The sequence below is a fragment of the Psittacula echo genome (genome assembly GCF_963264785.1).
Source record: "Psittacula echo genome assembly, chromosome: 2".
In the NCBI taxonomy this organism is placed as follows: domain Eukaryota; kingdom Metazoa; phylum Chordata; class Aves; order Psittaciformes; family Psittacidae; genus Psittacula; species Psittacula echo.
This window is the reverse complement of record NC_137737.1, coordinates 154,281,476-154,425,654: the sequence shown is the minus strand read 5'-3', so window position 1 is coordinate 154,425,654 and position 144,179 is coordinate 154,281,476. Positions and strand designations below refer to the sequence as shown.

Sequence of the window (144,179 nt, the reverse complement as noted above, 5' to 3'; positions counted from 1 at the left end):
CAGCATGACATAAGCTCCTGTGATTGAATGGGGGCCTGCACATAGATATTACTAAATAAATCCAAATCTCTTGCACAAACATGAAAGCTGAAAGTGTTAATTCAGGCTTGAGTGCTACTTTCTTCTCCGCACCAGGACTAGACCACTGTGATATAAAGAAGCACTGACTCTATTAGGTTTTAGCTATTTACCATATTAATCATAATCCAGCAGACCTTTCAAGAAGTAAATAACATCTTTAAGATTATCAGACTCAGTTTCAGGCAACATTTTTCTTATTAAGCAAGCACAGAGGACTGGGAAAAATCAATAGGCGAGTTAGACTAGCCTCCACGTAGAGGGTGTTTGTTATCACCCATAAGTCACTGTGAAAGATGACAAAGCTGCTACATAATGGAGAAAAGTAATTTTACAGGGCTCAGGTGGGTTCAAGTTTCCATCTTCTTCCCTCCTGTAATTCAGTGTATCATGTGTTTCCACCACCAGCTAAATGAATCTGCTAGCCTGCTGCACAGAGACGGTCACCACAGTGAGAGAGCTCAGTGCGCTCATTTCCATTCTATAGACCAAGTTTCTTTACCTTTGCTCTTTAGCAATAAAGGACTCTAATTCTTCACGTACAGTGCACGCTGGTGTGAGTGGGTGAGTACCCACAGCTGCAGGAGGTGGCTGACTACATCCATCTGTGGGAAGGATGGGATTCTCCTTCCAGTTAGCAGGAAGAAACTTAAAGAGAGACCACCACCACATTCATCACCTGGGGGACACAGTCCACCTGCCTTATTGTCTACTCACCTCCAGTAACTGCCAACAGCAATGTAAATTCAATGACATTGGTATAGTTTAGACTCAAGTTGGTATGTATAAAATAACATTTTAGTTTCCAGACAGTCTGATTTTTCTGTGCAGTTTCGTAAATATGAACTTTACTTTAAAAATTACCAGTAAGTTTTTTTTTGGGGAAAGGATGTTTCTGGGTTTTATTTGTTATTAAGGGGGGAGGTTATTTTTTAGTACAATGGAAGTTCATCTTAAATTCTTTCTTGGTAAGAGCTATTATTCAGTTGTTTTATAATAAGGCTTGCAGCTGCAGTGGGAAGATCAGTCAGAACAAGAGGAGGTAAGCAGCCATTCCAGATACATGTTTCTAATGCAAAGAAAAGGTGATGAAAGGAAAAACAGAAACTGAGAAGGATTAATCAAATCGCTTGTGGTTTTAGAGCATGGTTGTATCAGAGGGAGAATCCTTATTATCTGCCTTCCATTTAGTAAACTGCTTGTAGTAGGAGTTACTATACATAGGTGGCAACAAACATGTATGTGTTGGATGCTAAGGACAATGAGAAAACCAGTAATATCACTAAAAAGAAAATAACGTGTTTGCAGTAGTACTCACAGTGGTACTAATCTCAGACATACAAGATCCTGCTTTTCCTTCTCTGCCACTCCAGCTACTACATGGGTAGAATAAACCTTTGTTCTACTAGTGACTTTCAAACGTTCACTTTTGTTACCTAGATTAAAGGGCTATTATTTTCTGTGTCTTACTACCTTTGTTAAATTTGACTCAAAATATGATCAATAGGGCCTCTATTAGAACTAAGTCATGCACAGAACTCAGAGCTGAGGGTTTACTTTGCGAGAGCTGTGTTCTCCAGGCAGTTTCATACCCTTCACCTCTCCTCTACATATATTTTGATAACTAGTATTGAGTGACTCTCTAAAGTGAATACCGTAACCTGTACCATGAAATTAATCAATATTACTTGCTATGCTTGATATTACATTCTGGGGACATTTCACTGTATGACTCTGGAGCACAGGGTTGTTTTAACGTTTTCATATTAGTAGCTGCTTGAAATGAAAAACAAAACTTATGTTCCATTTTAATGATATAAAAATTGGTCCTTATTTGATGGAATAGAACTTTTAATCCAGAACTGCACATTTCATGAAAATGGAATTATGTTGAACTGAAATTCTATGTATTGCTGCACATTTCCTGCCAGTGCCCTGAAACCAGTATAGTTTGCAATTCGATTAAGATCATTTTAAGCCAACATCTGCATTTGAAATCAAAGCCACAACATCTGTATGAAAGTATTGTTGATGCACACCACAGGCAGGCTTTCACTACAAGCAATCAGTACTCAAGGGTGAATACATGGTCACCTGGAAAAGCAAGATGTGCTTCTCTAGGTCTTCTGAGAGAAGGATAGGTCTCTGCCTGAAAACATCTGCCATCTGATTAGACAAAATCCCATAAGATACAGGTCACTTGATTCAAGTGGACTATCAATCCTGATAAAGCTATATGTGATTGTTTCTCGAAGACAATTTGTGTTTCCACCTTAGGCTGACCTCCTGGCTTAGAGTGTCTTGTGAAACATCACTTGGGAGCTCAGCACTATGTTGAGAGATAGCATCTTCAGTTGGTATTCAGTTGGATAGCTCTTCATTTTGGTAACTGGAGTTACCAAACTTCAACCATATAACTTCAACCATGGGAAGCAGCAAGTCCTCCCATCCCTTTCTTACTCATTATATACCATCGAATTGCTGCAACAAGCTATTTGCCTAGGTAGTGGGGCACTTTCACTACACAGTCCTGATTCATCTGTGGAGCAGGTCCAAGACATATTGCATGTACATGTATTTCCATAATCAATGCCTGGAAGGTAATATATATCTACCAACAGCACCAATTCAGCTGTCACAGAAAATGGCAGCTCTAGTGATTCTCAAGCTGTGTTATACATATTAAAAGAACACCCAAGTTTAAGAACTAAGAGTAACTGTGACTCCTTTTAGGTAAAGAAGGAAAGGGAGACACTGCTGTTGGGTTACAATACGGTTTGATAGTTATGCTACATGTGCCTGGGATTCTTTGGCACAGATTGGCCTATACCTGTACTGTTAAAACTCCCCCAGCCTGCAAAACACAGTGGGCACATCCAAACTGCTAACAGGGAATGGTCCCTGGTCTGTGCCGATTCCTGAACTGTGTCCAGAACGCATTTGGGAAAGCGCCAGCTGGCTGGGGCCACAAAACTGTAACAGGAACCATTTAACAGGACAGGCGATCAAGTCCCTGGGAACGTTCCCTGATGTCATTCAATTAGCTGGGATAGATGTGGTCCAAAAGTCTGAAATAAATTATCACAGAAACACTAATTCAGTGGTGGTGTTTCACTGCCATATGCTGGCATGTTTGGGGTCTGGAGACAAAACAAAGCCATCTTAGGAAAAGCTTTGCCAAAAGAAAACTCTTGACAGACAACTGCAATAACAGTGAAGAAACTTCAGGCATCACTTTTGACACTGCAAGTGGAGTGAAGATGAGCAAAGTAAGAAAAGACAACACGATAGGAATGGGGCGTGATAAAACCTTATAGGTGATTTCAACAGAACGGAAATATGGTAAAGAGCTGAAGAAGCAAAATACCCAATTACTTAAAGATGTGCTTTCAAAAATACCCTTTTAATGCTGTGTTTGCAATACCGGATTACAGTTAACCACAGCATGTTCCACAGGGAGAGCTCAAATCAGCTTTCATTTAAACCACATTTCAAGATCTGCTATCCCAAGACTGTGTCCTGGACACAGTTATTTTTAGGCACATTTATAACAAGCAGAAACACTTAAAGAAGTCTTACCAGGAAAGACAAGTGTGACATATACATGCTGGGACCTTTTAAAATTCAAACTTTCGCAGTGATATCACAATTGCAAATAATAAATCCCTCCTCAGGATGAACAAATATGAATAGCTTAGAAAGCAGTAACAACTAGTCCTGTCCCCTGGCATGGATATACCAATGGGGCAAACAAGATGAAGTAATCTACTTGCCACTGTTATTTGGGGTAGCACATGCACTGGACCATGGGAGAAGATCGTACTGTGACACTTCATTTTACTAGTGACTTTAGATCCAGATCTGCCAGACTTCTAGGGCCAGAAAGTGTCTGGATAATGGCAAGCCACTGCATCAGCAAGGAAGTGATCAAGTAGTGCAAAGGCCATTTCTTGCACTATGGCTCTGCACATTATAAACTCCAAGATGTCCTCTCCATAAGGGCTGATTTCCAAAAGTGGACAAGGAGGGTAAATTCCCTTAATGTTTACTGTGACACTAGCTGGGGTATGACAAATGTCTCATCCTACTCTAGTTAAATGGAAAATATCTACTGAACACCTTCCAACACAGCCTGATGATGCGAAGAAGACTTGTTATAAACACTGTCTTGCTGAAAATGTACATGTAAGATGCTATAGACACACAAAAATAACTTGGTCGCATCTGAACAAGTTCTCCTTTATCTGGACAAATACAACATTTGCTTGAAATGATTGCATCTCAGATGTGCCTGACTGCCCAGTATTATCTTGCTATAAGGACAAATTGTCACAACATGATATATATACACCCTGTTAGCTTTTACCAACTTCCATTCACTAAATTGCAGGAGATGGATAAAGGTCAGCTGGTGGCTGAGAAAACTGAGTTTAATCACAAGCCACCTAAGTGAGGAAAAACATTACCATCTGGCATTATATAGTACGTTAAACTAAGCCTTCTCTGGCCTGTAAAGGTCATTGTACATTGTATGGTAAAGGCTGTGCTGTGGAAACGCTAATTCATTTTTAATACTGGCTGCTGGTTTTCCTGTAGAGGGTGTCAAGTGCCTCTTGGGAGCATTTACTGACACTCATTCCCAGTTCAATCATAACTGCAACCCCATACCAGTGAAATTAGGCAGATTTCTGAAGTCCAGTTGAGCAAAGCTGAAAAAGACTAAGGATCCAGGTAACAATCATTAACTGCCACTGAATGACCAGACCACTTCCATCCAAGCTGGGTAATATGTTTTCATCTCTTATCCAGAAAGCAAGATAATCCCATCCTCTTCCTTATGTGTCACGGAATGGACTCAGTCGGAGATCAATGTGATGAGACAAAAAGCCATTTATTACAGAAAACTAACTCTCTATATACTATTGCTTAAAGTTGCTTACAATAACTTGGCACATTGTGATCTTTAAGGCCCTTAACAACTAACATATAATTGGTTAAGCACAGGTATGAGAACCTGACCTTCAAAGCTTGCCCACAGTCCACAATTTAGCAACTCAGTAAATTCCAGCTCCATCTTATCTTGCTGGGATTGTTACTCCCAGCGCCTCACTTCCGTCCTCCTTCACCTTTAGTTGTCCCTTGGTTCATGTCGAACTCCACGTAGGCACTTGCTGATCTGCGTATGTGGCTGTTCTTTGCCAGAAAATCATCCACACTTATGTGATTCACGGAGGGAAGGACAAGTTACTGTAATTCACGGAGAAGGCCTGAGCACCTGGTGCCACAGCTACAGGGTTTTAAGTGGTTGGTTCATATTATATTTTCACTGACTTAAATGTGAGTTAAATAGCTCAATATTCAAATTACATTAACAGACTAGAACAAGTTCAGTGGAGGCCACAGAGATGATCAGGCCTGGAACACTTCTGAGGAAAGGCTGAGAGATGAGCATTGCTCGGCATGAGAAGAGGTGGCTTTTAAGGGACCTTACAGCAGCCCACAGCATCCATGGGAAGGTCATCAAGAAGATAGAACTAGTCTTTTCACAGTGGTGCAAGGTGAGAGAAGAGACAACAAGCTTAAGAGTGTCAGACTGAATATAAAGAGAAGTTTACTTTTCCCCCATGAAGACAGACAGGCAGTGAAGCAGGTTGTCCAGGTACTTTGTGCCTTCTTCATCCTTGGAGGTTCTCAAGACATGAATAGATAAAGCTCTGAGAAGCATTATAGGATTTCATAACTGACCTAGTTTGAAGAGGTCCCATCTGACCAAAATACCTGTTGACCCTGTGAAATGGGTACATTGGTGCTGGATACTCCCTTTGTGTGAGCCATCTGCAAGAGTGGACAGATGGGAAGGCCTGTCGTTCTCCACATCCAGCACAGAAATCATTGTAAGTCAGATGTATTTCCAGCAGCTTCCTCAAACACCTCCCAATGGGTGCACCAGCTACTTTCGCTTCTAAAAAGAAGATGATAAATTTGGTATTTGCATACATGTCACTTGGAGTATTGTGTGCAGTTCTGGTGTCCTCAACATAAAAAGGACATGGAACTGTTGGAACAAGTGCAGAGGAGGGCCACGAGGATGATCAGGGGACTGGAGCACCTCTTGTATGAAGACAGGCTGAGAAAGTTGGGGCTGTTCACACTGGAGAAGAGAAGGCTGCGTGGAGACCTCAGAGCAGCCTTCCAGTATCTGAAGAGGACCTACAGGATGCTTGTGAGGGACTCTTCATCAGGGACTGTAGTGACAGGACAAGGAGTAACGGGTTCAAACTTAAACAGGGGAAGTTTAGATTGGATCTAAGGAAGAAATTCTTTACTGAGAGGGTGGTGAGGCACTGGAATGGGTTGCCCAGGGAGGTTGTGAATGCTCCATCCTTTGCGGTGTTCAAGGCCATGTTGGATGAGGCCTTGGGTGGCATGGTTTAGTGTGGGGTGTCCCTGCCCATGTCAGGGGGGTTGGAACTAGATGATCTTAAGGTCCTTTCCAACCCTAACTATTCTATGATTCTATGTCCAATAGCCTGTTTGGTTTGTTATCTTCAGTGGCATGAAATGCATTTGGATCATACACAGTTACAAATTACAAACAAAATCCAAATCTTCCGAGTGCCTGTTAGTTTGACAGATGCACTTCAAGGAAATCCAGAAAGAAAGAGAAGTATGAGATTTGGAAGGATGTGGTTGAGAGGGCTCTAGTGCAACAGACTGCATGGCTCACAACAATGGGCTGCAATGACAGATGAAATCCCTGGCAGAGCACTGGCAAACTTCTGTTTGCAATTCTCTCAGCTGTAAAATGAATTCTGGAAGGCTAACCATCACCTGCAGCACTATTATGTAGGAGTAGCCCCGATCTGTGACAGTAGATAAGAGAAGTTAATGAAGGTACATAAAAAAAGAACCAACCCAAAAATAACCTCCAAAAAACAAACTTTCATTATTTCAGAACTGCCTATTTCCAGAAAAACAAACTTCACGACTTAGTTTAAATGGTACTTACAGTAGTTTAAACATCACTGTTTATGTTCAACTTGTCACAGCTTTGCACAAATGCTCAAAATGAGAATACAAAACAAAGAAAGCCACACAACAAATCCAAGAAAAGAGATGAAAAAGCACTACCAGGGCTTAAAAGGAACAGAGGGAAACAAAAGCCAACTCGCCCCCAGTACAATCCAAGCTCCTTTTTGTCAGATTTGAAGGATTTCATCCAATTTCCCCATTAATCAGCTGATAAAGCGGACCCACATTCTGACATGAAGCATAAGATAATGTCAACATTATTTGCAAGCTGCTCCATTACAGTGACAGCCTAATGTTTAGGACTGTCAAATTACTGTCATTTTATTAAAAGGACCAAAAGAGCTGGCTTTGCTAAGCACAGCTCCCAGTCCCACCAGAGCAGTGGAGCTGCTCCCTCCTCCCCTGTGCTGCTCTGTGATGGAGCACAGCACATCTATTTATCTGCACAGACAGCTCTGAACATGCCAGCTAATGAACAATGCAGGGAATTCTAAATACCAGGATACCTTTTTATCCAGATCACCTGCTGGGTTTTGATAGGTTTTGTGTTGGGGGTGGATTTCCCCCACTACCACCAAAGCCTTCATAAGTATTACCAAACAGCTTATTTTCCTAATAGCTATTCTCCCTGTAGCATATGTATTGTTAAAGCCAGACTCTGCTAGTCTCAGTTTGAAAAGCTTTCTCTGCTATGTCAGTTGTGGCACTTGTGAAGTGACGTGTCCTGGGTTCAACAGTAGCAGTCATTTTTCTCCTTCTTAGTAGCGGGTGCAGTGCTGTGTTTTTGACTTTCAGCCCGGGAACAGCACTGATAACACCGATGCTTTTAGTTGTTGCTAAGTAATGTTTACTTTGACCAAGGACTTTCTGAGTCTCATGCTCTGCCAGGGAGGAGGGGAAGCTGGAGGAAGCAGAGGCAGGACACCTGACCCAAACCAGCCAAAGAGCACACCATACCACAGCACATCATACCCAGTATATAAACTGGTGGCAGTTACCCGGAAGGGTTAGATCACTTCTCAGTCGGGCTGGGTATGGGTTGGCGGGTGGTGAGCAGTTGTATTCTCTCCCCTTGTTACTTCCCTTATCATTATTATTACTGGTGGTAGCACTAGTGGTTTGTGTTATTATACCTTAAGAACATTCCAGTAACTATCTCAACCTGTGGGAGTTACACTCTTTCCATTCTCCTCCCCATCCCTGCAGGAGCAGGGGTGGGAGGAAGAAGGGGGACACATGGGGAGGGGGAGTGAGTGAGCTGCTGCATGGTTCCAAGTTACTGGCTGGGCTTAAACCATGACAACATGCTACTCAATTTTAGGGAAGATGCCATTGGGCTACCTTCTAGGTTTGCACTTACTAGTTAAATAGAATGTAATATTCTCATCAACTATGCTTTTCTAGTGTAAAATGAGGATACTTGGTAAACAGATTTGTGCTCATTCTCTCCATAAGCTTGCATGCAAACAACCTAAACTTTATTCTGACATTGTTAACAAGGGCATAACAAGAGCTGAAAGTCGGAGACTGCAAAATCCAACCTGAAAATCAGCATTGAATTCCTAGTACTGCTAAGAGCTGACACAATGCTGACACATAGAAAGGAAGGACAAGCCCTGTTTCTTGTGGCCTTTGAAACAAGGTCTGAGATCCCTTTACCCAGCTTTGGAAAGAACGAATACATTAGCCTTCTCTGCTGGATGGCTATGGGCACTAGTAGCAGGAATGGAATTTCTTGTGCTCAATGCCCTCAATGCATTCATAACACAGTGGTTTAGCTAAGGTTTAATAATCTCTTGCAGTAGAATTTAACATGTCAGATTATCACTTACAAAGGTCAGAAGGATTCAACTACATACATAGAAAAAAAGGAAGAAAAAAGCATCAGATATAGACCTTCTATTGTGCTTCACTGGTTTGTGTCCACAGAACTATTACACTTGGTGTGCCCCTTGCCTCCAGTGTTTGTTTTTACAGTTAGTAATGAGGAAACTGCAGGCAGAGTTAGTTCAAATCAGAGTTTAAATGACCATATAAACTTCTCAGAACAAAGAAAATAAACCCAGGACATGCCTCTCTACACCTGAGTGAATACACTGCAGAAATACACATTAAACAGCAAGCCCCATAGTAACATATGTCATAAGAGTAACATACTAGTAACATACTTCATAAGAGAAGGCGAAAATAGAAGCTAAAAGCTTTGGTTGTCCCTGGAAGATAAACATTCCTAGCTAAAATACTCTCACCTCCAGTCCAGCTCAGTGTTCAAAACAAGAACCATTCATCTCATTGAGTCTTAGTAGCTAATTTCCAGATAGGAAACCAACATTTGTGGACTTAATCACTGCAAACCAGAACCAAAAGAAACTTTAAGAAACTTGCACAAGATACTTATGCCTCCTTTCACCACTTCTTATCTGTTCATCTCATATGAAATTTAATGACTTTTAACATACTTATGTCTTTGCTTTATCTGGATTATCTGATGTCCACCATTTAGGGAAGAACTCCACCTCACCCTCAAAGCCAGTCATGACTACCTCATGTCCTGTTCATGAGACACAACCCTCCTCTCATGTCAGATACCTATTCCACACTGTTAGGATTCCTCCAACCCCTGCTTGCAGCGGTCCTTACTTGAAGAAAGCAAGGCTGCTCAGATGAAGGGGGCTACAGAGAAGGAGAATTTCATATGCACAGAGATCCTTTGTGTGAAGAGGGTTTTTTTTTTAGGTGAGCTGCATGTACACAAAGACCAATCCTGAGGGTCTGGGACATCAGCATCCTTAAAGCTTGGAGGGGACTTTTCCAAGTTGGCTTGGCTAATATTGAAAACCATGAACAGCTCATGACCGGATCTTTCCCAGCAACAGGAAGGAGCAACCCTTCACAGAACACATGGCTGATCTAGAGTCAGCTACCTGCATGACAAGGTCATTTCTTCATTAGCCTCATTCTGTGTTATGCAATATTGCCAAGACGGTGCACCTTCCTTCTTGGAAAAGATATACATTTGGTGTAGGGTTGTTTTGTGGAGGGTTTTCTTTAACACCTCATTTACATCATGGCTTGCTTGCTTATTATTTCATTTTACCAGGGCACTTAGGTCATATGTTCTTCTGTTATAACTGTAGAAATGAGCCTGAAAACTGCAGCAGGAATAAACACAAACTCAAATTAAATATAACTCATCCCCAGAGCAGGCAAAAAGAGCACATCTGGTAGAATCTTAAGGCTATTATTTTTTTTCAATTTCAAATACAAATGACCTGCAGTACTTTGAAATTTAATTGCAAACATTCAGTCTGATTTACTAAGCCTGAAAGTCTAGCTCTTCAAGAAGAGATCAGTAAATTATTTCTCTGGGTGAGGAGGAGGCAAAAAGAACTTGTGCTGTGCAGGAGTATAATTTAAGGACAGACTCCTTCCAATCTCCAAACCAGAGCCCTTAAATCTGCAGATGTCTGAGAAAGATTTTAAAGTCAAATAAGGCAGAAGATTAGGAGCTCTTTACTCCCAGGAAATTTCACATGCTTGAAGAACAGCAATTGCTTTGTCTTCTGCTGAAATGCTGCTATCTCTAGGGTAAAGAGAAGCAGCTGTGGAATACCACATAGTGATGCCGCACAGGAACTTGACAAGAAAAAGATTGCACGTGAAAGCACAGCAGCATCAGGAACTTTACTAGAACAACTGTGCAGTCATTACCCTTTCAGATTACTGGGATAGAGATGGGAATTCGGCTTCCTGTACCATAGGGCCTTTAAGTACTCCTACGTGGTAAAGTTTGATATCTTATTTGAAGCCTGGCAACCACCACCTTGCAGGGCCCATATTGCTGCTGTGAGTGCTGTTCTAGTGTCATAATGGCAGATATATTTTCATTCAGGAGCAGCATTTGGTTACAGACCCAGTTTGCTGGGACTAGTTACTTGGGATGCTTCCAAAAAAAAAGTGAAAAAAAAAAAAAAGAGGGGGGGAAGGGGAAAAAAAAAAAAAAAAGAAAAAAAAACCAAACAGGAAAGGCAGAAATCCAAGTATGAATTAAAAGCTGTGCAACCCATGGAGTCAACAGGGACCTGAACAGAGATAATAAATACCTGGCTCTGAATGAGTGTTAGAAGGTTTAGCAGTATGGTTCACTTGCTACTCAAAAGGGAAAATGCAGGGTGAACAAGTAATGAAAGTGGTTGGAAATTTAACAGCTTCTCCAGAGGCTTAGGGGATGGTGATGGGTTGGCCCGTGATTTTGCTACACCTAATTAAACATTGGTAAAAATGAAAAAGGCATCCAAAGAAGAAAAACTGAAGCAGTTCTTGTGAGGCTCACAACTTGCTGCTATGAGCAGGAGGCTGGTGATCTGTTACCACCTTCACAAGTTTTAAGCCAATGGAGAGATGCCAGTTTTGCCTTTACACAACCCCTTTGGATTGCAGGAATGCACCACTCTGTCATTAACCTATGGGCCTCTTTGGAGGTGGCCTTCACACACAAGATTTAGCTTACGTGATGAATTTAGATGAGGTGAACAGATGTCTTTGAGTCCCAGGATGCCAGACCTATACCAACCACAAAACCACTATCTACCACAACATACAAGTCAGATCTCCTCCTCTCATCCACTGTCTATGGACCCGAGCTCTGGCAGCCCTAAGTACTGAGGCATTCAAATTAGCCATTTCAAGCTCTGCATGGTAAGTAATGGTTATATATCCTAATCATCATCCATGAGATAGTAGCAGTCTAAATGAACTTCACCTTTAGGTCGATGCCCCTTCCGTATTTTTTCAGTGTATGTAATCCCCAATATATCATTGCAGCATAGTACCATGCACTGCTATAGCAGTACTGTAACAACACAGAACTCATCCTGGAACACAGCACGCCAGGAAGTAGACAGAACATGTGATAAGGAATCATTTAATTATTACAGAGAACTGAGAAATAAAACACGGTCCCAGGGCAGGACCCAGCTGAGCCCCTCAGCCAAGCGGGGGGCAACGGGGGGAAAACAGGGTCCAGGCAGGGCCAAAGGCGGCGCAAGCAGAGGAGGAGGAAGCCAAGGAGGGAGCAGCAGCAGCAGCGGGACCCCGAGGGAGGGCGGAGGAGGAGGAGGGCAGGAGGTGCTGCAGGCCCGGAGCAGGGATCCCCTCAGCCCTGCAGAGACCCCGCGGGAGCAGAGACCCCCCTGCAGCCCGGGGAGGGCCCCACGCCGCAGCAGGGGGGGATTTCCTGCAGGAGCTGAGGCCCTGCAGAGCCCCGGCCGGAGCGGGGGTCCCTGAAGGTTGCGGCCGGGGAAGGGCCCGCGCTGGAGCAGGGGGATGCACGGAGCCACAGCTCCCTTCAGAGAAAGCCTATCCCATAGGAGGGATCCCATGTGGGAGCAGGGAAGAGATTCAGAAGTTGTCCCGTCCCGAGCAGGTGTGTGAGGAGCTGATCTTTTACTACACTCTGCACGGTTCGAGGGAAGCCAAAGCCCCTCCAGAGGTTGGAAAACGAAACAACCATTAATTTTATTGCAGACTTCCGTAAAACTTGTCAAAAGGAACAAAAATCTTGGCAAGTTCTTGTTCTTATAAAAGATCCGAAGTAGAGAAAGGATAAAGGAAGGAAAACAAAGAGAAACAGGATCACCAACCAGTGACATCTTCTCCCTCAGTGTGTGGAACTCCTTCCAGTTATGATGCCTGTGGCCAGCAAGCCCACTGTGTCCCACAGTGGATGGACACACACAGTGCGCTTCAGCACCGTTATATAGGGCCCGGGATCTCCTGGCCCTCTCCCACAGCCACAGACTCTCTCACACGCTGCACATGTGTCAGGAGTGGTTCTGGAAGGTTCCAGACGGTGTCAGGGTCTCTGGTGAGCTCCGGACCCGGTTCCCGCTGTGCCGTGCCGCCGTGGGGTCTGCAGCGCTGGCTCCGGGCAGTTGATGTTGGCAGCCTCAGGGCAGACACCGCAGGGAGCCATCCCGCACCGTGGGGCAGCGCATCCCTGCTCTGACCCTGCCCATGACCAGCACCACACTGCCCACCAACAACAGGCGCTCCCGCAGCACCTTCTGCCCTTTGAGTGGGTTTGAGACACACACACAAAGGGTCTCTTGACCATCACAGTGCGAGGAGGAAGGAGTGGTAAAGACAGCAATGTGGTGAGCACTTTCCCATTCCCCATCTTCTGTGCTGCTTGGTATGAGGAGGTAAAGAAATTGGGAGTGAAATTGAGCCTGGGAACAAGGGAGGGGTAGGGGGAAGTGGTTTTCGATCTGTTCTTGTTTCTTATTGTCCTCCTCTGATTTTTAACAAGAAGAAATTATTTTCCCCAAGTGAGTCTGTTTTGCCTCTGTTGGTAACTGGTGAGAGTGATCTCCCCGTCCTCATCTCAACCCACAAGCCTTTCACTGTATCTTCTGTCAAGTTGAGGAGGGCAGTGATAGTGCAGGTTGCTGGCCACATGGTGGCCAGCCAGGGTCAATCTGCTGCAATCATCTCGTCGTCTTTATCTTGACCTATGAACTGAAGGGATCTGCTTTTTCTTGATAAATACAGCAGCCCTGATTTGAGCCCAAATATGGCCCTAAGGGCAACATTTTTAACTCTGTTTGCCTCAAGACTGGCAACTTGCATGAGTAGCTGTCTAAATCAAAGCTGTACATCTTTTAAGGCTTAATCTCTGTACTAATCAAACTGTATTATGCCTAGGGACTTAGAATTCTGACTGTTGTTGGGATACAGATGGACCAGGAAGCTTGTCCTGCAATATAGCTGAGGCTTGTTTAAATTTTTAAGCTAGTATGAACAATACATCCGCAGACACACGAACCAACAAGTGTTGTGTTCCGCCCACCAGATGTGAAATGTTGCAGGTGCTCAATAGAAAGTAAATAATAAATTGCAATTTGCTGGGGATTTTTTGTGGCAATTTTGGGTTTTCTTTTCAATACGTAGAAATGCTTTGAAAAATAAATGCTGTGTATAATTGAAAGTGTTTTCTGCTCTCTATATGTACCTGTGGTAGAACAAAAGATCTGCAGGGATGATTAATAAGTAGCACTGTTTCTCAGGTGCTATCTGATTAACAGCATTCCCACTTGAAGACTCCACTTGAATTAGCAGAACAGGGTATTGTTTCTGAATGATAATAACGGGTCTGGTGGTGGAGCAGCAGAAGGAAGTCAGTTCTTTCCTGCTATCATATGCTGATCATCAGGAACTTATTTATAATCAGCTCACTTACAGTCTGTGTTTGTGCAAGAGAGAAGATAAAGGAGGGAGCATAGACTTCATCTTCAGTGTGTTTATTCATTACTAAATTAATTCTATTACTATATTAACAACTGCAATTGTTTCGGAAGCTGTTCATGTGGGTCAGTAAGGAGGTGTTGGCTAACCTCAGGCAACCAAATGAGGCTTCTAGCATAGAAAAGTGCTCCCATGTTCTTCAGGCTGTCCAGATTGTTCCTGGCACAGCTGGCTCTCCCTTTGTTCAATGCTTTTCTATCATAGTTGTTTACAAAGGAACTTAGGATGACTACAATCCAGACTTAAGATCACATTATGTGAGTCCAATATATCTAAAACAATAAGTGTCCATATACACTGGAGGGATTTACACTCCCTGATGCTGTAAGTTCACACATGCTTATACCATCCTTCAAGACCACACTGAACAAACTGTTGTAATGGTCCCAGAGCCTGCTGGTTGAAGTTAAAAAGGAGATGTGATCTTTCTTTCACCATGACCGATTTGAGAAGAAAAAGTAGCAAGAAGAAAGCATGTAGTATATTTTTAACCTCCTTTTCATGTTGTTTTACATAAGGGAAAGGAAGAAGGACCTCTAAAGGTTTAGGTTCCTCTCAACTACTTTCAATCAGGTAAATATTAACTAACTAGTCCAATGTACGAAGTAATGAAGAACACAGAAAGAATTGGGGGAATATTTATCCCAGGTTTGGGTTGGGTTTTTTTTTATGAAACATATATAATTAAATATAAAGCAAAAGAATGTTGATATTGATTCCAGGATGTCACGTCCATCATCAAGAATAAGGACCTGAGGAACTAGCTACAAGCTGGCTGGCCTAACCTTGAGAAAGGTATGGAGCAAATCCACTCCAGACACAAACTTCCATGCACACGAAGGAGAAGAACGTAGTTGGGAACATTCAACATGAATTTACCAAGGGCAAGTCAATGCCTGACCAGCCTGATTGCCTTCTGTGGTGACTGGCATTGAGGTAAGTACATGACCTGGAGAGGTCATGTACCTTCAGGTGTGGCAAACTTGCAGTCAACTGGAAATAGAAAAAGTAGTTGGATAGACTCAATGGGAACTGGAAAACTAGGCTGTAATGAAAAAAAAGCAGGACATCTACAAGGGAGGGCTTAACCTTGAGGAGTTCCTTTGGACAATGTCCTGACCGAAGGGGAGAGTCCACAACTGCAGTCCCACTGCTCCGAGGAGTAGTGACTCCACATGGCTCCCACGGGGCTCCATTGCTGCTCTGGTGGGATCTGAGCTGTGGTCAGATGTGGTCATGTACCCCCGTGGGCTCAGGACCCAACTTCCTGCCCCTGCCGAACACCACCGTGTGTGTGGGACAAGAGTCATGGTTCAGCTGTTTTCCTTGGAATGATGGTAGTCACCTCTTGCCTCCAAAGTTAAAAGGGATCACAGTCCTGATGAGCCTTAATAATCACTGTGGATCATTATTTGCCAATTATTTTACTGATCTTACCATCCCATGCTTAATACAACTTCTCATAACATAAACTTTAGAATGTGAGCACAATAATCATCCATCAACAGATTCAAACCTCCACATACACCCTTTCTTTAATGTTGAGGCTTCCTGCCACACTTGCTGGCTTCTTGGAGTGCAGTCCCACCACTTGTGGGGCACAGACCGTCCTTGACAATGTCCAAAGCCACTCTTAAAGGGTTAAAGCACCGTTGCCTGGGTGTTTCAGCCTCCTCCCAGCAGTTCCACTAGTTTCTAGATGTGATCAGTAGGCAGATGGTACAGCCCTGTTTGGGGTACCCCTCGCAGCGATGCTTTCCCCCAAAGCTCATTCCTTTCTGAACCCTAGGCCTCTCCCCCTCTGCCTCAGGACGGTTCCGGGGTTTGATTCGACCAGCTGGACTCTCTTGTGCCACTCTTCGATCGGCTTAGCCCATCTCCTGCCTGGGGATGACTCTATTGTGTCACGTCTCTGCCCGAGTCCAAACGCACATGGAGCGTTCCGGGGCACTGATCGTGCCCCATGGCCGCCAGGATTCTCTCCCTAAGAGACCAAACAGACATTTTCAGGGCGTATGGTGATATGAGGAGATGGGGTCTACCGGAGTGGCCGTGCAGCCCTCTCTCATACCCGGCATACACGGCAAGCAGCCATTTGTACCCTCTCCGGTAGCTCCGACAGCCCTTTCACTGCGACAGTGACCACCGCTCCTTGTTCCTGGGCTCTGTCCCCAGCCCAATAACCCACTCCGGAGGTATAGAGCGATCGCCACCAGTCCACTGCACAAAAGCACCCCTGGACCCAACACCCGCTTGCTTCTTCTTTGCTGAACAGTATCCGATCTCCCCCGGTCAAACGCTCTGTTTGTGTTCCACCTGGGTTACACAAAAACTCCGTGTGCAATTCCCTGAGCTCAGGCACTGACAGGAGCCTGCGGATTGTGGTTCAGGGGTTCCTGAAGACCTGTCGCCTCTTGGCTTTTATGAGGGCTCTCACGTTCCTGGCCTCCAGCGCCTCCATCTCTGCAGCACCGCTCACATCAGCATCTCCCCAGATATCCTCATCCCAGTCCTCCCAGGCTGTGCCCACAGTCAGTTCCCAAATTTAGACCACACTGGGGTTTTTTTTGGTCATGCCGACATAATTACAATTCTTTTTTTCTAAGAAACACGTTCACTTGTTTTCTAATTCCTCTTTAAACAGTCCATCTCCAAGTGTTTCTCCAAACCATTCCTTGAAAAATGGTTCTGTGCCTCTACTGAGCACTCACATGCTTTCCTGACCACCTACTCCACATCTACAGCACCATTTGATTGTCTCTAGGACTGTTAGTAGGTCAAATCACTTCTCCTTCACCCATTGTACACATGGGGGAGGTGAGGCACTGGAATGGGTTGCCCAGGGAAGTTGTGAATGCTCCATCCCTGGCAGTGTTCAAGGCCAGGTTGGACAGAGCCTTGGATGACATGGTTTAGTGTGAGGTGTCCCTGCCCATGTCAGGGGGGTTGGAACTGGATGATCTTAAAGTCCTTTCCAACCCAAACTATTCTATGATTCTATGCTTTTGTAACAGTTCCTCTACGGCCATCCTTGCAGCTATGCTAATTTAAATGTCATGGAATCAGTAAGTTGAGGATAAACAAAATTCATTGTTTAAACTCAGTTAAAGCTCCACCAACATTAACTGCATGTTAGGGATGTCACACAGGTTCATCACTATGCTGCTGACTCTTAACTTTATGGCCAGTGATCCAAAATGCGCAATCACTCACCTAAAAGTGAGGGCTCAACCTCGAGGAGTTCCCTTGGATGATGTTGCAACCCAAGGGGAGGGTCCCTGACTCCAGTCCTGCTGCTCTGAGGAGGAGCAACTCCAAATGGCTCCCAAGGGGCTCTATTGCTGCCCTGGTGGGATCTGAGCTGTGGTCAGATGTGGTCATGTACCCCCATGCACTCAGGACCCAGCTTCCTGCACCCGCATCTGCAGACCACCACCATATGTGTGGGACAAGAGATGAGCATGCAGGAGCTCTTCCGGCATCTTCTCTGTGAGGGGGCTTTGGTCCACGGGCTTTAGTCAGAGCTTGGACAGGGCAGGTGGACCTGACACAATGGACATGGGTTCTACTCAGCTAGACCATCACAGTGGCTTTACTGTGTTCCAGAACCACCAAATGGGTGAGGTTGGAAGGGACCTGTTGAGGTCATCTTATCCCCTCCCCTGCTCAAACAGTGACATGCTGAGCAGGTTGCCTAGAACTGTGTTAATACAGAGAACTACAGTTTGAGAGTGCTGCGGTTGTGTCCTCTTCTTGTCTCTACTTTCTGTTGTTTTCTCTTCCAGTTGATTTTCTCATGTGTTTTGAGTGACCTGGCAACATGAGGCATGTCCTGAATGTCATGCTTTAAACATAGACATCTTAAAATCAAAAGTTTTGAAAGAACTAATTTTAATATATCTGTTCCCAATACCTGTTTTCCTACAAAACAGTTTTTCTGGGAAAATTTGAGTTTCTGAGGAATATTGCACCAATGATAAACTTCAAGTTTGATTTCGCTTTTCTTCTGTCTATCTGCATCACCTCTTTCTTAACATTGTTTGGAAGTTAGTGAATTCCTTAAATGTTAAGAACCACGGAAGTATGAAGTTTTCGATTTCCATTAGCAGAAGTGCTGCATATTTTCTGATTCCTAGTTAAAAGATTTCCTGCAGGTATGCCAAATGAGAGAGAAACTTACTTCTACAGCTCTTGGTATCTGGATAAGTACACTGGAGGTATATATTTTCCTTCTATGTGGCATTACTAGTGAGGGCTTGATACTGATATTTTAGACACTAGAGTGAAACAGGGAATCTTTTATTTCCTATAGTTCTAAGTATTTATGCCTAGAAACTCATCTGCTTTTCCTAGTCTCTAGACTTCCCTGCAGCCAATCCCATTTAACTTTCCCTTAAGCAGCAACTAACATAATCATAACTCCCTCTTGGAGAAGTCCTCTCAGCCAGTGTTGTAGGTATTCATTAGATTTAAGATGCTTACTAGAAAACTAAATCATGTAGCCATGTCTAACAAACACCAAGTATGCAAATGTCCTGATAAATACATGTGCTAAGAAGGCCACATCCCAGGAATATCTGGAACAGAAGCCACCACAAGACAGTCTGCTCTTCTTTTCTGCTTACAATGAGCAATACATGAAACTTTTGCTGAAGGAGGGAAGGAAGGACAGAGAGAAGGGCAAACAGCAGGTACCAAGCATGGCTACATACACATCCTCTCACCTACTACTTCTTATTTAGAATAGTCCCCTGTATACCAAGATATACCTCTATACCGTGTAGCAAACCATACCTTGTACACACATTGCTATTAGAGCAGCCTTCAGTGCTTTTCTCCAAGTATCGTTTTCTTTCCAGACTCTTCAATTCCTGCTGTTTTCAAAGTATCAGCAAAGATGGATTTGGAACAGCAACGTGAGTGGGATTCATCACGCTTCACTTCAAGCATCTAAGGTTTGAACATCCAAATACATTTAATCACCCACATGACTCAAGGGGGAAGAGCCAGGTCTTCCAGGGGCTGCGACGTCTCATATCAGTGTACTTCTGTGTCAGAAAGATAGCTAATCTTTGAGCTTGCTTCTCAAAAACAATGGGCAAGCAGTCAAGTTTGTCATCTGTTATAGATACATAAATCAGACCTGAAAAATCCAGCCTGTTTCTTTAAATCTAGAAACTTCTGTTAACTTAATCAGTAGATGCTGTTCTCAAAAAGCACAATTTGAGTTCACCACAGCAGTATATACTAAACGCTGCTTGCATGAGGAACAAGAGTTGTGCTGGTACGTCAGCATCAGTAAACACTGATTTACCATCGCTTTCATTGTAAACGCAGAAAGACATGCATTATATATGTAATATATATACAGAAATGGAGAATCCATCCTTGTTAAGAAAAGGTATTTTGGTCATCTCAGCCCACACAGATTACTCTGTTAGCCTCCAAATCAGGAAAAACAGAGCTTTCTTGTGATGGTTACAATTATACAGCTATCACTGATCCACAACTTTCAAGTTCAGACAGTTGTTAGATCATTCAATCTAGTCTGCTATATACGAAAACCAAGAGAAGCCCATTCTTCTGCATGTAGCTTGCTGTGTAGCTTGCTGCTGTGGTTAATCACTCTCATCTGAGCCTAATTTCTCATTTAAAACTGCAGGGCTGTTACACTCAGCATTAGTTCTTCCTTTTTTTCCCCTACTAGATTAGAGTCATTTCGTACTTGTTATTTCTCTCCCTGTGCAAGCAATTATAAACCATAATCAAGCTCTTCAAGTCGCTGACAGTAAGATATCATCTTCTGTCCTTTGAATTATTCTTCTGAAGAGCCCTTACCAAATACATCAAATTCTGTACACATGCATGTAAATATTATTCAGGAGTACTTGAAGTGACCTTTCAAAAGGGTATTGATTGTGGCATTTACAGAAGTTATCTGCTTATACCTTTGAAGGATATCACCAAAAATTAATGAAGTTATTTCTACTGTGTGAGGGATTCCAATGCCAGGCTAGCTGGAAACAGGTTAAAATGTTAGTTATCATAGGCCATGCCTGTGACCTGGGTTTCTTTTACCCCTCGGAACTAAGATGCATCACTTCAACTTCTTAACACCAGATATACCTAATTCAAGAGTGAACTCCAGGGAATAATTGCAATAAGTGTGTGGCAAAGGTGAAATAGTCTATGGCCAAAGAAAGAAGACATTTTAAAGGTTAGCAGCTATTGAATGACTTCCCAGTCTAGCTCAGGGAATACAGAGGCTTTCCTCTCCCATTACGGAATTTTAAATCCAAACTGGCCTTTAGTACTTAGGTTGCTTTTAACAAAGAATCATAGAATGGTTTGGGTTGGAAAGGACCTTCAGATCATCCAGTTCCAGCCCCCTGCCATGGGCAGGGACACCTCACCCTATCTCAGCACCACACACCCACTTGCTCAAACCATGCTTCCCCCCCAGGCAGGATGGGGAAGGAGATCAAAACCCATGGGTTGAGATAAGAACAGTCTAATAACTAAAATTAAGTAATAAACTACTACTACTAGTAATAGGGGAATAACAACAAAAGAGATACAAAACTTAAAGGGGGAGGGGAAAAAAACCCAAACAATAAACACAAGTGATGCACAATACAATTGCTCACCACCCGCCGACCGACACCCAGCCTGACCTGAGCAGCAACCTGGGTCTTCTGGGTGACTCCCCCCAGTTTATACACTGGGCATGAAGTGCTATGGTATGGAATACCTCTTTGGCTAGTTTGGACCAGGTGTCCTGTCTCTGTTTCCTCCTGGTTTCTTGTACCCTTCCTCACTGGCAATGCACAAAACTGAAAAGTCCTTGAACAGGGTAAGTGCTATTGAGAACATCTAAAACATCGATGTCTTATCAGCGTTGTTCTGAGACTAAAGCCAAACACAGCACTGCACTAGCTGTTAGGAATAGGAATAACTCTCCCGGCTGGAACAAGGACACTTCCCCCATCACCCATCCTGTTTCTTGCTGTGTAATGTTTTTCAGTTTTCATTTCCTCCAATCTGTAACAGGTGTAATGATAAAGTAAATGCAAGTCATGATCACTGCCATAGAACATACAGCAAAACTTTACTGCAGTCCCTTATGCATTTATCCCACTGTTCCTTGGAGAGGCGGAACTGCCTGAGGATCATCTCTGCTTTCTTGATTTATACTTCCTTAACACTGTCAGAGGGACTCTATTTCTGATGTAACAGTAATGCAGTCTTCAAGTGAATGATCAAAAAACCACACACACTTTTCTTATTAATATGCTGTATGAGCAAATCATCACTGGAATATTTTAAATATCTAAGGGAATTTTGTATTCAAACCATTTCAAGTTAGAGCTTCAAGTGCTCAAATGAAACTTACACTAAACAGAATAAGGTTAATTTCCACATGTGGATAATTCTGATTCATCAGATGATTTCCAATTTGCATGTATGCAGCATTCACCATAGCTTATACCCAGGCTTCTCATTTGCTTTCAAGCCTGTAATTAACTATCCTGAGAGGTCTACTGAATTTATAAAGCAGTATTTATGTTGTGATATGAACACTGCAAAATGATTTAGTAAAAGCCCAAAGTCCATGAATGTATGTTTAGCAGTGTAATTCTGTAGCAGTCTTGCTGTCTGAAGCATCTTCATCCATGCAGTATTAAACTGGAATTTGCATTATCAGAAGAATGACCTTAGAGACAAAAGTATTCTCCTTTTCTAATAAATGCTTGAGTAGTGGATTCTGTGAGACAAAGTCCACGTTTTCTCTCAGTGAGAAACTTACAATAACCAGCTACCTCCACGTTAACAAACCTCAGCTTTTAATAGAAGATTGGAGAAACAAGGCTATTTATCAACTTAAGTGTTTTCATTTTCATGAGATGTTTAGGGCACCAGGATCTTCCACAAACAGCAATAGCAGAAGTCACCACTTGCTCTTTTACCATAGAAGACAATGCACTATTGAGTTCATAGGTTGCTGCTTGAGTAAGCACTGGAGCAGTCCACTACAAGGAGAAAAAACCTAACCAAAACAGCCTATGGAGGTCAGTAAAACACCAACACCTTCCCTTTATCTTCACAAAGGGTCAGCATTTCACTTCAAGTGAAAACCTGAAGTTTTAGTAAGAACATAACTTCAGCTATTTTACACCAAATGGTTCCAGGCACAAAGAGCTGGTGAAGTGTTTAGCTCTGCAAAAGCAGAAACTCAGCTCCAAGGACTCATTTACATTTGATTTCTCTCAGGGTAACAGGAGCAGAGCCTTGTTTAGTCAGGAGCTGCAGCTCAGTAGCTGTCTCTCTTGAAAGAGCATGAGTTATTTTTGATCCCTGGGTATAAAGATTCCTGTCAAATTTTGTCATAAACCTTTATTAAATCTAAATTATTTTAACTCCATAATTTTCAAGTACATCTTTGACTGAAAAGAGAAAGTTTCCATTAAGCCCGTTCCATAATTTGCTGTTTTCAGGAATGTCGACATTTCATCCTTTAATGTTTTCTCAGTGAGGAATCCCAAAAAACACACAGCAAAGCAGCTTTATTTCTGCCCTTGGCTATAATTTCTAAGCATTTTTAAAAGCCAAGTTTGCCAGAGACGTTCTCTTGACTTACAGTGGTAGAAGAAGCCTGAAGGGTCAATGCACTGCAAAACTCAGTGAGGATCTGAGGCTGCACATTTATCATCTTAGCGATATGTGCTTTAACACTAAATACCTTCAGTAATTACCATTACCAAAGGGGCTTTTCTCCCCATTAAACAAATGTAGTTATCTTGGGCAAAAACCGCTGAGCTTGTGAAAAGAGTTCTCAGCCCCTTCAGCCAATTTGACTTTTAAGTTTATGGTAAAGACTAAGATACTCTTGATTTTTGGTGTGCGTTTATTCAGCCACAACAATACTGAGGTTTCAGACACTGGTAACCTAGGAATCCTACTACAAGTTGGGCCTTCTACAACAATTGGGAGCCTGCTAGAAAAATCCATCTATAAGACTAAAGTAGTTTAAAAACACTGCAAACTTGTGAGGAGAAATCAAAGCAGAACCACTCAAGAGCAGATGTGATCCCATCACAAATCATTATATATATGTATTTTAAAGTTTAACACTGCATTTTGACCTTTAATCTTCAGTTCCTTTGCCCAGAAGAATGAAGCACCAACTTGAAAAGTATGCTGTGCAACATCATGTAGAAAGATTTCCAACCTCAAGTTTTAATTCATGCAGTCATAGAATGTTATTTCATACATTTATTATGTACCTAAATGTGGAGACATCCACATAGCAGGATAAGCAGTATTGGAAAGTCTGTGATGTAGCTTGGAAAAATTCATATGAAGCAGCAGGCTCACGTCCTTGCTCAGACTTGAGGCAATGTCATTGTAGAACAGGTATCACACAACAGAGCATCAGCACTACACCCACAGTGTAGATTGAAGTCATCAATGACAGCACAGGCAGGATGCACATACATATATACACATGGTCTCTTGAAGCAAATGACCGAGTTACTCCAATGGGACCCAGATTTCACTCAAAACATAGTCACAAGAAATAAAGATCTCTACCTAGTGGCAATAAATCCCAGCAGAAATGAAATCCTGGCTTCAAAGCACAGGAACAGTCAATCCTCAAAAGCTTTTAGTAAAATAAGCAAAGTACGTGCCAAAGAAACATGTGGATAGTCTGCAGTCAACCCGCTTTGACTGGACTTTAACACATCCTGTGTTAGGCCACTCAGGAACCAGACAAGATCTCAGGAAAGCTACCAAACTTGCTGGATATTTCAATGTGACTGTAAAATATAAGTCATACCAGCAAAATACTTCAGTACTGACAGTAAGAAGCTCTGTTGTTCATTACTCCAGAGTGGAAGCCTTGATACTTCAGTCCTTAAATAGTTCATAGGACTTCTCAAATGAGATTGTGTTGGTAATCCTGGTGTCCAGTCCAAATTACAGCAAGTGAAATTGCGTTCTGCTTGTCTCAGTTCCTCCCACAGTATCCAGATACAGTTTTATACTTGGCTGGCAACTAAAGTGTTAGGTGCTGTTCCACACCAGAGGTTCCTGCCTGTCAGCTAATTATTATACGTGTCTTGTGCTTATTCAAAGGTTTTGGATTTTGCTTTTCCTCATTTTAATAATTACTATGGAAAACATTGCAGAAATGCAGTTGAACACAGACCATGGCAGGGAAAAATCTTCCCAAATTGTGAGACTGACTTATAAAATTACTTTAAATATTTGAAGGTTAAAAACACAAGACTTTTTTACTATTAAAAGTGATTCCTTACTCATGACACTCTGAACAGCACCAAGGCTAACAGCAATCTGCAATATTCGGTGTATGGTATTAGAAGTTAGGAACACATGTCAAAGAAAAGGTGTAAAGGTATGCAGTGTGAAGCTATTCAGTGATATTGCTTGTTTTCAAGGCAAAATAAACAAGACTGAACCAAACGATGCTTTCCTTGGGATGAATTTGAGATTTAGTGAATAAAAACCTCATCTCATGGAAACATCACTGAGAAATCGTTCACTCGTACTTTGCAAGCAGTATTTAGGAAAAAGAACACAAGAAATTAAATTATCAGAATTTTATTTCTGTTACAAATTATCACAATCACAATTAATATAAAACAGAGCACTGAGGAAACGTGACTGTTAGATACAAGATTGGTCAAGGTGTAAAAGCCTCATCTAAGACTACTACTAGAAAACCTGTGGCTGTGTATTAAAGAAAACATTCCTATGCATCCAACACCAAGTGAAAGAGAATAAGCAGCAGAGCATAATTGACAGGGATTAAAACACCTTCATGTTATGCAAGTTTCTGAAGGAAATGGAAGTTAGAGCATCATTTCTACCCAAGAGTCTTGTTTTAAATAGACCTTTTTACAACTACCTATTAAGGAAAGCTTCAGCATAAGATACCAATCTTCATTTTAATTTATCCATGTTGTTCATACATTGGACAAGCTACTTCCCAAACCATTTCGATTCTAGTCATGAGACTTCATACGCTCTCTTACACTTGCTGCGTAAGGCTAAAGAAGTCACTGGAGGAACATGAGGTTGCATTATTGCTTTGTAACAGGAACTTGGATAAAAAGTCTTTATTGAGCTCCAAATAAAACATTGCTGCATCACTCAACAATCAGGATTTTAAATACACAATTCTTTTAAAAGTGTACACTGTTATACACTTTAAGGCTTTATACAAGAAATACAGGATTTTCATACTCCGTAGCCCATCTCAGCTTTGTCTGGGTGCACAGGTAAGTTCAATGCTCTAAGCAGTCCATAATTGTCATGGCAGAAGTTCCTGAAAAAGAAGAAAACATTTATTTGCATACATCCTGAGAATAGCAGCTGTGGATTCTCTGATGATTGTCAGATTGTAAGAAGTGGGATCAGGCAATTACATATATATATGATGTATGTAGATTTATGGAAACCATTGCATTGAAATTCAGTGCAAATGTGATAAAGCAGTTCAATAAATGCAAAGTAATGATATGGTTAATTATAATAATTAACAGTGCTTGTTTGACCAGTTACATACAGCAATTGACCAGTGTAAGAATACAAAACCCTACTGAAATGGCAAAACACTTAAAGGTTAATTTGTCACTAAAGAAAGGCTGCCTTCTAGATTGATGTATTTTAAAAGTCTAGAGACCTTTTTAAGTTGTTTTTCCTTCTGTTCAACATCTGATGGATTTCATTTCAGAGAACAAAACTTCCCAAAACCCCCAGAAATGCAATAGCAGAACACTATCTAGTGTATGTTATTACAGGTACTGTCAAGGGAAGTTTCATGCTGCAAATACGTAGTTTCTACCAATATGTAATACCAGTAGCAGATGTAGTTTAGATGTAGATGTAGACGGGACTCTTCATCAGGGACTATAGTGATAGGACAAGGGGTAATGGGTTCACACTTAAACAAGGACAGTTTAGTTTAGATATAAGGAAGAAGTTCTTCACTGAGAAGTTGCTGAGCACTGGAGCCGGTTGCCCAAAGAAGTGGTAAATGCTCCATCCCTGCCAGTGTTCAAGGCCAGGTTGTATGGAGTCTTAGGTGACATGGTTTATAGTGTGGTGTCCCTGCCCATGGCAGGAGGTTAGAACAATATGATCTTAAGGTCCTTTCCAACCTAAACCATTCTATGATTCTGTTGTACACACATATATAGGACATGAGAATCAATAAAACTTTTTTTTTATGGGTCATAAGCATGTTTTCTTAGGAGAAACAGAATGTGGAGCATTGGAAGAAGGAAGACTTATGGGATCATAAACTGGTTTGGGTTGCAAGAAACCCTAAACATCATCCAGTTCCAATCCCCCTGCCATGGGCAGGGACACCTCACACTAAACAATGTCACCCAAGGCACTGTCCAACCTGGCCTTGAACACTGCCAGGGATGGAGCATTTACCACCCCTTTGGGCAACCCATTCCAGTGCCTCACCACCCTCACAGTAAAGAACTTCCTACTGTGTAATCTAAATCTACCATCCTTCAGGTAGATGACATCAGTCGCTCTTCCCCTATCCAGCAATACTGTTGCCCTGTCATAGAAAGCCACCAAATTGGTCAGGCACTTGATGGTTTCAAAACTAATACCACTATTATGCTCAATATAGGCAGACTTTTAGATGTATCAAAGTTAGATCTTGCAACTCCTTTAAAGAACGAAATTGGACCCATCAAGGTGGGCCACAGCTACTTAATGGGAGCACCACATATACACAGGGATGCACACCTGGCACGTGACCAAAACAATCACTTCAACCATAGGATGAGTGTGCTATTAAGAAGGGAATTTAAATTTACTCATGTGACCTGCCACATCCAGTCATACAAGACCCTGTCACACAACAGTGCTCTCAAACAGCCTCTGCATGACTTAATAGCCATACACTTTTTTCCCCCCTAAAAGGGAACCTGAAACAATTTAAGGGTTTGTAGAACTTCAGGGCAGAGTAGTGGCACAAATGCATTCTGATATATTCATCCTCCATATAGTAGGCACTAAGATGGCATGTAAAACCCCTAGAGCTGGATAAACATTACAGAATGTTGAATTCATACCTAATTCACTTATTTGCCTACTAGTCATCCTTGCCACTAGATATTTTAGTTTCAACCCATCATGTTTCATTGTATATGGTTAATATTAAACCTCATATGTGCAAATAAATTATTGTTATGTCTGAATGCAACTGATCATGTGTGATTTAAGATGGGAGGTATTCATATACTCAGTTTTGCCATAGCAGTCCCAGCAGCTGGTATCGAATTTTTGCCATTTGAGCCCAAGAGGGCAGAAATCTCCGAGTTCTCCTAACCTCAAAAGGGGCCTATGCCAAAGCAAATTGTTATAAACCCATTTTGGATGGACATAAAGCTCTTTTAGTCTGTAACAGCAGTCTCTTAAACTTACTGCGGCATACAGAGGCAGTGCAATGTATGCAATATTTCAAAGTAGAGAACTTCTAAGTGATGTCAACTAAATGCACTGAGATCATGAGGTTAGCAAGAAAAACTACCATTCCAAGTAGAAAATAAAGAAAAAAACCTGTTCTATTTAAAAAACACGATCTGAGCATAAATACAGTATTTCTTTATATATTGAATCCACTGGAAAATGTGGAGCTAGCTATTTCTTCAGCTAATGCTTCTCAATGGACTTGCTGTCCTTCATCTGTGCCAAAATTCAGTCTGCTCCTTGTGCAGAAATGCTTGACTTAGAAAGTAATTCTACAAAATGCTTTCTTCAGCTTTGGGAAACCCTATTAGAAGTATTTGCTGACCAGATCTGAGTTTCAAATTCCCATTTGAACACTACCAGCATAAAATCACACCCATTTTCATTCACCTTCCTCTGTCCAATGAAATACTTACTTGGTTGACATGTTGTCAAAGCTACGTATACCTCTCAGTAAACAGCCAGAGGACGTTGTCCACACACTGGGACAGTTTAATGTCCTATTTCATGATAGCTTTTCATATCAGAACTGAATAGAGCTAATGATTTCTGCTGACCTACAACTTAATACCTGCAGTGATTGCATAAATTAAAGGCTTGTGTATAAAGACTTAAGGATCAGATCAAAAGCTCCATTACTCATGTGATAATTTCACAGATGAGCGAAAATACCTACCAAAGCATCAGAAGATTCAGGTTTTTGTTCTTTTGGCTGTCCAAGGAGGTGGGTCTCCTGACAAGAAAAGAAAAAGAGATTTTAGTAAATTTAAAAGGCTTTCAACTAATAAGAAAACAATGTAAATCAAACTATAATTAATAAAAGCTGAATAAAAAAAAGCTTTAGGTAACATCTGTAATGTTTAAGTTACTAGAATTTATGGGAAAAGAATATATTACAAGCTATTGGTTATGAGGTTTTACAGTTGTTTAATAGGGAATAGTTTGACCAAATTTAACTAGCTAAGCTAAGGCTTTTTAGACTACTGATACAAATTAAACCTTTTAAAAGGAGAATTTAGGGGTCCTCAAAGTCTTTCCTACATTCTAAAAGGAAACTTTCTAAGTTGCAGCCTCCCTGCTTTTATTGCTTATATTAAAGATAAATTAAGTGAGATTAAAATCTGATTTGATTTATTTACCTTTGCAAATGAAGACCGTTTTAAGGGTTACACATCCTCTGCCTCTGACGAAAGCGACCTCAATTAGTCAAGTCAGAAAGTCTTTAAAAGCTTTGTGTTTATTGCTTCCAGCACGGAACGAGGTGGTCATTAAGGTACCAAAATGCTCTTAAAAATTCCAAAGTTGCACTAGTGAAAAAATGCTCAACAAGATGAAAAACTAATCACAGCTTTCCAGAAAATTCAGCTATTTTAAACCATTTTTAACCAAAAAATAAAGATTTTGATTTAATGTGGCACTCAAGCAGATCCATACCATTTGGATACTTTAACCAGCATTTAATCTACTGTAAGTATATATAGATAACATTTAGGTTTATACCGTTGTTTTAAAGAAGTGGTGCAATGTTTAAGATGAGCCTTTTATGGTGATCGCTGTTAAACACTTCTCCCTGTTTACTACTATTTATGGAGTTTTATTATCAGATAAAGCATAAAATTAATCTCACACACACTGATTTTCTTTCAAAAGTTTATTTAGTATCAAGCAAGGGCAAAACTTTGCTTAACACTACAGAACATTTCAAGACTTGAGTTACAAAATACCACATTATTTGCATTTGGAACTGGCTTCCCTTTTTACGCATGTTTGCAAAGAGAGAGTCTAGCAAATGGCTGAAAAGAAAAGCTAAAAACTAAACTGCTGAAAACCTTTAAAATAAAAGGTTACGCTTCTGTTAAAAGAATGGACTAACAGATTTAGTAAACCTATTTTTCTGTTTAACACTAGTTAATCAAAGGTTATTTTTTTGATCGCCTATTTTGTCTCAAATACAGTTTGGAAAAAACAAAGTTCCTCGGTTTACATTTCTTTCTGTCCAGGTTGTTCTTTCAACAAAAGATTTTAAGGTTCAGTCCATCCATTCAGGGTTTTTTTTTTTTATGCGCTTTGAGTTAATAAAAAGGGATTGTTCATAGAAAAAATTACTTTGAACAGTATACAGGACTGGTGGAGATTGGATATTTCACAACATCAGACAGTACAATCAGTATCTGGCATATGGCTGGTCTCTGTAGACTCCTTTTGTTGTCCTTGCAGGAGGTGCCTTGTGTCGCGAGTTGGTCCATTCTTCTTGACCTACAAAAAGGGAAACAATAGTTAGACCCCTTCCAATGTTCTCAGATGATGTATTCATTTTGTCCTTATTGAATTGTGAATTAAGTAGTGATATTTTATTTACTGAAACTGAGGTGTACAAAGTCTAACACTTGACCCAAAAAATCTGGGTACAACACATGAGCTATCCCACAAGGCACATAACAGCAGGGAGTGCGACAGGCTAATAGCAAAAACATATAGGGCTCTGGCATTCAGGTGGACCTGCTTGTTGCAGAAACACAGGAATGTCAGCTACAGTAGCAGACCTACAAACAATTATGCTGGGATTAAATGAATGGAAGATATAAATTACACATAACCAAATAAGCTACACTAACTTCCTCGGCATCAGTACTAATTTAGGCTTAATTCAGATATGCAATCCAATAGCTAAAAGCCTCCAGTATCACCACGAACACCTGTAGCTTCCAATAATCTAGGGGCAATATCCAGCCTCACTGTAAGCATACACTTCCTCTAAAATGCAAGACATACAAAGGCAGATTATAAAAGTATTGAGAGCAAGGGAAATCGCTTGTTTGAATTGACAATGAAAGAAGTTTTTAAACTTGTGCTGTACTTAACAGTTCATAATCCTATCACATTTTAGTGGTAATAAATACTAACAGAAGGTAGCAAAGTATTGTCTTAATTTAGGGTCATACTGTGCCAGGTATTTACAAGAGGGAAAACACAGGACCATATGAACAGCATAATGAAACAGCACTTGGGTATACTTCAATTAAGTAAACACCAGAGTACTGAATCATCCCTGAAGAAAAAGGCAAAAGCCAAAACACACACAATAAATCCCCCAAAAAACAACAAGAAAAACCCAAAGAAAACAAAAGCCACTCACAAACACCACCCCTTCCCAAATAAAAAGCAAATACACCTGAAAACAGTGCTATGTATTTCCTTATCTAACTTTTGGAAAATTGCCCTGCCCTAAGAAGAGAGGTGTCCACGTGAACACAATGCAATCTGGAAGCTAAGGCTGGAATCCAAACGTACTGTAATCTAACACACAGGCATCACTTTGTCTTTCTAGCCAATTAAAATAAAGTCAACATTCAAAGAACCCTGCACTTTGAATGGTAACTTGCTCAGATAGTTGATAGCTGAAATTTGGTGACAAGAATCCCGTAAGTCAAGGGTCCAATTTCACAATTTCTTCATAGAAGTCTTATCCTAACTACTTTAGTTTTTAAACTGTAGGTGTTTGCCTGCAGAGCCTCCTCCAAGAGGCGGGCCACGAAGATGATCAGGGGAGTGGAGCACCTCCCATATGAAGACAGGCTGAGAAAGTTGGGGCTGTTCAGCCTGGAGAAGAGAAGGCTGCGTGGAGACCTCATAGCAGCCTTCCAGTATCTGAAGGGGGCCTGTAAGGATGCTGGGGAGGGACTCTTCATGAGGGACTGTAGTGACAGGACAAGGAGTAACAGGTTAAAACTTAAACAGGGGAAGTTTAGACTGGATCTAAGGAAGAAATTCTTTACTGAGAGGGTGGTGAGGCACTGGAATGGGTTGCCCAGGGAAGTTGTGAATGCTCCATCCTTGGTGGTGTTCAAGGCCAGGTTGGATGAGGCCTTGGGTGGCATGGTTTAGTGTGGGGTGTCCCTGCCCATGGCAGGGGGGTTGGAACTAGATGATCTCAAGGTCCTTTCCAACCCTAACTATTCTATGATTCTATACATCATACCTTTGTGGCCAGAACATTTGCCTGAGAGGTAAAAGTTCAGACTTGGTATAAGACTGGAAGAACTAAGGTTGTGCCTCAGGCAAGTTGCACAGGAATCTGGTAACAGCAGCATACACGAGAAGCAACCTCTTGTGCTGCTTCACCACACAGAAAGCAAGGCTTGTATTAAGCAAGGAGAACCCTAGCCTAACAATAATGGTGCTTCTAAGCACCACTGCAAGGAACTGTTTAAGTGTAAAGCTGGTTACAGTTTAAGGGGAATACTTGCTCCTTTTCAAGCATTTGGTCCTACCTCTGTTGGATAAAGTCACCTTTATATCAGCTTACATTTTGGTGCCATTCAGGGATCCGAATCCTAAAAATGCTGATATTCATCTCTCTGGACTGGCAAGTGAGCTTCTCAGGAGGAAAAGTTTAGGTACTTCCTGGGAATCTGTGTTTCCTCTTGGCCAACACTAGGCAGCTGCCTGTTCACTATACAGCCTTATGAATTCCTAACTCGAGGCACCTAGTGTTCTTTACATACTGTAAGGATGACTGTTAGTATATAACTCTGCATTTAAGGATGCACTTGAAGGTCAGCTATTTAAATAACATGGATAACTACTTGTATTTGCAAGAACTTCCATGGCTGTAACCCATAATCATTCTTCAAGGTATTTATAGTCTTCCTCTCAAGTAAATACATCACTTAATATTCTGAGTGGCTGTGCTTTGATAAATGCAAAACCAACTTTAAAGGCAAAAGCAATGAAAAAAATCCATATTTTCAACCTTAAATACCACAGCCCACACAGGCTGATGGGGAACCATCTACATTAATCAATTTCATATATTTCCTCCCCATCAAATTTACATTCACAAAATAGTCTTAGGCTTATAACAGAAAATAGTTTTATTTTAATGCTGAAATAAAAAGAGACATATATATATACACACAAACACCTATCAACACCAGTTGAAAGTGCTGGGGGATAGAGGAATTTTAGGTGACCTCTTCTGATGAACAGACTTTCCCTTTAAGCAAAATAATTAGATTAACCAGGCAACGTTGAGTAAACTCCTGTATGAGCTGCATTTATCACAATTTAGTTGAGGTCATTTTACTTCCCAGCAGGAAGCATTACACATGGAGGTCAAGAAATACACCACAGAAAACTAAGTAGAGCTCTAAAATCACTGAGGCATCCATAACCCAGAATCACAACTCCTTCACACTAGTTACTAACAGTCCTCCAATGTTTGAGATTTGAGAGATCTAGATCAGATTTCTCTGATCTCTCACCAGAGATTTAACATTTATCCCTTAGGCAAAGGTGCCTTTCAGTATGCTTTATGCTCCTAATCCATAACAGATTTTGTTTAATTAAGCTGTCACTACCACACTTCTAGATGAAAAAAATGTGATCTTTAGCACTGGCATATGTTTTTTGCTTCATTACGCATTGTTTTGTCTCCATATGAGTAACCCACTGCCCTCATGTCTATTAGCTACCCAAAGTGCTTCCATAACCTTTACATAATGACTCCCTGCTCGATTTCCCAACACTGATGCATGAAAGTTAACTAATACAAAAAGACCATACGAGTCTAAAATGCACTCAATTAGGCCCTGACTCAACTGAGAACTTCAGCATGTCCTTACCTTGCACTAAGCTGCTTACCATTAGCAAGTGTGGGCAGTTGTACCACACTAGCAGCATTTGCTTCCAGCTGCAAACAGCTCCTGAAAAAACGTCCTATGCCCCATGTTTTTCCCTTAAATCTCATTGAACATGACAGGAAAAGGATACTTGATTTAGACTCTGATCTTCTATTTCCTTGACTTTAGTTTCACACAACTGTGTTCACTGAGACACCACAGACATCCCCTTCAGTATTTTTCTCAACAACAACACAAAGATCAATGTGGCAATGCAGGGATCCCTGAACATCTGTTATCCAGTGCAGAGCTGAAGCTTGCCTTATGGAAGTTCTTCTTTGATTGTATCTTTCCAAGAGTGTACTACTGTAGTCATTTAGCTTACAAAGCTACTCACCATAAGATTCGTATGTTTCTTCACTCAGTCCATGGCCGTAGTCATAGTAATCTGCTCCACTGTATGAGAGGAGGGAAACAGAACAAGAAAAGCAGTTACATTTTAAGCAGTGCTTATCATAACGCATTCTACCTTTGAAAAGAAGAAAGCTTAAAGGATGACAGACATGTCCTAAGACAAGACAGGTAAGCACCCATGTGACAGTGCAAATGTACATCCTGCTTGGTCATTAATTAGAAGAGAAACTGTATTTGCTTTCATTAGGATGTTTTTCCATCATTGAGCCCCTGATCCACAGTGTAAATGTGGATGTGGGAATTTTATATTTAAAATCATAGAGTTGGGAACGTTGAAGATCTTACAGTTGCCAACGAAGGAAGAGTAGGAGGCATAGGTACCAAACCAATTCATTTGTCAAACTTATTACCTACTGTTGCCTGGTATTTTGCCTTTGCATCTTTGAATTCACTGATAGAAATAACACTAAAGGACATAGCAACTATATAAACCTCTCATCAGCAAGTTACTTAAGTGTCTTCAAGACAAATGTACCTCTATGTAAACACTATAATTTTAACAGGCAGATAAGTAACAATAGGAACTGAGTTGAAAGCAGGAATTTGGGATTGTTAGGATTCAAAAGTATACCATCAACCATAGTGAAAAAGTCTTTAGTTTCATGACAGCATTTATATGTGTATTAAGACCACTGAATGGAAACTGAAGAACAAGTCCTATTACATACTACCTTCCCATTATGCTTTCGTATTTCATGTAAATATATATAGTCTTTTACACAGTTGACAGAAGTCTATTAGACATGTTTGTAGGACACCAAAAGCAAGTCTAATTGCTTCTTTCCTCTTCTTTCTAACCACAGCCAGAGCCAGGGCTGATAATATTTGGAAGATACTCTAAAATGATGCTATAAAGGCATTACCTTGTGAGTGAGAAGGAAATAGCTAACATATGATCACTTGCAGGTAATTACTAATATTGACAAAAGTTTTCTATCATTAGATTGATTGCTAACAAATTAAAAACCTGAGAGAAAAAGCAATTTATAGCCTGAATATGAATTAGCAATAGTTTGTTGCATTTGGGTTGTTGGTGTTTTAGTTTCTTTTATTTTAACTACAAGGTTTTAAATCCCACAGAATAATCAAGGCCAGAATCATAGGATGGTATGAGTTGGAAAGGACCTTAAGATCATCCAGGTCCAACACCCCTGCCATGGGCAGGGAAGCCTCACACTAAACCATTTCACCCAAGGCTCTGTCCAACCTGGCCTTGAACACTGCTAGGGACGGAGCATTTAACACATTTCTGGTGTATATCTAATGTATGTGCAAATGTATATCTGGAAAGTGTGGCTGAGTACTCATTATTGCTACTATAAGGCTTCCTAAACAAAAACTTAACCAGAATGCGCTATGAAGTGCACATACAAAAAGGTATCTGTATAAGCCTTAATGTTATCTGTGGTTTGTCAGTCCTGTGCTGGGGACCCCAGAATAACAAGGTCAAAGTTTGAAGCGTAAGAAATAACAAATTTGCCCTGCAGCAGCTTTACTCTGACAACCAACTTAAAACTGACATTCACTATCCTTCCACACAGCACTTGATTATTTAAGGCTGTCATCAAGCTTAGAAGCCTATAGCAGCTGAGCCCATCCCTGTGTCTGTCAAACCTGTCAGAATGACTTTTGTAGAGTTTCATTTCATAGAAAATAGCTACTAAACAACAAAAAAGTCATTTTACAGCATATAAACTGCAAAATGAATAAATATCAGAGAGAAAAACCCTCTTTTACTTATACTGGAAGTCTATCATCTCATGACCCATCTCTGTTAACAAACCCTTCAGAATTAATAATCTGTCCAAAAAGCACATGTTACAATGGGAAGACAAGTTGCCTAGTGCAATTTCATACATAGATTGCTTTCATTTGTGCTCTATTAAGAATGCCAATGTTCTCAGTTGAACTGTATGTTAAACAAATGCAAAAGTTCAGATAAGACAACTTAAAGACTATGATCCAAAGAAAAGGGTACATGCACATGGGTGTAAGGAGTTCTTGGTAAAAAGAAAACCTTGAAGATTGCTTCATCTCTAACAGTCTGAATAGCTCATGGAATTCATAACCAAGACCAAAGATAATTGTGCTTTTAGAGGAATTAGAGGAAAATCTAGTATTGTATAGGAAGTTACAGCTTACAAAACTTGTTTCCTCTCCAAAGCAATCGCCTGCTAAAAGGAAACTCAGTCAAAAGAACCCGCAGTACCAAGCTTCTTCCCAGATTGTACATTTGAACTCATTAACCGAGATAGCCAAGGTCAATTCTGTTGTGAGGTATTAAGTAGCTATATCACATAATTCCTCCTCTGGACAGAAGGCATGATGTCAATGTGGCAAAAGCATCCTTGACATTTATAAGGGTTTTATATAGGTTCTCCAGCAGCTTAGCATTCTGACCAACTATTCAAACTATCTCTCTTTAATGGATTTATTCTGCAAGGAAAGCCCTTTTCTCCCTGTTCTTTTTCATTTTGCCTGATAGAAAAAGAGAACAAAACATTTTCTTTATCCTCATGTGCCTCCCTCCAGGAAAAGCATTCCATGGATCCTATCCTTTTTAACTCAGCAAGACTAAACCTGGAGTCTGCTTTGAATTCCTGTGTTTTCTTATGTGAAATGTCTTGAGGCCATTTTCTTCAATTATCTTAATTTTTACTTCTGCAGTTATTTACTTTGTAGGGGGATAACTGCATTACATGCTATAGTCAGGTCAGTTTTCAAGCATCTTCCTAACCATCAAGTAAACAGTACAAGTGCAGTCAACACTGGAGTACTGGCTGCAATTCACATCTTTTGTACATAGAACCCTTGCTTTTATCTCCTCATTTAACTTCTTTTGAATCCCATGCCAGCACAATGTCTTTGGGCTGACACAAGAGAAGACAGAGATGGCAAAGTAAAACACACTTGGATTTTTCATGCCAATATAAAAACTTGGAACCACCTGATGATATGGAAGGATTAGCAAACAACAATAAACCAACTGCCTAATTGTCGAGGGCTAGCCATTAATCCTACAATGCTTAGAGGAAGCGTGAAGTGAGGCTTCCATAGTTTAAAGCCAGGGGGAAGCACCTCTTCCATGCTCAGGAAACAGCCTGAGAAGAGCAGCCTCAGATTTTAACATTGCATCACTGATAAAGTCAAGCCTCAGAGAAGCTTTTTTATCTGGTAACACGGAGGACTGGGAAGCTTCCTGCCATTTCTCCAGAACCACTGTGCTGTGAGAAGTGTCTTAAAATACTTTAATTTAGAGGTGTTCAACATAAGCCTTCAAAGGTCTTATGAAATGACCTGAATTTCTCAGGCTTTCCTGCTAAGCTGATTGTTTCTGAAAATACCTTGACAAACCATACTGAAAAAACCCCATATCTTTATGAAGAAACAACCCCAATCGCAGTAACTGCTCTTGATACGATGGTAAAGTCTTAGTCTCACCTTTTATACTGTATTAACTATTAGCTTATTCTTTCTAGACAAGTTAGAATATTCTCTTGGGACAGATAACAATGGTAGAGTTTTGACCTAACACTCACAAAGGGGTCAGAATAGGTCACTGGGCTACTTCTGGGACAACTGTAGAACAAGCATGTCAAAAACGCAGTGCAAGTGGTCAGTGGTATCTCCAAAGAAAGGATAAAGGTAGTCAAAACATAAGGTGATTAATAAATACAATTGCCACAGCTCTTTAGATTTGATACAGGCATCTTTTAGCATCAACATTATGCCATTGCTGTGTTTGAGACAAAAGTAGTATGGCAGGGAGCCTGATTGCAAAGGGGAGAGTAAAAGGTGTCTGAAAGCTTAGAATTTACTGGATAAGCCCAGACTTAAGCACTGACAAGCCTGGCTACTGGATTTAAGCACTGAGGGAACTGAAAGTTTCTTCATCTTCAGTGATGAAAACCAGGCTTTGCAACCAGTTCAGCTTCTTGTAATGATTAGTAGGGAAAACCAGAAAACAACATCTGCTCTCTTTTGCACATGGGCATCACTTTGTGACTGATCCTTTTATATAGAAGCCAGGGCAGTTTCAGAAAGGGATGAAAACCCCCTTCCAAACAGCAAGGTTTCCTTTTGTGCTAAGAGGAGCTCCACAAGCATCACCTTTGTCTTTCTACACACTGATCACATAGAACAGGGGAGCAGAAAGTATAAATGAGGATCTCTAGCAAGAGGCAGACCCTGACTGATACGCTCAGTTCTGAATAGAACCCTCCCATAAGGGCAAGCCTCTTCCTATCAGATCTTCATGCTCAGCTGCTTCTGATACCAAAAAACATCCATCAACAGTGAACAGGAAGAGTGTCCCAAATGTTATTGTCGAGACAACAATCACTGTAGTGAAGCTTCTTATAATACCATAATTGTACTCAACTCTGCGTTTGAGACATTGTTAATGCTTTTGTGGATTACTAGAACAGCTTATTCTGTAACCCAGCACATAGCAGGATAGCATAAAATCAGGTTATCAAGAGGAGATCCACATCTTTCATCTTGCAGATAGATTTTTATTTAATGCCCAGTTCTGCTACTTCCTAGCACGAGGTTCTGGTACATACTCTAATCCCTACATCTCAGTTTGTATTTGTAAAAAGAATGATCTCAATGCACCTGACATATATGAAAGCTTTACAAAATAGAGAAAAATGATGCGATCTTCCTTAACTTACATCCCATTGTACTCATACAGACAATACTCATAACAAATCCATTACCTATAAAAGATGGCCAGAGTGCCCCCTCAAGGATTCCCTTAGCTATCACTATTTGGAAATGACTTTTTATGGCATAAATTGTAATAAAATTCACTTCTAAATAGTGAAATGCCCTCAGAGGCATCTGCATTCTGGTGTTCCCTACCCAGCACAGAACTGTATCTACATATTCCTAGCAGAACTCTGCACAGCTCCTTAGAGCTAACAGCTTTACCATCTGAAATGCCACTACTGCTGGCTAAACTCATTCAGTCTTTTTCCCCCACTCCACCCATGTCTCATCACTCAAAACAGGAAAGGTAAATGGCAAGTAGCAGAAGTGACTGAAGCACAAAGCACAAATAAGGCTTCTCAGGAACAGCAACACCAGGGACACAGAGCTTTACCTTGAAACTATGAGTAGAATCATAGACATACAGCAACAATCCATTCCTAGAGATCAGAAATGCTAAATGTCAACATTTTGCCAAAAAAACAAAAGAAAAGCACCAGCAGAAGTAAAAGAAAAAAAGCACCAGCAGAAAAACAAAAAATCTCAGGCTTTGTAAACATCAGCATTTTGGTTTGATCTGTGAATTTGAACTAAATCCCAGCTGCCCTACATCACATTTGTCTGGTTTGCAAAGCAGTTGGGGAAGTGAACTACACTGCTAACAGGAAACTAAACTGGAAGTGTGTCATGGTTTAAGCCCAGTCAGCCACGCAGCTCACTCCCCCCCATTTCCTCCCCACTCTGCTCCCGCAGGGATGGGGAGGAGAACTGAAAGAATGTAACTCCCACAGGCTGAGATAAGAGCAGTCCAGTAACTAAGGTATAACACAAATCACTACTGCTGCCACCAATAATAATAATGATAAGGGAAATAACAAGGGAAGAGAATACAACCGCTCACCACCCGCCGACCCATACCCAGCCTGATCCAAGCAGTGATCTAGCCCTTCTGGGTAACTGCCCCCAGTTTATAGAGTGGGCATGACGTGCTGCGGTATGGAATACCTCTTTGGCTAGTTTGGGTCAGGTGTCCTGTCTCTGCTTCCTCCTGGCTTCCCCTCCTCCCTGGCACAGCATGAGGCTCACGAAGTCCTTGGTCAGACTAAACATTACTGAGCAGCAACTAAAAGCATCGGTGTTATCAGCGCTGTTCCCAGGATGAAAATCAAAAACACAGCACTGCACCAGCTACTAAGGAGAAAAAAAATGACCGCTACTGCTGAACCCAGAACAAAATGTTAAACTATCCGGGTGCGTACCAAATGTGTTCCAACTGCTAAACTGAGAACAGAGGTGTGAGGCAACATTAACATTAGAAAAAGACACATTTTCTCCCCTTTCTCTCCACACAGACAAGCCTGTTCAGGACAGAGTAAGCAGAAGACTGAAGGTTTGACAGGTATCACAGAAATACAGAATCACAGAATAGGGTTGGAAAGGACCTTAAGATCATCTAGTTCCAACCCCCCTGCCATGGGCAGTCAGTCAAAGAAACTTTAGACAATCCACTGCAATACTGCAAAGAGTTGTGGGCATTGTTCCATTTAATTCTTGGTTATCCCTTGAGTCCTGCCTAAGATGCTGTTAGAGATCTGAGATGTTACTTGTCACAGATTGGAGTACACAACAACACTGCCTCTAATACCTCATCATCCATAAAGGCTGCACAGATGGTAAATCACCATTCTGTCATTAGAAGCACTACTAAGACATACATCAACCTTCTTGTCTTTCTAATTTATTGAAGGGACAGCACAACTTTCACCAGTTTCCTACAAATTTGATACCCTTACTCATCAGCTGAAATTGAGGAGCACTTAAGAGAAAAAATATTCTGTCCCAGTTTTTTTGATCATAACCAAAAAACCATCAAGAAATGTGTTTGGTTAAAGAAATATTATACTTGATTGTTTCCAGGGCTGTATAATCAGAAGAGTCTGTCAGACCTTAAAAGTAATGCACTACCATATTGAGATGTTTCCTAAAGCACCTTACATCAGCATGGTCCAAGCTTTGCCTCTGCAAGTGCAGTAAGTCAGATTTCTCTTGTGTTGAGGACAAATTCAATTCATTTTGACCCGTCTCTTGGCCTTATGTGGGTTCTACTACTTCTACCAGTGTGTTTCAAGTGCATTACATACAATTATCACCTGACAATTACACCATGATAAACCTCAAATTCTGGCTGTTACTAAACCATGCTTCTCATACCACCTGAATGATACCAAAACTGTGCTTAAAAGTACAATTTACAGCTATCTTTCTACTAGAAAACAGAGGAGAAACAAGACCATTTTAAGACTTCCCTGCAGCCATCTCCCTTTCCTAATGTTGCCCAATTAAATAGATATTTCCTTACCAAAGAAGCAATACTTTTATCCTCTTGAAAGCAAACCAAGTACCACAGGATAGTTTTAGAGAGAAAACCACAATTTTCAATTACTGTTAGTAAGCCAACATAGCATGTTGACTGTTTCCTAAACATTTAGGCATCATTATAATTACATTCAATATGGAAGCCATGAAGAAAACCATGTATTTTTTTTCTATCTAAAAAGCATTTTACCAAGTATAATTAGTACAAATGAAAAGGAAATCTAGCATTTCTGAAAGGGATAGAATCTATTAATGTCAACGTGATGAGGATTCTTAGAGTCTTTTCCAAAATTGAGTGCACCATGACATACAATACTTGTTATGTTTTTTTCCATCACTCCAATTGCCTTAGTCCTATTCCTGCTTACTGAGGTTTCAAACCAGATTTTTGTAAAGATATTTAAGGAATTTAAACATCTGCACTTGGCACACAATTAAACCTGTATGTGCTATTGAGGCACTCCGAAATCATAGAATGGTTTGGGTGGGATAGGGCCTTCAGATCATCCAGTTCCAACCCCCAGCCATGGGCAGGGACTTTCACCCAAGGCTCTGTCCAATTTGGCCTTGAACACTGCCAGGGATGGAGCATTCATAACTTCCTTCAGGTAACCTGTTTCAGTGCCTCACCATCCTCACAGTAAAGAACTTCCTCCTTATATCTAACCTGAACTTCCCCTGTTTCAGTTTAAACCCATTATTTTATTTTGTCATATTTTAGCAGGTAAAAAAAAAAACAAAAACCAAACACATTTATCTGAATGTGAAGAACTAGACCTGAAAAACACTGAAGAAGATCTCTTCCTAAGTATAAGCATTAAAATGAAGCAGGAAACCACACAGCAGGGATTTTCAGATCAAAGATAGATTAGCTTGTTTATGCTAAAGTTTTTTAGGTTTTATTGGCACAGAATTATAACCTCCAATAAGCTCATACACACCAGGTGTGCACAAGCAACAATTACAGAGTACTAGCCATGTGCACTACCTCCAGGAATCAAACTGCTGTGGATTGATTTGATTTACAAGTAAGAGCACAAAATACAAACAGCTACTAGCAGTAAAATTGAGACAATTACATCTTGAAAAGCTACAGTAACAGACACTGCTTTGCATATAATGCATATTTATACATCCTGGAAATGCATGATTGCTGACAAACCTAACAATGTAAATTTAAAACACTGAGCATCACAAACAAAGTGTTAGCAATTAACTTTCAAATACCAATAGCAACATCTCCATATGCCAATTTCAAATCCATACTCTCAGCTCTTTATGAAAATCCTCCTCCTATAAACAGCAATGTCACCATCTTTCGTATGGCTGCTAAGCAGTTTCAGAACACACCTGAAAATTTGAGCTCCTAATGGAAAACGAAGGTTTTGCCAAGAACTAAATACTGGGAATCAACTTCCCTCAAAACTGAAGGACATAAAACCAGGGATTTAAAGATTTGACGGATTTCAGCAAACCAATTTAGTTCTATTATTTAGGCATCAGTTGAACAACAGCCACTGCTAGATTTCAAGGTGGTTTAATTCTCTTTTCAACCTGATATCCAGTTACTTAGTTCTTATGTATGTATCACAAGCTACAAAACTCAACCTTGCAAACCATGGGGTCTTCGTGCATAGTTTTTGAAGGAATTTAATGGCTTAAATCAGTCACTGCTAAAACGAACAGTAAAGAATGCAGCCTCACAGCATGGTGTGCACAACACTGCATTTTCAACATGCTTAGGAATTACCATGTAGGTAGTTATCTTTTTATGCTTTTAGATAAATGAGCTGAAATAAAGTCGCAGCATGTTCTTCTCACTCCCAGGCATATTAAGCAATAAACAGAATAAATTAGAGGCACCGAATAAACATAGGTATACTAAAGAGAAGATGCCAATTCCCTCAACTCAGATTAGCTTGACCAGGTGGCTCTAAGGCTTACAGGCTACTTGCAATCATTTGAGTGTATCACATTTTGGTATGATTTGAGATGGTAGCAATTAGTGTTAGGTATGCAAGACCAGCAACTGAGAAACAGTGTTTAAGCCAATGGCACAGTGGTGGTTGCCAAGAGAAATCTATAGCATTAACAGGCAAATGTGGACAACAGAAAACATTGCAGGAAGCTTTAGACAAAGCCAGCAATTGCCTTGAGTACTCAATCTTTCCCCTTTTATATCACTGTTTAGATTAAGTTCTGCAACAGAATAAAGGTGAGATTGCCCTGACTGAAGATATAAAACAGTTTTACTGTTATAGTTTAACACAAAATGACATTACTATGACACTACTGAAGGACTTGCCCCTAAACAGACACAGGCATATAGTTGTACATAGTATTCCTCTTATAGTCAAGAACTGCTGATGTATGTTGTATGCAAAAAACCAATGAAGCTAGACAAAAGCTTTTTGTCTCTCTCTAGGAAAAATATCAAGTTTTAAATGCTCACAGACAAGCTTAAAGAAGTTACTTGAAACTTCTGAGTGCCATGAAGCAGACAGATGGGACTCTCTCCGCTTCCTTTTTTGTACTACAGTAACTGTGTTAGCCATTCTCTTTTGATAGTAAACTTAAAAGCACACAGTAAACCTTCAGTGCTGTTGGAGAGGTAACAAACCCAGCCCCCTTTCTCAGCAACCCTGTCACATAATCCGAATTTCAGTAACAAAACTCATTCTCTGGCATGTTAACTCTCTGCAGCATCTGTCACTGCTATGAACGGTTGATCATAAGTACCTCTGTAGTCATCTCAATGCTATTAAGCAGATGGCAGCGCTAAATCCGAATGATGTAGTACATCTCCCTGGTGGACTTTGTTTCCATACACTACCATTATTCTACAATTCCTCAGTGATAAATCTTATGTATTCTAGAGAACATTAAACACTGAACTGACAGTGACAATTGATTTATTACTATCCATTTCCCTTCACTGTATTATTGTCTTTGCACACACTAGTGTGGATCATGTGTGGAGCCAGCAAGGGACAAAACCACTTTTGCTCAATTTGAAACATATTTCAAAGACTTAAATAGATTCATTTTTCTTCATGCTGAAAATGTTTAAACTTATCTACAAATTTAAATGAAGACCCAACTAAATGCTCCTGTTTCCTCCACAATACTCTTCAATTCTACTATGAAAGTTCACAGATCTAGCATTAACATCAGGCCATTAACACACTACTTTCTGCAGTAAATCCAAGTAAAGAATTACAGGTCTAGACAGACTTGGGGAAGTCCTTTAAGAGTCAGCTAGCATGTGAAAGTATGCATACAAGCTGGTGAGGAAAGCTGACAAGTCTACATGCATCTGACATAGGCAATCATCAGCACTAGGAATCACAAGTATGGTCTTTCACACTTATGTTAGACCACAAATCGCAGAATTCCAAGAAAGTCTGTTGTACAATTGCCCATGTTAAAGTATTACATGTGTATATGGAAGAAGGTTTATGGAAGAATTGCTGACTGCATGTGAAATCTGCCCTGCACGACTGTAACATTGTCTGACCTTGCTGCTCTCCTTAGCTAGGCATTGAGTATCAACCATAAATGATAACAGCTTTTGACAGCTCTATTATGGTAAAACTGTCTCAGCTACTCTACAATCATAGAATACCAGGTTGGAAGGGAGCTCACGGATCATCTGGTCCAATCTACCTTGGCAAAGCATGATCTACACTAGGTGCCCTAGCACTCTGTCCAGCTCAATCTTCAGTGTCCAACACTGGGGAATCCACCACTTCCCTGAGAAGGTAATTCCAATGGCTGATTGTTCCCATTGTGAAAATTTTCCACTGCCCAAACCAGAATCTCCCCAGGAGTAACTTGTGCTCATCATCCCTTGTCTTTTCCATGTGACTCCATGTAAAAAAGGAGTCTCCATCTCCTTTGTAGCCACCATTTAAATACTGGAACATGGCGATCAGGTCTCCGCTAAGTGTTTGCTACCCTTTGGTTTTTAGAATTTGAGAACTATTTTGTTTTCTGCTATTATAACAATATTGAAAGCCCAGCTGATGAACCATCCCACTTTATCCTGGTATAAATATCTAGCAATCCTCTGCAAAATACTATACACAATTTAATTACATCTCTTCTAAAAATAAATCAGTTAAGATGTTTAGTCAAGCTTAGTACAGCTCCAAGGGATATTTTGAAGTCTTTTTGTCCATGAAAAATACTTCTGTTAAAAGACATCCTCTCTTTGAGGCTTTGTTGCACAAAAACAACTGTGGGCAAGAAAATGCTTTAGAGGAAAACAATTTTTTATAGGATTACAAGGCATTAAGATAGATGAGAACTTGGAGAACACTCTGATGTTTCTCTCCCTATTAGTGCTGTGATAGGTTTTATCTGAAGCGTCAGATTGCCACGCTTAAGCAAGAATAATGTCTCACACAACATCAAATAAAATACCATTAAACTTTTAAGTAAACATTACTTGGTAGCAGCAAGCAGTTGGGTTGTAGAAAGGAAGTCTTTGTAGAGGCATACGAAGTCCCGACTACCGCAATGCACACAGAAATAGAGTTTGCTGGTTTTTATATCTGAACATATCACCCATCCTAGTGAATAAGATTCGGTTGTTTCCAGGAGATATACTGGAAATGGCAAAATTACAAACAATAAAGGAGGGTCATGCTTGTTGTACTGAACAGTCAAAGTTGAAGAATATATTCCTGTACACAGATATCATAGATGTACTGTAATGCAATGGCATCTTATACATTTAGAAGATTTCTAGAGATATTTCCAATTCTATTGAAATTTTCCACCTTTAACAGAAGAATCAGTATCAGCAAAAGCTTTTAAACAAAAATGAGTACTTCAGCTGTCTTTATCACACATGCATTGTACACAATGCACACGTGTGAACATTAACAAATTTGATGAAGTGCAGGAAAAGGGTTCACATACTGAAAAGCTATTGAGAATTTGATGAGCAACCCTCTTTTCAGTTTAATAGCTCTCAAATTTCCTCTTTAATAACAATATCAATAGCACAATCTTCTAGATTAACAGTGTTTCTAGTATGTCTTGATATTAATTTCTTAGGATTACTACTTTCAACTTACAAATAAAAGTTATTTTTCACATGCTAGTCACACAAATGATATATTTTAAACATGTGAATGCCCTCTATGTGCAAATGCCTTCTCCTTCCATGCCTTATGAGGCAAAATATCCTGAATGATGTAAAGCTAAATGATAAAAACGCTTTTCCCTAATTTCCTTCATAGTAGTAAGGGCATTGCAGTGCACCTAAATGATAAATCTCTTAGCGGTTACAGAACAGCATTTTGCAATATGGGCTATTTGCTATTCAGATTCAAGATAGGAATGCTGCTCTACGTAGCTCAGATGGCTGTTTACAGTTATTACTTTCTGCCTGCCAATACAATCCCAAAAATTTTTGCCAAGCCAGAAATTATGCCAGAAAAATCAATGTCAATACCCCATGAGAAACATACAAGTGAATCATTTCTTGTTTTCTTTTACCATGCAACACTTCATAAGGTTGGGGGAATGAAGTAATCATTCAGAAGCTCATGACTTCAACACAATCTAGCAGTACAGGTATTGTGGTACAATACATATATAGGTAATTATACAGGTAAAACATAAAGAGTGATAACTTTATGATATATCTCCTTCCAGATGGTTAAGTATGTATACATAGTATATCTAAGATTACGCATACTCTTATGTACTAGTCCTTTACAAGAGCAATTTCAATTTTCAGGAGATGTGCTTTTTGCTAATTTCAGTTCAAAGGAAAATTAGTGAAAACCTTAACATGGAAAAAAAACCAGATCCAAGTAATGTTTAGTTTTGGCTCAGACAAATGACTTTGTAATGAAGTCCAAATGTTTGTGTGCAATAAACCCATTTACCAACACTAGAAGCAGTAAAACAGAACAGAATTGCCAACATAAAAGTTGAGGACTATTTTGGTAATTTTCTTTCTGGAAAAAGTCCATTACCAACAGCTGCTCTCTAGATGTAACATTCTACAGAGCCTCATGTTTTGCAGGTCCTACATTGCTGCTTTCTTAAGTCATATTATTCTTATTTGGTAGCTTGCAAGACTCTGTAGGAGCCAAGTATCAGACACAAAGGTATTTTCATTCTGTTAGTTCTCAGCAATAATGACACTTTAACTCTCCACTAAGCTTTTTCATATTAAGTTACTGTATACAGGAAAATACTCATTTATAGAACAAAATTTAAGCTGGGTATATCAACACTATAGCAAAGCAGATGTCAGGTATAAACAGCTTTGTTCTCAACTTTGCTGTGAATAGTTCTGCACCATTTCAGATAAAACTACACTGTAGAAATCTTAAATATTTAGCAGAAGGTAAAACATTAAGTAGCACCTATTTATCAACATCACAATAGCCACCAGTATCATAGAATCATAGAATGGTTTGGGTTGGAAAGGACCTTAAGATCATCCAGTTCCAACCCCCCTGCCACGGGCAGGGACACCTCACACTAAACCATGTCACCCAAGGCTTTGCCCAGTCTGGCCTTGAACATTGCCAGGGATGGAGCATGCACAACTTCCTTGGGCAACATTCTAGTGCCTCACTACCCTCACAGTAAACAGCTTCCTCCTTATATCTAACCTGAATTTCCCCTGTTTCAGTTTAAACACATTCTCCCTTGTCCTATCACCCTTTCCTACTGTCATTTTCCCAGTGGGCAAAGTTTGAAGCTCCAGTCACCCCAAACCACCAAAGCAGTAATGCAGGACTATAGTATTTTAACCATTTTCTCAACATTCTTACTTCAGTCATTTAAAGTTCATTGCCATACAAGTTTCAAGAAATTCTCAATGACATTACAGAATCTGCTACTGATAAAACTAGGAATGCTTGGTCTAAGCAAAAAAGAGTGAGGATAATTTATAACTCAGTAACAGGTGCACAAAGTTCCCTTTCCAGCCATGCACATTAGAAGGACCAAACAGTGGGGATGAGCAGCCAAGCTTCTAAATGTGTCATGTGATATTTGCCATTAAGTTCAAACTATCACCTAACACAAGTAATTTGTGCTACACAGCACTTCCCCATAATTGGAACACATTAGTATTCCTTGTAATTCATGGAGTTTCCAAAGAGCAACTCTCTTTAAGGAAACAAAATGTGAAGAAAATAAATCATAAGTGCTTAAAAACACTGCTGAGAATGAAGTGGGAGAAGGAAAACACAGAGAAAGATTCGGATCAGTCACAAAGACAATTCCACAGAGGAGTAAACCAAAAGGATGCTCTCTTTTTTCTTACAGCCAAGTAAAGACAAATACAACCATGTTTAAGCAGCAAGAAAAACACAATCAGCTCTTATGTTTCAGATTTATGATTCAGCATCACTAAAACTGATTCAAGTTCTCATTTCTGTTTCTTTTTGGTCACTCAGTAACTTGACTTGTACTTATGTGATACTAGACAGAAATCTTATAAAAGGCTTGTTAGAGATAACATTTAGTGATTTTTTTCTGGTAAAGATGAAATTGAAAGAAATGGAAAGTAAAACTAACTTCCCAACTGTAGAATATTTCAAATGTAGATAACAGCAGATTAAGACTTACCTTTGTGCTTGAGTGCTATAGCTGTTATCATAGGAATCATAGGTTTGTTCATCATAAGCAGTTCCATAGCCATCATCGTACTCCTGAAATGATATAAAAGAAAGGTAGTATTAACCATAAGCACAGTCCAGAAACAAAGTAGTAGCCTAGATCTAAATAGGAAAGAATACTCTTCTGAAATGTATGCGACATGTACACCATAAAATGGCAATATCTTAATGACAGCAATAGAAACTACTCCCATTTAGGAGGCCACACACATCTAAGACTAAAGGTTTTAATTACTGGCAGTGTGCTTGGAAAAGATCTTTTTTTTGTTAACACTACCTTGTGCAGAGATAGCAAAAATACTTCACATCTCCATATACTTGAATTTAAGCTGTGTGAGCCACCAACCTTCAAGAAAGCTCAGGGGAGCATCTCAGAAATCAAAACACCTGAATAAATACTGTGTAACTGACTTATTTCTGGTCAATAAATGCAATGCTCTATATAGATTACAGATGTGAAAGAAATTCCCTAGAGATAACACTAGTAAGAATGATTGGTTTACTTCTCTGAATGCCCTCTATATAATTTCAACTTGTGGGAGGTTTGCATGCGTTAAGAAAATAAAAGCAAGCATTTCTTACTCCTCCCACATTATCCACACTATTTAAGTATCCCCTGTAGTAACACTCTTCCCAGAATAGCACTGGATTTAAATAAAGTTGAACAAGCCATTAACACCAGCTACAAGCCACACAAGTTTAAGATAAAAGCCAAGTGACAATGATACCAGGTTTTTCCCAGAGAAGAATGAACTACAGAAATCCAAAGAACTATCAGCAATATGTTTCATCTAGTAATAAATATATGGGAAGGAGAAACAATCACAGAATCACAGAATCCCAAGGGTTGGAAGGGACCTCAAAAGATCACCTAGTCCAACCCCCCTGCAAGAGCAGGGTAACCTGGAGTACATCACACAGGAACTTGTCCAGCTGGGCCTTGAATATCTCCAACGTAAGAGACTCCACAACCCCCCTGGGCAACCTGTTCCAGTGCTCTGTCACTCTCACAGTAAAGAAGGAACAATGCTTCCTTTGTACTAATTCCTAGGAAATCCTAATATCCAAATCCTATCCAAATACACCAAAGACCCCTAAATATCCATTGAGGGGTCTTGTCCAGTTTTGCCTGATGAGAATGAGTTGATGAGAAGATACTTTGAAGATATAACGACCAAGAGAAATTAAAATCGGGCATTATCATACATACAGTGTTTTCAAATTAAGTGTGTATCAAATCCTAGCAATGTAGATAGAGTCTCATGAAAGAAAAAGCTCTTTACCAGGAAAGGGAAGCTTCAAGAACCTTTCAGTGACGACAGAAAACAAAAGCTGACTAGCAGCATCAATTAGGTAGGGATGACAAATGATGCATTGTCCAACCCCAGCAAAACTCATCTCCTACATTTGTAATTGACAGCTTTCTAGACATTCTACAGCAGAAGCCAATGACATCCTCAAAACAACTGACAGGAAACTGAATTTGCAAAGAGTTTTTAGCATTTTTCCAGGAAAACCAGGCCATCTGCCCATCAGCACTGCTTCACCACCACTAGATCAGTGAGCATTATTGTTTCCAGGCAGTGTATAGTAGACGGGTGTCTATGAACATTTGCCAGTACAAATGAGTGACAGCCTATTCATAGAGCTGGAAGAAGAAATGAGGATTCTTTCAATTGTCTGTTGTAAAGAGATCCATGGATAAATAGTCCCACTTGAAAAGGAAATGCATTATTTTCTCTTTCAGTAATTCACTGTCCTGAAACTAAACATTAAAACAGAGTCCTAGTATTTTCTTTGCCCATCTGATACGGATATAGATTTTTCTTGATAAGCCATACACTGAACCCACAAAACCACTGCCTCCTGGCAGTTACTACAAACAAGCACTTTATTACTTATTGATGCAATGCACAGACATCTGTTAACAATACAGACACTGATCAACAGCAGAAGCTGTCTGAGCCAACTTACTTGCTCTGCTCCAGAACATTTACATGACATTTTCTCTCCTCTCATAAAATCTCCCAACTGTGAACCAGCCATCCCTAAGAGGAGCTCCCAGCCTTCAAACCGTGCACACCCAGCAGTGGCAACAAATGAAAGCAGAGAACTGAAATTAACCTTTTAACATGGTAGAAGAGCTTTGCCATGAAGGAATCATTGGAGATTGCTTAAGCAATCAGTCCTGTTCACATTTACTAAAAACTGATCATGAAAGAAGAGAAAGACAAACTACTCTGAAGTGACGGTGTATCTATAAACTTCTGGAAGACAAAGGAACAAAGTAAACTTGAAATAGGAAGAGCCTTAATAAGACAACTAGCAGAATAAAATAGGTTTTCATGAGGCCCATGCTGTATCAGACTTGAGTGTTTCTTGTATCAGCATTTCTCTTCCAAAGAGATGTTGCCCAGAACTCATTACTGTTCACCACTTTGTGTTAATAAACTGACTACTGCAAAAATTAAGCCCTGCATTATTACATTGTTGAAGGTGGCTTTGATGGCTTTGAAGGGTAAGATGTCTGGTTTGCAGTTTATACGTGGGACTCCTGTCACTTGGCATTAAAAAGATCAACTTGTGCTGTTGTAATTACTATAATCTGCTTAAACAGATCAACTCTTCCTTTTTATTGCTGTATTTACATTTATAAAACCAAAAAGTGCATTAAAACCACAATAAACATGAGGAACATGCTGCAAAAATCAAACAGGTTTAAAGAGCTGCTCTCAATGGCTTGTTCTGTTAAGAGATAACAGATTTTAATTCCAAAACACTTGTTTAGTGTGCACTATTCCCTTGAAGGGCCAATTAGGCAGGGACAGCTGAAGTATGTTTCAGAGCTTTCCTTGAATTATATCTGACACTATTTTCTTAGAGCATTTGAAACCTCTCTCTCAGGTTACAAATAAGGTTGGGTCAAGGCAGAATGTTTTACATTTTAGATTAAATCCACACCACTTGTGTATTTTCTTTCTGAAACAGACCTCTTGTGACTTCAATAAATGATTTAGTATCTGGGTGAAATATCCTTGGCTAACTTAAGCTAACTTAAATTAAAAATATGATGTTTACACATATATAATGAAAGCGGACAAGACAGAACCTAAATATGGCTATCTGGTACTAAAGTACACACCACAGCTTCACCGACAAGTGTTGTTACACAGGTTTCTTGGTATAATACAAGAATGACATCATAAGATTATTTTAACGGGATCTTTCCTGCTGATTTTTTAGGATGTTTCAGGTATTTATAAAGGAATTCACTTTTGTATTTAAAGCTGTAGTCTTTTATCTGGATGACATCATTTGTGTTCCTACTATTACCAAATGCATACGATGGACTTCCCTTTCTACTCCAATTACCGAAGTCTACAAATAGCTCTTCCTAAAAGTACTTCATACACAAAATTTACTGGTGAAGCTGAATTTCCTCTCCTGCTCAAAAAAAAAAAAACCCAGAGCCCAAGCAAGATCATATTCTCATCCCATGAATGGGAGCATTTTGTTATTCATTATTCTACTTTTCAGACTAACCTAGAAAACTAAATCTCATCAGATTTAGTCTGATCAAGAGCCAAGTGTGCTGTACAGTTTGTGCTTACAACAGAAATGTAGAACAAAGTGACCTGAAAATGCTGAAGTCCTCTTAAACTACAGGTATTTCCCACACAACATATAAAACATCAGCAAGGAAGATAAAGAGCCATTGAACTGACCTTTTCATTTCAGTCTTAAGAGTCTTCCCCCAAAGTAACAGAAGAGGTAGAATTACAAGACATCCTCTGAAAATATTAAGCTATTCTGTAAAACCTCAAACTGTATTAACACCAATATTAAAGCCAGCCTGTAAGCCAGAATTCTACGTTTCCTCTTAAAGAAAGCTTCTGCCTGCAGTGGTGTCATTGACAATGCCTGCAGTTGATATAAATCCACAGAGCAGCACTGGTAACAGTAATTGTTTAGTGGGAAGTGCAGAAATTTTTCATGAACAGAACCAAAGGCAATGTGTAAATATGCACCCTTCAAATACATTAAATACTAAGTTACTAGCGCTAGTCAGAAGATGATAAAAGCAATGAAAGCAATCTTTGCTAAAACCTCTGCAATACCCAAATCATTATAAATCATGCTAAGCCTTGCTCATCAATGTTTCTTTCCAATAATTAAGTACTCTAAACATAGCCTTGTTCATGGGGAATAGGAAATAGTGGCTTTAAATTATAATCTCCTGACAGTGACAATGACAGACTGGTGTTTGGGCCCTTTTTAGGGGAGATTAACAATGTTCTGAAGAGAACAAGCCAGAATCAGAAAGAAAGAAGAGGGCAAAAAGTTCGTTTTAACAAAAAGGCCATTTGTAGTGCTGGAAAACAAATCCTGAAAACAATAAGAAATCAATTTTCCGGCTCTCCCCAACTAAAGAAATCCATCCAAGGGAAAAAAAATAAGGCTGTTATCACTACAACTAAAAGGTTGTTTCTTTTCCTCATCATTCTCTGAAATTAATACTTACACCAGTACTTTATCACAATACTAGAGGAATGACTTCTTTTTAGAAAGACTACTACACTCAAAATGCTTGTGCAGAGATTAGCTTGGAGAAAGAACATGAGATGCCATCAATGCAGTGAAATGAAGTGGGCTTTTTGGTAAATTACAATTGTAAAGGGAACAGCCGTTTGTTGTGTAGAAATAACATCTCCCCATCATTTAATCAACAGGGAATATGGGGCAATCAAAACAAATATGGGCAGCTAAAGTCTGAGTGATAACATTAAGGACATTAGCAGGAAACACGCACAGACTGTAAGCTCTCATTTTGTGCATTTTCATCTGTTTTCATCTAGAAGGAGCCTAGTGCATATTCAAGAAGAACAAATACGGTGTTCCTGGAATGAGAGATGTACATTTACATCTTTCATGCACCTCAAAAAACAACCTGGAAGAGTTGCTAATGAACACAGCAACAACATTTAAATCAAGCTAAAACCAGGTCAAAACAATTCTGTCTTCCAATATACAACAGCAAGCAGTGTCAGTATCAGGAGGACAACTCATGCTCATTCAAAAATACTAAGTCAGAATATGGTCAGCTTAGATAAGCAGCTTAAACTAAGATTCAATATGTACATTTTAAATGCACATTGTAGGTGAACTTTCAACTTTGAGATAGCCAGCTGGAAAAGCTTTTCAGCCCTTCCTCCAAAGTATTCTACTGTTTCCACAACCAAAGTCACCTGAGTTCCCCCAAAAATGTAGGTTTTCCGTTTTTCTTTCCATCTCATCTTGAAAACTCAGGAGAAAGCCAATGCAAAAGATTCAAACTAAACACCCCAAATTAAGGGACTTAAAGCTTTTTTGCATTTTCTTCTTGCTTGCCCTATTTAGCATGAAAAAGAACATTGGAACTGGCAAAAAAGCCAAGAAATAATGGCTTGATAACAGCTTGCTTTCCACATGTCTTACCTGAATTCATCCTGACTTTAGGAATAGTCTTCACACTCCTGAAAACCCAGAACTCAGTAAATACATTGCTTAAAAGGTGTAATACCTAAATGGAAACCACAACACTATCTACAAAGGGGAACAGAGATAGAATAGACAGAAGATTGTATCTCTCGTTCTTAGAGAATGAAGCTACCTTAAACCCTTTTCCAAACCCTCAGTTATTTTGAGTCACATTCAAAATAACTAAGCAAATAAAAGCATTTGAAATCAATGTTGCCTGTTATTAGGGATCCATCACCATTCAGAAGACCAAGACAAATTAAAACATGGTGTGACTCCTGCACAGTGAATTACAATTATACTTAAGCTTTATGCAGGGAGAACTTACATTATTTTCAAAGTCTTATGTCATCTGGACTGGCACTGCCTAATATTCTGCCACTTCAGGAAGCATTAGGGGGGTTTTATTAAGAAGTTTGGGCATATTTTATATGGTATATAAGGATTTTTGCTCTTTTTCCCCAACAGATCATTCCTTCAACATGAACAGCAAGCAAACAAACAAACACTGAGAAAAAAAAACAGTTCACCATGCCAAATGAGCGTTTTATTAACAGCTCCAAGCAGTTGCTTTCACATAATCCTAATTTTCAGGTTTCCAAAATCTAAACTAAATATGATTTCAACAAGGGAACAGGGAATTCAAACTCAGTGCTGTCAATCAAATCAGAATTAGCACTAGCTTTCTAAGAAGGTACACTAAGTAATAGGCTATAGGTTATTCAGCTGAATCGGCTCTCACCTCTAAATAGTAAGGCTCTGCATTCATTCTTTTCACTAATGCATACACACATACATCTTTAATAATAATCTCTGCATCATGTAGTTTTTTTTTCTTAGCCATTCAGTCAAAAGTTACTGGTGAACAAACTTCCCTGAAGTCTACACACCGATTTGTAAGGATTTCTTGCAATATCAAAAGGACACAAACCACTGCCCCTGACCCTGTATCCTAGGACAGTCAGTGTCCTGGTTGTCAGCACACCAGCTCCAGAGAGAACCAAGGGAACATTAATACCTGTGACATGAATTTGGACCAAGGGCCTTCCACTATACAGGAAAAATACTGAGCTTTCAATTACAAAGACATAACAGCATGTTATGGTAACGTCCTTTGGGTCATTCACATTTCTCATGGGAAACAGTATGAGCATAGTCTCATACTGTTGTAATACCTATAATATACGTATCCTACAGTATACATAGCAAAGTATAATCTTATAATACAGACTTAATATGAGAATTACAAACTTAACCTGAATTAAGTCTTAAGTACTGCTTTGTCCATCAGTGAAACAATGTATTTCAGGAAATATCCAGAAGTATATGCTTCAGGAACTATAAAGCTTAATAAATCAGCAATCCCTAAGCTTTAGGATCTTCCAGAATCAGGCAATAATTAAAGCTGGATATTAAAGAGTAGATTTTGAAGTCTACCAGTGTATTTTTTGCATCCCAATGTTCTGTCTGTCTTTCTAAGTAGCCTGGATCTGTATCTTTAAGTTAAAACATTCCTGGCATGTCATTCTAAATGGTTCATAATGTTCTTTTTCAAGTTACAATTTACTTAACATTAGAAAGGCTCCCTAAGTCTCTTACTGGTCGACATTCAATCTTAATTCAATTTCTTATTACACAAAATCTCACTGAAACATTAATTGCCAGAAATTATACACATGGGCACTGCTTTAGAAAAATCTACCACTGAGGTAACCCTTGTTTGAGCACAAGAAAACATCAAGAAAACCACCAGAAACAGAACTAAAGCTCTGCCACAACTTCCCCCCCGCCATGGAGGAACATCTAGATCACAATGCTTTCCAAGGTAGTGTTGAACGAAGTCTTGGCCATAACTTACTAGATTGACAAGCTTTGTTCTTCAGTGCAGACATTCCATGCTGCCACAGAAATGGGTATGAACCCATGTTTTAAGTCCAATTCTTAATACCTAAATATCTGATTTTGAGCTCACATAAACCTCACTTCACATTTAACACTTCTAAGCAGCCAAAACAAGACTTGACATGGCATCATCACAAGTATATTCACAGAAAATACAGAATATTTACAAAATGTTTTCCTTTGTAAAAGGAAAAAAGCAGCAAATAAAAATCTAACCTAAAAAAGCTTCAGTCCCATTGCTGTGTTACTGATTTGGAAAAAGCTTCAAGTGTTTGAAGTTGGTAAGAGAAGGACAACAGGAAGAGGCAGAGGACAGCAAACTAGACAGTAACCGAGACTGAACAGTTGTGTTCTAACCTATTTGACTGAACATTCCTTAAGTAATTGATGCTATTGAAGAGTACTGAATTGCCTGCATACTGTTAATTTTCAATAAGCAGGAAAATATGTGAAAGCTTAAACTTTCCAGCTAGCAGCTTAATACAATCCCTATTTCTTGCCTTAATGGACTAAATTGTCAACCTACAATTTCTCTACTTAGAATAATAAATAGAGAAAAACTCTCCATTAAGAGGATGATGTCCCTGAAACTATCTGGAAGTGCTTCCATAAACCTAGCAAGACCTAGCATGATCTCCCTTATCCAAGCATTGTAAAAATAATCCTGGCATGCTTCACACATCACACTAGGCTTTCTCCTGACCTGAGTGGTTGAGGAGACAGCAATGGGAGGTGTGTCAGCCTTCAGACAAAGTTTATCACACCAAACAGCAGTGAGGTTAGAACTGTGATTATAAAGCTGGCTGGTTGTAGAGACCTGATTTTTCCCTATCATCTAAGCTGATGCTACAGCTATTAAAGGGGCAATGTTCAGAGAAAATAAGGAACTGTCATTTACTGGGTTTAAAAACTTCATCATGGTACTAAGAATATGGTGAGATCCCAGGAGGAACGGGTCTTAGGGCTGAGATACATACGAGTGAGACCAGCAACAGTGGAGTGGGAAAGCTAGTTATATTGAACTGGAAAAAGGTCACAACATATCAGAGTAGCAGGAAAATCTTCACTTCTGCAGTGAAGGCCAAATCAAGCATCCAGAGTCAGCACTACAAGTATGTCAGAAAGATGTACCTCTGTGTACAGCTTTCTGCAACAGGTAAGTTCTGGACAGCTTCCCTATGGAATTCAAGCACAGGACAGCAATGGTCACCTGGTTCTGTTGATAGCAAGCCCATCTTAAATTGAAATTAATGATCTATAGCCTGTGACATGATTTCCTTATGTGAGATACTGCCTACAGAATTAACCCTTCCAAATTTTCAGAATGAAAGAAATAATCCCCTTTTCATTCTGATACTATATTTTAGAAAACAGCTTAATCCAGAAGAAGGAGAGAAATTATGATATGCATGAGGCAGAATTAAGATCCTCATAGATGTTAAAAACTTATTGGTCCCAAGGACTGTAGAAAAAAGTTAGCAAAGGGAGTGAAGGAAAAGGGAGGCTGTTCGTGAGTCAGTGTTTGTGAGTCATCTGCTGTCACAAAGTATACAGTACACTACAGAGGAAAAGGGCAAGAAGTTTGTGTGTTGAAAGCCCTGCATCATCTTTGAGATATTTGAAGCATTACAGAAGTAAATGGTTGAAGACTTCCATCCAGAATATATTTTGCTTCTTTCTCAACTTGCATGGTTTCACGTTATTTCAATGAGTACAAAGCAGAGCAGAGGCTTATAAGCCCAAAGGCATGAAAAAGTTGACCCTGGCCATACACAGGTGCCCACCAAAGCTGCTCTATCACTCCTGTCCCTCAGCTTCCCATGGCTGCAGTTCTTTATGAACTGCTCCAGCATGGGTCCCTTCCCTGGGGTGCATCCATCAGGAACAGACTGCTCCACAGCATGGGTCCATTCCATGGGGTGCATACATGAGGAACAGACTGCTCCAGCATGGGTCCCTTCCATGGGCTGTATCCATCAGGAACAGACTGCTCCAGCATGGGTCCCCTACAGAGTCACAAGTCCTGCAGCAAACCACCTCCAGTGCAGGCTCCTCTCTCCATAGGACCACAGGTCCTGCCAGAAGCCTGCTCCAGTGCAGGTTTCCCACAGTGTCACAGTGTCCTTTGGGCATCCTCCTGTTCCAGCATGGGGTCCTCCATGGGCTGCAGGTGGAACCTGCTCCACCATGGAGCTCCATGGGCTGCAGGGCACAGCCTGCCTCACCATCACATGCACCAACATCACTGTGCACATCACAGGCTGCAGAGGAATCTCTGCTACAGTGCCTGGAGCACCTCCTGCTCCTTCTGCACTGACCTCAGGGTCTGCGAAGATGTTTCTCTCTGATTCTCGCTCCCCTTTCTGGCTGCAATGGCACAGGTTCTTTCCCCTACTCCTTAAATCTGTTATCCCAGAGGTGCTACCACCATCACAGATTGGCTCAGCCTTGGCCATCAGTGTGTCTGTCTTGGAGCCAGCTGGCATTGGCCACATCAGATACAGGGAAAACTTCCGGCAGCTTCTCACAAAAGCTGTGCCTGTAGTCATCCCGCTCATCCTGCTACCAAAACCTGGCCCACACAAACCCAATACAGTTCTAAAGGCTGCTCTGTAACCTCTTTGGAGGCTCCAAAACTTTATGCTGCTTTAAATACCCACAATCTCACTCATGTCGTCATTCTATAGACACTTCTCAGCAAAGAGTAAAACCTGCTCAGATACTCAGGTTGGCTAAGCAGCAATTAGTAAGGAAAGGACAGAAAAAGTACTGACTCCAACCATATTGCCTTAACCCATAATACAGTTAAGTCACTTTGATAACGTACTACAAGCAGGCAGTTAAAATACAATGCATTAAATTAAGCATTTAACATACAGAGAATCACAGAATCAACTAGGTTGGAAAAGACCTTTAAGATCATCAAGTCTAACCATTACTAATGGTTCATGTCCTACCAAAACTTTCTTACAGTGAATCTCCATTTTAACAAAGGAGACAAAACACAGTAAATATAAAACAGATTTCACCTTTAAATGTGTTTATCTATGTTAGGATATCTTGTTTTGAAGATCAGTGATCCAGTTCTACAGAGCATTTTTAGAAGTTATTTGGCACAGCACTGTTTCTTTACAGAGCTATTACCTAATTACTCTCTCTCAGAAGTAAAGCCTACATCAGGATACTGATCCAACAGCTGTCATCTTCACACCACTTTGACATACACACGCTATAAACAGCAGATATATCTATAAATATGAAGTTACTCAAATGTTTTTTCCTACCACATCACCATATGTTCTACAGTGTATGCCCTAGAAACAGACTCTTTAATGAAGAATAATTCCTTTGAAAGCCTTGTGAAATAATCACTTTTTTGCAATACCCACCTTAACCAGCCAAGTCAGGTATATCCAGGGGGCATTCACATACATTGGTCAAGTACTAGTTCTCAAATATTAGTTTCTTCTGAACTGTTCAAGTATGCGTATAAACATTTGTACAAGTATTAAACTTTCTGCATAAAGCTTAAGTGTTATATAGAAAATCAGGTTTCTGACTGAAAGGATGAAGGTTGAGATTTGATTTAGAGGATGGGCTTTTTTTGGTGGGGGAGCAGTGAAAGAGAAGGGGAAGACAGTAAGTAGAAGAAAGGTTGAAAGTAGAACATCTAAATAGCAAAACCATTTTCTGGAACTCAGGAACTCCTTTTTCACTAGTCTGAACAACAGAGACAAAGTCCAGACAGACCTGGCCGTAAAGAGGGCACACTAGAACCTTTAAGATATGTAAAACATTAAAAGCATTGTCCTTGAAAGTGTTTTTTTTCCTGTACAAGTCAATCCATTTTTATGATGCTGGCTTTGATTTAACGAGCTTTTCCCTTTATCTCACTGCTCTGCAAGTTCAGTTTAAATTAAATTTACCCTAACAATTCATAACTGTCTATAATTTTCAGTCATGTGCCATATAAAATATTTTGGTATGGTTTTTAATTTTTAATACAATAAAATCAAGATAAACATGTATGGCTTATTGAGATACACTCTACACTTAAAACTTTAGGATCAGTTCTGAAGCTTTCATAAAAATAGTTTAATTGTCTCTCCATTGAACAGTTCCATGCCCACAAAGATAGGTTAGGAAGAAGAGTATAGGATATTATTCTGAGAATTAAAAAATCCATTGACAGCGTGATTTTTCAGATTTCTGTAAAGCAGAATCTAACATAATATGTTTAAGAGGTACATAAATATTTTGCCAAATGCACTGTAAATGCCTTTATGATAGTACATATAACCTGAAATTGCATTAATATAAAGCAGATGCAGTCAGAAAGGGTAATGAGAGACGACCACATCTTCCATAGATTAATTAGGTGCTAATTAAAGAGATTCTAGTAGTTGTAAAGTGATAGTTTGGATCATCCCAGCAAAGTTATACACTTTATGCACAACAGCATCTCGACTTACATATTCACCATAGGTCTCCTGTGCTGGAGGCGGCGGAAGGGGCCGGTAGCCTGCAGGTGGAGGTACTCCTCTTGCTCTGGGTGCTAGAAGCCCACGGCTCCGACTGACTGGTCCTCTACTGGGAGGCACTCCTCTGGGTGCTGGTGCCCCTCTTGGTACTCCTGCTGGTGGTGGAGGCACTCCTCCACGGCCCCTGTGAATACATGGACCACTCACCATTAACTACTACACCCTTGGCCTTCCCTTCAACAGATCCCTCCCCCACTTCACAATAGTTTTGCTTTCCTACAGCCAGAAAATACTTTTTCTGTATACTTTAATCCAATTACACACATTATGCAAAAAAATGATAAAAGACACAAACTAGACATGATTCAGTGATGAACCTCTCACTAGCTTGAGCCATTCTGGCATACACAGAGATACCCAAACCAATTCACTGGAGCAGTCAACTTCCCTAGAATTTGACTTTTAGTATGTGAAATCACAGTCACAGAGTAACAGGTTAATTTGAAGCTGTCAGGGCTACATCATACTCAAACCCTGCACAGAGGAATCAGCTGCAACTGCCTTCTGATCATCCTGTGTAAGCTTCTATATGCAATCCAAAGATCACACTGCATGCAAGAGACTGGGTCGGAAAACATTAGATTTTCTTCTGGTTCTAAAGCACAGATTTCCAACTGTTGCAGGAAACAGTCAAACACGTAACAAGTGTGCAGGGTGATTATACATATAAAGCATCAGGTTATACTGTATTTAAGAACAAGAAATAACAGTATTTTTGGTCTTAAAGCTCTGACAGAATAAACATTAAATTGCATTTCACCGCTTTGGACACTTAACATGTGAAAAACCCGAGGCCTAAACCAAAACACTTTTGATCTTTAAGGTCTCTTCTAACCCAAACCATTCTATGATTTAGAGGTGGCTTTTCCCCCCTCTTCCCTATAGTAAAGGGAGAGACTTAGAGGTACAACCTGTGAGAAATTTGCACCATTTATTGTCTCTTGAGCAGAATGTTTAAAGCATTGCTAATAGGCACCTCCTTTTTAAAGGAGGTCATTTCACCCCATGGACTATAACTGAGTTTAAATGACTGCTCTGTAGGCATATAGACACGTTCCAAGGAAATCACACCTTTACTGAATATTGTAACAGATACACAGAAGAAAACAAGCACAAGCTCTACACCACCTTTCTACCTATCAAGCCATCTAATTAATCTGAAGAGTAGTAATGAGTAGAAATACACTGATTTCAGTAGAAATATCCAATTTATTATAAAGTAAGATCCAGATTTGGCCTTAAGACTTCCTCTCCCATTTCAAATAAATCCTATAATCTCATTGGTAAAGTTAGAAAAAAAATATAATCATTTGATCACAATTAGTATTTGAAAAACTGCATCACTAAATGATGAATGCAAAGATGTAAACACTTGGTACAATCAGGATAGATTTTATTAATTCTAATTACTGATAGGACACAGTCACAGTATTTTAAACAAGCCTAGAGAGTAAGTGATTTAAAACTGTGTTTATTACTTGGTTTTGGCTAATCTGTAGAATGCCTCCTCAGGACAGGGTACCAGCTGCTTATTTGACTTCATTGCAGTGGGGGCAGGGGTGAGCAGTGAAGTTCCCAGACACAGCCTGCTGAAGTAATATAAAGAAATAGCAAATGTGATACTTTCCAAGTGAAGCCAAAGAAAGGGAAATGAACCTATTGGCATAGACAATAGTCAATACCAAGTAAAAAAGTCAGCAAAAATATTCAAGAATCACTAGCTATAATCTTCACAGCATCCTTCAGACAGGGTGCAAGTGAAAGCAGCAGGAAATGGGACATACTGAAAACCATGGAAAAACATTTAGGGGGAAGGAGGGAAATAGTACAAGTTTTAGAGCCAGCATAGGTTTATTCTTGAGGAGTAATCAGAGCACCAGATCCACATAAGGATTTTTCTGCACTTCAAAACCAGTTAATAGGGCTGAAATGGTGATGGGTGGAAAGTAGTTTCTCCCATATTAGGAGACCATTTAAAGAGTTACTGTAAGAAAAGCACATCTGAGATATATTGCTCTGTATTAGCCATTATGGTTAATTATTAACCATTATTATTAACTATTCATGGTTACTGCACCAGGCTGGAGGAGACTAGGAAGGTCCAGATATAGGAAACCCAGTAACAAGACAGTTCAAGTACCCATCACGCAGATTTGAGTCATAGCAGGGTATGATGCTAAGGGCAAAGTTTTAGAAACTGTAAATCATTATTTCATTAAGTTACCAGGGAGCTAAAGATGCTTGATCGACACGAACAATGAACAGAAACAGACTCAAAATGTCAAGGAACCAGTTGAACAGGAACCTTCGCATACCTTCAGAGAAACAGATCAGTTCTGGTATTGCTTAATTTGGAACAGGGCAGTTTATATAAATTAAGTTTGAAAATATTTAAATGTAAAATGGATATACACAATATGGAAAGCCATTTAAAGAAATATTATGGGAAGTCAGAGCAAATAAAGAGCATGACCAAGAAAAGAAAAAGCTTGAGAAAGGGCAAAAGGACCTCAGAGTAAGGTTGGAACAGCAGGGTAACAAAAAGTATTAAAAGAGGTATCACTTGAAAAGCTGAACCCATCTCTAACCTCAAAGGACAAATGCTAATAAAACAAGTGTAAAATACTCAGAAATGCAGGTCAGGGGTAATCTAAAGAATTTGTAAAAAGCCTAAACCAAAAAATATAAATACTTCAAATATTCTGGAATCAGGAGACCTGCCAGAGTGAGGCCAAATCACCAGTGTAAACCAGCAAGATATGCATATTTACATGCGTACGTTACAGTTTTTGCTATACAATCAAGACACACTGGCTAAGGCTCTCATGGTAGAACCTTTCCTGATGGAGAATGCATTGGATGGTGCTGCCAACCATCTTTGACTAAAATGATAGAATAAAAGGAACTTCCAGTTCATCTTAAGGTCCTTTCCAACCCTAACTATTCTATGATTCTATTGTCCCCTGCAAACTTGCCAAGGGAACACTCGGCCACATCTTCCAGATTACTAATGAAGTTAAACAGGACTGGACCCAGTATTGACCCCTGGGGTACACTGCTTTCAGTGACCTGCAGCTGACTTTGTACCACTCAGCAGCACTCTCTGGGCCTAGACATTTGGCCCAATTTCAATGCACTTATCGGCTCATCCAGCCCACATATCAACAGCTTCTCCGTGAGGATCTTATGGAGACAACCTCCCTTGAAGGCACAGCAGGCAGTACTCACTATTCTCCCCCTACCTACCACACCAGTCACTTCATTACAGAATGCTGTCGTGTTGATCAAGTATGACTACATCTTTGTGAATCCATAGTTATTCCTCCTGATGACCTTTATGTACCTCGAAATGGTGTCTAGGGTTAGTCACTCCATCACCTTCCTAGAGATTATACAATACCAGGTTGGAAGGGACCTCAAGGATCATCTGGCCCAACCTTTCTCAGTAAAAATCAAGGTGAGGCTGAGCAGCCTATACTGAACAGGTCCTCCTTGCCATTTCTGAAGGTAGGTGTGACATTTACTTTTCCTTGGATCCTGACTTGGCTTTGCCAAACTTTTCATGTTGCACAATCTTTTGCAGTACACTACCTACATGTCCTCAACAATAAGTTATTCAAAAAGAAACCATCTGATTCCAAACATATGACAGGAGAATATCTGGAAGTTGTGAACACACTGCACTGATCTACATTGCCTTGTGTTACTTCTGACATACCAGACAGCAAAACTTCTGTAAGTTTAATTTTTCCATTGATGGCCTGGCAGTCACTCAACCATTATGATCCCATCCATGCATACACTGAAATACGAATAAAAAAATAAATGGCAAAAATAAAAGACCCACACTCATACAAGCATAAACCGGAATTCTGCTGTTTCTTCAATTAGACTACTCCTACATGTTGGCTTTGAGAAATTACTTTTTCCTCCCCTTATCTTAGTGAAATCAAAATATCTGCTTTCAAGCAATTCCTCATAATCTGGGGAGTCAACCCAACCAGCTCTCCCTTATTGCAGCCTTTCAATACTTAAAGGGGGGTGTGTGAGTGTGTGTGCTTATAAGATAGATGATTTTAAACTGTATCTTCTACTCAAAGAACAAGGGGCAACAGTTTTAAACTTGAAGAGGGTAGATTTAGACATGATACAAGAAACTCTTCAATGAGATGGTGCTGAGCTATGGCACAGAGTGCCCAGAGAAGCTGTGGCTGCCCCATCCCTGGCAGTGTTCAAAGGCCAAGTTGGACCGGGCTTAGAGCAACCTGCTCTAGTGGAAGGTGTCCCTGCCCATGGCAGGGGCTGGAACCGGATGAGCTTTAAGGTCCCTTCCAACACAAACCATTCTATGATTCTGTCTAACAATAACACAAACTGTTTGCCCCTACCCCACACCTTATTATCATCCTCTAAAATTTCACTTTTCAAATACATCTTAGTTTGAGTCAGAATTCAGTGATCCTTAAATCTCGTTTTTACTTAAAATAGGAATGTGACATTTTAGAAAAGAAACTACTGAGGTGTATATTAACATTTATGTTAACAAGTTTATTTGGAGACTTTAATCAGTAACTGGCATGATCATTTTATATAGTCACCTCCACTAAACATAACCAGTGATGAGGAAAGAACAGTCCTAAAGGTAAAGCTGAAAACAGCAAATTCCATCTGCTTATCCCCCAAAATCTTACTAGCTCTAGACTCAAATTTAGTCAAGTCAGGAACAAGCCAGAAACATGACAATAGGAAATTACCAAGCCACAATCATTAGGAAGTTACTTACCATGTACAGAAATACCTGTGCACAAGCTAAAATTGTGTATGCAAGCACAACAAATGTATTGTTTTCTACAAAGTAAGATTTTAGTACGGAGCTAAACATACGTAACAAGTCTTAAAAGAAGGGACTTGAAAAGATGCATTATCTCCAGAGTATCACCATGTCTAATAAGGAGTAAACAAAGGTATAAATTAGTACTTTTAAGTGCAACTATTTAGGAATAAAGGCTTAAAAATTGGGAATTTAAACACTCAGATATTGCATCCTTAACAGAATGCTTCATGTATCAAGACTGACATCTTGAACATATTCTATAGATTATAAAGGGAGGTTAGGATTGAGGTTCAACTTCATTTTACGAAGTCTTCTCAGGCTTTGCTTCAACATCTACTGGAGCTCTCAGGCATGCTTGGTATAAAAACTGTTTTATTGAACACTAAGACAAAGCCTTTAACAAAGCTTTCCTTCAATGAAAGTATTACTGAAATCAATTTCTGCTGAAAAAGAATCAGAGCATCACAACTGAGATATTGAACTCCATGGCTGTGGTATCTCAGCAGTAATAGCACTCAATTTCACTTACAGAATATGCTAACAGAGGGGAAATTCAGTTTGAGGGGAAGTTGTCTTGGGGTTCAAGACAAGTCAAACCAAGAACTTTTCAGCTTTCTTTAGAACATATGAGAAATGGAGATGACAAAACTTTTAGCTGTAATCTCCAAATCAAATACTACCATTTAAGTTTAACCTAAAGACACTTCAATAGCTATAGGCCAACCACAAAGGATTCTGAGCTATGTAACAGTATATGTCTTGCATAAAATGAAATGAAATACCAAAAACCAGAGGATGGAGCTACTGATGTTAGAAATTCAGTACTAAAAATGGATTATGCATGCATTAGCTAATAGTAGATATAAAGTTTTGGCAATAAGATCAGAACAATGACTTCTGTATTGCAGAAACATTAACTTGACATGAAAAATGAAGGAAATACACAAGTGCAAGTGTATCTGTACTGAGCATCTGTAGCAGAGCTGTTACAGGTATCTATGGTGAAGTAAAACCAGGTATTTAAGAACTGAAGTAAAATTAGCAGATAAAATCTCAAAAATGGAGATCTCTAATTTGTAAGCACTTCTGTATGGCTGATTTCAGGGCTACAGAAATGAACCTCGGTATATAATTATCACAACTCTGAACAATATTAAAATCACAAAACAGATATTACACATTATAAAAACGAAAATCTGCTGCTTTAGAGAAAATTATATTGCTACAGGACACAAAGCTGGAAGTGTAAATTGTCTAAGATTCATTTTGCATTTCATTTGCTGCTGCTACCAGGATACACTGAACTGTATAAATTGAGACCTGTATAAATGCATTAATTCCTCAGTACTTTTTCTTCTAACATCTGAGTTAAAACACTTCAAAATATCATTCTGAAGTTCTAAAAGCTGAGTTGTAAGATTCAAGCTTGCATTAATAAGAACTATAACCACAGCTAAAGGAAAATTATTTACCATAGGAAACGGTTAATCTTGGCTGCTGCAGCCATAATTTCTCTGTACTGTAGCTGAAACAGTTAAACACTTTATTTAAGTTTTGTTTTCACACTTCAGGACTCAAAGGAGCTGAAGCTGTCATCTCAGTATTGCAAGGAAGATGGGGGCTGCTAGGGTAAAAATAAAACATCTCCTGTGCCAAAGAAAAATAAAGCAAAAGCAATAGACTATTCCTGCAAACACAAGCTGCTTTTTAATGAAGTAATGCCACTCAGATGGGAGACTAAAACCATATTCTACCTCCAAAGCACTTCTGTAACATTTCATTATGACTGTGAAACTTAAGACAGCAAAAAATGAATATTAAGTATCTGAGAAATTGCTCTAAAATTCCTATGTCACTGAAGGCAAGACAGATGTATCAGTTTTCAGAGCTGTGCAGGGCCCATACATAGCCCCTACTTGCACCTAAGCGGCAACTTGAAAATTCAAGGCACGCAGTTGCTCACAGTAAGATTAAACACCTTGCCTGATGTACATTGTTTAACATAGGCATCATTTAAGTTTCATTTAAAAAAAATCAGTACCATTGCTAATTCAGTCTAAATTATTCTATCTTCAATGAATCGAGATTGATCCTGTTGTACTCTGAGGGGTGAGGTGGGAGAAGCTTAAAATGTACATCCAAGTGAAATTCCCCTACAGCTGAGATACTTACCTGGACAAAGCAGGAACTGGTACTCCTCTTGCTCGAAGCGATGCTTTTCCACGAACTACTGGAACTTCTGCATTTTCTGAGCCACCATTTAAATATGTTAATTCCTGAAGCTGTGCCTGTCTGATTTCATCATTGTAGTCCTAAAACAAGGGGAGGCAGAGAGAAAAAAATATCAGGCATGTTCTTTTCCATTGCACTTTACCTCCATGTAGCTTTACCAATTAAAACATGAAAGTTAAAATGCTGTAGATAGGGGTAACAAAAATAAAGGTCCCATATTCTAAGTGGAGATCTGGTTTATAGTTCCAACTGTACAATGACTGTGTTAAAAGCAGGAAAAATCCCATTGCCTGGTGTTGCAAAGCAGTAAAGAACAAATATGCTCATGAGAACAGTGCCTCGTGAAGGAACAGATGATAAGATATATGCTTAGAATCAAGAGTTAAAGTATAAACAAGTGAACTCATTCAATACACATGCACAATTATCTAATAAAAAGAGTTAAACCAATCAGTTCTAGAACATGCAGTGGTAAAGAGGCTGAGGATACATGGCTTGTTTCTTATTCTGCACAAACCTCTCAAGGTCTATCAAAAAGGAAAGCTGAAGTGATTTACATGGAATTAATACAGTACTTCTCAAATGCACAAGAGTTTCAGGGACCTTGAACCAACCTCCAAAACAAGCACATCCAAGGAATAATAGAGACAGCAATGAACTCTTGAGCTACATGTTTTTCTGTCATTTTTCCTACATTTAAAGTGAGCCAAAGAATGCATCTGTAAAGCTGAATCAAGAAGTATTCTATGCAACATGTATACATACAGAGAATCAAAATATTACTAGGTCCTTTAATAAGTAGTGATACTTCTGATACAGCAGCTCTGATCTTCTATAAAACCCCTCATTTCAAAGAAGGAAGATTTGTTAAAATACCACCCATTTTATAATTCAATTACAAAATCAAACATCTGCATCTCCCACAGGAAATCTGTGCTCATCACATTTATGTACTAGACAGATACCAAATGACCATCAGGTAGCCTTGCAGACAACTGCATAACTGCATAGAAAGGAGATTAAAATTTACATGAGTTCAAAGATCTCAATTATCCTTGAAAGTAGACTTGTACAAACAGAAATAAGGAATTTTTCCATTACATGACATTACTAAAGATAGTTACTACTATTAGGAAAAATGGCACTAAACAAGCATTTTGTCTGATCTGCCTTGACCAGGCTTTGAAATTTAACTCACAACTGCCCATCTGAGATCATCCTCTATTTAGCAGCAGAAATCAAACAGCAAACAAGGTGAAGAAGAGCCTTCAAGACCAAATTAACTGTTTCAAGCTCCATAATTGAAGCTTTTGAGAAACAGATTACATTACAGAACAGCTTATACCCAATACACAACCGAGCCATCCTCGGGAAAATAGGCAATCAAACATTATTCTGGCCAACTACTGTATAGCAACATATAGTTTAAACTATACATTGGTAATATACAGTACAAATACTTTATATAACTTGCTGCTGGACCAGAACTGGCTACAAATGGAAATTTCTACGTAATATATGAAATAAAACTTCAATCTTTAAAGAAAATGCTAAGGAACTGTACCACAAACACACAGGTCCCAGTTCTGACATTGTATTTATCCGATGCCCTTTATAACTTCTCCACAAGACATTCTCCTCAAAAGAGCTTCTGAAAAATACCTGTATCATCTAATACTAATTTAATTTCTTCAAGGATGTGCTTAGGTTGCTACTGTGCATGTTGGATTCTTCTTTTTCTCCCTGATGCTTTCTCATTTTCCTGTAGCAAACTATCAGACATACCAGCAGTCTTAGGTCACAGACAAGGACTCCACTGTGCAAAGGCAAAGAACAGAAAATGTTCCTTATCACATGCGCCAGAGGCAGCAGGAGGATACAGAGTGAAGGAGCAGTACAAGAAAGCCACGATAAGCAGCAGTGTTAATTGAAGAATCCATTTCAGAGTCTAATGGATTAACAGATGGTCAATTTATGAATATCCACTGCTGGAAAGCAGCACACTTCAAGTCAAATTGAGGAAACAATCTCTTTCTCACCTAGAACAGAAGATGGACACAGAAACCCTCGAGACTATGCTCTTCCCCTGTACAGTTTCAGCAGAGGTGACACTGATTTCAGTCAAATGCTGCTGCTGAATTCCAAATAAACAGATGTACTTTCATTTTATGAGTACTGCCCATCCTGACTACTCTTCTCAGAGCACAGAGGATGTGTTCTACTCTATGAATGACTACACCATCAAGATACATTCAAGGTAGTTTCTCCCTACACAGAATTGCTTACATGATCCAACTAAGCAACAGTTTCAGTTTTATTTGCCATTTTCACCCAGCCCTGAGCAATACACTTAAGACCTTATTTTGATTTATCGAACTATTAGTAAAAAGTTAATGTTCAGACGGACCCATGCAAAACCCTATGCAGTTCTGCAAAACCCCCAAGCAGATCTTTATCCTGGCAGTGTGCAATAGTGATCAGATTTCCAGCATCCTTTATGCACACACCCCCACCCATTAGAATTCTTTGCCAGCTTGCTTAAGGGAAACCATGTGAGTTTCCAAAGCCTATCAAGCTCTTTCAAATGCCATTAAACACTTTCATCACCACAGCTTACAAACTGAGCAAGCAGGAAGAAAAGCAGACTACGGGAAAAACTCTGCTTCTGCTCACACCGCAAACTGTCTGCTACAGATTCTCTCAATATTTCTATACCTGTCTTTAAAGCAAAGGAAAACAACTGGTACTCAACAGCACAGCATCATTAATGCTGCAGCTGTCAGAAGAATGATTGTCACTACTCAAAAATTAAGTAGAATAAAGCCCTATTGGCCAAAACTGTGGTAATATAGGAGCCAGGGGGAGATGCTGGTCCTTTCATCGTAACTGGCAGAAGTAATACTAAGATAATATTGGACTGCTGACCAGAAGCTCTGGCCAAACAAAAGTGACTGGCTAATTTAAAGGAAGATAAATTACATTTGAATTCTGAAGCCGCAATTCTACCTGCAGAAGACAGGTGAGAGTCAAGGCAAAACCCCTCAAGTCAAGGTTCTGTGTCTTGGTTTGAGTTATACGAATAGTTTAAAGGAAAGTACACTACTGCAGCTGACTGAGGCTGAACTTAAAGGTGCATATTACAGATCTATAAATTTAGCAGAAGAGAGACTAAGGCATTTTTGGTATAGTCAGCAACTACAAGAATATTTTGTACCCTACATCCTAGGACCAATTGTTATTTTATATTCAGCCTGCTCTGCAAACTGCACCATGACCATATTCATAAATCAACTTAAGCATCAAAAGTTGTTAGAAGGCATGGTTAGCTTACATAGTAAGGAGAACATAAATTATGGCCAAATCTTGCATACTGATAGCAGGACTTATTTCTTAAAGTAGTGATAATTTTAAGAAAGCCACAACAGAACTTATAGAAAATTAGCCTACCGGTAGTTCTACAGGAGGTGGGGGCAGAAGAGAACAAAGGCATTTAGAACAATTCTCATAAGATTACATTTGAGAAGCCACAGGAAAATTAAGACAGTGTTGGCTTGATCCCATAGCTCAAAAAGATGATTTAGTTTCAGTTCTGCTCAGTACAAGATGCAATGATCAAAAATTGAGATGAGAAGTGCACAACCAATGAAAGGAATTGCTCATTATAAGTCTGTAATTCTACTGACTTAGCAGTAGAGTCATGGGCAGCTTTTGATATACTTGCATTTATTATGGTATTAGGTGAATCAAGCTCAATGAAGAAAAATAAGACCTCTGATAAAGTGGCAGCGGGATCAGACTTATCCTTGCTGCCAGTGCTTGCAAAAAGCATTTATCAAAATTGAGCATATTTCCATCTCAAAAGAGAGCAGCTGTTTGCTCACCAGAATACTCAAGTTAATTCTCCCTTATCTCTTCACACACTCAAGTTAAAAGTCTTGTAAATACAGTAACCTTGGCATTATGACAGCCCAGCATTCCTACAAGTATCCTCTAGAGTATTCCAGCATTCCTACAAACATTCTCTAGAGTATCACCAACCTAATCAGTTAAGATGTGCAAACAGTAGTATATTTATTTACCTCTTCATATATATTTGGAACCAGCAAAGTTATAATGTGGTGCTTGCTTCTTTAAAACACGAGATGTGTTATTTCACATCAGCACATATTCCTAAATGAACCTCCTAGTGAACATTACTTATCAGGCTTTGGTTCATGTCAGAGGGTAGTGTTGGAGCATATGAAATAACTTTCAGAAAAAAAGTCTATCAGAATAAACACTAAGGAGCACACAATCAATTATAGACACTTGGGGACTTAATTTCATGGATCTAGAGTAGGTTTAGAATAAACTAAAATCCTCAAAATTCATACAGCAGCACTGCCACATCATCTGTACCAACTGGTTCACCCTGGAGTACAGCCAGCAGCTCTACCCACAACAAGCTATAGCAGTGTACAACAGACATCCCTGACTGCTCCTGAATACATCCACACTGACTACACTCTCAAATGCTTATGTGATGCTGTCAAACACACACCTTAACAAAGTCTCCTCAGCTTGGTCTCCCACATTTCCACTATCTGACATGAATCAAAACTAGCACTTGGATAACCATTTCAGCAGTAACGATAAACAGAAGTCAGTGTACATTGAGAAAGCTTTGCTTCTTGCATTCATTTCATAGCCAATAAAAATAGAAGAATATCAACTGAAAACTTAATACAGATAGGAACTTCACACACAGTAACACCACCTCAAATGCCCCAGCATAAGTTTACTATCACAAAACAATCAAGGCTGGTCCTTACATGAGAAGCAAATAAGAATCTTCTCTAGAAAGACATTGGAAACCCTGCAACACCATTGTCTAAGCATATCCCAAACCTGGAGTACAAACTTACACTGGAAATCACATCTCATTTTATATATCCATACATTGCAAGTTGAAGTAGACATAAAACAAGTATAACCCCTGTGTCACTAGCTATATGATAAAATTGTATTGATTCTCAGCACTGAACACTAAACCAGGATTATGGGTGGGAGCAATACAATTTCAAATTTATTCTTAGTGAAACAGAACCCTACGCTGATGCTTCAAATTTAGCAAAAACACAGAAAAGCCCTACCTTAAGCAAAGTTATTTTTCCATACTTAATTGTACAAATAATGAAGATCTGTTATCATGAGTGTATGTGGACAGTTATCCATTCACCCAACAACTGCCTTTATCAAAACGAAAAGTATTTGTAAGCATCACTTCTTTCACAGGTGAAGGAGATCATGTAACATGACCTGATCAATATTGTTCAAGAAGTCAGTTTTAGAGACAGTTTCTCACTCAAGACTACCAGAATTCCCACGAAAAAGTTACAATACTAACAGGGATGAGGAACTTCTTGATTTCTTCCAACGCATGTCCCATTCTGGCATATGCTTCTGCAGGCGGAGCAAATACTTCAATTAAAACATGCAGGTCATCATTTAAGTGGAAGTACTTCGCCTCTCCACTTTTTCTCAACTCTTCCTCCTAGGAGATAAGAAAAATGTTGGGGTTTTTACCACCTTCTTTAAGCATATTATAGTCCAAGTATTAAAGTTGCTTCAGAGGCATTTGCACATACTATTTACTCATGTTCTGATAACTAAAAAGGATAAAAATCACATACTTCTGATACACTTAAAACCAATCTTGTTGCTAAAATATCAGAATTGTATCAGTTTGCTTACCAACCATAAGCGATAACCAACACAAAATAAGACCCATTGACTTCTGTTGACATACAGAAACTGTAGCATAAGGGAGAACATGCACCCGTTTCATCTAGAAGACACAGAAATAAGTGAAGCTGAAGCCTCGCTTCTCAAAACTCAAGTCTTCAGAAATGGGTTTGATCCAATATTCCACAAGCACAAGATTCTTTTACTGATATTATTCCAACCATAGTATTATTGCACTACCCCTAGTTCTTATTTTCTGTTCTCACTGCTATTTCTACCCCATGATTACATCCTTCACAGAACCGTGCTACTTGAACATGAACCTAACAGCATTATGAGAAGGGAATAGGACATTAGAGTGAAAGAGTTCACTAGCTATTTCAGAAGAATTTATTTCTTTTATTCTGCTTCACCCAACCCACTTCAATGCAAGTGAAAAACTATTTCCATGTAGTGGAGCTGAGCTCACTTCCCAACTACTTGGATTCACACGAAAACAGTTCACAGACTTAACAGTTACTCTCAGATAGGCTGCTTCTCATCCCCCATCTGAAAGGTGCTTCCAAGAAGCTAAACCATCATTTAAAGTAATCTCATTGCATTACCGAATAACAGAACTACTGAGAATTTGATACAATGCTGTCTTAAAAACAAAGCCCTAAGAAATCTCTCCCATGGCTTACCACATATGGGATGCACCTGGTAAGCATTTAATTCTATGGATTTCTAAAGTTATTAGTTCAAAGATAGTGGAAATCTTTCATGCACACCACTTAATTATGGGTTAAGATGTGCAAGTGACAAACCATTTATGCTTCTCATAAATATCATTCATGTTATCATACATGAGTATCACAGCTACAGGTTGGGCAGAGAAGAGATTCAGAGCAGCCCTGCAGAGAAGGACTTGGGGGTGTTGGTCGATGAGAAAATGAACATGAGCCGGCTGCAGTGTGTGCTCACAGTCCAGAAAGCCAACCGTATCCTGGGCTGCATCAAGAGGAGCGTGACCAGCAGGTCAAAGGAGGTGATCCTGCCCCTCTGCTCTGCTCTCGTGAGACCTCACTTGGAGCACTGTGTGCAGTTCTGGTGTCCTCAACATAAAAAGGACATGGAACTGTTGGAACAAGTCCAGAGGAGGGCCACGAGGATGATCAGGGGACTGGAGCACCTCCCGTATGGAGACAGGTTGAGAAAGTTGGGGCTGTTCAGCCTGGAGAAGAGAAGGCTGCGTGGAGACCTCAGAGCAGCCTTCCAGTATCTGAAGGGGGCCTACAAGGATGCTGGGGATGGACTCTTCATCAGGGACTGTAGTGACAGGACAAGGGGTGATGGGTTCAAACTTAAACAGGGGAAGTTTAGATTGGATCTAAGGAAGAAATTCTTTACTGAGAGGGTGGTGAGGCACTGGAATGGGTTGCCCAGGGAGGTTGTGAATGCTCCATCCTTGGCGGTGTTCAAGGCCAGGTTGGATGAGGCCTTGGGTGACAGCTCTAGTGTGAGGTGTCCCTGCCCATTGCAGGCGTGTTGGAACTGGATGATCTTAAGGTCCTTTCCAACCCTAACTACTCTATGATTCTATACTTCATGTTTGACTATGGGGATGTTTTAAGGCTCACAGAAATGTTGATAGCTGTTAGAGCATCCACAACAGGAATATGAAGACAGAGTCAACAAGATTAGACACTTTGCCCTCAAAACTGTTTTCTTGTCAATACAAACAACAAATAACAGAATAAGAAACAGCAGTAAACTAATAAAAAACTACTACACATCCTAATTATTTAGTTTTAATTGGAACTGTTTCACACTTAAATATATACTTAAAACACAATTATTCAAGATATATGAACTAGCATCTAGCACCAGAAGCTATATGCTTTCATTAGTGAAGTTCTCCATATCCTCTGTGGTTTAGTATATATGCTATCAACCATTCCCTACCCTTGGAAAAAAAAAATTAGATCACTGTACAGTTGTACGTGCAGAGAATTGAGAATTAAGAAATTTTCTGTGGTTATCACTCAGCTTGCCAGCTAAAGGCAGCATGCAAGGAAAAAGTCATAATTTCGTGTGCAGTGCGTGGTGAAAAAGGATTTCAATCAGCAATTTTTACAAAAAGAAATTAAAGTGCAGGTTGTTCTAAAAGCAATCCCATGCAAGCTTTTAAAGTAACTATCTTTTTTCTCCTGCTTCACGTGCAAAGTTCACTTTGATTCCCTCACCAATTCTGTAACATGGCTTGGCAACACACTACTCTCCACAGCAAAACACCACACAAAAGAGAATGAGCTCACCCACTGGCCTACATCTCCCAGCCTTGGGCATACATTCAGTATTTCAGGATCTTTTTATCCCCCACAATGACCAACAGAAAAGCCACAGCTTATTTCCAATTCCAGCTTCCCCCACTGACACTATTTTTAGCTCCCATGAAATCCTCTGCCTTCCATTATTTGACAGTACATACACTGGCTAGGCTGGGCCAAGTGCATGTGGATGCTGCTTGGCTGGCTAAAACACTACTTGGGTTTTTTTTTTCCTCACTGCAATGGAGATTTGAGAGCTGCTGAAAGGATGAAAGCAAACCAGATGTGGAACAAGGGAGCTAAAAGACAGCAAGGTCACCACTTTTAAGACAATCTGTCCTTTAAATCTCCATTTTCTCATGTATAATTTAGCACACCAAATGGTCATGGTTTGGGCAATCTGGCTTAACTTCATGTATTCAATAGACATCCCTGCAGTACTGCACACCAGGAGCCTTATGAGAAAGCTTACCCTATTTGCTTTGCACCTTGCTCCTGTATTTCATCCCTTCATGGTCTAGAACAAAGCAGAGTACTAGCACAGCTTATGATGCATAGCACCACAAGGTATCTGGCAATATGCCTAAAGACAGTAAATATACTTCACCATGTAGTAGTTTATTGTTCCTATATAGCCTTTTGCTTTTCATCCTACTTGTCTAGCTATCAAGCAGCAGCTACCAACCCCTGAAGTCTACTGCTTTAAATCAGAAGTTGAGCAGCAGTATTTATCAGAACCTGCTCATAGTACCATCCATTTTCATCTTTACACCACCAAAGAGCTGTGAAGTTTCTTCTGGTTGTATTTTACCTCCTTTCATCAGCTCTTTCCCTTTACCTAGAAATATTATTAAGTGTTAAGTTTAAATGTTATGTGAACATGTTTGGAGGAATTTATAAGCAGGGTTCCTTTAAAAGTGGGAACACTGCCATTTTCACTTGGGCATTAGTCATTATAAGCTATACAAAACCAATCTGTAACATGCCATTGGTAATGCCCCACTTACATGCCCAAGGACCATATTTTGGGATCCTACACACAACTCATGGTAGCTTCAAAATACTCAGCGAGAACAGACTCAAGAGAAAGCAGTACCCATCTGAATCTAACCAACATGAGGATACGGCTTTTTCTTTGCTCCCATTTTTGGCAAGGGCTTTGTTCACCTCCCCAAAAGTTTTAGGTAAGCTACAATATTCAGATATCAAACACTAACATACTCAGCTCTTACCTTTGTCTTGTCCCTCATAGAACCTTTGCCCAAAATAGACATTTTTGTCAGTGTTTCTTCCTGTAAACGCTTTAGAGAATTGCCACGTGGACCCAAAAGCTTCCCCACAAAGTTGAACTGTAAGAAAACAAAGCACCATTAAAGCTCATTGGATTTTTAAGTCTAAATGAATAAGCATAATGGAATATTTTGCTGAAATAACTTTTTTAGGTGCAAACAAGTATTAGATCATAAATTACAGTCATTAACTACAACTCTGTGGGACATTTAACAGCACGAAAGTGACTCCACCAGGTGTCAAGAGAAATACAGAAGTAACTGAACTCAAAGAAGCCAGGTACTTGAAGAGAGAACTTTGTGTTTATCCCACTCAAGACTGAGAACAGATGTGCTCAAACTGCAATTCAGTTTATCAACAATTGTTACCAGGTACATAACCATAAAAACAAAGCTGGCAGCAATCTCAGATACAATACCCAAGCTCTCAAGAAAAAGAATACCTTGATTGCCTTATCCTCGCTTGCAGATTTGTGAAGTAATCCATATAACATACCCTGCTCTAAAACCCAGGAACAATCAAGGAGTCAAATCCACAGAACATAAGCATATAAATTCAGTCCCAAACTAGAATCAACACTTACCTTCTCAACTGCCACTCAACCCCCATTACGACTTAAGTTTACCAAAGCCAGTTGGGATTCATGACCATGGCATTACACCACTAAGATAACTAGGGAGAAGAAACTGGTGAGCCTCAAAAACCAAGGAAGACAAGGAAAACAAGGAAAACACAACCCTTGCCATTGATATAAAACACTGAAACATGCAACAGGTGCTCCTTCTGCCCAGAAGATGCTTCAAAAGGAAAGTTGGCTAAAAAAACAGGTATCAAAAAATCCATTTTTTGATAACAAAGGGACAACCTGTCTATTGGCATTTCAAGGATGCAAAACTGGACTTAGGAAAGCCAGGAGATGCGAAAGTTCTCATGAGCACTGCTCCATAGGGCATGTATTCCCAGTCACACATGGGGGAAAAAAGCTGTGTACAGTCATCAGTCTGCTTCTGTGTAACATAGCACTGTATTTTGGAATGTATATGAAATTTGAAGGATGGTGACAGAGAAAGCTTGAGGATTCTATTAAACTATGCAGAAAACTAAAAACATCTGTGTGGTACTTAGTTGATGGCTGGGCTTAAACCACAACAACCTACAACCCTGTGGGGGATCCACAATGGAGCAGTTCCAACTGTATCCTGCAGGAGGAATCCCAGGCTGGAGCAGAAGACCATGAGGAGGATGGAACAACAGAGGTGTTGAGCCAATAACCTCCATTCCCTATCCCCCTGTGCCACCTGAGGGACCGAGGTAGAAGAATCAGAGTGAAGTTCAGCCTGGAAAGAAGGGAGGGGGTGTGTAGGGAAGTTATTTTTAGTTTTCTCTCTATCCTTCTGTTACAATTAATTAGCAATAAATTAGTCTTCAAGTCAAGTCTGTTTTGCCTGTGACTAATTGGTTAGTGATCTCCCTGTCCTTATTTCAACCCACAAGCTTTCCATCTTTCTCCCCATCATCCTGTTGAGGAAGGAGAGTGATAAAACAGCTTGGTAGGCACCTGGCAGCCAGTAAAGATCAACCCACCACAACTCCTATCCAAATAACAAGGCAATAGAGATTATTTATCAAGAAAGTACTGTCCAGGAATATTTATTACGCCCAATGAAACTGTAAAGCCAGTATATTCATACTATTGGAATCTGAAGTGACACAAACATGTTGAAAGATAGTTCAGGCACAAGTAAAACAGTGACACTAAAGAACAGACAGACTTAAGCTACTTGTTTGTGGCCTCACATTTATGAAACAGTTTATAAGTTTTGACTATTGCTCTACTACTGTGTCACTGAAGGGCCTACATGGGCTTCTCCTATAAGGATCTCTCTATTCCCCTGAAGGAATTTCAAAACACTTGTCAATGGGATAGTGCAGCTCAAAATCCTTTGTTGCAACATCAGAAGTGCTGATGGAGAAAATGCCCAGCTACAGTGCCCTGTAACACAAAGTCTACAGCTCCAGTTCATCTAAGTCAACTTTAGACAAAAAAAGAAATGCAAGCATTAAAAGCCTGCCAAGTATGAAAACATTACTTTTACCATCCTTAGTACCTCCAAGTTCAATCACCAATGCATACCAGAGTTAGAACCAAGATATCATTCACCAAACTACTTATGCATCACTAGTTATAGAATCATAGAAGAATCATAGAATAGTTAGGGTTGGAAAAGACCTTAAGATCATCCAGTTCCAACCCCCCTGCCATGGGCAGCGACACCCCATACTAAACCATGTCACCCACGGCTCTGTCCAACCTGGCCTTGAACACCGCCAAGGATGGAGCATTCACAACTTCCCTGGGCAACCCATTCCAGTGCCTCGCCACCCTCTCAGTAAAGAACTTCTTCCTTATATCCAATCTAAACTTCCTCTGTTTAAGTTTTAACCTGTTACCCCTTGTCCTGTCACTACAGTCCCTAATGAAGAGTCCCTGCCCAGCATCCTTATAGCCCCCTTCAGATACTGGAAGGCTGCTATGAGGTCTCCATGCAGCCTTCTATCAAATTGATGTCTCTCCAATTTAGAGACAAGGATGTCATGTGGGACAGTGTCAAAGGCTTTGCACAAGTCCAGGTAGATGATGTCAACTGCTCTGCCCCTGTCCATCAGTTTCGTAGCCCCATCATAGAAGGCCACCAAATTGGTCAGGCAGGATTTCCCCTCAGTGAAGCCATGCTGGCTGTCACCAACCACCTTATTGGTTTTCATGTGCCTTAGCATGCCTTCCAGAAGTCCACAGAAGACACTAAATTTAAGGCCTTGGTTTTCTGAAGTTAACAGGCAAATTCTCATTAAACCTGTAGGTAATTCTAAGTTTGTTTCATTGGGTATATTCCTTTTTTAACTCATAGGTCCCAAGATGCAGCCAAGGAAAACATTCATCAGAAACAGGCTGCCCAGCAAAATGGTAGAAATCTCCCTCACTGAGAATATTCACTCTGAGCCATTGATAGGGCATTGTGTAACCTAATTTACAGCCATAATCTCAACAGATGGTTGGATCAGATATTCCCTAGAGGTTCCTTACACCTTGGACTTGTGGTTTTATTATTTCTGGAGGTATAACTGCAAGGAAAGCAAGCAAATTGAAACAATACATAACAAGACTGAGCTTCTAAAATTCACTAACTCCTTGTCAACAGTTTCCTTAAATAAAGGATCACAACTATGAGCTCCTTTCATAAGTAAAGCTCAAATGAAAGCTTTCATATAGTGGAATACCACATCAATTTTTCATGCATTACTCAAGATTACTTATGTTTACTTTAAAATAGTCTTGCAAGTTATTAGGGACAAAAGCAAACACTGCATACATTTAAAGTGAGAGATTTTTCTGTTTACAGTGAAGTATACTGAAATTATTTCAGAAGGTTGAATACCTGCAGTCTGATACAGTCTAAATTTCCAGCAGCAATCTTAAAAGAAAGGTGAAATTTCATTCACTTTTTAACTGTAATTTAGGAGAAGGCAAGCATATATTTAACTACACAATGCATAGCTTTGAACATCACTTCCTAACTGGAACAAAAGCTACCTGACAATTAAAATATAAACTATAAATCATGACAAATGGAAGTGCATACCTGCAACAAAAGTGAAATCCACTCTGAATGTAATCAAAGTTACTTCAGTGCTCAAAAGACAACTTGGGTGTTCCAAAGCACATTAGTTTACTCCAGCTCTAGTATTTTAATTGAAGCCAAATGTTTAGTGTGTTGTGCATATCTAAAACATGACCTACAAAACTAATAGCACCAAGAGCTCTCTTCTCAAAACCAAAACAATATTTAGCATTGAAGCTGGATGTTGTGTGTGATAAACACAAATGCATTGGCTTTTGCAAATCATAGGTGTTGCTATGTGGATATAACTGTATGAGCTCGCAACGCTTGCTAAAGACACAAGATTAGACAACAAGTTGAAAATGGCCAGAACTCTTGAGCAAAATGGAGTCACACAGCAAAAGAATGTGTAAAGGTAAAAGAAAAGGGGGGGGCTTGATATGAGGAAAGCTAGTGCCTGGAAAACAGTGTTAAAGTACTTTCAGCTTAACTTAGGTCAAAGATAAAGAACAATGTTTATGTTGCCTGTGGAATTTAGTGGCCCCACTAAACATGGGTAAATTATTTTACACCGTCCTTCTATTTATCAGTTAGTTTAGAAACAGTGCCTCCCAAACATCTGCTAGCTTTGGATAGTCCTTGTCTGCCCATCCTGCAATAAATTTTGCAGGAAGGTCACACTGTTCTAAACCTTTGCCAGCTATCAGAAAAATTATGGATATGGCTGGTTTCAGCTAGTTTTGTGATTACTGGGGCATCCAACCGTGTCAAAGGTGAAAAGTACACCATGAGGAAGACTGCTGACTTCATCTTGAAGACCCCTGCCTGCATGAGGAGGACTGCTTATTTCATCTTGAAGACCCCTACTCACATGAGGAAGACTGCTTACTTCACTCTAAAGACCTCTGCCCACAATCACGGGAGAGCAGTGTGCAGACGCCAAGAGGAAGAGACTTATGATAATAAGTTCCTGGAGCTAGTTATAATATTCCCTGCCTATACGTGGGAATTATGAATACGTATACGACTAATGCAATAGTGAAAGTATATAAACCCGTAACAAATGCTAATCAGCGCGCCTCTGGCTACGGTCACTAGCCCAGCGCTGTTGCTTTTGCTTTATTGACTTTGTCCCTCAATAAAACCCTGTTATCTCTATTAGAGGAGTGAGCTTGTATTTCACATTGTGGTAGCTATACAAGTATACAAGCAGATACACAAGCCACACAGATGATGTGTTCTAGACAACATTTAATGGACATAAGCTGTATCTTGAGATCCACTGAACTACTCTGTGCACTGAGGCTCCAAATATTAGATCTGATAGATCCAAAGTGTGAGAAACCTGGTTTTCAGTTTCAAGTCAAATTCTGCTGATTTGAAGACACAGTAACTCCAGTTGTAGCTTAAGAATGCAATGAACTTGCGGGTTACTAACGAATGGCTTACAGTGCAGTTCCAAAGCCCTTCTGCTCCAACATAAAGCCAAGAAGCTCTGGAACATTTCAGTTGATTATTCCATAAATAAAGCTCATTTATGATACTGAATGAATCATTTTAGTAGAAATCATTTACTTTTAACAGGTACCAGTTTAATTCAAACTATTGATTTTTCTCCCTTCTATGTAAAACTAGAAACATCTGATCAAAAGGTTAATTTTGAAATATTTCATACAGATAAACACTCAAAAGATATCAGCCACTAAGTTACTATTATTTCTGATACACTCTACCCCGACAATCAAGGAGTAGGAGTCATCCCTAAAGGTATAAAGTCATCATAAAGACAAGTTTTCATTACAAAATTAACAAATCCAGCCTATCTGCTGGTGAAACAAGCAAATAAGCCTGGCAGACCCAAGTTAGCTCTTACACAAGATAGCTCACATACATGTTTCATGGGTTCCATTTAGAGTTTATTTGCCAAAAAAAACCCCTTCCATTTGTCATGATTTATGGTTTGTATTTTAATTGTCAGGTAGTTTTTGTTCCAGTTAGGAAGTGATGTTCAAAGCTACGCATTGTATAGTTAAATATATGCTTGTCTTCCCCTAAATTACAGTCAAAACATGAATAAAATTTCACCTCTTTTAAGATTGCTGCTGGAAATTTAGAGTTTATTTGCCCAAAAATACAACAAAAACCCAAATTCAGGTGCAGTATTGAACTCAAGCTTGTAAATTGTCTCTGAATTAGATGCACTGGATTCTATTAACACAATGCCATCTAAGCAGTTCTGTACAAGTCTGATCAGTCACATTCATTAGGTCTGGCTCAGAAACAGACATGCCAGAAACCCCCACTGCACTCACCCTTCTCCCTCGTACAGCACAATCATATCCAAACTGCTGTAAATACCTAAAACTGTCCTCAAGTTCATCAGCATCACCTTAGTTTTATTACAGTAGCAAAGCAGTCACACTGCTTTCCAGCACAAGCTGGTCTGGAAGATTCTGCAATATTCACAGTTCTACAGGATAGCTGAACTCTGAAGAGCCAACCATGAATGCTATTCTACACTGGATGAATCATCTATGTTAAATCAAGGGCTGTTTCTACATTAAGACAGCTTCTGATATCTTAAGAATTGGTATGTTATGGATAATGGTATGTATACAAAACAAAGATAAAAGTCCACAACACAAAGTTGCTTTGAGACCAGCTCTGAAGCATATGCCACATACAGTACATTAAGTGCATCACAGAATGGTTAGGGTTGAAGAGACCCTAAAGCTCATCCAGTTCCAACTCCCTGCCATGGCCAGGGACACCTTTCCACTAGACCAGGCTGTTCCAAGCCCCATCCAACCCAGCCTTGAACACTGCCAGGGATGGGGCAGCCACAGCTTCCCTGGGCAACCTGTGCCAGGGCCTCACTACCCTCACCATAAGGATTTTTTTTCCTAATATCTTAATAATGAAAAATATCAAAATTATGGGAACCTCTGCAAAAGCAGCGTCAAGATTCAGATTAACAGACCTGGGAGGAGACAACTGAAGATTGGAAAAACTTCAGCTGAAGTTCAAGCCAAGTTACACTGCAGCAGAGATAAATGGTTCCCCCTACAGTCTTATATCATTATAAAGTATCACCAAATATGCATTAGCTTGAGTAAAAGAATGCAAGATTTTAGGAGGGGTAATTTCCCAAACCCTCTGATCACTGAAAGCACATCCTCATGCATCTATCTACATCTCTGGCTTTGGGGGTAAAAATACACCATGAAGTGCTACAGCTTTTTATCAAAATCCTTAAATATGGGATTCTATCCCTTGGCCTTGGAATCTGTATTGCCCACAAATATTGGTTAACTATACAGGAAAGCATGCATTTGCTTCCTTTTTGGAGTGCTGTATAACTAAAAAGCATCCAATTTAAGATATATTTTAAAGGAAAAATTCTATCCCAATAGAAACAAAAATAAATCAATTTTTTACTCGAAAATTGTTTCCTCCAGATACTCATAAACCCTCATTTTAAGAAGTACTTTTGCAGGTATAGTATAATGGAGATTATGGACATCACTGCTTAACACTCATTTCTTCAGAATCCCTGCATCAAAACACGATTAACAGTTAGAGATTTATGTCCTTACCAGATCACTGTCTGAACCTATTCCCTGAAAAGAGTTCAGAGAAAACACAGATAAAGAAGTACACAAGCAAGCATAAGCATTTGATCTACAGTATGAATTTCAGCAAAAAAGGAATTAATGCCAATGCTACAGCATTTTTAAATATATATATAGCAGAAAGGAGGATATAATAGAAGAAGTAATCCTCCTTTATCCCCACCAAGACAACTCTGCTGAGAATGGTTCATCCAGTTAAAATACTTAGTGAAAGTATAAATGCTTGACCAAATGCTTTCCTGTAAAGCTCTAAACAAGCCATTGTCATTAAAGCCATAGAAAGCTTTCTTGGCATATTAGTTTTCTGGAAGGGTTCCTTTGTGATAAGGTCACTAGAAAGAAATAGTTACTTTAAGATTCAGAGCACTTTCTTACAATGAAAGGGAAAACAGGAAAATATCAACATTCTTCTTACTTATTTCAAGAAAATTCTGTTTCTAAATGAAGATAAATACTTCAAGCATCTACATTCTACCACTTCAAACTACTCCCCTTCAATAACAGCAATAGAATCATAGAATAGTTTGGGTTGGAAAGGACCTTAAGATCATCTAGTTCCAACCCCCCTGCCATGGGCAGGGACATCCCACACTAAACCATGTCACCCAAGGCCTCGTCCAACCTGGCCTTGAACACCACCAGGGATGGAGCATTCACAACTTCCTTGGGCAGCCCTCACAACAACAGCCTCACCACCTCACAGTAAAGAACTTCTTTCAATAACTTTACATAACAACTGCAGATCTATTATATATACCAATGACATCTTGAAATAGGCATTTTCTCTTTAAATGTTAAGCTAAAAGGCTTATATGGATACCAGCTCCTTAAGTCAGTAACTTTTGAGAGCATGTATCTCAAGTATTACTTCAGGGAACACAATACAGACCACTTCTTACTGATTTCTGAGATTTACCCAGTATTTAAGTGTAGATCCACAAGCAATTTATACATGGTAGGCTGTCACAAAACAGAAAGAATTTTCCCCCATAGTTTTGATCCATCTCATGGAAAGCCATCATCATTCCATTTATCATCCATGGAAGCCATTTCCCTCCAGAAGCAGAACACTTGAGTTCACTAAACTCCCAAAGCAAAATCAGATTTCTGAGATAAAACCATTTCACAAAGCATTAGATGTGTTGGAAGTGGATAACACCCTCCTTACTCATTCATACGTAACTAAGCTATGAAACACCTTTTTACACAGGCTGACATTTCATAGCAATGTCAGGACAGATCCAGAGTCCCTTCAAGACAACCACACCATGACCTTCCATGGCCAGCTTACTTTCTGCCTTCAAGTCTGCACAAGTTTGAAGACTTTCAAGCACGAAATACAACAGAAGCATAGGTTTAAGGGTCACATTTTCACACTTGACAGAGTCAGTTGAGGTATTCAGCTGATCAAATAGCAAGGTGTATTAAATCACCCTGAACTCCATTGCCTAAACTGACAAGATCTCATTCCACTAACCACAATTTACACATCCAACATCCACCTGAATTCCTACCTATAGAGAATTTCATTTTGAACTGAATCATGCCTCAAAAAGTTGGCCCTTTTCCTATAAGCTTACATAAAAGCCCTAACCTCTCTCATCCTTGCTTGTAGCACATGTCCCAGTTACCATAAGACTGCAGCATTACCAAAGCATGTTCAAGCCTCACCTAAATACCTCAGATTAATTTCCATATCACAGCAATTCAGACTTCTGAGATATCTGTAGAGCTGACCAACCTGAAAAATTCATGACTGGATATAACTGGATTTTGTAGACTTGACTGGACCTGCAATGTACAGAACAGCTTCCACAAGGTTTAATCTTAACAAGGAAGATATGTCACCATATCAAGACAAATTCAGGGTTTTTAATGTACAACCTAACAAACAAATGAAATTAAGTCAAATGCATAACCAGTCTCAAAGAGAAACTGAACATAACTCCTGGGACTATCTAATTATTTCATTAAGCAGCCAAAATTCAGGCTGTCTTGGTTATTCTGTCAAGGTCCAGACACAAAAGTAGATGTAGGCAAACTGCCTCTAGCATGAGTTATTAGGCCTGTTAACACTGCTAAGGTTTGAGCAAGACAAAAGGTCCCATCTAAAATATATATATATATATATATAAAATAAACTCAGTTTATTTCAGGGAAAGCAAAGACATCCAGAAAAGTGAAATCCCTGCTTCTGAATGAGGTCTGCCAGATTCTTTTCCAGTAAGAAACCCAGCTGCTTTGAACTCCACTTCAGAATCTTTCTGCTGCAGTTAACCTGTCACCTTCCAGGGCTGTCAGAGCTAATGAGGCTGAATCTGCACAGGGCTCAGCTATGAGCCCATGAGAATGTATCTGACAGGACAGGTAATGTGAGCAGGCATTACAATGCCAGGTTGATCAGATCAGAGCTAGGACTGCCTGACCCTTCTTGAGGCTGTTATGATTTATTCAAGAAATCAGAGTCAGACAGAAGTTTTAAACAGGGAAAGGGCAATGAAATACTTCAGGGAAACTTGATTAACCCTGTGTCAGATCTTGTAAACTCGGAATGGGGGTAGTGTACTTGTGGGCTGTTTTGGCCAAGAGACATCATTTATCACAAAAAATTGGTTGATATTTCATTAATCCTATCTATATACCTAAACAGGAAAGGCATCTCTGCTTGCCAGTCATCATCAGCAAATATAAAGAAAAGAATAGTTTCTGCTAGCAAAGTCACTTATATTCATAGTTAGAGTCATTTTCAGATATTAAACCCTGTTCAAGATAACTTTAATTTTGCTTTTTTGATCCCGTTTAAAAGCAGAATTATGGATATGAATAGAACAGTGCTTCCCCAAAAAGCTGAAATAAAGTTTCCTCATTACTTTCTGGAAACCCAAGTTTGTCAGATTCAACACAAACTGGCACTAGTTTGACAGATTAATTACTGTAGTGACTTGGTCAGCTTCAAATAGCAGATTCTCAGTTCATTAACACAAAATAGAATATATCTCCTGAAGCACTGGAGGTATCTTTTTGTTCAAGATCTTGCACAATAGTTAATAGCATTAGTGTGGACTGCAGGCACACAGAAACAGACGCCAGCTTGCTAGGAGAGCTGCTCTAAATTCAATACTCACATGCAGAAGGGCTTTTTGCACAGATTTCATCCATATTTAAGTCTTAAAGTTTCATTCCTCTGAAGCATTTGTCACCAATCAGTGATCAGCAGGAAGGAGAAAATTGCTCATAAATCAGAACCAAATCTTTTAACTATTTTTCTGAGGAAGTCTCACTTGACATCTTCTGCAGATGACACATTCACACTAATACTAATACTAACACCTCTTGCAGGCAAAATCGTCTAGGAAACCACACACTCACAGGGAAGAACTGCATAGAGGCATAAAGCATTTACATGAAGCATCACTTCAGGTTTTATAAGCAGCACATAATACTTTCTGCTTAAGTTCTGCAAAATCTGAATAGACAATGCATGCATTCTAAATACAGCTCAGTGAAACCAAGATGACTGGAATAATTCTGTATCTACCCCAAACGACTCGACAAAGCATCTCTAAGCCCGCCTCTGAACACACCTAAAAGGAAGGGGATTAGCCTTTAGCACAAACATTAGGATGCAGAAAGACTTGTTCCCTTGTGTACAGGCTTTCAAAATTCATGTCACCCACTGCAGACTACAGTATGCCAGGATAAAGCTCTGCTTCCCATGCTGAAGCAATGTCACTTCATACAAGGCATTTAAATTTATTACGTCTCAGAAGTACAAACCTGGTCTAGTAAGCAAGTGATGCTAAACTGCAGTGACTGCTTGTGGCTTAGGGTAGGTGTTTCAAAGATCTAGAGTACCTGTCATAAGTCTGAATACATACTCCCAGACTACTCTTTTCAACACCTTTGGACTATATGGAAACTTTAATAAGCTTTATACATATATACATATATTTACATTACATCTCTATGTAATAAAATGGAAATTTCTACAAAAAATTGAGCCCTGTTATATTGAGGTAAAAATATTGTTAGATAATACCTAGACTTTTTGCTCACCCTGGCAGAAGGGAGATATGTGAGTAGAGATACCAGTATTCTGCTCTCTGTGGAGAAAGTCCTAGACATAGAAACTGACACATGAGTTGTATTCTGTGCCCCCTGGATCCTGGTGGTCTAAACAGAGACATACTGGATTACATCAAAGCTCTATCTGGATATAAAGTCAGGTTTCTTTCCATAGCACACACCAGGTTTTATTCTAACTCAAAGACTTCTCCACGGACCAGAACTACTGAGCACACAGCAGAGCACACATGCCCATTGAGAAGATAGCAAGGACTTTTCTACTTGTTATCCTGAAGAAGAATTTCAGTGTATCATCCTATAAAGTTGAAACAAGCTTCTTTCAAAAGGCACCACTTCCCTTTAAGACCCATTTTGCCCTTCTTCCCATTGAATGAAAGCATCTACATTTCAGTACCCATAAGAAGCACCCTGATTACAAACACTGACCATGTAAGCCATCCTGATTACAAACACTGACCATGTAAGCCATCCTGATTACAAACACCGACCATGTAAGCCATCCTGATTACAAACACTGACCATGTAAGCTTCCCTTGTCTTTTACCATCTCATCATTACATTTCTGTAATGTTTTTCTATAGCTCTTCCTAGTCAAAGATGACTTTTACAGAGTTCCAAACAGGTGCCTGTATGTAAGCAATATGCAGTCTTGAATTCACTGAAGCAGTATTTCATGAAACTCCAAACAGCAATAAAGCAATCCTTGCAAGTCACCCAGCAGTCTTGTGAGAGAAACACTGATGGTGTGAGGGGAAAAAAACATTAAGTAAAAGTATTCCTAAACAAATGAAGGAATTAAAGAATTCCTTTCCTCCATGAGCAGAAACAGAAGCAGTCTTGAACTCTGTAGTAGGAAAAAGCCATTTCAAGCAAATAAAAAAATGCAAATATTATTTTCATATGATCAGCTTTAATTTAAAGAGGGACCAAAAGAAAACAGTTCCACAGCTTACTAAATATTGAATAAATGCTTCCAGGTAGCAATATTTTAGTGCAGGAAAATACTTGGCAGTAGAAGTTCAGAATTCATTGTGGTCAAATACTAACAACAGTCCCTACCCCTCCAGAGTAGACTGCATCATTTACTAGTGTAGACCTAACTAATTCAAGCCTAGCAATAGCCAAATTCTAAGAAGACAAAAATTAGAAGTTTACACAGTGAGTTCCATAATGGTGCATTTTAAGCTACACTGCTACCTACAATAAGAAAGCTTCAAAGCCTTTCATTGGAGTCAACTTAAATATATCTTAATCCTTTTAATATCCTGAAGAGAACGATCTTGCTATCCAGAGGGCAGGATTCCTTTATCAATAGTTCTCAACATACTATTTTGTGTGACCAGCACAGCTTTCCTGTGTATTTATTCCAACAAGAACCATTCCCATCTTAGAACTCCTACAGAACAGACTGTAGAACAGCAGCTGTAGAGATTAACAGTTTTAAATTACAGAATCATTTAGGTTGGAAAAGACCTTTAAGATCATTGAGTCCAACCATAAACCCAACACTGCCAAGTCCACCACTAAATCATGTCCTTAACTGTCCATACATGGCCTCAAATTACCTTCAAAATAGCTTAAAGGAATTCATTACTTTTATTCTGTATTTTGCTACTCATTAATAGTATTCATTCACCATGATAATCACCTAGGCATTAGACCAAGGCAATTTAAAGTTGACACAGCTTCAGCTTCATAACATTCTGAATATTAATGGTAGTCAGATGTCAAAATCTGTTTTAAAGAGTTACATCCAAATATAGTTTCACTAAGTCTTTACTTAACCCTATACACTGAAAGTAAACCACTAACTGCACCTCTGGGTAAGTTTCTTTGTCTATTACAGCCTAAGGCTTCAATCTACAAATAAAATTACAGCCATAACACAGCAATGCATCAGAAGACAAAGAATTAGAGCACTATAATGCAAAATTGTAACAGTTAAAATAGTTAAAATAGTGCAATAACTTTTACAAGCACTTATATTTAGCAAGTATGAAAATGGGGCTTACCTTTGGGAATTGTTTTACTGGAATCAAAACTTTTTGTCCCAGCTTCATATTCTTATTGATGACTACATCAATATACTTTTCTTCTTCCTTTCCTTCCCCTTTCTGGAATTTTTCAATTTCTGTTAAAGGGAAGAAGTTAATTATTTTCTCAGTTTAATGCAACAATCTAAGAACTGAGGATCTTCAAAGTCAGTATAAATTGAAAACTTTAAAGCCTAACACTATGGCATAATAAACATTGCACATTATGTAACTAATGCATATAACTGGTTATGTAGGTCAATGGGATAGACCATGTTTTGCTTTTTCCAGCTTTAATATTCATGTTCATATCAACACCTCTCAAATTATAATTCCAAGCATTTTAAACATTAACTTTTAACTTAGCATTACAATACATTTATATTTTATATGGCTCAAACAGTAAAAACTTAGATACCTCTGTTAATTTTTAAGTTCAAAAACTTATAACTAGGTTAGTACTAAACTATTATCTCCTCTATATGGCAAACAGAGTCTAGAGTTTTAATGAGCAAATGTCTATCTTTTGACACCTCAGGGATGTAGTTGAGACATAGATCATATCCAAAAATCTGATGAGCTCTACCAATGACAACATAATTAGCAATGAGATTTAGAAGCTCAAACCCAGCCTGCATGACTGGGTTTGTCATTCCAGGGATACATATAAAACTGATTCTTGATTATAATTCTGTCCAAGTACTGACTCTCCAGTGTGCTAATGAAAAATTGCAGGTTTCACTTCATTAGTGGGAAAACATGATGAGCATACAAGGAAACTAAAAATGAAGTACTGCTTGAAGCCTTTGCTGGATCACATCCAGCATGCTGTGGGTTAAATGCATTAGCACAAGACATACCAAAATCCAATCAATTTCAGAAGTATAACAGAAGTTATTCTAACTAGTTAACATTTGTCCTCAACAATGATTTTCCAATCTCAGTTTTTCACAAGAAACATGCTTCTACTCTACCAGTGGAAGTTAATGTAATTTATCCTTGAAGTTTTTTTTAGTAGGAATGTGAACTTGCAACAATAGCAGACAGTAACAAGAACCTGTGTTCAAAAGAAACCAATCAAAAATACAGAAGAAAGCATCCTTTAGGTACACTTTTAAAAGACAACTTAGTTTCATATAACTTCCAATGAAAAACACAAGTAGTAAACCAGTACATTTCTTGCTACTGAAAAATCCACTCAGCTTGAAAGAACACCAGTCCATTCCCATTTACCACAACAGAAACGAAGATAACATCTTTCCCTATAACGAACTCCAGCCTTCCATGCAAGCTTTCACCTCACTAGCACAGAACAGGAAATAAATACTATTGCATTTATTCAAGTTAGTGCTAAGTAACTTAAGATCTAAAAGCCAAACTAGCCTCAGACTAACCCGAGGGCTTCCCCAGCTATACTGTCATATCTTGGCAAGTCCCTAAGAAGCTTTTGATTCATATGGATTCTAGTAATGTAACCATTTTGGAGAAGCCCTGTCAAAGCAAACTTCCTCTAAGTGTCCTTTACATTGCAGCATGCTCAGAGAAAACTCCAAACCCCTCAGCTGAATCCAGGTAAAACCAGAATTCACACGAGTTTTGTAGATGCCACTTTATGGACTAGATAATTATGGCAATAAAACAGATGTAAAATTACACTGAAGTTTATTTCCAGATGAAATTAAGACTGAAGTTTTATAGGGCATGATGTTCCCATCCAGAAAGCAGGTGACTGGTATTTTTTAGACATCCAAGTTCTGAATGTCCTATTCAAACGTAAGCGTAGTACTATCACACACAAATAAACTACTTTTAATACCCCTGCTTCCTGATGTAACAAGAGCAGTTGTGATGAACCTCTTTGATTCTCTTGGAAATCAAAACACTTAAAGGTTTCTATGTTTTGCAAGTGGAAAACAAACATGACACTGCTTCTCAATGATGCTGTTGGTTTACACTATTGACAGTATAAGCACTCAAAGCTCAAAACTGATCATAAATACAATATTCTTTAGAAACATTTTACATCAAGAAATACCACATATTAAAACCATAATACATCCATTTTGTTATGGCTAAAGCAAATGCAGTTACAATAAAATGTAATACAACATAATTTAGTATTGACTTTAAATGTGAAGACCAGACTTTGTTTGGAAAATTAATGCACTGTGCTATTATTTTGGAAGAGATCAGTGTACTAAAGACTCCTGGTAGGCAGATTGATGCGAAATCCTTAGTTTGCAGTAGGTGTAATTACTGTTACAGTGTAGGACCTTTTTCCTGAAGTAACCTAAACTTACAAATAAAAGTACCTTTAACATCAAAGCCCACCATGGTTCTCTCAACTGGTGAAGTTAATCAGTTTTATATGCATGCACAGCAACCCCCATGCCTACCTGCAAATTTAATACCATAAAAATTTTACCTCCAGAAGCAGAAAGGAATTTTAAATTATAATCACAAGCTTATGAATGAACAGCGGTTTAGGGACCTTCCTCGATATCGCCAAGAAATTACATTTAAAAGTGAGTTTTGCTTCAGGAATATTCAGATGTCTGACTTGTCAAGGTTAAAAAGTATTTGAAGAGTTAAGAGCAGTAGCATTCCTCAGGTGAGCCAGCTGTATAAACCCCTTATAACATCAGTACACCATTATTTGTATTTCCTAAATATTTTAGCTTACAGAATGTATTTGAGTACAGTTTTTGAAGGACTCAACTGCAACAACTTCATTAATGCTGGATACACTCAATTCTATAGTATTTCAAGTAAGTTAAAGGTTGTAGAAAAAACATTCCCCTCTTGTTCTAATAAATATGAAAAGAACTCCATTCATTACTCTGAAGAACAGTTTCCCTACCCCAAACAGCTACATACTTTTTATTGACTACTTTAAGAATAACCATTTCTTTATTCTTTAACTTCCACTGTTTAATTGACTTTCTACTGCCTAAAGCTACTGAGACTCATAGGAAGCCACCAGTAAATGCTCAGTAAGATGGATCACAATTTTCCCTATTGGTTTTGAAGTCAGATGACTTTTTTCTCACCAGCTCATTGCCAAAACACTACAAAATAAGATAAAAGATTTTTCCTATTATGGTCTAAAGTTAATTATATTGACTTTATGCATATTCACTGCTATCATTATGACTTTAATTTTGAATGAAAGTCAAGGACACTGAATTACTGAAAGTTTATCCTATATTGAGAGCACATTTGCTCAGATTTTTTGGGGTTTTGTTATTTTTTTGCTCTCAAATCTAAGATGAAATAAAGTTAAGCATCAGAACATTATCTTACCTGCACAGCTCATTCAATACCTATCATTCACATCTAGCTTTAGATAATTAGAGAAAAAAACATGCCAGATTACAGAGGAAATCCAATCAGCTTTTCAAGGTCAGATGAATAGGGAGATTTGCCTTTTCCTAATCCTTAGATTACATTCTGTACTGCTTGGCTACGTGAAGCAATGACATTCCCTAGATCACAAATAGAAAAACATGTGATTAAAGCTTTTTATAATGCTAAAGATTAAAATCCCATTTTCTGAGACCAAGGATGCCGCTAATGCAATAGTCCAGGAATTAAACTGGATGAAGTAATAACTGCATGATTTTTGTCTTTACATTTAATCATAGCAGAGAGCTCTAAGCAACGATTACTCCTCAGTTCACCAAATAATGTTGCTAGATACATCAGATAATGACAAAGTAGAATTGTTTCATGTTAATCTGTAGGTAGAATTAATCTTCCTGTGGCAGAACTACAAGCCAGGATTCCAGCTCCCTCTCCTAACACAATATAAATACTTGCATTTAATGTAAAACAAAGTGATGCTCTATCTGCCTGCAGGAAATCAATATAATCAACATAAGATCAAATGTCAAACTCAAACACAAATGTTTATTGCATTTGCCCTTAGAGTGTTCCCAGAAAAACAAGATCAGGAGAAAAGAATCAGGTAAATCTGTCTGCAAATCCTTCAGAAGTATTCTATTTTTTCTTTAGGTTCAGAACTCTTATCAGACACCCTAGAAAATCCAAGTCATAGAATCATAGAATGGTTTGGGTTGGAAAGGACCTCAAGATCATCTAGCTTCAAACCCCCTGCCATGGGCAGGGACACATCACACTAAACCACTAAAGACTCCATTCAACCTGGCCTTGAACACGCTGCCAGGGATGGAGCATTCACAACTTCCTTGGGCAACCTGCTCCAGTGTCTCAGCACCCTCACAGTAAAGAACTTCCTCCTTATATCTAACCTGAACTTCCCCTGTTTAAGTCAGAACCCAAATTTCATTTCATACCTACTTCAGATGGAATAAAAAGTGACGAACCCAAGGGTCAAATTCTAAGACATCCAAATGATGTCCATCCAAACTGCCCTGCTATTTCACTAGAAATAATTTCCACTTTAATTTTAAAACATAAAATATTTGAAGAACAACATTACACCTTATGAATACTCCTAAACAACACCTGAAACACTATAGTGGCTTTGGAAGCTGCTAACACTATACAACAGCAACAATATGTCCAAATTGAGCTAAACAACACCAATTTTGACAGCTTGTAGCTAAAAGAAAGATACCAAAAGTTAGACCAAGTCAACCAAACAAGTCAGAACTACTGAAGGATGTCCCAGTAACAATAGTATTTATCAGTAAATTCTCAGGACTTCATAGTTTACTTGGAAAAACACACCACCTTCAATTCAGAAAGCTCTTAAGTGAAGGCTGTGGAAATACCTTTATATACTTCCTTGTTCTTTTACTTCTTGGGAAAAAATCACTGCTATTGGCTAAAACCAGCACTGAGATAGACTGATAACCTGGTCTGGCAGTATGATTCCTTTGGTTCCACATTAAAAAGTGACAGCACTACAAAAACATTTGGCTTATTAATTATAAAGATCTTCTTTAACAAACACACCCAAGCTTTGGTAAGAGACAAGCTTCCAGAGGAGGGCAGGGACTCCAAGCCACTTGTGGAAGAATTTCAGCATGGCTTTTCCTTAATGGAGAAACAATGTCTACAATATCAGTTTCTTCAAACTTTCTATAATCCTAATTCAGAGTATCAGGAAGTACTTCTGAAGCACTCTTCAGGATTAAAGTATTACTTCTCCAGCATTCCATACTGTTTCTTATTTGAAGATTTTCATTGTGGCAAAATCCACACTTTATCTCAAAGCACAATTTAAGCACACCTATTCTGAAAATACTGGCAGTTACAACTTCTCTACGGGTTGGCTTTGTTTGCTATGCTAGATACTGATTTAATGCTCACAGTCCTTCCATGACTTGTTCTGGTAAATCCAAAACATAGGACAATGAACATAACAATAGCTCTAATTTTGATGACATTGATGAGAACTTAATCTCATTACAGTCACAGTGAAATGGTCTCAACTGTGCTTCAGATTATACAGCTCTTACACTGACTCCTTTAATCCCTAACCCACTAATTGAGGGATTAAAATTTATCAAAAATAGCAGCTTTCCAACAAATACCTGTCTTTTCAGATGAAAACAGTACTGCGCAACATAAACTTAAACTAGAATCAACACACTGAGGCTTCAATACATTTCAAAAGGCTTTCTGAAATAAACACCACAGACTTACTGAAAGCAGCCTCTAAGAGACTGTCCTGGTTCAGCAGTAGCAGTCATTTTTTCTCCTTCTTAGTAGCTGGTGCAGTGCTGTGGGTTTGACTTTTGGCCTGGGAACAGCACTGATAACACCACTGTTTTCAGTTACGGCTCAAACGTTTAGTCTGACCAAGGACTTTGTGAGCCTTATGCTCTGCCAGGGATGAAAGGAAGCCAGGAGGAAGCAGAGACGGGGCACCTCACCCAAACTGGCCAAAGAGGTATTCCATAGCACAGCACATCATGCCCAGGATGTAACTGAGAGTTACCTGGAAGGGCTAGTTCACTGCTGGGTGGGGTGAGTTATCTATCAGTGAGTGGTGAGCAGTTGTATTCTCTTCCCTCGTTATTTCTATTATTATTATTATTGGTGGTAGCAGTAGTGATTTGTGTTATACCTCAGTTACTGGACTGTTCTTATCTCAACCTGTGGGAGTTACATTCTTTCAGTTCTCCTTCCCATCCCTCTGGGAGTAAGGGGAAGAAAGGTGGGAGGGGAGTAGACTGCATGGTTCTGATTTACAGCCTGGGCTTAAACCACAACAGAGACCTGCTACTCACTACCCCTGCCCTCTTGATTAGCATGAACCTGGACAATGTTCAGCATAAAGTTGAGTTCTCAGTGATACAAGGCAAGAGGATGCGAGGCAATGGGCATGAAATAAAACACAGGACATTCCACCTGAACATGAGTAAGAACTTTACTGTAAGCATTGCAACAGGTTGCTCAGAGAGGCTGTGGAGTCTCCTTCCCTGGAGATATTCAAGAGCCATCTGGACACAACCCTGAGTAATGTGCTCTGGGAGACTCTGCCTGAGCAGGCAGGTTGGGCTAGATCCCTGGTCACCTCTTCCAACCTCAACCATTCTGTGACTGCGACCCTCCTAGTTCTGGGACTAAACAGAAGAGGCAAGCTTAGCCCCCTGCTTTAGAGTATGTTAAAAGATGCTTAGCATGCCTAGTTAGCTTTAAAGTGGTTTCTGTGTATACATTCATAAAACATAAGCAATTCCTCATTTTGAATTGCATGTAGCATCTCAATGTCCTAGGAAAACAAGAAATCCACAGTTAAGAGCAGCAACTAAACATTTTCTGATGTAACAAAATGCTTGGACAAATATCCCTCTTATTCCACCCACAAGATATTTCCAAAGCAAATACTAATTAATGTATCTTCATGAAAGAGACAAATTAGGGAGCTAAATATATGTGGAATGGCTACATCTAGATCCATCCTCAATGGTTCTGAAAGACTGAATCAGAAACACAATGAAATACACTATTTTTTATGCATCTGTTCTATTACTATATGCATCCCCACTCCTCTGTGAACTTCAGAAGAGTTCACTTATCCTCCTTAGCCATCACTGTGATGCCTTAAAAATCACCTCCACAATAGGTCCTAATTCTGAACTGTATTAAGAACATGAACTGCACATAAGAAACAGGAGTGTTTCAACAAATGCACATTATAACAATAGTTTAATTCAGAATAACTGTCTTTCATATGCCACCTTAATTTTGTGGAACAATTGACAACGACTCTTAATTTGAATTTACAATAAAATGAGTGGTTCATGCTATAATGATGTCTACAACATTCAGCATCCTCAAATTAATAGTAATATCCCTGTTGAAGTACTCAAACCAATCTTTATTTAAATTGCATTCACAGGCATTGTAAGTTCTATTTTACAGTCTAAGTACTACTGTCTGCACTGATCTGAAAATACATTTCAGTCACCAATATGACAAATATTTTGAATAGGCCTTTTTATTTAAGCAATTCAAAACCTATTACCTTCACATCAAAAATGACTCCACTTAAATCTGTTTAGACTGATTAATATTAGCAATAAAGTAGGAAGTACCAGAGTAGAAACTGTCAAAAGTAACATAATATATTAACAGATGTTCAGTCAGTCTTGCTCAGGAAAAACCCAGGATGTCAACATAGGCTGCAGTCCCATTTACCCACCCTCCTTCACTGGAAATTACTATTTATCTCATTGTGAGTGGAGTTTCTGAGCTTATAACAAAGTGCTAAAGCTTCCCATACAGTTTACCTACTGCTAAGGTCAGGAATCCATTAACTGCAAAAACTGTCAACTCATCAGGAACTTAGCAAATCCAAATGCAATTTAAGCATACACATGGAAAACATCACCGAATACCCTACACTCAGTTACTAACTTGAATGTTACATCCTAGCAGGACTAACACTTGACTGCCATGTTCCTCCCTGCTTCAGGAACACCTAATGTTGCTGCTTAAATGGGAAGAGCACAAGAGCATTTTTTGCCCTGCATTGAGCAGGAGACTGGACCTTCTAGAGGTTTCTTAAAGCCTCAGACACCTTACGATCCTTTCTATAAGCAGAAGGTGTCTGGAAAGGGACCCTTACTGTCTTGGTTTTACCTACCATATCTACCGCGCAACAGTCTGCAGATAGATTCCCTTTCTGCAAATACTTATGTGCTTCTATATGACAACACAAGTAGCCAAACAAGCTCCGAAGACCCTCTGAACCATTCAAATGGTATGGTAGGAACAAAATGGAGGAGTTGGTGCTAAGTGATCTTTATCTTTAGCAGACATTTCTTAGGGAGTTTCAAACATGAGCCTAAAGCAGTTCCCTCATAAAAGCAGCATGCGCAAGCGTGACAACTGACAGTATAGGTATAAGCTTACTTTGGATTCAGATTTCAAACGTAAAGCCGTGACTTTATTTCAGGAGGGAATCCAACATTCAGATCATCTTATACTACTCAGGACACAGACAAAATGAAGTTAATTTTTTGTACCCAGAGCCCTTACAAAAAGCTGTTCTGTCTTTCACTGTAGGAACACAACCAGGTAGCCTTTACGCAAGATTTCACTTGTCATCTTGGTGAGTCATCAAGAATGGTCTATATCCTTTCTTATTAAGTACATAGTACTACTCAAACTTTGTGAGTCCTTTGACAATTTCCACAAGAAGGAAAAGCATAATTCAGATCCCATTTGAAAGAGGATACAACCTGCAGCTCTTAATCTGCATCTATCACATTTAAAACTACTGCCAAGATGAAATACTAGCCATAGTACACCCAGTTATTGAACCCTGAAGCAGATTTGGGCAACATTAGAGACCACACATAAAGCATTAGGGCACTATCGAAGACAGTGTAGCCTAAAAACCTGTCACTAGATTTAAACAAACCACACTTCAGACTGGAAGATACCTGCACTACCAAAGCTCATCTTAACAGGGAATCTTCCATCCCTGTATTTTGTACAACAGTTACATAACACCGTAAAACTGCTTACGAAGCATTATGAAAGCTTTATGTAGCCATCAGCTAGACAAAGCAGTGTTATCTTCCCCTACTTATCTAAAAGTCATTTTGCGCAACTCTGGAGCCTTGCCAGTACTGTCCATCCCAAATGGAGCCAGGGTATATCCTCACACTGGCAATCCGTAATTCAGTCATGTGTCGCATCCTGTTGATAAATCCTAAAACACAATTCACACCTAAGTCACAATTTACTTGAAATCATCACTAAACCAGAAACTTCAGCAAACACCCACAAGTGCTGAGGGAGCTGGTTGATGTCAATGACAAGGCCACCGGCTTTGAAGGGTCATGGTGAGTGAGGGGAACATTGACTGTAGGAAAGCAAGTATCAGTCCTATGTTCAAGATCAAGGAGGGGGATTTGGAGAACAACAGGATGGTAAGACTAACCTTGACTCTTTGGAAGATGATGCAGCAAGCAGCCCTTGGAAGGCCATTTCCAAGCATAAAGGACAAGGTGATTGTGAATAGTCTGCATGAATCATATGATAGGGAAGTCAACATACCAAACTTAGAGCCTTCAATAACAAAACAACATGACTGCCTCTCCAGATGAGACAAAAGCAGCCAATGTTGTCCTTCTCATCCGTAGTAGGGCTTTTGATACTATTTCCCATAGCATCCTAACAAACTGATGAGGTACAGGCAGAAGAAATGGACAGTGAGGTGGACTGACAACTGACCTGCCTGGTTCAAAAGGTCATGTTTAGTGGTATCATCACCAGTCCAGCTGGGGACCAGACACTAGTGGTGTGCTTCAAGGGTCAATACCGTGTAGCATCTTCATTGTTGACATCGATGATGGGACAGCACAGCTTACACTAGTTTACAGGTAACAGAAATACGAGAGAAGCGATTCAAAGACCTGACGGTTGCACTGGCACTCAAAAGTACCTTGAAGAACTGAAAAAAATGGGCAGACAGCAATCTCATGATGCTCAGAGGTAAGTGCAAAGTCCTCTACATGTGAATGCTGATCCCCATGCATGAGAACAGACTTGCAAACAGCCAGGAAGCAGCTTTGCAGAAAAGTACCTGAGAGTCCCAACAATCTGAACACTAGCCACAAATATACGCTTGCAAATGCCAGCATCATCCTGGGCTACACTAGAACAGCACTGCCAGCAATCTGGAAGTGATCCTTCCTCTCTACTCAGCACTGATGGAAGTGTTACCAAGCTAATTGTCTGATTTCTATTGTTCTGCAGTAGCTCCAAAAAGATCTTTTTGAAGCAAAGATTTATTCCATATTTATTTTTAAGAACACTAGTTCTAGTGAATCCTGCCCCTACTTCAAGATTTGCTTCTCATGAAATACTGTACCCCAGAAGTGATTTCTTACCTGAAAGCACACTAGAAACTCACATTGCAGCATAGGATTCTGCATGCTTAAATAATGCAGAGGAACAGATTCAGACAGATCCAATGTACAACAGTCCATTTTTTCCCTCTCCATATCCCCACCATTATTCTCTGCATTCTCACATCTCTTCCCATGCGTCCAGAACACCATACCCCCCAAAATACCTTTTCTGTCCAATAAAAACCTATCATTGCTCCTGTTTTACAGCATTAGAGAAAGAAACTGACATGAGGCTACCACAAGTATCTGTAATGTGTCTAAATTCTTGTACTGAATTCAGTAAAACAAGAGGTAGCACCAGTCATTGTTAGGACTTAGAAAAACCCATAGCTGCAACATAACCATAGCCTCTCTTACTGAAGGAATTAAGAGTCTGTATGTTCTGTGACACTGCACTGGTCAAATGAACCATGAAAATGACCACCGCCACCTGCTTTGGAGCATGTAGAAGATTAACTACTGTAAACAGTTAATTCAACCCACTGTTCATAATTTTCTCAGCTTGCTGATTCTAACACAAGTTTTCCAGTATAAATCGCTCAGATTCCCAGGACTTCATGTCTGCAGCTTTGTTTACTAGAACACATACTACTGATGTGCAAGTAAGCTGTATGAAAAGGTAAACTTGTACAGAAAGAACGTGAAACCACAGGTGAATATGAAGCAACGTAACACTATTGATGGGTTGTATTTTAATGCCTAAGCCAAAAAAGTAGCTCTAGAAGTTGAAAAAATGCTTTCAGAATACTTACGAAAAAGGCAGCAGCCCAAAGATCCTAAAGTATTTGTGTATTCTGGTCCAGAGATGTATGAAACAAACCTGCAGAGGTTATTTGCTGCATGCAGAAGGGACTACTTCCAGCACACCATTCTGGATTACTTTAACACACCTGTAACCCTTCAGAAGGCCATCACTCCTACTGCCAGCAGACAGAGGCAAAACACAATTGATACAATTATCATAGGCAGCACTTTTAGTATTTGTCATCCATTACAGTCCTTGGCTGCAGTAACATAGCTTGGCAGGAAAAACACACCAAGGCAGCTTGTACATCTATCACCCCATGGGAAAGTGCAGCCTAAAAAAATTCATGTGGAAATTATGTACGAGCTTCAACAAATTGGATGTTAAAGTCTCAGCTTCCAAGTTATTTTTTAATTAGCAGAGGGATAACATGACTATCCCTTCCACATGCTCAATAGCAGGTGAATCCAAATCTCTTTACTGTGTATGAAGATACCTATTACCCAGAGTTAAGCAGATTACTTCCACATTCAGTTGTTCCCAAATATTATTCTACTACACTTATTCTCAAAGTCAGTTGAATCATTTCATATAATCTTAGCTCAAGATCACACCTCCCTGCAACTGTGATAAACCTTGAAACCTTATGGACTCACTCCAGCTGCAACTCAAGGGGAAGGAACCAACATCTCTTGCCAGCAGAGCAGTTTCTACAGGAAAGAAATGAGATCTAAGTCTGCAGTAAGCCTGCGTCCTCTGTAGGACCTCTGTGCTTATCCATGTAGCACCTTCACTGAGGAAAGTAATCTTCCAACTTGTGTGGCATCTGTCAAAGAAAGGGTTGGATATTTTTTTTCCTTAAGCTGGTATTTCTAGCATTCACCTAGTAGAATATTATTCAATTTTCCAGCTTTAAGGAAAACAAAACAGACCATGATTTATACCTGCATAAATATCTGAAATAACTACCCAGTTAACTTTAAGGTATGTTTCAGTAAAAGCTAAAACACACAAGTTTTAGTAGCACTTCTAGTATGGTTTTACTTGCCATAGGAAACAGTTATAAATGATATTTTTATCTAAACAAGGTGTTTTCATGTTTAGCTTAAAACGAAACACTTCCTTCTAAGCCACATATTTCATGTTTGTAAATTGGTTTCTAAGAAGCATCTTCAGTAAAAAGTCTTTCAAAAAGCCCAAGGTCACATTTCTCTCCAACAGACATAGTTGCATTATAGCTGCAAAAAACAGAACACCTGCATGATGATGTTCTATGCAACTGCTCAGCAGCCAAGATGTTACAAATTCATTTGTCTTACAGATTTGTTTTGAAGGCAGTTTAAAATTAAATGCTTATATGGAACAGGAAAATGTGATGCCTGTTTTCCTGCAGTTTCAGAAGCCACGTTCTCATGTAGTCATGTGATGAATTCATTTTAGAAGTGCTACTGGTTTAGTTTTAACCCAGCCAATTTCAAACCCCAGCTTTAACTGAACACTACTATTTTTTCCCCAATGACACCTGTGTGTGATGAACTTTATGGGAGTAATTCCTATATTTAATAACTTAAGTAGCAGATTTCAGTGCATTTTTACATATTTTGCACAGAATAGTCAACTACTAGAAAGTTCATGCACAAGGCAGTTGGCATACTGCATCTACAAGCACAGAACAATTCACAGCCAGGGAAGTACACCTACGTTCAAGGTGAGACAGCAAAGACAAACCTAAACTGTTCATATTGAGATCAGTAGTGCTGGCAAAATGCAGAAGCTGCTGCTGCTACTACTTACGCCTTCATAAGCCCATATATTCAGATTTCTGCTCCATCACTTCTGTCTGCCAAGAAACAGTAAGAAGAGTGCCAACACCAAGAACCCAAGGTGTCATTACTCCTTGGTTCAGTGACATTTGAATTGCTTCTCTACAGGAAAAGAAATTGCTGCTCCACTTTCCAAAAGCACTGAATCAAGTTACCTTCTAGATGCAACAGAGGACAAAAGAGATGCATTTTAAAAAATGCAGCTGCATACAAAATTTAGGGTCTGGGTGCCCAAACCAAGGACATCCGAGTCAGCAATAACCACTTAATACAGTACACTGTTTTTATCACTCCTTCCTACTAGAGAGAAACAAAGCATAAGTGTGTTTGTGAAGAACAAAAGACCAAATCAGTAATAATGAGTACTTATGTTCCCACAAATAAGCCTTCCTACAGAATCACAGAATCATAGACTGGTTAGGGCTGGAAAGGACCTTAAGATCATCTAGTTTCAACCCCTCTGCCATAGGCAGAGACACCTCACACTAGACCATGCCACCCAAGGCTCTTGCCCAACCAGGCCTTGAATGTGTATATTAGTTTCAATTCTTACTTCCCCTTCTTGATCCATTCATTATCTAAGTTCAGGAATTAATTACCTAGCTCCAAACAGAACCATCCAAAATGCTGGAATGTGCTACTTGACATAAACCCCCAAAATAGAGGTGCTTAACTGAATTGAAAAAGGTCTGTCTGTCCACTAATAATAAATCTGGAAAGAACATTTAACAAGGGAAAAGTTAAACTCTTCCTCAAGCCACCAAAAGAACTAATTTAACATTGTATTCCAATTTATTATAGCTGTACCTTAAAAATACAAAAATGTAAAAACACACTAAATTATCACAGAGAGCTGGAAATGAGGAAAACCTTCCCCCCCCCCCCCCCAATAAATTCATACAGCTTTTATTTTACCCTTGCATAATAACTATCTGTTAGTAGTATCTCTTGACATGAGGCAAGGAATTAACTATGTAGCTGACCAGGAGCATCTATTCTTTTTAATCTGTTTTTCTTAAGGGGCCATCTGCTCTTATTTCTTCATTTCATGGCCTAACTTGAAGCCACATTCACTATTCTGTTAGCACTTCAATTAGTTACATGTAAAAATTGCAGGTCAGGATAGCTGTCTTGATAAAATACGATAAGGTAAAGAGAGAAAAGGGGTTATTAGCAGAAGACAATTGACTGTAACTGACAGAGCTCAAATAGCTGATTAGTCATCAATAAAATAAAGGGAAAATAATGCTCTAACATTTGTTTTATTACAACACAGCTTGACATCCATTACTGGCAAGAACACACAACCATGCTTTAAGGTGCCAACCTGAATTGGTTTGCTTTTTGCATTCCCTGCACTCAGTTTTTATAGATGACTCTGCAGAAAAGCTTCAAATCTCAGCTTTGATAACAGTACTAAAACCTTCCAAATGAGGCAGCCAAAAATACCTCATGCAAATGCTGACAAGACATGGGTAGCATCATTTGCAGACTTACAAATAATGAGTAGTTAGTGCTGAAAAATTTACTACAAACTACAGGTTTGAGCTGTACCCGGCTATTCCTCCAATACAACTAAGCAAAGGATTCTGAAAGAACTGTACAGAATGAAACCTACAGTAAAAAAAAAAAGTACTTCTGATTCAAGTTTTTTCCTATCTATTCCACTGTTTTCTCCAGCAGAAAGACCAAGCAAGAGGCTATCCAGCAAGCTGAGTACTTTATTTAGTGCCTAGAGTACTCAACTTCCCAGCATCATGTTCATGCAAGCTATCATAATAGGTAGCCTTCTAGGCTAGACAACCAGTCACGGAAAGCTTTGCTCACTGCCATTGAAAACATATGGGATCAGTGCCTTGAGGACCTACTCAGAGGCAGAAAATACATTATGTTAGCATAATGTTCAGCATACCACTGAAGTCTAAAGAAACCGTGATCTACAGGTTAAGCAAATCACATTTTCCTCTATCAGGGCATCAATTTAAAAAGGGTAATTTGTCTAGAGCTCTTCATAGAGCTGATTTCACAGCCAGCTACTTGCCACTTATGTGATAATGAAATACACATTGGCATTTTTAATTAACCTTATATTGAACTATGTGAACTATTACTTTGTGTTCTAAATGAGACCTATTATTTCTGGAGATATGCAAATTCTGTAAATGTATCTCTGAACAAATGACTGATAAATAACACAAAGTGGAGAGTACAGGGAAATTACCATAATCAGCTGTATGTGATGCTCTAAGAGGTTCAAATTTAAAAGCCTAGCAAAGAAATTGCTTTAAAACTTCACTGAGGACTTCTCAAATTGGACAGACTGACAGCTGTCAAGTTCAAGTATACCTCAAGAATACATCAAGAGAGCAGCGCAGGCCAAAGCTATTTCAGGTCCCATCCGCATCCCAGTTGTATCTGGAAGCCCTGTGTCCAAACAGCCACAGCAATTCCATCTATATTTGAGCTTGTGGCCAAGGTATGAGCAGTAAAGACAAATACCTATGAGATGGCCAAGCAGGAAGATGCAACCAATGCTAATTTCAAACTGGCCAGTTACCAATTAAAGCCTTTATACCTTGAACATCAATTTTACATGCACACAGTGAACCTATGAAACTTACATTGACAAAATGATTCTCCAAGCACTGAAGCCACGGTGATCTGTATATTGGCTTTTGGAAGGGACCTGCACTTTGAGCTGCAGAACACATCTGGCCGCAAGCAAAAAAGGCTGGCTCCCCAGCAACAGCTTTCCTCAGGGCTCTGGCACCCCTTCCCTAAGATCCCGCTTTCCGGCACGGCTGGCTGGGCTGAGCGCCGGCTCCCCCTCCTGACACAGCGCCCGCACTGCAGCACCGCACCGTGCCAAATGATTCCAAACCATGCTCTGCAAAGCCCTTCGGAAAAAGCTCAGCCCAGAATGCATGATATACTAATCACTAATACTTAGCGACCTACCTCTAATACAGCAGAGCTCCCTGACACATAAAGAGCATCCAAAAGCCTTCCTGGGGAAGTTATACCTTCAAAAGCTCAGCATCACTGTTTTTAAGGTACTCTATAGCTACATTACAGGAAAACCCAACACTTCAGCTTTTTCCACAGTGTGCTCCTATTAATACTTAATTGCTTGAAATCCCCAAATTCATCAAAAATAAAGCTGAAAGAAATCTTAAAAGGTCCTTAATTCCTTCACAAGCACTTCATAGACTACACGTAGGTTACCCCCAGCATTTTTTTTTCACATGGCTTAACAGGTTTCTGTGAAGACTTCAAAGCGCCTGCAGATAAAATGCCTGAACAGATACAGTAAGCTTTAAAAGCACAATAAATCTTCCGTTGCATGCTTTTATACAGTAGGCCAATAAAAACCTAATCATTTTTTCCAGACCATGGATGCATGGTATAATAAAAAGGTCAAGACTGTAAGATAAGTGAAAAGAATCTTTAAGCCCAATTTGTTGCACAAGACAAACTGGACCAAAGTAGTCCTCTCCAGACTGAAGATCTAGTACTAAGGTGCCACATTCCACCCTGCAGACCAGTCAGCCTAGGGTATCATTAGGATAGCTCTAGAAAAGCAGCAGCGATTAACTAGAGCTCAAGATAAAGCCGCAAACCATCTGCTGTGAACCAGGAAGGGAAGCAGATTAGCTCTTCCATGCACATCAGGATTTAAATGGAGAAACTCAGTCAAATCACTAGTAATAAGCTCTTTTTTACATCAAAAAGCTCTTCCACATGCCATGAAAGCTTGGGGGAATCCCAGTAAGGAAGGCAGAACCCTCAGCAGTGACACTACCTTTTTCACTGGAATTAGGACTTGTTAATCCTGAAGAAAGCAGGCTGGAAGTGGTCATGAAACAATTAAAAGTGAAAAACCATTCCAGGTTTCTGAACTTCCATGAATGTACAAATGGACCAAAGCATTGAACTCAAACTGTGCAAAAAGAAGTCTAGAAAGGAAAACACTTTTCCTGCAAACTCAGGAAGGGGTATAGGCTTCAGTCAAGCATAACCAAAAGCCATGAAATAAGATAGATGTGATGGACTTCACACTTTTCACTGTTGCAAAAGGGAAGTTTATCATTTAGGATTAGTTTGGAGGTGGGCAGAAGAGAAAAGGCTGATTTCACTTTCCTACTTTACCGCATGGAGCTGTATCACTCAAGTGAATCACTACACGAGATCACATCATTTCTGCTTGGTAGCAGGAGAAAAGCAATAGAAAGCTCCTTAGCCCTCAGATAACTGAGGATGTGATCTCAGAGAGCAGAAACTCTGCTGCTGACCAGAGGCACACCACGACTGGTGCTTCATCACAACCTCTAGCTAATTAGGACATTATGAACTAATAATGAAAACCTTTGTCCATTATCAGTAACCAGAAAAGGAGACACATGAAAGGAAAAACAGATGCATTAAAAGCAGTCCTTCCATTTCTACATCTTTGAAAACATCATTATTATCCTGAAGTAGCAGGAAAAGCTGGCTGAAAATATCTAAAACCTTTTGCTTTCAAACACATGTGCTATCCAGAGTACTGTTACTGGATAATGACAGGCAGTAAGAGACCACAAATGCATTTATGCTCCAAGCACTCAGTAAGTACAGCAGCAGTGTCAGAGCAACAGAAGGAATTTTTACTTCTCACTAGATTTTTCTTGTCCACAAAAAGGCACCTTCCTCTAATCCTTTCATACAATACAAATGCATTATTAAAGTTGAAGAAATCAGCAAATCCTCAAAGGCTCTGGAACCTGTCACTTCATTATACCAAGATCAGCAAAGAAGCAGTTGTTGTAACAACTTTTTTCTTCAAGCACAAGAACAACAGGTTTACTGAAATGATTTCTCATCTTTTAGGTTTCAAATTATTTTGTCAAGAAAGTCTTCCTAGGAAACGAAGACCTATAGAAGAACACCTATAAAGGCCAAAAAAACTGAAAGATTTACCAGCTACAAGAATTAAACTGACATTTGTTTGCTGCCTTGCAGCTTTGTTGTTGTTTGTCTGCTACCTGAAGCCAAAAGCCTGATAAACACATCAAAATAAGAAATGGAAGGCAGCCAGCAAAACAGCAACTGGAAATGGAGACCAGGAAGGAAGGAAAACCATCTTACTTTCTAGTTTCTTACTATACCTTGACAAGACAGTAAAACAATGAAAAATGACAACACAAAAGTGATGAATATGACAAAGTCGAGGTCCAGAAAAGATACATTTTGAAATACGATAAGCACACAAAGAATAAAGCATGCACTGCTCAGCTGTTGAAATACTCAAAAATACAGCTTTCTTCATTCCACCTCTCCAGTTACTACTCCAATTTACTCCTTGTCATAAATAGCCAGCTTACATCTATCATGTATCCCAAGTCATTGGCAGACCTGTAAAGAGCCTAACAATTGAGCTGAGGCCAAATATCCAGAAATGCATCCCATCTTGAATCAAAGATGGGAAGAGAAAATCTACCAATGCTTAAATTTAAGAGTTAATCACCTGTTACTAAAGCAGCATGCTTTATTTTTCATGGGCAGTTTTTGGCCAGACATTTCATCATCAATTCAAAGGGCCTACTAGCCCCCTTATTGACCTCTGTGACAGTAGCAGGGCACTCAAAGCACCAGTTAATGATCATGGTCACAAACCAATCAGACCAGCAAGAGGCACACAGACCTCCAAGTTCACAAAGCACTGTGTTTTTAATATGATCTTCTCAAAGGTTAAAATACATGGACTTGTATAGCTAGAATGTCAAGAAAATGAAATTCCCTAGTCTATATGCCCTCATGGCTTTAGCTTAAGGCCACAAAGATATTAATTTTCTACCTGGTGGTGTACTTGGAAGTCACTCAGCTAGCACTACATGGCTCTGAACTACCACCCCCACCATGCAGCTCTCACTGAGACCTGCCTTCCCAGGACTCAGGGGTGGATAACCCCACTTTATCAAGATATTCTACTTGCCCAGTATGAACGTCCTGTCCTTTACCTTTTCTTTGCAAAACAGTATTAATAACATAAGCATTAAGCTTGCAAGATTTCTGCAGAGCTCAGCTAAGAACAGTTTGTTAATTCACCAGAAAATATTAGGTGTGCCAGTTACCAGTTAATCCCTTTAAACATGCTTTTTACTGACACTGCTAAATACTAATTAAAAAGTCATGCAGTACCACGCTGAATACTTTCAGAGGCTACTCTGAACATTGATATCCAGTTCTTTCAAATCAAAGCACATCTTAAATCCTTTTGTTTCTTAACTACACTTGAGGTTGGGGGGGGAGGAACTCAGAGGGCAGAAAGGTCACATACACAGATTTTAAGTACATGTAAGCCAAGTCAAACAAGCCACAGGCCACCAGAGCAGCCAGTCTGTGCTGTGACCTTCTTTCTGATTTCTCCAGTAAATACGTACTCAGAAGGTTGCAGTTTTAATTTGCATGGCTGGTGTCGAAAAGGATTGAAAGTGACAAACCATGCCAGTCTAAATTTGAAACCTTTAAATTCCATCTCTCTCATTGACTGCCAAAGTAAGTGTGCAAGTGAATTAGAAGTCAGCTTCCGACTAAATGTGATCATCAGTGAGTGGCTGCAGGCTAGAGTCATGCTTCAGAGCAGATGAGCCTAGGGTGAAGTACATATGATTATCTTCAGCTGTGTTTCACAGCAGCCCTGTTAACATGACCAGAATATCTGATAAATCACTTCCCCAGCCTTTTAAGAGAGCAAGACTGGAATCTAATTGTTAATAAATCTTATGACTTTCCCAATGCAGTTTCACTGCAGTAAAAGCAAAGCACAACCATTGCAAAAACATGAACTTCTGAAGTGTTACTGAACAAGGAAAGCTGAGACATCAGGAACAATCTCTGAAATATTCCATTTTCACTCCAAGTCCTATTACTTCTCATGTTCTTTCCAGAAAATAGCAATGGAACCAAAGTCAGCCTTCCCTGGTTTTATGGTGCTGCCACACCATACCATTCCTACCACTGTCACTTCAATTTCTCATCACACGGAGCCTGCTGAATAACCAATTGCACCAACACATTTTCATAGACTTCTGTTTTGAAGTCTGATTACTGGAAGATAACAGAAGAGTTTATATTCTTTCAAGTTTACCTCAAAGAATTACAAGCTAGTGACCTGCTGTCTGAAAAAATCCAGCTGAATCACAAAATTCACTATTTTACTCAAATCTATAACCTTAACAGTAATCTTTAAACCCCGTAAGTTCTCTTCAGCTATATTTGCTTTACAAAATACTTGTGACCTTCATAAGAGATTTTGACAGCCTCTAAGAGTAGGACACTTGGAGCAAGCACTGCTCACATGGCTGAGACTACAATGAGAAGGAGAGTTTGAGGTGACACAGAAAGGGAGTGCACATTACACCATTAGGGACTTGGAATGCATGGCATCACACATCTGTTCCATGCCATGAAGCACCTGTCCTCAGAGGAAGGTGGATGATTCAGTAGCAAACTGATTAATATCATAACATATGTATGCCACTTTACTACATATAATCAAATACATTTTTTAGATTTCTGAAAAAACAGAATTCCATTTGTGACAAAGTAAAGGAAATCCTTGCGCAGTGCCCAGGTGCGCTTGCATACCAAGAGATTTATTAAAAGTTAATAACATCTATGGAGCCATAATTCACTAAGTTCCTACTTCAGGCATTTTCACAAAGCTATCCCTTAGCTGCTATAAAAATCAGACAGCTAACATCCTCCACAATGCAGAAAGTAAGCACACTTTTCCTCACACACCATTCTCCTTGATATTTAGGGAGGTACTAGTCTATTTGATTACTGAGCTACTGAATGTGACAAGAAACAGCAACCCTCTACCAATCACTACTAGACACATGGCTCAGTAAAGTCAGTCAGTACACAGCTAGCATATACAGCCATCTACTGATAGGAAGGCTTCCTATTCCTGTACATCTTGTTGACAATTTAAGATATTACCTCAAATCTCTAAGTAGCTAAAATAAGCCTGTAAGGAAGAATTCCACAGGTACAGTCTACACAAGTAAGAATTGTCATTCAGCAATGGCACCAGGACTCATCTTCTGACATGAGGATTTCAGCTGCCCTAACACTGATTACAGGGCTCTCCTCACCCAAGTATTTAACATTACACAAACCAAACAAGTGCCAGGCATCCGCTTTAATGTCTCCCCTGTCTGTTTTATTTACAGTTAGCTTCTTCAATCTGCAGTTTCACATACTTCACCCAGCATTCACAAAATACTTGTCATCAATCAATACTATGCATAGATATGAAAAGATAAACTCTTCTTGCAGGTCTTTCAATATTTGAACAGCATCACTCGTGAACCAAGTTATGACAACCAATATTACACTCACACATTTACCAGCATTTACATACCAGCCCAAGTGCAAAGTCAGCCTTCAAAATAAAGCTCTCAAAGGTTGAAAGGCAAAGCTGCTCAGTGCCTCGCAATGATAAACACAAAGAACCAGCCTGCCTTGAGAACAAGCATCACTTGCACATACAAAAACATTTTTCAGATTTTTGCATAAAGATGAACACCTGAGACATGTAAATAGGTAAAACACAAATACACATGGACTAAGCTCTTACTTCCCAGAGCCTCATCTTCCCCAAGGCTCTTGAATTACAGAACTTAAGATATTAACTGGACATAATGTTCCACTCCCCATTGTCTGGTACCAGCTGCAAATTAATCCTACTAGCATGGTCACCTTACCACACATGCAAAAATAAGTACACTTCCAATCTATAACATGTGTAAAGGTTTACAGGTAGAAATATCCCCTTTTTAGAATGGCTTAGTGTTCAAGTATACCAGTAAATCATCTTAATTAGAACAAAGCATATACTCTTGTCTCCTAGAAAAGATTCCTATTGTTCTGAATTTTAAGCAGCATCTGAATGTTCCAGTGACTATTTAAAGCAAAATTTAAGCAGTCTTGCAGTTGTGTCCCAAAGAGAGAAGTTGTCAAATACCTGAACGATTTACAACAGGAAACATCAGCACTTTATGTGCTGTGCAGGAGCAATGAAGGACACAGATTTTAATGCTTTCAAAGTGCTTAAAACAAGGTTTTATTAGGGCAAGAGAAGATGCTGACATCTCTTAATTCTGAGATACATTAATAATACTGCCCACAGAAGTATTCTTGCAGCATCTTACTTATCACCACATTATTCTTTTTCAGCTGAAAGGCTGCCCTGAAGCTCAAAGCATGTCAAGCTCCACTTTTTCCTGTATCATTTAGAATTATGCCATAAAATTATATCATATCCAAATTATAATCTGTAACAACAAGTATAATACGCAAATGTGTCCACTTCCATATGAGAACTACAATTAACAGATTTTGGAAGTCAAACACAGGACTTTTCCTTAGAAGCCAAATTTCAGCATGGATAAAAATTTGTTAGGCATTTGGCTCTTGTCTAATCAGTACACACACTTCAACTTCTTCAGCACCTGAAGGATTTACCAATTTAACCATACAATTCTTACAAATCAATCTTGAGTTTCTACAAAAAGCTGGCTGATCTATAGCATTTTGGTTTGAGTATATACAGACAGTAAATGTAATGTTATTAAGACATCAAAATGCTGTTACATAATTAAGCTGGTTATTTTAAGCACTTAAAATCCTTTGCTAAGACATTCTTACACATACCTGGAAGAAGGCAAACTTTGACACATTTCATTCCTACTTGAAAAGCTAAACAAACCCAGTTTAAAACATGATAAAAGCCCTTTCATTTGCTTGCTCACTGAACCACCATAGAAAGAACTCAGTGGACCTGACATATACAAGCCACAACTATTACATATACATTTCCACTAATATTGCCTTCATTTAATTGCAAAGAATTATCAGTAACTGTTTTTACTTCTGAATTGTAGTCAAGTTAGTGCCATGACAGGAAGGGTTTGTAAAGTATCTCCTCCTGAAGCTACGCAATTCCCACTTGTATTACACAGTCACTTCACCTTACTTGGTTCCTTGGTGACTCAACTGCTAAATCATCTATTTTACATGGATATTACAGAAATTTACATTTTAAGCTGCAGTTTGATAGTCACCCTGCTTAATCTTTTTTTAACCTCTCTCCAACATGTGAAATACTTAAGACTTAATGTAAGACTTGATTTTTCAAAGTAAGCAAAATAATCTAGAGACATACTACAGAAAGAGGTTGGATCCATGTCCATTACACTCTTTCACTGACAATGTAATTTACCATTGGAACTGAAAGTATGCATGCAGATACCAATTATTACATGATAAAAGCAGGCAGAAGTTTGCCTGTCCTCTAATGTCTCATTTCAATGAGCACCTCAAAAGTATCATACATAGTCCTCAGAAGTCACAATTTTGGTAGCAACCATATAACCACATCTAATTCTATAAATGCTGGTTTTAAAACAGTAAATCATATCTGTAACATCCTAAGGTAATTTACATATGCAATAAAGATTCTTTCTACACAATGTGGAGAATAACTTCACAAATTTGCAGCCTTAAGTTCTCAGCCATCAAACTAAATTTTAACAAATTTATAGCAAACAATAGAAATCTCTATTTAATATGATTCTCTTCGTATCTACACCAGCACTATTACAAATTCAAAGGTAGGAAAAACACGCAAAATACCAACAATCCAAGGACATGCAGCTACAAATCACAAGGCATTCCACAACCAAAACTGACAGCTACCCCTAATTTCAGAATATGTCAGACAATAGTTGATTCTCCTGATTTAGAGATGGGCATTCGCAGTCAATTACACATAAAAACCTACAACAATGCATTAGAAGAAGTCACATTGATCTAGCCCTATTCCTGTTATGGGAAGTTAAGTACACTGGCACAGCTTTTCAATCATGTCAGTTGAAGCCAAAATCATTTTAGGTGTCACTAAGTTATACTACAAGATTAATTCGTAACTTATTTCACTTGACCATCCCAAGCACTGCACCAAGTGTTCACCTCTTTAGAGCTGTACTTGAAAGTCACCTGCCAATTATACAATAGTTCCAAATTTATAGCCACATTGTAAATCATACAGAATTACTTTTTGTGTTCAGTACAGCATCACTGAAACAAAGAGCTAGCACTTTAAAGCACATCTGACATGTCAGATGCAAAAGGGATAGGGATCACTTGTTATCTAGAGTTATATAAACGCAAAAACAAATATGCTTTGGGGTTTTTAAAAGATTTACCAAATGCACTGTTGGCTCCTTAATACATTAGTTAGAGCCAAAAGTTTCTAGGAAAGGACATAGGTTGTAAGCTCCTTTTTACACATATGCAAATAGTAAGCGATTTATTGTTCAGAAACATCTTAGTGAGGTTAAAAAGGAAAATCTTTCCGGGTTTTAATCGACTCTAAGCCTAGACAGAGTACATAAGACCCCTGCTGTTCTACACCAAGATACCACTTGGTATCACTTATAACTCAGGCGGTGTGCGGCCACCCCTTCGCTATTGTAAAACACCCTTACGGAAGCGAAGCAATTGGGGAAGGCGACCCAGCGTTTGCTCCGGTTCGGTTTGATGCTGGAGCCGCACCCGGGAAGACTCCAGCACCGCCGCGAGCAGCGCAGACCCCCCCGGCTCCTCCTCGGCGCACAGCGCGGGGAGCGAAGCAGCAGCTACAGACACAACCCAACCCCACCAAGCGGTGCGGAGCGAACAGCACCCCCTTCCCGGAGCATCCTCGCTAACTCCGGCTCGTCCCTCACCTTGGTTGACCAGCCGCAGGGCGTGAGTGAAGGACGGGTCCAGAGAGTCCTTCTCGGCCATCAGCTCGGGCAGATACTTCTCATCCATGGCGGCGGTGGCCTGGAGCGGCGGGGCGCCGGGTGCCCCCACAGGAAAGGGAGCAGCGGCGGCGGCGCAGGTCAGAGTCCCAAGCGGTGTCAGCGGTAAATCCTCGGAGGCAGCGCTTCCCCCCGGCCGCCTCCCGCCCGGGGCTGCGGGGACGCATCCAGAAGGAAGCGCCGCAAGCCCCCGGCAGGGAGCGGGGAGGGAAGGGACGCGGGTCGGGGAAACACCCCACACACACACAACCGGACACGGGGTGCGGAGAAATCCCTCAGCGGAGGCGCACGGGCCTGGGAAAGGGGAAAGAGGCCGCCCGGAGGCGCTGACCCAGACGGGACGGGACCCCCGCACACCCGCCTGTAAAACAAGCAGACACCCGTGCAGCACACACCAGCACCCCCACTCACCCAACGCGAACTGAGCCGACGAGCCCCTCGGCGCCAGGTTTAAATACTCCCGCTGAGGCCACGCCCCCAACCCGCCCCGAGCCCCGCCCCGAGCCGTTGTCCCGCCCCCCAGCTCCTCCCAATGGGCGGTATCTTCCCGCCTACTCGAAGGACGGCTCCTATTGGGTGGTGTGTCTTGTCAGTCAGAGGCCGGCCGCAGCTTCGGATTGGTGGATGCGTGCCCCTTCCCACCTGCCAGCGTCTGTCGTGCGCGCGCCGGTTGCGGGTGCGCAGGCGGCGCTGAGGTAATGGTCGGACGGCGGAGGCTGTTGGCGGGTGTGGGGTATTGCGCGGAGCCGGGTCTCCATTAAACTCCTTTAAACAGCGGACCATCCCCCGGGGGGAGAGCCGCTGCTGTTGCCATCGGCGCCGGCGGACCTGCGGGCATTCGTTCTCTGACCTGCGGCGAGGCGAAGGGAGACGGGAGCAAGGAGCCGCCCCCGGTGTCCCGCCTCCGCCAGGACGTACTCAGCGGCTGAGGACTCGCTCCCCGCAGCAACGGCGTGTGAGAGGGACCAGGGGAGCTAGGGCGGTGCCTTACAAAGCTCATGGGGCGGGGGGGGGAGGAATGAGGAAGGGCAGGGGTTGTTTCTAAAGAGCAGAAAAATCCCGATCTTAACTTTTCTTTGCTCCCAAAACAGCGGTACTCTTTATTTACGCAGCATTTTATACTTGACGCCTCCAGTAACACAAAGCACTTCATAAACACTAGCCAGAAAAATCTTACTTCGATGGGTTACACCGATGGGCCATAATAAGTGGGTTTGTGATTCAGCAGCAGCATGTGTTACAGGAAGAAGGTTTAAAAGACCTTGCAGAAGCCTATTTGCCTTTTTTTTTTTTTCCTAATAGATGATACATTCGATTATTATTCACTTTGATCTTCGGCTTTGAGGTTTTACATAACTTATTAGACCTCAGGTGTTTCATCAATGAATCTTTGGTGACAAAAGCCCGAAGGAAGCAAGACTAGTGATGCTCTCTAACACCGCACAAGGGCAAACCAGAGGAGTCAGTCACTGAAGCCAAAACTGGGATGTTAAGTAATATTTTAAACCAACATTTACTGGAAAAGGCAACAATAAACTTTAAGTGAAAGCTACAGTTAAAAAAAACAGTGAAAATGCTCTTATCTGTGTGAATCAAATAAGCACACATTTATTTAATGGAAAATAAAAAGAGGTCTGCAATGTATTTTAGTCATATTGCTGCAAGATGGGGATAAAGAAGCTCTGAAAACAAAAAGCTAACATGAGAAATCACTCACTCAGTGCTTGGAAGCAGAGGTTAAGGCTCCCTTCTCAGAATTACGTGTGCTCTTTCACCTTTAAAACAGAAAGACCATATATTAAGGTATCTTATTTCTTCTCATGTTTCACAGGCTGGAATATCTCATAAAACAATGTCTGATACGTTACAGTGTGGAATAAACTTGATTTACATTCTCTCTACAACCTTTCCAAATAAATCTTGACCCAGGATGAATAGAAACAAATTTACAAAGTTATATATTAATTCTCCTGCATGACATTGAGTTTGAGGGATACAACTAAAACATACAAGCAACAGTAAGAATTTGGATTATGATGAGTGTTTTATTTCAACCTTCCATATACATCTTCTCTATAAAAGTACTGAAATGCGGCCATCTGTTGTGAAACAGGCAGACACATACAACTTTCACACACAACAATACGTAGGAGTGTGATCTTTATTGAATGACCTGGAGCAAAATAATCCCTGTCTTTGTCAGTAAAGCAAAAAAATGTATTTAAAGCCCCTCTACAACATACAGGACCGCAGAGAGAAAAGTAGCTATATTATTACAAACGCAGTAAAACACAATGTACCTTTCTTGGAAAGAGTCATATTCTCACTCGTAACTGATTAAATAAACATTTAGTGTTTAAAGAAACCGCTGTATTTCCACCCAAATTGTACCAGTTCTCTCTGGCTTGCAACAGTGAAGTCTGAAGACTTCTTTTCTCACCAGATCTATACTAGTAAAGGAATTATAAAATTCTCCACATTTTACCCTGCTGTTCAAACTCAAACCTGCACATAACAAACACAATATATTGTTTTCTCCAATGGAATTCGCTAGGATGTAATAAAACAAGAGGAGGACAGAAAAGATGGGGAAATCATGAGCCTCGGGCCGTAGAAAGCAGCCTAGGACATGGTTAGCTGGGAAAAGCCTGCTAAGCATGATTCTTCCTGTCCAGGATAGGCAGGAAACACCAACTTCTTAAGCGCTGATTCACAGAATCATAGAATCACAGAATGGTTTGGGTTGGAAAGTACCTTAAGATCATCCAGTTCCAGCCCCCCTGCCATGTGCAGGGACACCTTCCACTAGAGCAGGCCCTGTCCAACCTGGCCTTGAACAGTGCCAGGGATGGGAAATTTACCACTTCCCGGGATCCTACCTTCTATCCTTTCTAAAAATAGCAGCAGTGTTTCCCTTTTTCCAGTCACCAGGAACTTCACCTGACCGCCATGATTTCTGAGATATTATGGAGAGCAGCTTGGCAACTACATCAGCCAATTCGCTCAGGAGTCCGGGATGCACCTCATCCAGTTCCCTGGACTTAGATACGTTCAGGTTCCTCAGGTGGTCTTGAACCTGATCTGCCTAATCATCCACTCAAGAAGTGTGGGAAGAAAGGTTGCCAATGAAGACTGAGGCAAAACCATTGCTGAGTACCTCAGCTTTCTCATCATCAGTTATTACCAGTTTGCCAGTCTTGCTCGTCAGGGGGCATACGCTTTCTTTGACCTTCCTCTTCTGGCTGACATACCTGTAGAAGCCCTTCCTGTTATTCTTTGCATCCCTTGCCAAGTTCAGCTCCAGCCTTGGCCTTTCTGACCCTATCTCTGCACAACTGGGCAGTGTCCCTATACTCTTCCCAGGTTACCTGTCCCTGCTTTCACTGCCTGTGCTTTCCTTCTTGTCCTTGGGTTTGACCAGCAGGTCTCGACACAACCATGCTGGCCTCTTGCCTGGTTTCTTACACCTGGGGATCAAGAGCTCTTGTGCTTTATAGGAAGTGTCCTTAAAAGTCTGCCAGCTCTCTTCTGCTCCCTTGTCCCTGAGGGCGGTTTCCCAGGGGGTCCTATTGACTGATTTCTTGAATAGCTGGAAGTTTGCTTTCCTAAAATTCAGGTTCCTGACTTTACTCTTCACCTGCCCCTTATCCCTCAGGAGTGTGAGCTCCGCTGGTGTATGATCACTGCAGCCTCCAATCTTTATAAAGTCACTGATTAGCTCACTTGTGTTAGTGACCATCAAGATCAGTATCGTATCTGCTCTGGTAGGACTATTACCTGGCTTAAGTTATCCCCAGTGCACTCCAGGAGTCTCCTGGTTTGCCTACAGCTCGCCATGCTGCTTCTCCAGCAAACATTGTGGTGGTTTAAGTCCCCAGGACAACAGTAGCCTGCAAGCATGATGACTCTTGTAGCTGAAGTAACAAGGCTTCATCAATAGAATCATAGAATAGTTAGGCTTGGAAAAGACCTTAATATCATCAAGTTCCAACTCCGTTGCCATGCCCAGGGACACCTCCCACTAAACAGTGTCACCCAAGGCTCTGTCCAGCCTGGCCTTGAACACCGCCAGGGATGGAGCATTCACAACTTCCTTGGGCAACCCATTCCAGTGCCTCACCACCCTTACAGTAAAGAACTTACTCCTTATATCCAATAGGCTCCCCTTGATCACATGGCCTGTAGTAGACACCAACCACAAGCTTGATTTTACCTAAATTACTGCCCGTTCTTATTTATTTTTATTTTTTCATATGGCGAGTGTTATTCCATTTATTCAATGATCCTATCAAGCTGCTGCTGAGTGTGGCAGACTTTACATGCCTCTAATGTAGTTCTTGACTCTGATTTAGCTCTGGGACCCTGATTTAAAGCTCAGACCACAACAGACTGTTACAGAATCATTATTTATTTGAGACTTAAGCTCATTAAAATGCACACAGCTGAAGACCTATAGAAGCAGGGTCTATTTTGGGAAATAGTTTGTCACAAATACCACATCTAGTGAATATGTCCTTGACGTGACTCACCACAGTTCTGATTAGCATGTTGCTAAGTAGGTTCTGGCTGCCTTAGTATTCCAATATATCACTTGCCAATTTTTATTGGGTATATTGAAATTACAGTCACACTCCTTTCTCTAATATTCCTGTGGCCATTTCTTTTTTCTTTCCAAACTTGCATGTGTGTAAAAGTATGAAAAAATACATATAAATAGAATCATAGAATCATAGAATAGTTAGGGTTGGAAAGGACCTAAAGATCATATAGTTCCAACCCCCCTGCCATGGGCAGGGACACCTCACACTAAACCATGTCACCCAAGGCTTCATCCAACCTGGCCTTGAAAACCACCAGGGATGGAGCATTCACAGCTTCCCTGGGCAACCCATTCCAGTGCCTCACCACCCTCACAGTAAAGAATTTCTTCCATATATCCAGTCTAAACTTCCCATGTTTAAGTTTTAACCCGTTACCCCTTGTGCTGTCACTGCAGTCTCTGATGAATAGTCCATCCCCAGCATCCTTGTAGGCCCCCCTCAGATACTGAAAGGCTGCTATGAGGTCTTCTCCAGGCTGAACAGCCCCAACTTTCTCAGCCTGTCTTCATACGGGAGGTGCTCCAGTCCCCTGATCATCCTTGTGGCCTCCTCTGGACTTGTTCCAACAGTTCCATGTCCTTTTTATGTTGAGGACACCAGAACTGCACACAATGCTCCAAGTGAGGTCTCCCGAGAGCGGAGGGACAGGATCACCTCCTTTGACCTGCTGGTCGCGCTCCTCTTGATGCAGCCCAGGATACGGTTGCTTTCTGGGCTGCGAGCGCACACTGCAGCCGGCTCATGTTCATTTTCTCATCGACCAACACCCAAAAGTCCTTCTCTTCAGGGCTGCTCTGAATCTCTTCTCTGTCCAACCTGTAGCTGTGCCTGGGATTGCTCCGGCCGTAGTATAAATAGCATAAAAAGAGTATACTGTCATATCAAGACATCTATCATGAACTACTTTCAAAACCTCTGGATGCTTCTAATGTTTCATAGCTTTCTCTTTTATATCTCTTGCCCCATAATTCAAACGTTAGGCTATTTTTATCCCTAATGAAACTTACTTCATTACCAGCTATGTTAAGTTTGTTTATTTTAAAAGATTTGTTCTCTAATTTTCATATTTTATTCACTCTTTCTCTACATTTATTTCTAAAAAAAAAAAAAGGTTTGCAGGAAGAAAGTATTTTGTGCTAGGAAAAAAAAAGGCTTTCAGGCATGTAAGTTCTTTGCCACCATATTTTTAGCCACTATAGAGTGCCATACCATCACATGCAGCTGTTCATCCAAGACTTACGTTTGTTTTATAACTTGATTTATGGTATTAAATATCAGAAATGGGCTTACAGGAACCTCATGATGTTTAATAAGGGGAAGTAGAAAGTCCTGCACCTGGGTAAGAATAACACAAGGCATCAGTATGTGCTGGGGGCCACCCAGCTGCACAGCAAGTTGTCAAAAAAGGACCTGGTGATATTAGTGAGCACCAAGTTGAACATGAGCCAGCAGCGCACCCTTGCTGCATAGAGGGCTAATTGTGTCCTAGGCTGCATTAAGAGGAGCGCTGCTCACAAGTTGAGGGAGATGATCCTTATCCTCTGATTCATACTGGTGAGCTGTATCCATGTGTCCAATTCTGGGCTCCCCAGCACAAACACATGGACAGTAGTAGATATAGTTCAGCAGAGGGCCACAAAGATGATGAAGGGACTGGGGCATCTCTCCTATGAGGAAATGCTGAGAGAGCTGGGACTGTTCAGTCAAAAGAAGGCTGAGGGGGAGATCTTATTAATGTACATAAGTATCTGAAGGGAGGGTGCAGACAGGACAGAGACAGGCTCTTTTCAGTGGTGCCCTGTGAAAGCACCAGTGGCAATGGGCACAAACTGAAACACAGGAGGTTCCTGCTTAACAGCGGGACACCTTTTTTTACTGTGAGGGTGACTGAGCACTGGCACATGTTGTCAAGGAGGTTGTGGAGTGTCCAATCCCTGGAGACGTTAAAAAGGCATCTTGACATGGTCCCGTGAAACTAGCTTTAGTTGATCCTGCTTGAGGGGTGGGGTTGGACCAAATAACCTCCAGAAGTCCCATCCAACTTCAGAGATTCTGTATTGTAAAAAAGATATGCAAAAAATGTTGGTTTATGTGCTTTATTCAAGTTGCACATTTGTATTTTTTGTAGTGTTATAGTGGGATCACTGAAAAAGTCAAAGGTTTCTGAATCTGAACTGATTACATTTAGATTCTACTGTCCCTCTGAACCTGTATCTGTGATGAAAAAAAAGTATAGTATCCACAAATAACTACTATTTTGATTTTACATTATTGGAGGGCTACTCTTCTGCTTGTTATGTATCAGCCTACAGTGTGTGTCCTTGAATGAGCTAAGATACTACAGTAGAACAAGGAAATGACTAAATCTTTCATGTTATGGGAAACATCATCTGTGAAATCATTCAGACTGTATCCCAATACCATTTTCATCCTTCCCTCCCCAACTGGTCTAGACTTCTGCCTGTCTTAGTCATCGTCTTCATTATGTTCTTCAGCTCTTGTAAGAAGAAAATATTTTTACTTGTTTGAAGCACTAACTCTGGAGAGTTACATACATATCTATTCCCAGACATAACCAAAATGATTAACACCAGTTTTCCTTCTAGTGTAGTACAATTTTAGATGGCATCTCCTTGTATCTTTTGCCTGTGACATTAGGATTTTGCCATAATATTTTGTTGCTGTTGTTTCAGTATCAGTATTGAAAACGGCTAATTCCAAACAGTCCTTTTTTGTGTATCATTGCACCTTCCTTCAAAATCTCATATGCAGCAGCCGTAATAGAAACAACTTTCTTGAACTGCCATCTTCCAGAGAACTGAAGTGGGTTGCTACAGTTTGCCTGGCCTGAACTGTTGGTATCCAGGTAGAATATATAGTACATAGAATGTGTGAGAGCTGCAGAGCAAAAATACTACATCATCTGTAGCAGGTAAATTTTAGCATTCCACCTTATTGTTCTTTTTAGGTCTGAAAAGCTAATGCACTGTATCAGTGCAGTCTCTCCAGCTTCTGGTGCAGTCATTGAAGGAATACATTACAGTGAGTTCACCACTGTTTTCATTATTTTCATGTATGCCATGATCTAAAGGGCTTTTTGCTTTCTTTTAGGCATTTTGCTAATGGCAGTCGTAACAGTGCACATAGTCATGGAGCTGCATGCACATATACCTTGATCATACGATGTGCCTGTAGGCATCAAGATGAACTTTATTTTCTCTGCTCTGAAGTATTTTGTGAGGTTAGACAAGTCTTTTCTAATTTTGTTTTGAATAAGGTGCAATATTTTTACAGCTCCCTGCCCCAGTATTGGCTTTGTTTCTGCATTTATTAAAAACCTAGATTTTGACATTTTCCCATATATACTTGCTAATACTTCATATAGCTCTAATGATTTTTTTGTGTATTCTTTTTCTCATGGGTTGTATTTGGATATAAACACTACTACTCCTTTCTTGATCCTCCAAAGTAGCTATAAAGGAATGTTATGCTATTGCTAAATTCCTCTGCTAGGAGCTTTTGCAAAACTGTATGCTCTTTACTTTCCTATTTTCCTGAGTAGTATGCTTATAGAAGTAATTTGCTTTGTGCCCTTTGTGACTGTCTTCTGTAATGCTGAACAATCAACATGTATTACAAACCTTGATGGATCTGGTAGTCCCACATACCTCTTTCATTTCTCTCAACGTGACTGATGCCAAATCCAGTACACCCTTGTCTTTGTTATACCTGTCTTCCTGGTTGCATCTCTTTTAGCACATTGTGTTATGTGCTAATGCATGCTCTCTTTTGTTCTTAGGACAGCTTTTTCCAGCATGAAATTGTTTGTTACTCATTTTTTACTCTTAAATTCAATCCCATTAAAAGCCTGTCTTTCACAAACTGTCTTTTCTAGCTACCAAGGCCTCATTAGCCATAACTTACCAGTTGTCTTAGTAAGACCTTGTTGTCTCTCATAACATTTATCTTTGTGTGGTGATGTATTCTTTAAAAACAAAGAGATATGATAATCTGTGTTTTCCTGTCTGCTGTTATGAGATTACTGGATATCTGAGCTTTGAAAACACCCCTTCCTTTTTCTTAGTTACCTAGTGGAATAAGTGGCTATTCAGGGTGAAGAATATTATCTGCTCCAACCCTGAAAAAAATTAATTACATTAATATCTTCTGTATCCCACTATTTTCTGCAGTGCTTTTCTGATCTACCCATGGCCCATTTCCTTCATTATTCTGCATGAAACCTGTAGATGGTTTATTTTTTTTGTGAGACGATATCAGAAAGTATAGTTGTTCAGGCTGCTCAGATCCTCAGAGAACTAGGGTAAACTAAAGTTGCTATATAATAGAGGCCACTTGGTTATAGTAGTTACTGCATTTGCTTTTAAACAGAGTTAACACACACAGTAATCATGAAGCAGTCTTAGAAAAAGCATTTCTTAAGCCTTTGTTAAGGGGGAGAAAGGATAACAGTAAAATGTCCATTTAAATTTAGTTCTAATGGAACATCCTATCCTTGTGGTTTTGTCTTATATTCTGAAATAAAATGTTTCCTCACTTAAACTTAATTTTCTTTAGTTTTTTTGCATCAGCAAGCTAAGTACTACAGCTGTAAGTTCAGCATTTCTTGCTCTAGACAGTAAATAGAGTAATGTCTATTTCAGTAACAGTCTGATTGCATTTTTAGGGGTTTTTTTGTATCAGAATGAACTGAGATTTAAACTGCCTGCTCTGCTATATGGTACCGCATTAAACAGTAATCTTGAGTTCTTTGTAATAATTCTATGGTTTAGAATGATTATATGAAATACATAGTCATATATGTACTTCTCTATTTGAGATAAAGTAGCCTGGATGGAAGTATCAATTAAAATTGTTTATCAAGATTCATCCTACCATTAGTTGTCTCACTGTAGGAAGAAAACAGTATCTGTATCATCCATTGTTTAAATGCTGAGTACTCACAGTATCAGGTAGAATTACATGGAGATAAGAGGAGAGAGATATTGCAACAGTAGTCCCAACCCCTCATGTTAGTTTTGCAGTTATAAGGTGATAACTTGTTAGCTCTCTTACAGCCTTCTTTATTGAATGCAGTATTAGGAGTGTTTAAAGAGATTAGATAATTTCACCATTTCACCTTAAGAGATGAAAATCAGTTTTACCTGCTCTGTTAAAAGGAAATAAACTCCAGAAAGACAGGTTATAATCACAGATAATGTCTTGGAATTTTTAGGGTGTAACAAGAGGGAAAAAACCTTACAACAGTATCCGTTCTAATTACATTTTTAATAAATACCTGAGCACTGATAAATCCCAGGGGAAAGTGCTCTGGGAACACAGTCTGGCCACTGTATATTAGGAGATTGGCTTTTGAGACTTCAAAATCAATTCTAGAGGTTGTCTCAGATTTGTGAGTCCAAAACGTGTTGTGGAAACAAGACAAGAACACACAAAATAGAGCAATATAAGAACTGTTGGGAGAGCTGTTGCTTTGCAGAGTGGTAAAAGAAATGTGGCTGTGAGAGGAGGAAGAGCAGTCACTGGCAAAAAGAATAACCTGTATCTATGAAGCGTGCCTGAGAATTCAGTGGGTGAAAATGACCTGATTCTAGAGTTTTAATTTAGAACTCAGTTGAGAAACAATAGCCCTGATATGTTCACAAATATCATAGCACTATTTTCCACATATTCAGTTTTAGCAAAATGAGGGAAAATAAGACACAGGACTATCTCATTGTAGCTCAGTGCATAAAGTGGAATGTTACGACAAAAATATGCCTTTGCTTTACTGCTACAAGATTTTAATTAAATATATTTCCCTCCCCCAATCATTTTCCATAATAATTTGGGATATTGACTCAATGCAGTTCTGTGATTCAAATTGAGAAATACATTTTTGTCAAAACCAAGTTACTAAAAATCAATAGTTTGAATTTTATTGATGCACTGTCTTATTTTGGCAGTGTACAGCCATGAATGTACACTCAGGCACGAAATGCTTAGTAAGGCGTAAAATGTATCCAAGCACACATTTCCTTAAACAAATACATCGATAGGCTGATACCTCAATTCTGGGTCTTATTCACAAGCCTTTAGATAGTTGTTTGTTTGGTGGTGGTTTCTTTTTTGTTTAATTAGTGGAGAATTAGAAACAATGCTTCCCAATGAAACTACTTCTGTTTTCTTAAGAAAACAGTTAATATTATCATAGAATCAAAGAATGGTTTGGGTTGGAAGAGACTTTAAAGCCGATCCAGTTCCAACCCACTGCCACAAGCAGGGACACCTTCCACTAGAGCAGGTTGCTCCAAGCCCCTTCCAACCTCACTTTGAACACTGCCAGGAATGGGGCAGCCACAGTTTCTCTGGGCACCCTGTGCCACTGCCTCAGCACCCTCACAGGGAAGAATTTCTTCCTAATATCTAACCTAAATTTACCCCATTTCAGTTTAAAGCCATTATTGACTTTTGAAGAATTTACCTCTTCCAGAGTTCAAGTAAAAGTGCAATGCTTGAAAAGCAGGATATGAATGTGTCTTATAAATTACCTTGAGAACCTAAAGATATCTTGATAGCATTAGTAGTTAGTAATTGATGCATTCATCCTAAATCTCAACTTTGCTGCTGCAGCAAGTCCTGAAAATTAGCATAACAATCCCAAAGAACAAATGGGTCCCTAGCTGTAAGTTTCTCAGCTACTGATTTTTTCATTCATTACTGTGATTTTGTTTTATTCTGGTGTTTTGCCAGAGATCTTTTGTTCTTATGGTACAATATGCACTTAAAATGATCTCATTTTGTATTTGTTTTTCAATAAACAGAATGTGTTACACAAATGTGCCATAGTCTTGATTGTATTATAAAACAAAGACAATGTTCTAAATGACACAAGTAATTAGATTTTTAATATTCATTATTGTATATGTGTTATTTTTATTCATGATGGCCTATATTATAGCTATAAGGATAATAACGTCATCTCTTATATTCTATATTGCATTGGGTTTCCACAGCAAGATTAGGAAGCAATCCTAAAAATATCCAATCCTAAGTATAACCAGATACATTTCTATTTCATTTTTGTTGTATCACATAAATAGAACAGCTATAATTTTATACTAGTAACAGATCTAATTTGAGTAAAAACACTTCAGGTAGGCTGGGACAAATTAAAGCATAAAAGTGGGAACGTGTGAAGGAAACATATGCTTCCATTTCAAGATTTATGGTATTTAGCTGTGGCAGTGATAAAGTCTTGCTGTGTTTTCATATGGAAGAAAATACTAATATTCAAATGTCCTTAACACAACAGGCCAGTGGTCAACTGGAGATTGCTTTGACAGAAGCTGTTGTCCTCCACATGCAGGAGAAAAAAATCAACATGATCTTTTCCCCTTGACAATGAATTCTTACAGTGAGCTGCATGATACAGAGCCGAAGAAAAACAGAATGGAACAGACCCTACAAGGTCATCTCATTCAACAGTTTGCTGAAGGGAAGAGTCCAGGGGACATTAATACCTGCTGAACTGCCTTGCCATAAAATTGGAAACAGTGCCCCCAGTAATGGCCTTTTCTTATTCCTACAGACATCTCCTTTGATGTAAAGCATTATGGGATGCAAGTGCACCAGGACAGAGCTCACACTAGGACTTGAGCTTTTGCCCTAGAGCTGTAAGACAATATACATAATGTTATCCCACTTCAGCTTATGCAGGTTGCTTTTACTCATCCTGCATCTTGTTTGTTAATATTTACCCCCCCTAAAGAATATTAATAATTATGTTATGCTTTTAGAATCTAAGTCTCTATACAAATGCCTAGTTACCCTTTCTTATATTAAAAACATGAGATAAAAACTAACTTTACCACCCACTATACTATTTTCTGTGGTATTAATTCTTTTTCAAGTTAATTCAGTCCTCACAGAACATGCTGTGTTGACACCACTGTATCTATTATCTTTTTAGATGTGGAATGAGCAAATCACATGTAAAGGAGTCCATGTGTTTTCCAAACTGCTGTTCAAACATGTTTCAGTCTTCAACAGTTATGAAAATAATATTATCAATATTATCTCCCAATTAACACCTTTTTAGGTAAAAAGGTTAATGGTTAGTCTATTTTTTTTTAAAACCTCATGCAATAAAGATGCGGCAGACTAATGGCCTTCTGTGTCTCACTAAATGTAAAGGCCAGAGGAAGGCACTTGTGAAAGGTTAACATGAAAGTTATGGGCTTTTGAAGAATAAACTCAGAATAAAACCTTCATAGTTAAAATGTTAATGCTTCAGTCATTTTAGTGAGATTGCCATGCACTGCAGTCTGCGGTGGCTGAAGTTCAGAAAACAGTATTCAATCTCAAAATTGCTCCAAATGGAAAGCACTCCAAAAACAGATGTGGAGACTATCATTACTACAGGTGGTATGATAAAATATCTTAACTCAATATAAAAAAAAGGAAGTCAAAAGAGATGCCTGTCTAATTTTTCTTTTCCATCGTAAACTTACAAAACCTTAAAGGAATTTAATATTAGCTGAGTAAAGCAAAGACTATAATTTGAGAAACAAGTTATTTTCTTCTTAAAGAATGAAACTGAAGTCTCTGGGCTATTCGGGGCGCTAATCTTACAAGCTGGTTCATCCATATCAAGGAGATTTAAAGATCTGGATTTATGGCATTTCATTGCTTTGGTTGTCCTGAGATTGAGAGGACTATCCTGGGCTGCATCAAGAGGAGCATGACAGGAGGTGATCCTGTCCCTCTACTCTGCTCTCGTGAGACCTCACTTGGAGCATTGTGTGCAGTTCTGGTGTCCTCAACATAAAAAGGACATGGAACTGTTGGAACAAGTCCAGAGGAGGGCCACGAGGATGATCAGGGGCTGGAGCACCTCCCGTATGAAGATAGGCTGAGAAAGTTGGGGCTGTTCAGCCTGGAGAAGAGAAGGCTGCATGGAGACCTCATAGCAGCCTTCCAGTATCTGAAGGAGGCCTACAAGGATGGTGGGGATGGACTCTTCATCAGGGACTGTAACGACAGGACGAGGGGTAATGGGTTCAAACTTAAACAGGGGAAGTTTAGATTGGATCTAAGGAAGAAATTCTTTACTGAGAGGGTGGTGAGGCACTGGAATGGGTTGCCCAGGGAGGTTGTGAATGCTCCATCCTTGGCAGTGTTCAAGGCCAGGTTGGATGAGGCCTTGGGTGACATGGTTTAGAGTGAGGTGTCCCTGCCCATGGCAGGGGGGTTGGAACTAGATGATCTTAAGATCCTTTCTAACCCTAACTATTCTATGATTCTATGATTTAATATTTGTTGCAGCGAGCTCTTAACTTTTATTTTCATTCAGGGTTTCTTGGGTTTGTTTCTGTTTTGGTTTGGGGATTTCTTATTAAAGAATAGAAACCCATACATCATTTTATACTGATTACTTTCATCCAGATCTGCTGATGCAGCAGGAGTCTTTCCTGAAGTAATTTCTAACCTTACTTAAAAAAACCCAGCATCAACCTCCATCCTTAAAAACCAGAAACCCCTGTAGCCTCACACACAGCTAGTGATGTTTGTAACATGTTCTTTATCCTAATAGAGAAAGAAGCAGCCCAGGAATTCACGATTCATTTCTGATCCTCCAGAGTCCTAGAACCAACTCTAGGCTCTAATATTAGAAATTTTGAAACAAATTAAAGGTGATCATGCATTAAAAATATGAAAAATTGTATTATATTAACAAATCCTTTTTGGTTTTGAAGATATTTTAGGGACCCCCAAATTGAAGCTTTTGATATAGCCCTGGATGTTTCCTGTGCTATGTCATTGAACACTTCCCATGATACTGAATTTCTTAGTAACTTTTGTTCCTCCAACAAATTTCGTTGTAAGGAAATCAGTTATAATGTACAACAGTGTGCAGATGTATCAGTAAAACATGCTGAGAAAAGCTAAGGTCCCTATAAAAGATTAATCATTTGCCTTTGTTTACAAGTACCTGCAAACCCTGAGCTGAAAACAACTCTACAGTACCAGTTGTAGTGGCTGATTCAACAACTAGGTCTTAAAATTCAGACCCTGACAAAAGTTCAAGAAGGGAATTTAGGGTCATTTTGGTAATTAAACTTCTAAACACACTGGGAGAAAGGGGTGAAGAGCTGGTAGTGTTGGATAAAACTGTATCTTACAGTAAAGACAACATGGCACTAGCAGGAGAGTGTTAGGGTGTAGTAAGGATCCACAACCTTGTTAGAGCCATATTAGGTCTAGGCTGTCTAGTGGGTTTAGAGCCTGCTGTTCTGATTTCTTTCTGTAAAGAAGACAGATGCTTTTTACGAACATAATGTAGGCCAGTTTGGTTTGGCTTTTAGTATTTGCTTCATAATGGGGTCTGTGAGCAACATGCAATAATCATCCATTGGAATCTGTTAAGATAGGGGTTCTTTTCATGTCCTGACAACATTTATTGACATTATGGTGCTTTGGTAATAGCTGTGACTCCATTGTGCCAAAGGTTGTTCAGGCATTTAACTTCAAACATATGTGCAGACCTCTTATGAAGGCCTCTAGCAAGCATATTGATAATGGGGACAGAGCAATGCAGAAACCTTCACAAGAATGAGTTTTCTGCAACTTCTTACTTTGTCAAGACTGGGTAAGTCTGTGGAGTTGCTTCAGTGAGCAAAGATATCCTCCAAGAACGGCTTCCCTGCCCAGATATTTCCTATGGCAATGCTTCATTCAAGTAGGACTCCTTCAGTACTAGCAAATTAGAGTAAAATTGGCTCACACCAGCACTAAAGACAGATGGATAAAGAACTGCAGAGATTTTCTGCAATGGTTATTTTTTAGGTGGCTGGTCCTAAGAAATCGAAGCCAAAGCCTACTATAGGCTTTCTGTGCAGCACTGTGGGGAGAACTACTTCACTTGGTGAGATGCTCCAACGACCTGCAGATTCACTAGGGCACTGTTAGTAGCTCTGATCATGGGAGAAGTCCAATTTTTGTGTCCTCTCTGCAGTTTAGGCGCCACAGGCAGTTCTGTAAAGGAGCTGCTTACACACAGCCTCCTCAGAGGCCAGAGTCAAAACCACTTCATAAGGGAAGATGCCTAATCTGGAAGAATGGTAAAAAAGTCATGCTAAAAGCATGGTGATGCCCTCCTTGTACAAAATAACCTGCTGATTTTAACAATCACAAAAGATTTTACACTAGTGCCTTGAGTGTGGAGTCCTGGAGTCATGACTTGCCCTCAAGATTCTTTCTTATTTAAATCCATTGAATATTGAATGCAAAACAGTAACCTGTCGGTACAAAGTGTTCCCCTGTGTTGAAAAGGAGGGAAGATTCATATGGCAGGAGGAGAAAGGATGTGAAAGAGTGAACTGCTGACTACAGTAGCTTTCTAAGAGGGGAAAATCTTCCCAAACAAGTCAGTTTTCAGCAGGTTCTGGGTAAATGCAGCAACTGCTGGGCTATTATAATGATAGATACTGCTGCAGCTTGGTTTTTATAAAGAAAGAAGCTACAGGTGCATTTGGGCAGCATTTGACCTTTTGTGGATATGTCCCCACTTTTCTTAGAAGGCAACTTCCAGACCAGATGTCTGGAATATTGGACATTGCCCTATGTATTTACTGGGTCCCGACAGAGCTCATGCTTCAGGGTACTGGGGGAAGAAAGCCAAACCACACCTGCTTGGAAAAAAACTCCACCATATTTGTGTACAGAATGGAGTTACCATAAAAATATCCTCAGATTGGTTTTTATGTGTACTTTTCTTTTTAGTTGTTCTATGAGTCTATGACTGTATGACTATTCCTAAATCCTACAGCTAATTTAGTTATAAAGTTAACTTAAACACCTAGTGAATCCATTTTCTATGCATATAAGGAATGCAAAACATCTCACAATCGATCCTGCAGGAATGTAGACTTTCCCATTCCATGTGCTCTGCTGATGGAAAGATGCAGAGAAACAGCAACTTGTGACATATCTCAGCATCTCCATGTATGTAATGTTTCTGTACTTTTTTGGGGAGGGGGATAAAGTGTTGGGGTTGAGATAACCATTTGTATTGATAAAACCCACATAAACAGGAAAAGCATTTACAGAGAAGTCCTCAGAGCCTTGTTTATTACAACAGGAACACCACAGCATGCCAACTGACAATAAACAATCTGTGTGCATAATTCATTTTATTTGAGCAAAGATGTGAGGAAAACGCAATGTACTGAAAAGTACTTTTGTTTTTGTTAAACTAAGGGAACCCCTTGGGATGCCATCCCCCATTTATCACTTCCCTTTGAGAAGTAGGCAAAGCTGTGTAAGCATCGGTGTACGTGTGCGTTTCTAGTGTCTCTAGAACAACAGAACAGAATCACATTAGGCTTTCGAAGCAGCTACATTTCTTCATTGTTCTCGTGTCACCTTTCCCCAGTTAAAAATACTCATCGGCATGATTTATAGCACATAACTAGGTACATGGTCTATTTATGCATTCTGGTTTTCACCATCGTTTTTGTTTTGCCCTTTTCCATAAAAACGCATATAAATCCAATAACTCTCCAAAGAATAAATTAGAAAAAGATGAAAAAAAAAGTGTCCTTTGAGCCTATCTTTTAGCTTTACAGCTACTACATTATCAAAATGGGAGAAATGACAGCAACTTCCAGACAGTAAAGGTAAGAAAGTGCATATTTTCTCATCTTATTTCTTACATGGAAAAAAAAGAATCTATTTCTGTACCTTGGTAAAAGCAGGCAGAGCCGTAGTTGGTTTTAAGGTAATTTTCAGGAATAATGCAGCTGATTTTGTTTTGATTGGTGCAAATCAAAACCCAAATTATGCTGTGAATGGAATTAGGCTCATGTTAGCAGTTAAATACATCAGGAAAATACTGTTATTCTTATTTCTAAAACAAAAAATCTATTCAAACTGAACAGTGGAATTAATTCTAGATGAGAGCTTCTACCAGGTCATGACACTGTACAGAATATTACTGAGTTTTTAATTATGATGATTACTCTGTTCAGTTGCAAGAGGATTGTAGTTCGCAAGCAATCAACAGTTGTTTATAGGTTTCTGCTCTCACCAACTTGTAGAAACAATATTTTTCCTTAGGGCAAAAAAAAGAAAGAACCAAAAATATTCAGTCCTGTACAAGTTCATGTTCCAAACAGTGAAGGTAGGTGAGCTTCGTCTGGTCCAGATCTCTCTGGAGCTGTCTGCCCTAATGGCTTCATTTATAGTAACATTTGAAATACAACCTGCTGCATGCTCTCTGATGAGCTACTGGGTGCAACTGGTTCAAGAAACCTGTTCTGCTTGCCCATAACCCCAGAAGTCTGAGGCTAAGTGAGCAACTGAGTTGTTTAATAGAATCAATGGAACTATTTCCTAGCTGCAGGTTACCTCTGGCGCACCAAGACTGGAAATGGCAGCTTCAAAAAATGAACTTTCTCTGTAATAGTATTAACCCTCATGAGTACAGAAATGAAAACACATTTGCATTATTGTGGCCTTTCCGTACTTAAAAGGGGCCTGTAGGAAAGATGGGGAGAGACTTTTTAGCAGAGTCTGTTGTGATAGGATGAGGAATGATGGGTCTAAACTGAGAGAGGGGAGGTTCAGGCTGGATGTGAGGAAGAAATTTTGTACAGCCTACACAAAGTATGTGAGAGAGGACTCAGAGACCTACAGCCCTGTTAGTCTAACCTCAGTTCATGGAAAAATTAGGGAGAAGATTACACTGGGTGCTACTGAAAGGCATTTAAAGAATAATACAGTCATCGGGCGCAGTTAACGTTGTCATTGCAGGTTCCTGAGTGGACTCTTTGGGACTCAGCATCTCTTGTCTTCTAGACATTAGGCAGTGTGGGGCACAGCTGCTTTGTAGCCCCTGACTGTGTGAATCACTATAGAACAGAATAGACTATTTCAGTTGAAAAGGACCTACAACAATCATCTAGTCCAATTGTCTGACTACTTCAGGACTGACCAAAGGGTAATGTTGTTAAGGGCATTGTCCAAATGCCTCTTAAACATTGACAGGCATTTGGACTTGTTAAATTTCATCCCATTAATAATAGCACAATGCTCCAATCTATCTAGGTCCCTTTGCAATGCCTCCTGTCCCTCAAGAGAGTCAACAGCACCTTCCAGTTTGGTATCATCAGCAAACTTGCTCATGGTGCATTCGACTCCTGCATCCACATTGTTGATAAATGTGTTGAGCAGGACTGGTCCTAGAATTGAACCTTGAGGAGCAGCACTGATGACTGGTGAGGAACAGCCAGCCAGACGTAGCCCCTTTCACTGCTAGCCTTTGAGCTTTGCCCTTCAGCCAGGCCTTCACTTACCACACTGTGACCCTGTTCATCCCACAGCTGGACAACTTATCCAGAAGGATGCTGTGAGGGACAGTATTACAAACCTGACTAAGATCCAGAAACAATACATCTACCACCTTCCGCATATCCACTGGGTGGGTGACCTTATCACAGAAGGGTAGCAGATTAGTTAAACAGGACTTTTATGAACCCTTGTTGACTGTGCCTGATGACTATTATTCTTTAAATGTCTTTCAATAGCACCCAGTGTAATCTTCTGCATAATCTTTGCAGGAACTGAGGTTAGACTAACAGGGCCGTAGATCTCTGGGTCTTCTGTCACATCCAGCCTGAATCTCCTCTCTTTTAGTTTAAAACCATAAACCCTCGTCCTATTGCAACAGGCCCTGCTAAAAAGTCTCTCCCCATCTTTCTTATAGGCCCCTTTTAAGTAGTGAAAGGCCACAATAAGGTCTCCCAGAGTCTTCTTTTCTCCAGGCTGAACAACGCCAACTCTCTCAGACATTCCTCATAGGAGAGGTGCTTCATCCCTCTGATCATTTTTGTGGCCCTCCTCTGGACCCTGTCCTAGAGGTCCATAGCTTTACTGTCCTGAGGACTCCAGAGTTGGACCTCTCTAAAGCATCTTATAAGAGCTTCATTACAACAGTACTGAAGTGCATGACATGCATACATTGATTTATCTCTACAACACTGTGGTAATTTGAGAATTAATCTTTTGTGGATGAAGATCCAATGCACAGAAAATTGCCCAAAGATAAACTGTAACAGAGCAGTGGATTAAATTCCAGCTAGCACCACACAAAGCAAACCATTTTTCTCTGGTGCCCTGGCGTATCTCCATGGTGTGACCTGGCCTAACTCGGCCAACACTGGAGCATGGCAGAGAGCAAGCCAGTTGTAAAAGCAGAACTATTTAATGTCAGTGACTCGGGTTTCACCTCCTATCCATTGTCTCTGGTGATCTGCTCAGCTATCAACCATGGAGCTGATGTGCGTTTCTTAGCTTTGAACAAAGTTAAAGCCAGATGTTTCCATCTGCCTGAGCATGCACTCTGGGCACAGACACCTATGCCAGATGATTTCGGATAGTCCCATGGATTAACCAACAAGACTCCCTAACATTAAAACCTCTGCACCAAAGAAGAGTTTCAATTGAGATGTGTATTGTGTTTCTCTCAGAGTATTCTGTGTAATGAACTAAATAATTCAATGCAGAGTGTACCTTAAAGTCATTCCCATTGGGTTCTTTGCATTATAAGTGCTTCTTGTTTCACGCTATCAGTAGGTTGTTCTGTGTTAATTGTTGTTAGGCAGTTAAAGCAGATGATGTGACATTTATCTGTAATTAGAGCGGGGGGTGTTTCTATCTTCAGGTGAAAAAAGGCAAATAACCTGCCTATAAAATATTGTGGGTAACAGCAGAAATGGAAAATATTATATGCATGATCAGCTTCAGGAATTAAACACTCGTACGTATGGACCAATAGTGATTATAAAGCATTTATTAAAATACAATTTTTCATACGCTGTTTTTATTAGAAAAATAACAAAAATCCTAAATAAATCTGTATTTTCCAAGTTTATAGCAGCTTTTACAAATCTAATGCATTAGACAAGAATATTAACCAAAGCCTTCTCTGACTGTGATACTGTATGAGTGAGAGTCAAGTTTTTGCATGAGGTTCCTTCAAAATCATAGAATCCATGGGTGAAAAAGACCTACAATGTTCTTCAAATTGAAAAAGAATCGTTAAACCCATGAATAAAAAAATAGTTAGGTGTATCTGGAAGAAAATAAGGTTGGCTTTTGTGGGCTTTTATTCTGATGAGAGACAGGATAAGAAGAGGATGTCTCTTGTGTGGTTTCTGATTTTCATCCCTGTTGCACATAGCTTTGTTTCTGCTTGTGAGGTTATAATCAAAAGGGTTGATGCAGTGGAAAATTAATAAATCACAAAATCTAATAAAAAACAAATTTAAGGGGTTTGGTCAAATGAAAAGAGTCATATTTTATCACCACTTTCAGTTTCTTCTCTTTCATTGCAGTTTGCAGTTTTGAAAGATAAGACATTCCTTAATTTCTAATTTACACAGAAGCTCCGGCATCATCACATAAAATTTGTTTTGTTCATAATAGCTCTCATTTTGTTATAGCACGGATAAAGATAGATGATGCTACACTGAAAAAAAACCTCCAAAACAACAAACCAAACCACTTCACTGTTGAGTTACCAGCAAAAGTCACACATCGCTTTTAGTGCAAACAATTTCAGTGCTATTCTTGGTCGGTACAAATGCATCAGCCCCTAAATATAAAGTTATAACTATAACGTGCTATATGTCCTGTGTTGACATGTTCTTGTCTGGGAGTTGACCTGCGCACAATGCTGTTAAGGAAAGTTTCCCAGGGTGATGATGATCGAGGCCTGCAGAAGCAGGCAAGACTTTGCTCATGCCCTTGCTAAGTAACAACACTGCCTCCCGGTGGCTTCCTCTGTCATTCATTCCTGACTGACATTTTAAACCTGGTGTTTGGCTGAAGGAAAGCGTGTTGTTTCTGTTATATTTTGAATGCTTAATGCACACGAGTAAGCACACTCCTTTCTTGTATCCCACAAGATATAACTACATCCATACGTGCATTTGCAGGATGCTTTTTCTGGCTTTTTCACACGATTATTCTCCTACAATTGCAGTGATTGAGGCTCAAACTGAAACCCGCAACACATTGTTTTCTTCATACTGTGCCTTAGCAACATTATTTAGGAAGACGCAAAAAGCATTATATTCCTTAAGACAAATTTTGGTCCACAGCAATTTCTCTTGCAGCACACTGAGCAATCAGGCTGCTAGAAACTCCTCATCCTTCTGCAGAAGTGATTTAATGAGTCTGTATCCTTCAACTTAAATGCATGCATTTGCTTTTTTTGTGTTGCTTCTGACATCCAGGTCCACTTGACCTGTCTGCACAAAGACTACAGACTTCAGAGAGAGACCAGGCTTTCGAAAGTGGAAAGTCACTGTTAAAAGAAGGGGTATAGAGGCTTCAAATTCAAACAATGGTATAAAATGACTTGAGATGGGTATGCCCTTTTCTATGTATTTTATTCAATTATATGTAGATCACAATGCCTAATTAAATGTCTGCTTTGCTCAATATAAAACACCTCCCCCTTTTTAAAGGTGAAGTAAACAATAAAACCAAATGAACTGTGTGAATCTAATATAATGTCTGTACAGTTAATGTTGCATTTTTACATTCATACTTTCATTTTCTGTTAAAATCACTATTTCAGTTTGGGGGTGTAGTTTTGGGGATTGCTTTATGGGTTTTTAATTTCTCACCTTTGGAATGTGCATAGGATCTCATTTGGCCGCGTGAAAGCAACTGCACTGAGTGGTCCAGGCCCCCTAAAAGTTACAACTTACGTTTTTAAATTACTGTTCTTAATTACTCATTTTAGGTAACTATTTTAAGCATAGAAGCCTAAACCCCAAGGCTGCCCATGCATCTATACGCTCTTGGCTGCATCTTTTTCTCGGTGGAATTCCGTCCAAAAGGAAAAAGAGGAGTATGACCAAGCCTTTTTGTTCTCCAGTTAGCAGAGATCTGCAGAGGCAAGTAGAGATGTTGTAGGTTGGTTGGCATGGGTCGTGTTGGGTGACTTTCATATATATGTCTCATGAGTGCACATCAACTGATACTTATAAATTTAAATATAGCATCAAAGACAGGAAACAAATGTGAGTTGTAGTGGATCTGCATCAGGAGCAGTTTTAGTGGACATTGGAGTTACTGGCATAGAAATGTAGGAGTCCTGAAGTGTTTGCACTGTTTTGTCTCCACAGACATTGCGGGTGTTGATATGATGAATCTGTGGGGTAGTAAAGCTGGACACTGGCTCATTTTGACCTCTCTCAGGACGTATCTATATCTGTCGTATATGTGACATATCTATAAATGCAGGACATCTATACTGTGCAATGAAGATGTGTTAATATTGCCATGGGGCAACTTTTTTTGCATCTTATTTCTCTGGAGCAATCCCAATGACCACTATGGGTGTTAAATACCCGTAGGTGTATAATGATATGTATTTCATGGTCCAAAGTGTACACAAAGCCACAAGGCCTCATTCTCAGCTACTTTCTCTTCTGTGTGCTGTGTTTGTGCAGTGGTGATGCAAAGCATTACAGCAAGTGTTGGGTTTTCCAACTCCCCTTTGCAGAAAAAGAAGAAGGGAGAGACAGGTTCATCATGAGCCAAAAATCAAAGCAGTTTTCATTTCTTATTGAAGTAATATTTGCAAAAATATTACAAATTTCATGTCTACTATTCTCATTCTACATCTTTGTGTGATTTTCTATTGCCTCATCTGCTATCATAGGATTCCTTTGTTTTATACTTCATGAGGAGGTTTCCTTGCTAGTAGGGTTCCTTGGGAGAGAAGAAGCAATCCTTGTCATGCAGCAAGTTTTTCTTTGTTAGACGCTTTGTCTCTCTTACACATTCAATTCACTATTGCCCTCCGGAAAAGAACATATTGCCTGACAAGACAGCGCTGTTTAAAAAGTGGTTAAATCTTTCTGTATTCCTGATAACTTGGCTTTGAGAGAGATAGAGGGAGCATATTAAAAGCTTTCAGTTACAGATGTGTAACGCCGAAGGACAGTCTTGACACTGTACTTTGGTAGCACATAAAGGTTAAGTGCAAGAGGGATGTTATGCATTAGTGATTACACAATTCTCTTTGTGCAGGAAAGCATTCTGTATCTGCTAGTAATCTTTCTCAAGTGCCCCTGCCTAGCTTTTCATTTTTGGCAAGCTCTTATTTAGAGCAAATGACTTCTGTTTCGTAAGAGTAGTCAACACAGGTAAACGATGAGTGTTCCCCATTTTTGCTTTAGAACACCTGAGCCTGCAGGGTAGTATTTGGTTGCAATCCTCCTCTTCTCCTGGTTCAAAAGCTTTGTAGAATTGCTGTTGTCAGTTTTCTGGCCTGTGCCAGTGTATTTGAACAGCAGGGATGCTGCAGCCCAGAATCCGACGGCTATAATGGTTCTGCACGCTCATGATGTTTATGACATATTGTGGGGAGCACAGCAGAATTCTGGTAAGCGCCTTAGATTAAGAAAGATCCATGTTGTAACTAAAGCAATATTGTGTTGAAGAGGCTGCTGTTAGACTCCTGAGTGCTAAATTTTTCCTTCCTAAGGAGTTCCAAATTAATTTATGATGCTAGGATGGTCTGTGAGTGTTTCTATGGCATTCAGGGAGCTGATTGGTCCCATGATTTAATCTAGGTTCCCTTTTCTTTATCTGCTGCTCCATGTGTCTCTATTCTTTTTGCAAATGACAGCTCTGAGATGTGCAAAATGTGCCTTAACAGCAAGAAGAGAATCTAGCTGCTGATGGCAAGAAGAGACACTGTATTGGAGCAAGGAAGAGCTACTCTCAAGGTGCTGCTCCCGGAGCTGATGTTTTCCAGAGAAAAGTCATATCCCATGCAGGCAGACAGCAGTGTATGGAGAGGATGATGGTGAAGAGAGATTCAGGGGAATGGGCAGTATTTCCAGTAAGAAAGGTATCATTTAACATGGCAGCCTAGCTTAGACAACATGAGTGAGAACAGGAAAGAACAAGAGTAGAAAAAAGAGATAAGGATCGTGGTGTGAAGAAGCATATTGAGAGGAGCAGGGAAAGAGGGATGAACAGATGGATGCAGTATCAATTTTTAGATCAAAAAGGAAAGGCAAATTTTAGTATTGCATTGAATTCAACTATGATTGCATATATATGTGTAAATACTTATACATATAGATACATATAAAATGCACACGTTTTCTTAACACACTATATGAACAACTGCTGCTGGTATAAAATGATTCTTATGGTCTTAGTGCATAGTTTGAAAAAGCTTATGAACACCTTTGCTATGAGAAATAAGACAGCTTCTGTACTTCACAGCAGAGGAAATATTCTGTAGCATTTTGATACCATTACTTTACTCTAGTTCGTCTGTAATTCAGTGAAGTGGATGTGGAGACTTGGATAATTCAAATGTATGAGTTAATAAATTACAGTTAGAGTATATCCAGTTACCATAATGGCTCTTAAATAATTAAACAAAGCAATCTTTAATAGGATACTGCTACACCGCACTAACTAGAAAGGTGTCATCAGAGTTACTAAAACCTATCCCTTAAGGTCCCATTCCACTGTGTATGCAGACTACAATTACTGGCTGCTTTGTGGGTCTAAAGGAATTGAGTATGAATCAAAGGCATAGAGTGCTTGTAGGGGAGTCGAGTGGAATTTAATGATGAGAATTGTGTGGGCTGTGGAATTGAGGCTCAATCACTGCTGAGGATGTGTTGGATGAGCCACCGAGCCTTGCTGAGGCTCAATTGACCTGCCTGTAGGATGGCTGTAGCCCCGTTCCAGGTCACCGCAGGAATTAGTGCTCATAAAGTTCTTTCACGCTCTTCAAAGAGGACACTACTTTATAAACCAACATCTGGAATAAAGATGCTATTGGAAGACAGTGGTGTGTATTGACCATGCTTCAATCAGGCCTTGAAGTCCTGATGAAAGTGGAAAGCAATGCTCTCGTAATTAGTTCCACTAACATCTGACAATTTACTTGCATAAGTGAAGGATACAAGATTAGTCCTTTGTGAGGACTCTTGCAGGAGCTAAATTTGTACTTGCTGGCAATGAGGTAATAATGGGCTGATTAATCCTTTGTGCAGACCTAAATGAAAATTAAAACAAACAAACCCAGAAGCCTAAAAAAAAAGGAAAAGGAACATTTATTTTATCTGATTTTCTCACCAAATTCTCATGCACATGGAGAAAATCAACATTCTTTTCCATGGAAAACTAGAGATACTGTCTGCAAACTGAGTAAGGGCTATGGAGCATATCAACAAAAGACTCTCTGGAAGAACTTTACTCCAAGGCTTTTTACTGTCTGTGGTATTCAGATGTTCTCACAGCAGGTGGGCCATATATTGTGTTACTTTCTTTGAGAAACTGCAGAAAAGCAGCTGGTGAAATACAAGGTGTCATCCAACACTTGTTTCATATACAGTAAAGCAGACCAGTAATGCAGGTTTGTAAGATTCATCAATAAAGAGCCAAACCACATACTGGAGTTGCCTCTAGACAGCTCACTCGGTGCTTTTTTTAATAGTAATAACTGAGATTTATGTAGTGCCTTTCATCTCCCAAAGATCCCAAAGCATTTTATGAACTCCTTTAAACACCCTTTGTCAGAGGAAATACAAGACCCATGAAGAAAATGTGACCACTGCTTGGGCAAGGAACAATTATACTATAGATTGGGAAGGAACAGAAGGACAAAGGTGTCAGAACAGAATGGCAGATAGCATATAATTAGATACATTATAAATTAATGTATTTTTTGTAAGTATCCTGGTACTAGGAGCTAGCCATTATACCGCAGAACTTCCCTTAGGAGAGACATCTGTATTTTTTTTAACCTATAATGTGAATGCAATACAACACTGAGTGTTGAAATACTTTCCTATGTGTGCAAGGCAACAAGAATGGTTTTTTTGTCACTGGTAGTTACACTACCATAGCGTCCCAAATGCATCAATCAGGCACTGTTCAGTTGCTGTAGATATAGTTCGGGTACTAAAAAACAATCACAGGACAAGAAAAAAAGCAAGCAAGGGACATATAAGAAATTATGAGAAGTGAAATTGCAGCTTGTTCTCCTTCTTTCACACTTTGGATTTGTCTTGATCATTAACCCTGATTTGCCATTCTCATTTTAAAAAGCCACAGCTTTTCTGCTTCGTATCAACTGGGAGGTTGTTTTCTCAATTAGTGGCAGCACAAGGCCTGTATTGCTACAGTCGGGCTGGGTCCAAATCTGATTTAACTTGCACACCATGTAAATCAACAAGGCTTTGTGCAGTATCAAGCAGCCTTTGGCGTGCTGGTTGGTTTGTTTGTTTGTTTTTAATAAGCGCTATGAATGTGTTGGAGCAGGCTGTGATATTTTTTAATTCCTTTCCTTGCCCTTTGGAGCTTCCAGAAGCCCTGGAGGGGATGCCTCTGGGAGTCATTTATTTACAGACTAGGGCAGAGAGGTTTACTGAGTAGTGAAAATATCATCTAGTTTTGTTGCTGTATTTTCCACTTTTATTCTGAGAGATTAACCTGTACAAGAAAAGCGCTGTAATGCAATATAACTGCTCTATGAAGAGATATCTATGCAGTATTTATATGCTGTCTCAATTACCCCTGCAAAATAGTTTGATGATTCAGGAAAGGGCCCTAAGAGTATCTTCAATAATTCTTTCCCATTTAGATTTCTGAAGAACCAAATCTATACTATTGCTTGGTCTTTTATTGCCTGTAGGTTACATGTTTCAGTATACAAAGTGCATATGCATTCTTCTGTGAGCTGGAAACATGGATGAACCAACCACACAGCAAGGCTGAGCTGAACGGAAAGCCAAGAGTTTGTAACAATGCAGCTTGCTCTCCACAAGGTACCTTGAGGTAAACACGTGTGATTTCCAGTGACATTAAAAACAAAGCATTGGGGGATATATACAAGAACACACACAGCCTCTCAACAGAAATGCTGTGCAGTGAAAGAAATGTTTTAGTTCCATTTTTTGGTGTACTGTGCAAAGCAGATGTATAAATTTTCACTGCTTTCAAAGGCAAAAGCCCAGGAGCTAAGACAAGTGAAGAAACCAAGAGCACAAGTCAGAAGGAACCGGTGCACAGCACTGTGTGGGAGAAGCTGTAAGGAAGAATACTTGTTAACAGTGTCAAGAAGCACATCAGGGGAGTTGGTAGCAAGCATCGGGACGAGCTGTTGTTAAGAATGTTGTGACAAGTTATATGGAGCACCAAGGGATACTTCAGACTTTATCAAGAGTGACGCAATCATTCCCACCGCCATAAAAGTATCCTGGCAGGCAAAGACTATAAATGTAATAAAAGAGGGAGGTGGGGGGAAATGTCTGTGCCCATAAAAGAGGACAGTGATTGTGTAGTTATAGTGCTTCATAAAATCCTTCAAGTTAGCAGGAAGGGAAGAAATTGGGTGAAAAGATGAGTACAAAGAAACCCATTATATTCTGGTTGGAAGCTGGTAGGGTGGATGAGGGAAAATATTGGATCCTTAGTCTGATTTTATACCTTTCTGTGAAGAACAGCTACTGGCCACTGTCACAGGCAGGACTCAGCAAGCACCATTTCTCTAACTCAGTATGAATATGTTTTATATTTCTAGCTAAAATAAAAGGTAGCAGCCAGACTGAGAGAAGCACAAGTATTTCATTAATTGAGTACATACAGTGTTTTACACAGTCTTAGACAAAGACCCATACAAAGGGCAGGGTAGAAGCTGTGAATTAGGTGACAACTCATTTCTGGATTTATTTTTTTCCCCTCTGGAAAGCTGTGGCAAAAAGGAACAAGCAACAACAGCTGCTTTTCTTGATAGGATTCAATGAGTGTCCAAACTAGTTTGCATAAAAGCCTTCTTATTACAGGGTTCTTTTCTGACCTAAATCATCACATTCATAGCTAGCAAATGAATGATATAAATTAGATCACCAACAATTGGTGGGAAAAATCCAGTTTTGTCAGTTCAGAAGAAATACTTTGTGACAGACCTTTACTTTCTTGTTTTCTTGAAGAAGTCTTTGAGACTATTAAGTTCAACATCTCTTGTATATATCCTAAACACTGTTTTACCCTCATTTAGTCAGGCTTTATTCTGCTTCTATAAGAAAGGACGTGGTAATGGGTAAGGATTCAGAATTGAAAATACATGCCACTGAAACAGGAGGTTTCAATTGTTTAGCTCTAGCAGTTAATGAGAGCTGCGACAGCTCTCTGGAGATACATAAAAGACTACTAATGACTGGTTCATTTATAAGTGATGAAGATCTCTCAAG

At 39.7% G+C, this 144,179-nt stretch overlaps 1 protein-coding gene across 1 annotated transcript; it reads right to left on the bottom strand.

The window, feature by feature from the left end:
* Nucleotides 1–30,100: 30,100 nt before the first annotated feature.
* On the bottom strand, nt 30,101–115,286 carry KHDRBS3 (KH RNA binding domain containing, signal transduction associated 3; the record flags this gene model as incomplete). The annotated part of the gene is made up of 9 exons (XM_080610764.1): nt 30,101–30,192; nt 33,955–34,013; nt 48,726–48,808; nt 60,667–60,859; nt 67,742–67,881; nt 73,188–73,334; nt 77,067–77,183; nt 90,475–90,593; nt 115,199–115,286. 9 exons carry the CDS (start codon nt 115,284–115,286, stop codon nt 30,101–30,103), a joined length of 1,038 nt encoding a protein of 345 aa, XP_080466890.1.
* Nucleotides 115,287–144,179: the final 28,893 nt, after the last annotated feature.